Genomic DNA, 144179 nt, shown 5'->3' with positions numbered 1-144179 from the left:
AAAACCAAAACTAGGCTTTTTTGACCCCTGTGGTTCACTGGGGACAGGGAGGAACTCCTTATATGGTCAGCACACTCTATAGTAAGGAGGATTATCACAAAAAAAGAAAAACATAAGTAATATTTGAATTAAGTAAAATCACTGAATATACCTTTAACTCTTGAGAGCGTAAAATAAAACCAAATGGACCCATAAACGCGTCCATTTGGTTTCATTTTACGCTGCGATTTGGAGCAGGTGCGACACCTGCACACCAAGAGGTTCAAGAGCATTTGTCTACTACACAATTTGAGAATGTAGAAGAATTGTTATTCAGATCAAAGGCAACAAAATATCCATTAGTTTTGGGTCTGAGAGGCGATTCACACTATGGTCCCGGGTGCGCACTCGGGACCACTTGGCAGATGTTGTGGTAGTGTGAATGATGCGTACTGTTCCCGGGAGCGGATCGCCCAACCGTCCCCGAGACCGCATGGGGGGCGGGTCTCTGGACCGTTGAAGTGTATTCAGATACGGATCGTTCCAATGTGAATGCATGCGTACCTAAAGAAGGAAGTGGACTGTTTTTTTTAAGAACGTGACATGATCTCTAGTCGACGAGCCAAGCGTCAACAAAAAAAAAACACAGACGCTGCACGACGCGTAACACCAGCTCATTTCTCAACGCCGCCCGTCTCCTGTTGAATCTGCTATACGTGCAGCACCGCAGTACGCGCTGATCTTGGACTACACGTGGCTCTTGGGCTTTGCTTGGCATAGTTTCCAAAGTAAAACAAAATAATAATAATGCTAAAGTAGAATCCATCCAATAAACTAATATCAAACACGAGCACAGAACTGACTGACAGTGAATAGTAGGCAGGCTGACAGTGACGTAGTATAACGGTAAAGAGCCAAAAGAAGCAATGCAATGCAGTGTGTCTGGATTTATTGGAGACAATGTCGCAGAGTTGATGGTCAGTGTCCGTGGGCACCAGCCATCAAGCACACCGCCATCTGGAGGATTAAAGTGTGTTATGCAAGTGTACCCGGGTGCGCTGTTGAATCTCGGGCAATGTGAATCATGGCCATCGGGGACCAGGCAACCGTATTCGGAAACGGTTCCAATGAAACGGATTCAGTCCCTCTCAGTGTGAATTACCTATCAATCTTATCAAGTCCGTGCGTGGCTCAAATGCTGAATAAATAATGGACCTTGAAATGGAAAGGGTTGAAAACCACTGCCCTAAAGCATCCAGAGCATGGACATCTCTGCCCTAAAGCACTGCCCTAAAGCATCCAGAGCATGGACCTCTCTGCAGTGTAAATACGACCAGTGGGTTAGTTACAAATCATGGTCATAATAATATGTTCCATGGTGTGTATGTACCTGTAGCCCAAAGCTCTGAAAACAAGGACTTAGTCAACACAATTAGACCATATAGTTTAGTACTTAAAGCAACAACAGGTGCAAGTCACGCTGGATTGCAGGTTTAAACCTCGAGCCTCTCGTCGGGGAGTTGACGTATAAGTGCATGAGATTAACACCAAGCGCGTCAACACACCGCCACAGTATACCGTCACATTGTCACTATAATGACCTTAACACACCGCCACAGTATACCGTCACATTGTCACTATAATGACCTCAACACACCGCCACAGTATACCGTCACATTGTCACTATAATGACCTTAACGCCACAGTATACCGTCACATTGTCACTATAATGACCTTAACACCGCCACAGTATACCGTCACATTGTCACTATAATGACCTTAACGCCACAGTATACCGTCACATTGTCACTATAATGACCTTAACACCACAGTATACCGTCACATTGTCACTATAATGACCTTAACACACCGCCACAGCATACCGTCACATTGTCACTATAATGACCTTAACGCCACAGTATACCGTCACATTGTCACTATAATGACCTTAACACCACAGTATACCGTCACATTGTCACTATAATGACCTTAACACACCGCCACAGCATACCGTCACATTGTCACTATAATGACCTTAACGCCACAGTATACCGTCACATTGTCACTATAATGACCTTAACGCCACAGTATACCGTCACATTGTCACTATAATGACCTTAACGCCACAGTATACCGTCACATTGTCACTATAATGACCTTAACACCACAGTATACCGTCACATTGTCACTATAATGACCTTAACACCACAGTATACCGTCACATTGTCACTATAATGACCTTAACACGTCAACACACCGCCACAGTATACCGTCACATTGTCACTATAATGACCTTAACACACCGCCACAGCATACCGTCACATTGTCACTATAATGACCGTAACACCACAGTATACCGTCACATTGTCACTATAATGACCTTAACACCATCAACACACCGCCACAGTATACCGTCACATTGTCACTATAATGACCTTAACACCACCGCCACGGTATACCGTCACATTGTCACTATAATGACCTTAACACCGCCACAGTATACCGTCACATTGTCACTATAATGACCTTAACACCGCCACAGTATACCGTCACATTGTCACTATAATGACCTTAACACCGCCACAGTATACCGTCACATTGTCACTATAATGACCTTAACACCGCCACAGTATACCGTCACATTGTCACTATAATGACCTTAACACCGCCACAGTATACCGTCACATTGTCACTATAATGACCTTAACACCGCCACAGTATACCGTCACATTGTCACTATAATGACCTTAACACCACAGTATACCGTCACATTGTCACTATAATGACCTTAACACCACAGTATACCGTCACATTGTCACTATAATGACCTTAACACCACAGTATACCGTCACATTGTCACTATAATGACCTTAACACCACAGTATACCGTCACATTGTCACTATAATGACCTTAACACCACAGTATACCGTCACATTGTCACTAGAATGACCTTAACACCACAGCAAAGACAATGGACAGGACAGCTAAAAGGAGATTGTTGTGAGCATATAGATATATTCTGGAAAAACACAATCACGATAACACAGATCTTCGCCTCTGTCAAATACATTTTGAGGGTCATGGTATTGTGACAAACGCTTGAGAACCAAACGTTGTTTTTAGACCATGGATGTATGCTTGAGGCTGGTCTCTTAAGGTTGTTTTTAGACCATGGATGTATGCTTGAGGCTGGTCTCTTAAGGTTGTTTTTAGACCATGGATGTATGCTTGAGGCTGGTCTCTTAAGGTTGTTTTAGACCATGGATGTATGCTTGAGGCTGGTCTCTTAAGGTTGTTTTAGACCATGGTTGTATGCTTGAGGCTGGTCTCTTAAGGTTGTTTTAGACCATGGATGTATGCTTGAGGCTGGTCTCTTAAGGTTGTTTTTAGACCATGGATGTATGCTTGAGGCTGGTCTCTTAAGGTTGTTTTAGACCATGGATGTATGCTTGAGGCTGGTCTCTTAAGGTTGTTTTTAGACCATGGATGTATGCTTGAGGCTGGTCTCTTAAGGTTGTTTTTAGACCATGGATGTATGCTTGAGGCTGGTCTCTTAAGGTTGTTTTTAGGCCATGGATGTATGCTTGAGGCTGGTCTCTTAGCAACATGACTTTATGTACTGCTGGACCCAGCAGGGGTCAGTCCACACCAATGCACATTTAACCCACTTGGACCTACGTTCCATTCTACAAAATGTCTTCTAAATCATGACGGTTTTCAGAAAAACCTGTTTCTATGTCAGTGGTGCTCAAACTATTTCATGTCCAACGACCCCCAGAATTATCTGTATTTAGCTGCGGACCCCCCATCTGAAAAGATGTTGTTCCAGGGAACCCCCCCCCCCCCCCCCCCCCCAGAAACAAAGATATGAGTTAAAAACGTTCGCTCGGAAAGAATATATATTCAAAGATTTGCACCACAGTTTTCAAAAATACCTACTTTCTAAAAGACCTACAAGTTACTTTGTGCCGCGCTACGAACTTGTAGATCTGCTATTTCTCTACAAGCTCGTAGCGCGGCACCGAGTGCCGCGTTACGAGCTTGTAGGTCTGCTATTTTTGAAAAATCGCGAAAATGTGGCGCAAATCTTTGAATATATATTCTTTCAGAGCGAACGTTTTTAACTAATTTCTTTGCTTCTGGGAGGGTCCCTGGGGATGTCCCTGGAACAACATATTTTCAGATGGGGGTCAGCGGCCAATTACATATAGTTTTTGGGGTCCTTGACATGAAATATTGAGCACCACTGCACTGATACAGAATCATAGGTATTTCAGAAAACTGTCGGGATTTAGAAGACATTTTAAAAAATGTCGACGTCAGGCCTAAATGAGTTAAACGTTAGCTTGTAGCCATCATGTTCCAAAGGCTTTGTGACAGAATGAGTCCTCTGTACTGGAGATACGTTTACATGTGGCAGGTCTTTGGCCTGCAGGAGGTTACACGACGAGGCTAGACAACAACTGAAAATGACAGTACAAACAAAGACATGTAAAAGGAATCAAAGGATGCTCAGTTATTTCATCCATTTCTAACTCAGAGTGTCCTCAAGCATCAAAGGAGAATTCCATGCTAGAAGGCTTTCTTACCTTTATTTGTAGTTGTTACGTCTCCACCAAAGAGGTCCAGGTGTTATTTGTGCAAAAGTGCATTATTGGCTATTTCCCCTAATATAAGCCCTCTCAATGGGGGTTTAGATTTTTGAGCGATGGAAATAAGCGAATTAGCACAACACCCCAATGCCCCATTAAATTCAATGCAATTAAATTAAATTCATTGAGGGCTTATAGGGGAAATAGCCAATAATGCGCTTTTGCACAAAATAACACCTGGACCTCTTTGGTGGGGGACGTAGCAACTACAAATAACACCTGGACCTCTTTGGTGGGGACGTAACCACTACAAATAACACCTGGACCTCTTTGGTGGGGACGTAACAACTACAAATAACACCTGGACCTCTTTGGTGGGGACGTAGCAACTACAAATAACACCTGGACCTCTTTGGTGGGGACGTAGCAACTACAAATAACACCTGGACCTCTTTGTTGGGGACGTAACAACTACAAATAACACCTGGACCTCTTTGGTGGGGACGTAGCAACTACAAACAAAGGTAAGAAAGCCTTCTAGTATGGAATTCTCCTTTAAAATGAAAGCTGCAGTCCGTGATTTTGCATGTCCATTAAACAAATGAACCTTCAGGCTTTTCAGTTGTGGACAATAGACACAAGGACTCCGAACAGAGGCCATGTCTAGGATGTCGGCAGACAATGATAACGGAACTTATGGACATCCTTTGCGGGTCACTCTCAACCCGCCGCAACTCAATCTGGGAACCCATTATCTTGTTTGGCAATTTGAAATCCGATCTGTGTCATTTGAGAGATTATACACACCATAGAACATAGTGGTACAATAATAACAAGACCTTATTACACTGACTACACACACAGAGAGAGAAAATGTCAGGTGTCATGTCCCCCAGTCCACACACTGACTGCAGGAGGCAAATAACACGCTCTGTGTCAGGACAGACAACGCTTATAATTATGTTATTAGCCCATTCTAGACGGGAAGGCGGGGAACCCCTTTTGGTGTTTATAGCATTGTGTTATACTTTAGCTATTGAAAAATAGCAGATCTACAAGCTCATAGCGCGGCACCGAGTGCCGCGCTATGAGCTTGTAGGTCTGCTATTTTTGAAAAAGTCTTGAAAATGTGGTGCAGATCTTTGAATATAGTATTCTTTCAGAGCAAACGATTTAAGTCAAATCTTTGCTTCTGGGAGGGGGGGGGGGTCTCTGGAACAACATATTTTCAGATGGGGGTCGGCGGCCAAATACATATATTTTTGGGGGTCCTTGACATGAAATATTGAGAACCACTGCCACAGAAACATGGGTTTTTTTCAGAAAACTGTCAGAATTTAGAAGGCCTTTGTAGAAAGGTCCTCAGGTCTCCATGGGTTAGTATGATGGAGCCTGTTTGGTCTGACCGAGGGTCCTTGAAGGCATTACGTACGACTACGGCCGGTGACTAAACCCCATGAAGTCACGTTTTGGAGGAGTCGATCTAATCTCGGGACTATGAGTCATGGGTGTGTGTGTGTGTGTGTGTGTGTGTGTGTGTGTGTGTGTGTGTGTGTGTGTGTGTGTGTGTGTGTGTGTGCAGCAACACACACACAACGGGTACAGAAGAGAAAGGGGTGCATGACATCATTCCAGACTCATCAGCAGCAGCATCGATGCATGCCCATAGAAACACTCACTATGGTTCCTGGAAACCATGTGACTCGACCCTCTCTCTCTCTCTCTGTCTCTCTCTCTCTCCCTCTCTCTCCCTCCCTCTCCCTCTGTCCTCTCTCTCTCTCTCTCTCTCTCCCTCTCTCTGTCCCTCTGTCTCTCTCTCTCTCTCTCCCTCTCTCTGTCCCTCTGTCTCTCTCTCTCTCCCCTCTCTCTCTCTCTCTCCCTCCCTCTCCCTCTCTCCCTCTCCCTCTCCCTCTCTCCCTCTCCCTCTCCCTCTCCCTCTCTCTCTGTCTCTCTCTCTGTCTCTCTCTCTCTCTCCCTGTCTCTCTCTCTCTCTCTCTCTCTCTCTCTGTATCCAACTGGAAAATGCATAATGCATGCATGCATAGTTACAACTGGAGTTGATGAAAAGAAACTGTAGGACACGCACACTCACGCACGCAGAAACGTATGATCAGCATCCATAAGCATGGTCGTCGCCATCAGCATATATACTAACTACTATATCACTATATCAAATGAAATGAATACATGCAGGGCGCATATTGCTTCTAGTGGATGACGGATGCAAGCACGCCATGAAGGAGTTAGTTGTTCTGTTCTGACGAGGCTTCCTTGTTCTCTGCTGGGATTTTTAGAAAAACAAAAAAGGTGGAACGATCAAAATCTGCACAAAGATGGACCCTTTTTTCCACCCATTAGCCTACTATGAAGTTACTGTTCAAGCTGCTACACAGTGGCGTACGGTATATATTTGCATGGCTAGATTTAAACGAACGAACCGTTTATTACGGATGAAATACGAAGGAATTTTACAGGAAATCACAAGCTAGACAAAACAAAAAAAATCTGCACGAAAAAACAAAACAAAACAAAAACAAAAAAATCCCCCCCGAACAAATGCGAAGCATCCCGAAAACTAAAGGAAGGCAGGCATCGTGCACGGTGTGCACTAAACACTCAAACAGGCGACGAGGAAAGAAAGTAAACAAAAGAAAAATATATACATTTAAAATATTGTAACAAAAATCTAAACCCCGGCAGTTCGTTCGTTCGGCCGGGAGGTTATTTAATATTAACAACTCTCGGTATAGTTTAAAAAAAAAAAAAAACATTTGCATAATAACTGTAAAACAACAACTCTGCAAAAAAATCACTAATCCTCCGTCCCAGTAACCCCGATCACTCACCACACGGACCCGTACGCCCCGGACCCCACCGGGGACAGGTTCTGGTACCGCTCCGGGACCTCCCAGATGGTCTTGTTCAGCTCCTGCCGATAGAAAGTAGCTCTACTACTGCTACTACTACTACTACTTTCCTTCTTCTTATTAATGTGCGACATATTTCTATAGTCTGTAGTTCAGTGTGTTGTCAGTTGTCCTACTGACGGCACTACAGTGCAACAGACACACAGAAACTTCTCTCCTTCTTTCTCCTGTTGTTTGTTGTCCTGATCGATGATCCTCCTGTTTCTGCGTCTCTGTCCCACATTCAAAACAACATTGCAAACCAGGAACTCACACGCGCGCACACTGCACGCGCTCACACACACACACACACACACACACACAACACAAGGAGCTGTCTTCCTGTAGCTAGCTGCTGCAGGCAGCCCCGTGTGTTACTCACACACGCGCTCACACACACACACACACACACACACACACACACAAGGAGCTATCTTCCTGTAGCTGCAGCCCTGTGTGTGTGTGTTGTGCAGATGTATTCGTGCACGGCCAGCTAGTGTAGCTCCTCGATCCGTGCGTGCCGTGCACGTACGTACAGTGTCTTGTTGTTGTGTAAGAAACGTTCTTCTAATGATGATGGTGGTGATGTGGGGCTTTTTCTGCTATTTATGACCTCTTTTCCTTCTTCCTCCTCCTCACACATAGCAGCTGCTTTACAATCTGCCCAATGCAAATGTGTGTGCGGGGAGAGAGAGGAAACGTGCTAGTGCATTTGGCACGCACGCGCGCACACACACGGCTCCCGCGACTACAGCTGTCGTCTCGCGCGAAGTGAAGTATAACGTAGTAGCAGCTAGGGCGTTGATGGGATTGGAAATGGAAATGTATTATTTGGAAATCGATTGTATTATATTTGGAAATGAATTGAACAAGGTGGACCCTCTTGTAAACAAGTGTAATGCTTAATTGGGTCGTCCACTCACAGTTAACAGTCTTTGTATTGAGTTTGTGCTTGAAATGTACTGTAATTCTGCAAACTGTTAATACATAGTTCAATCAATCAATCGATCATAGATATGGGCTTTCCCCTCCCATCCCAGCCAGGATATAAGTTACTGTAATGCAGGCCAGGCCTATTATAAACTGTTTCTGGCCTTTTTTAATGTCAGTCAATCAAGGAACCCCCAAATTAAGGTCTATTTTTATGAAATGAAATTAAAATATATTGGGCCAGGTCCGCCAGGATGGATGGATGGATGGAAGGGACCCTCCACCTCCCAACCTCCACGCCACAAGATTTGCGTTTCAAAAATATAAAGCTATGTCCAAAGTTTTCCTGAAAGATTCTTTTAAAATACGGTAGCCAATTTATATAGAGTTAAAACTAAAAGTGGTTAAAGTGATTTTGACGTTATTATCAAAGACCCCTGGGGGGTCTCGGGGCCCCACTTTGAACACAGAATGTGTGGATCATGGGAGTTGTACTGAAGACATAGGCTAGGCTACTTTATTGCAGTGTATTCCTTTAGTAAAAATAGCAATATGTCCACAATGTAGACCTAAATACTCAGGATAAAACAGAATACAGGATACAAATCCTGTATTCTGATGTTACTTGCATTAAAAAAGTACAAAAGTATTGCTATAATCATCAAAATACCAGCCGTTCTTCAATGGACAGGTGGCGCCATCTTGAGGTTTCCAGCTATTACTTTCAATAGTGTGACATGTTGACATGTTCTCTACCTCAAATGAGTCATGCTGCACTTTCATTGTTCAAACCAAGTTCCATTTGTTCACCCTCAGAGTCTAGATCAAGGGTAGCACACCTATAGTCAGAGAGCGGTGGTCATATGAAGAGTGATTCACCCTCAGAGTCAAGATCAAGGGTAGCGCACCTATAGTCAGAGCGCGGTGGTCATATGAAGAGTGATTCACCCTCAGAGTCAAGATCAAGGGTAGCACACCTATAGTCAGAGCGCGGTGGTCATATGAAGAGTGACTCACCCTCAGAGTCAAGATCAAGGGTAGCACACCTATAGTCAGAGCGCGGTGGTCATATGAAGAGTGATTCACCCTCAGAGTTACACATGATTACATTAAATCATTTGCCGTGTATGATTCAGTGACCCCCCCAAAAAAACCCTCATAGACAAAAGAATCACACCCGTGTGAAGTGAGTGGTGCAACTCCGTGTGGGGGTCCCCGGAAGTTCCAGACCCACAGGACAACGGCCAGGGTGCCGGCCCGTTCCCGGCGAGCCACCCCATGTCCGAAACGGTAGCGAAATGACCGAGTTACCATGTGGGGGTCTCCGGGGAGCCCCCAGGAACGCGCCCAGGGGGCCGGGCCGATTCCGGCGAGCCACCCCACGTCCTAAACAGTAGAGAAATGACAGTTACCGTGTGGGGGTCCCTCTACTGTACTGTACTGGGCTGGCACACCCGAAATCATCATATATACAGTTAATAATGTGCATGTGTGTTTGTGTGTGTGCACAGGTGGTGAGAAACAACCATGCTATTTTCGTGCTCAGACCCACCCAGGCAGCCGGCCAGGCACCCAGCCAGCCACACACAGCTCCGTAAGGGATAATTGCTTCACTGAAAAAAAGACAGTAGGCCATAAACAATACTCTGATGTACCCTTTACTGAAAACACCCCACATATACATCACACCGTACAAAATAAATACAAATAAGGTGACCATGAAGATACGTAATCCGTCTATAATCCATTTACTTGTTTATTTAATCCACCAACATTGTTTAATTTCAACAATCACCCCTATTTGGCATTGCAGTTAACCACTTGAACCCCAGTACCAACATTTGTGGGAAAATAGAAGTTCTACAAGCTTCACGCCACGTGTGACATAGCTCTGCTATTCATGATAGTTAGTATAGGTTGTAGTCATAGTAGAGGCTTATTGTCGGTATCAGCCAGAGTGCTGAGTCTATTTCACAATGTGTTAAGACCTCTGGGCAGATGGATAGCTGAGGTGAAGCACACAAGTTCCGCAATACCACCTCCCAGGTGCTCACTGCTCGACTCGCTGTACCCAAGACGTGCTACTTGTGTGCAGAGTCGCAGTCCCCTTTCATGACGACGCCAGGCCCAGGAAATAATTCCCAATGCATTTTTCCCATAGACATTTCAAAAGGTATTTATTTAAAGACCTTATAAAGCGTCGTACAAAGCCAACTCGAGTCGTGACAAATCATGACAACAAACACAATATTTTGGACCAAACAAATAATTACAAAGAAGAAAAACAACAAAAGTAGTTGCCGTTTTCTTTCATTCTAATTATTTGATCGGCCCAAAACATTGTGTTTATTGTCATGATTTGTCACGACTCCAGTTGGCTTTGTCCGCGGCGTAAACGTCTTTAAATAAATACTTTTTGAAAAGGTCTATGAGGAAAATTAACGGGGAATTATTTTCCGGGTCTCTCGAGGAGGGCGGGACTGCGACGCTCTATATAGCCGGTGCCCGGGAGCGAACCCTGTGATGACCTGATCATGATGGCTGAGGGGCGAGGCGGAGTGCTCTATATAGGCGGAGCCCGGGACCGAACCCCGTGATGACCTGATCATGATGGCTGAGAGGCGAGGCGGAGTGCTCTATATAGGCGGAGCCCGGGACCGAACCCCGTGATGACCTGATCATGATGGCTGAGAGGCGAGGCGGAGTGCTCTATATAGGCGGAGCCCGGGACCGAACCCCGTGATGACCTGATCATGATGGCTGAGAGGCGAGGCGGAGTGCTCTATATAGGCGGAGCCCGGGACCGAACCCTGTGATGACCTGATCATGATGGCTGAGAGGCGAGGCGGAGTGCTCTAACGACCTTCATGGCATGTCAAAGGGAAAGATTAGAACCCTGGAATAAATTAAATATAATACATACAGCCCCATGAACAAGCAGAAACTAGTTTGTGTTTAAAGGATAACGCATTTTAAAATGCACTGCGCATCGTGGACTGACAGGACCAGATCCCTGGGCTACTGAGTACAGTATACTGGGTTCAAGTGGTTACAACTTCAGGCAGTTAGTTCCCTCCCCGTGTAGGAAGCTAAATTGTACAAAACATATGATATGACTTATTTCTATGAACGTTTATTAGTCTTCTCATGGATGTAAAGGTATGTTCTTCTACTGGGTTTTAACTGTTCACTGACCAATCTATGAGGCTAGAAGAAATTAATAGTATTACATAGACAGTGTACCAGCTAGCGCGGATGCATTGAGATGGAGAAATCCAGCGTGCCAGCGTGAAACAAGACTCGGGATAAGGGTTACCGTAAAGATTTTAAATTGCTTAAAAAAAATTAAGAGATTGAAGGGAAAAGAAAAAAAATCACACCAGTGTGAAGTGAGGGGCGCTCGTCATCGTACAAATTTACGTCACATTTGGCGGACATTTGACCTAATTTCTCCTTTCATTGTCAATGGCAAATATTGAGACGTGTGGGGACAAAATTGATATCATATTTGGCAGACATTTGACCTAATTTCTCCTTTCATTGTAAAAAAAACAAACAACTAAAGTGTACACAAGTTTAATATATTAACTTTGTTTCTCTCTTTTCTTTCTTTCTTATTGTTCAATAACCCATCTGACTATTTCTGGTCTTTATCATAATATATACACAGCTATGTTAGTCTTGACATTCTATACAGTCTGGAATGAGATGATATAATGCAGAAATTAACCCCCCTCACTCTTGTGCATCCTTCCAACATAAATCTTAACCCATTTTGACCTGGGAACGATTCTACAAATGTCTTCTAAATCATGACAGTTTTCTGAAAAACCCATGTTTCTATGTCAGTGGACCCCCAAGAGTATATGTAATTGGCCGCCGACCCCCATCTGAAAATATGCTGTTCCAGGGACCTCACAAAAGCAAAGATTTGAGTTAAAAACTTTGGCTCTGGAAGAATATATATATATATATATATATTCAATGATTTGTGTCACAATATATTCAATGATTTGTGTCACATTTTCACTACTTTAAAAAAATAGCAGACCTACAAGCTCGTAGCGCGCCACTCGGTGGCGCGCTACGAGCTTGTAGATCTGCTATTTTTCAATAGCTAAAGTATAACATAATGCTTAAAACACCAAAAGGGGTTCCCACCCAAAATGGGTTAAGGGAGGGACAACAATGCGTGACCCAGCGATAACATAGTAACACAGTGGACTCCTCCTGTATCATAACGGTCTGTACAGTAAAGCTCCTCCTGTATCATAACGGTCTGTACAGTAAAGCTCCTCCTGTATCATAACGGTCTGTACAGTAAAGCTCCTCCTGTATCATAACGGTCTGTACAGTAAACCACACAACTGCTCACTGACAAGGTGACTCGTACAGTATGTCTGAGGTCAGGGAACCATGACTGGTTCCAGCCTGGAGCGGCGGTACTTTGGCACGCCCAACACGGCCCACGACTTCCAAGAACAACCACCACCCCCCGAGAGGCCGGCCCGAAGAAACTGGAGGAGACTTCCGCCGAGCTGGAGAGGAACGTCAACGAGAGAGGGCTATGAACATGCCGTGCTGGAGAGGAACGTCAACGAGAGAGGGCTATGAACATGCCGAGCTGGAGAGGAACGTCAACGAGAGAGGGCTATGAACATGCCAAGCTGGAGAGGAACGTCAACGAGAGAGGGCTATGAACATGCCGAGCGAGACAGAGGAGAGGTACAAACAATGACCGGATGAGGAACGATAGTGGAGAATGACAAGTCAAAGATCCTTCAGACCATTTTGGCCGGACGTAAAAAAAAAAGTTCGCTCTGAACGAATATATATTCAAAGATTTGTGCCGCATTTTCACAATTTTTCAAAAATAGCAGACATACAAGCTCGTAGTGCGCCACTCGGTGGCGCGCTACGAGCTTGTAGATCTGCTATTTTTCAATAGCTAAAGTATAACATAATGCTTAGTTAAAACACCAAAAGGGGTTCCCGCCCAGAATGGGTTAAGTTCAGACCATTGTGGAGTTGGATCAGAAGAAGAATCTGGCTTTTCCCCGTGCGCGGTGAGAGGAAGAGGAAAGTCGTTCATCCATAAATACACCAGAGGAGGGGGGGGGGGGGGGGGGGGGGGGGGGCAGCAACAACTCGTCTTTGAATGAAAGGGGTCCCGTGTGGAGATGATGGGCCTTCTGTAATCCAAGGCAGTGTCCTCAACAGTTCAGCTCAGCTCAGTCCATCCCCAGCCGTTATTATGGTCCTCCGAGCCATTTCCAAGTCCAGTCACCCCATGAATCCCATAGGCCAGGCGGTGTGGTTTCACTTCAGCAGGACTAGGTAGAATCCCATGGCCACGCAGGACAGCGCCACAGCGAAGTGGAGCCGTGTCCCGATCACTGCAGCTGAGAGCAAGAGAAAAGAATGTTACAGGGACTCATTCAACTGCACAGGATAATGCATTTGGCTTACTCTATAGACTAGAGGTCTTTCGGGTAAGCCCGAGATCCAAAAATACCCGATGGGTCCGAACCGACCCGGAGCCGGTTCCGTTTACAAGAACACTACCGGGTATTTTCATAGCGGCTCCCGGACTCCCATATGTCTCGGTGCTCGGGTAATCACCAATACCCGTAACCCGAGTGGACCCGGCGATTGGCTCTCCCAGCTGTCAATCACCGACTTTTCTTTCTCTTCAGGCCAGTGGGAGACTGCGTGCCTTGCGTCACGTCACGTGACTACGTTTAGGTAAGAAAGAAGTCTTTTTTAATAATAATATACAACTCTTAATAATAACGTCGGCATTCGGTCATTTCGGGTGTTGTATGGGTACGGTCCTCGTATTTATTATAATAGCCGGGTCCGTTCGGCTCCGGTTCCGACGCCTCTCGGTGTTTGTCAGTTCGGAGCTATAATTCTAATAATAGCAGCGGGTCCATTCGCTGCCGGGTCCATTTTTTGTGGCATCCATACATGCAAGTCAAAATAGCATGGCCCCATTCTCATGCTTACCTTTGTAGAAGACGCCCCACACCCCTTTCTGCTTACCTTTGTAGAAGACGCCCCACACCCCTTTCTGCTTACCTTTGTAGAAGACGCCCCACACCCCTTTCTGCTTACCTTTGTAGAAGACGCCCCATACCCCTTTCTGCTTACCTTTGTAGAAGACGCCCCAGACCCCTTTCTGCTTACCTTTGTAGAAGACGCCCCACACCCCTTTCTGCTTACCTTTGTAGAAGACGCCCCACACCCCTTTCTGCTTACCTTTGTAGAAGACGCCCCACACGCCTTTCTGCTTACCTTTGTAGAAGACGCCCCACACCCCTTTCTGCTTACCTTTGTAGAAGACGCCCCACACCCCTTTCTGCTTACCTTTGTAGAAGACGCCCCACACCCCTTTCTTCTCCGAAAGCAGCCAACTGTTCAGCCGTGGGACCTTTTTGAGGTATGCACACGTGCAGATGAAAAGCAGCCCGAACACCAGGATGCCATCGAAAGAGTACACTAGGAAAGAAAGGTGTTGGGATAATGCAGTACCCTAGTTAGTGGCAAGTACAAATAAATACATAATAATAATAAGTGCTACAGCGTTTAAAAACATGGCATAAAGAATTATGAAGGAAAGACGGGAGGCCTTTTTAAGGCATTGTTCGACATGCCAAAAATATAGTTCAATAACAATTCACACACAGTACTAGGCTATAGTTCAAATGCACAAGCCATAAACATAGAAGCAAACATGTTTGCAAATATGCATAGTGCATGCTGTTATAATATTAAAGTGAATAATTACTGAAACACTCCACCCCTTTCATAAATAATCACAGACTGATTATTTACATGAGGTCTATCTGTATGTGTTTGTTCTGCTCGACTCAGGCACTGCATAAATAAAAGGCGTTTCGAGATTCTAACAAATTCACAATACAGTAGCTATGCCAACACACAAGATGAAGATGTTCGCTTAAACTTGAGCCCACAGTAACTTGCTTATCTATTCAAAATTACAGTCAAAACTACCCCCCCCCCCCCCCTTATTGTTTATCCTTTTATTTATTTGGGGAGACGCTAGTTTTGACTGTAATATTTTTGGCTTTTTTGATTGATTGATTGAAATATTTATTAACAGTTTGCAGAATTACAGTACATTTCAAGCACAACTCAATACAAAGACTGTTAACTGTGAGTTAGCAAACATGTACATCTTGTGTTGGCATAGCTACTGTATTGTGAACAGGGGGGGGGGGGGGGGGGGGGGGGGGGGGCTAAAACAAGACAGCATTTCTCCTACATGCATTTAACGGTGGGGCTCCACCACAGGGCCAGCTTCTGGTTTCAGTTTTCTGTTTGGAACATAGCGGTCATTTTTTCTGCAGCTGTTCGCACTGTATATGTTTATGTTCCCTTTTTACCTCCTTTATGATGAATTCCTGTTCTGTTCTTTGTCTATATAGAAGTGTCTATTTGTATGTCTCTAATTGTTTTGATGAATTGAACATGGTGGACCCTCTTCTAATTCTAAACAAGTGTAATGCTTAATTGGTTCGTCCACTCAGTTAACAGTATTTGTATTGAGTTTGTGCTTGAAATGTACTGTAATTCTGTAAAACTGTTAATACATATTTCAATCAATCAATCAATGGTTTTCATGAGTGAAATAACACTCTTGCTAAAAGTATAAATACCAGGTCACACACTGACACAACAGTACATTCACATCAAATGACATCTGTAGTGGCCACGTTGGAAATGAAAACAGGCTCGTTTCAATTAAAAACCCCTGGTTGCTGCTAACGTGTTAAAACACGTTTTTATAAGTAGTGTACACTAGTTTACATCAACATTCAACACTGTGTGGGCCTTTCTTTCAACGAGCCACGTCTACAGCTAGCCTACAGAGCTAATGCTAGTGAAGTCTCTCTGGTCCCTTATAAACGTCTCGTTTTAGTCACAGAATGGAAAACCTACCATTTGTCATGTTGGCAACTTGAAGAGTCTTCTCGTCGTTATGAGAAAGAATGCTTGTCTAGGTGTTCAATCAGAGAGTCATTGTGTTGGTGTTGTTGTTGTTGTTGTTGTTGTTGTTAAATGAGTGGAACTGAAGTGAAGAAGACATCCATTTCACTCACTGAGCAAAACAGAGCAGGATGACACTTCCGGGTCCGGGATCTTCTTCTTCTTCTTCTTCTTTCTGTTGGAGTTTCGGTAAACATTACATGTGCATTTCATTACCGCCACCTACTGTTCACTTGATTAATCATTCTTTCTTGTTCTGGATGTTAATCTAACTCCATAATATAAAAACTTAAAAAGTGCTGCTGGAAAAGGAAGATCAAGATCAACATCAACACCCCTTTTTCCCCTCACTGTATGTTTCTTTTCCCTTTTTACCTCCCTTATGAATTCCTGTTCTGTTCTTTGTCTATATAGAAGTGTCTATTTGTACGTCTCTAAATGTTTTGATGAATTGAACAAGGTGGACCCTCTTGTAAACAAGTGTAATGCTTAATTGGGTCGTCCACTCACAGTTAACAGCCTTTGTATTGAGTTTGTGCTTGAAATGTACTGTAACATAAAGCTTGTCAACGTACGGAAGCACACAGTGCTGTAAAATATCATAATAGATGCCTGGTTGTGTTGTGACACCGACAGTGAAAACTTTTAACAATGGTTTCAACACAGCCATCGAGTACATTGTGCTTCAGTATGTTGACAGGCTACATGGAGATGCTAATTTTCCTTTCCAGCTCGATTTTGCACCTGCCCACAGAGCCAAAACTACTAGTAATTAGTGTACTGACCATGGTATTACTGTGCTTACTTAACTGACCAGCCAACTGGCCTGACCTGAACCCCACAGAGAATCTAGGTTGTATTGTCAAGAGGAAGATGTGAGACATGAGACTCAACAATACAAATGCATTTATGGCTGTTATCAAAGCAAACCTGTGACAAAGGCTGATCACCTCCAAACGTTTCGGCAGTTAATCCTTCATCATTCCATGACGAAGGTTTAACCGCCGAAACGTTGGGATTAATTTGTCTTACCTGCTACGTCCTAATAAAATATTGGCACTCTGGCTATTGGCGTGTGCGGCCAAGATTTCCAAAAATAAATCTAAAAAATAGAAAATAAATTATCCCAACCCTAATCACAAGGCTGTCATCTTGCTACAATAATGTAATGCTGTCAAAAACAATACAGACTGTATTATTGTGAGACAGTTATATTTGATAGTCATATTATTAGTGAATTGCAACCTTTATAAAGCATTTCATCAAATTGCGATGTAGACAATGAAGCTTCAAGACAATCAGAATACGTTACCAAAAAAAAACATTTAATAAAACATTCAAGCGGCACACCATTTGGAAACAAACATCGTTTTTTTAAGTTAGTGTGTTAGAACTATTAATAAAAATGCTGATTAACAACAACATGGTGACATTCATGGAAAACAAGAATGGGATCTGAAAATTAGAGATTATGTAATGGATATTGTAATTGTGCTGTAAATATTATTAGAATGTATAATTTTTTGTATTTGATTGGGTGTTTGTTTTTAAACTATAGCGTCCCTGTATTTCTTAGAAAAGTCTCCTGTGGACAAGTGGTGAAAATTAGCACATGTGCTAACACACTGTAAATGATGCATCTACTATTTGTACAACTGTGCAATGAGATTGTTATGTCCATATCAAATACATAAACATAAACATAAATTATTTGACAAATATTTCAACATTATTGTTTCTCATCCAAGTTGTCGTAAAACATCAGAGCGTTTTGGAATATGCCGTTATTGACACTTAAAATTTAGGTTTGTGGCTAGCCTGGGTTTCATCCCGATTCTCTGTGTTCCGCGGATCTGAAATGTCGGGTTTTTTGGGGCCGATCCCGATCACAGGTTGTTTTTCTCATGATCGGCCGATACCGATATGGCCGATACCATCTTGTGCTTAACCCGTTCTGGGCGGGAAACCCTTTTGGTGTTTGAAGCATCGTGTTATACTTTAGCTAATGAAAAATAGCAGATCTACAAGCTCATAGCGCGGCACTCGGTGCCGCGCTATGAACTTGTAGGTCTGCTATTTTTGAAAAATCAGGACTGACCCCCAAGGACTGATCCAAACTGACCCCAGTTGAAGCTGTACCGTGTTGTTGACATTGCCCATCTTATGTCATGAACATGACAAGAACTCTTAACCCATTTTGAACTGAGATCAGATTCTAAAAATGTCTTCTACATCCTGACAGTTTTCTGAAAAAGCTATGTTTCTGTCAGTCGTTCTTCGATTTTTCAAAAATAGCAGATCTACAAGCTCACTATGAGCTTGTAGATCTGCTATTTTTCAATAGCTAAAGCATAACATAATGCTAACGCCAAAAGGTGTTCCCGCCCAGGATGGGAGCGTCTGGCAGTTAGTTCCCTACTTTCCTTGGTAATTGATTGATTGATTGAATTAGACAGAAATGTAAACAGCACGAGGTACAGCCAGACATTTGGGCTAAAAGGATACCACAAAAAAAAATCCTGGGGACTTGTTACTGTATTGTATTCTGTAAAATGGGCAAATAAAAGGGCTACAACATGCAGTAACACATTCAAAACCTTTCCCAAGAGATACATACATTCAGAGAAACTCCAAATGCTAAAACCGCCCGAGTTCCAAAGGGATTACTTTACATCTTTTTTGTGTGTCTAGCCAGTCCATAAGCTTAAAAATGATTTCTCAACACATTATAAATTACGATTGAACTCCCAGGCGGCTACAACTGTAGGTCCACACAGTACTTCTGTTCAACATCAGTAGTACCTCGTTGTGCTGTGCTCGCCGCAGGTCCAGAATAAATACATTAATAAATAAAATACCAAAAATTAACAAAAATAAAGACATAACACACACAATAAAAGGGGGTCACATCATGGCCTGATGAAACGCTTTGCCTCCCAGTGTGCTGCAGAGCGTAAAACCTCCTTGAAATGGCATAATTAGACACCCTTTATGACCGGGTCTGAAAATGTTTAGATGGTGTTAATGCTTTTTAAACAACAATACAATACAAGAGGCGAGCATCAGGCCACCAACATGGTATAATCATCTTGACGACACGGAGAACAACACCGACCGACATCACCCACCACGGGTGGTCCCCAAAACATCACCCACCACGGGTGGTCCCCAAAACATCACCGACCATCGAAAAGGGCTGCGAAAGCGACGGGACGAGAGGTGACCGTGTTTGAAGCCAAATTCCAACACTCAAAATCTCGGCCACTTGCTCACTCTCACTCGCTCACTCCAGCATGGTGGTATGAAATATGGCTGAAATATGTGACAATCGTGTAGACAATCACATAACGTCAGTGTCTGAATGTAAATCGTTGCAGTTTGTTCATTAGCAGAGTTCAACCTAGCTGGTATTTACACAGACATATAAACGTAGACGCCCTTTCCGGCTCTGAGGCGCGTGTCACAATGGAACCAAATGGACCCGTTAGGGTTAATTTAACTCTCCGAGTTAAATTAACAGTGGTTTTACAATATAAATTGGGGTACCAGAGATAGAAATTCCATTAAATAGCATAATGCGTGTGAAACTGGGGGGGGGGGGGGGGGGGGGGGTCCATGAAATAAATATGTTTCGGAATCACTGCTAGAGCCGTGAAAAAACCTCCCTTATCAGGGTCACTGCCTGGCATACGTTTTCAAATGGGGGGGGGGGGGTCCGTGGTCCATAAATAAATGTTGATTTGGGGGTCCTCCTTGACACGAAAAGGTTTGGGAACCACTGCTTTTAGGGTATGCCCTCCTTCCTCTGACAGCACTGGGACGGCGGGACGCTCCAGTCGTACACGTAGCTCAGCCTCAGCCTCACCTCCTCCTTGCAGAGGCGTCCGTCGCGCTGAAGCGTCTGGTGCTTCTCCAGCATGTCCTCCAGGCTCTGCTTGTGCGTCACCAGGTACTTGTTGCTGCAGCCGCGCGACTTGTACTCCGTGTCGAAGCGCGGGTCGTGCGTACGCCGCACGTCCACCGGCGCCAGCCAGGCGCCCAGCGACACGTCCTCGCTCTGCCACGCCTTGAGGTAGCCGGCGTTGAGGCGCACGTAGCGCACCAGGTCCGCCGAGAGCACGTAGCCGCCGCCCAGCGCGTACGGCAGGTAGTAGTCGCACAGCTCCCAGGCGCTCTCGCGCCACTTCCCGCCGGCCTTCACGCGCCCGCGGCCCGAGAAGAAGCCCCAGTACAGGCGGCTGGGCTCCTTGGCCCTCAGCTCCTCCTTGAGGACGTCCAGGCGGGCGAAGGTGTCGTCGTCCGCCTTCAGGACGAACTTGAAGTCCACCTTCGCGTCCAGCCACGAGTACATGTGTATCAGCTTGAGCGTCAGGTTCTCGTACGAGTCCCGCAGCTCGGGCAGCAGGAGCAGGTCCTTGTGGCGGCCCTGCTCCGTGTTGAGGTTCTGCATGTCCTCGGCGGGGAGGCCCTCGGTTCCCACCACGAACATGGCCAGGACGTCGGGGTCCCTCTTGGCGAGCCAGGTGCTACGGATGATACTCCTGCGCTCCGTGTACTTGGGCCCGGTCGTGACGAGGACGACCAGGAAGGCCGCCAGGTCCTTCGGCCCGGGAGGAGGAGGTGGTGGGTCGTCGGAGCGATCCGGGTGATGAGGCTGTTGGGGGACGTGGGCGCGCGGGGCTCGGCCCGGAGGGTCCAACTGGCCCTGCTTCAGAGTCTCCGAGGTGCATTTGGCCAGGAAGAGGAGGACGGTGGCGAAGGCACACACGCCGCCTATGGCCAGGGCCGTCTTGTGGCGACACACTAGACGTAGCAGGTTCATGGTGCCGAACCTAGAAGAAAAACAAGTTACAATCAATATAACCGGCCACACGTGTCTTAACCGGCCACGCATGTGTCTTAACCGGCCACACATGTGTCTTAACCGGCCACACATGTGTCTTAACCGGCCACACATGTCGGAGCCACGTGAGTAAATTAGTATTAGCAGTATACAAAATGACTGGTATCAGAATATAGCCTACTTAAAGGACCACTTCACCACTTTTCAATTTCAACCTATCTTGATCATAAAATAATTGGTCCTCACATGATGAAATACAACCATTATTTTCTACTCGGTCTGTGTCTCATAGGAGGTCTGTGGGCAGTTCAGAAACCAGTGACATCATCATTAGGAAGAATTGTTTAAACAAGATTTATTTTAATAATTGTAATAATGTATTATGGTGAGAACGAAGATACTTTAATATTTGTATTCAAGTAAAAAAAAAATCCTCAAATTTGTATTTAAGTACAGTATTTGAGTAAATGTGAGTACTCAGTTACTTTCCACGACCACCACTGCATACACAAAGCATCCAATGCAGAATCACAAAGGGAAAGGCATCGTTGAAGGAACGTTACATGTTGACAGACCAGAGTAAATGATGCTGCATCACTACTGGATGTTAATTAAATAACAGCCAACAATAGTAGATTAGCTCTGGCTTCATATATTTACATACATGATGCATCATCAACTGGGTTTTAAATTGACGTTTGGAAGAGGAACGTACGCTACAGTTTAAAAAAGCCACCCCAGTGTGCAGACAGTCTAGAGCAGACAGACAAGACATTGATGTGAATATTATGGTGAAACAGACCACAGCCGTAGCCGGTTGGTAGTAAGAAAGACTGTTTTCTTACTTTGAAACGTTGCTACACTGAAGGCCAGACATGTATGTTGCATCATCCACATCCTCCTGGTCGAATAGTGGCAAATATAGAAGCCTTTTATGTTGTGAAGTGTAGCAGCAGCAGAGGTTTCATCATTTCATCGGCCGTTCATTTCATTTGTTATAATTCAGAATCGGCAGTGTTGCCATATGTTGTGGGAGAAATAAGCAACCCAGGTCTATGAAAACAAGCCCCAAGAGAAGCAACTGCACTAAGGCTTTGTGTTTAAAATGTTTTAAAACAAGAATAATAATGAAAATAAAATAAATATTGGAGGGAAAAAGGTAACATTTTAACAACGCAAATCTGGTATGGGGTACCTGGCACAAGATATGTTCGGATGTGTAGGGCCCTTGGACAAATAGCCTACATTTATGTGAGTGTCCTTGTCAAGAAATGTGTAAGAAATTGTTCACTGGTCTAAAGTGTAGTTGCTTATTTAGGCTGGTCACAACACAAGCCTAAATAAGCAACTACACTTTAGAAACAAGCCCCAAAAAACCGCAACCTGCCATGATATCTACCAAATATTTAGAAGCAACTTTACAGGAAAAACAAGCTCAAAGTCGCTTATAATAAGCAGAAGTGGCAACACTGGTTGTGCACTGCAGGCGGAAACGGAAATATCTTCTTTTGGTTTCCGGCAGGCTGTACACGTTAGTGCAATGCTGCCCCCCACAGGCGAGGGTTTCTACTGTACTGTTCTTGACTGTATAGTGTATAGTGTATACTGTTCTTTAAAGATGTTTCACTCAACCAATGACTTTTTAAATCATCAAATAATTGAGAAGCGTGTTTGGTGGTGTAGTTAGTAGTTAGCCTCAGCTGGCTGAATCAGACGTATAAGCATATTGATTTGATTGATTGATTGATTGATTGATTGATTGATTTATTTACTGTTTGCAGAATTACAGTACATTTCAAGTAGGCTACAACTCAATACAAAAACTGTTAACAGTGAGTGGACGACACCATAAAGCATTACACTTGTTTACAATAGGGCCCACCATTTTCAATTCATCAAAACATTTAGAAACATACGAATATACACAACTACATAGTCAAAAAGAAATCATCATAGGAGGTAAAAAGGGAAAAGAAACATATACATTGAGGGGGAACAGGAGTGGGTGGGGGATTCAGATTTTACAGGGGCCAGTTTCGAATTGCAGCTGTCCGTAGGTGCCCTTTGAGAGCAGTTTTGAAGGAGTCAAGGGATTTGCATGTCTTAATGACTGTTGATAATGATAATGATAATGAATTTATTTATATAGCACATTTCTAGACAAAGTCACAAAGTGCTTTACATCAAAAGAGAACAATAAAAGATCAATCCATGCAGGCATAAAAATACAGAACATACATAATAATAATACAATAATGACAGTTAGGAAAAGGCTTTAACATAAAGGTGGGTTTTCAGGAGAGTTTTAAATGTGGATATTGATTTTGCGCATCTTAGGTCAGTAGGTAGGGCATTCCAGAGTATGGGGGCCCTGGTTGCAAAGGCCCTGCCGCCCTTAGTGACAAGCTGAGCTGTAGGGGTCTCCAGGAGGGCCTTGTCTGAGGACCTGAGTGGGTAGGGGTCTCCAGGAGGGCCTTGTCTGAGGACCTGAGTGGGTAGGGGTCTCCAGGAGGGCCTTGTCTGAGGACCTGAGTGGGTAGGGGTCTCCAGGAGGGCCTTGTCTGAGGACCTGAGTGGGTAGGGGTCTCCAGGAGGGCCTTGTCCGAGGACCTGAGTGGGCGCACAGGCCTGTAGGGTTTCAGCATGTCGGAGACATAGCTAGGTAGGCTATAGTATATAAATATATATATATATATATATATATATATATATATATATATATATATAGTATCTATAGGTATACTACTAGCTATGTCTCCGACATGCTGAAACCCTACAGGCCTGTGCGCCCACTCAGGTCCTCGGACAAGGCCCTCCTGGAGACCCCTACCCACTCAGGTCCTCAGACAAGGCCCTCCTGGAGACCCCTACAGCTCAGCTTGTCACTAAGGGCGGCAGGGCCTTTGCAACCAGGGCCCCCATACTCTGGAGTGCCCTACCTAAAAAAAATCGTGAAAATGTATAGGTCACATTTTGGAGAATATATTATTTTTTAACATTTTTGAGTCAAATCTTTGCTTCTGGGGAGGTCCCAGCTGGAACAACATATTATTTTCAGGTGGGGCTCGGCGGGCAAATAGCCTAAATATATTTTTGGGGGTCCTTGACATGAAAATGTTTGATAACGACTGATATAGAAACATAAGGGTTTTTCAGAAAACTGTCAGGATTTAGAAGACATTTGTAGAATCGTCCTCAGGTCTAAATGGGTTAAATCAACTAACTGTAAGTTAGTTGGGTGAATAAATGATTGAACTTAGGGCTGTCAAATGATTACACATTTAATCAGATTAATCACAGCTTCAAAATGAATTAATCATGATTAACCCATTCTGGGCGGGAACCCCTTTTGGTGTTTTAACTAAGCATTATGTTATACTTTACTTACTTACTTACTTACGCCTTCTGCCCCTTCTGGGGCATAGGCCGTCAACAAGCGATCTCCAGGCATCTCTGTCTTGAGCTGTTCTCTCCAGTTGGTTCCAGGTCGTCTTCATGGTCTTGATGTCTGCCTCCAGGTCTCTGCGCCAGGTGTTTCTAGGGCGACCCCTTTTCTGCTTGCCCCGTGGGTTCCATGTTAGGGCTTGTCTTATGAGGTTACTTGCAGGCTTTCGTAGGGTGTGGCCTATCCATCGCCATCTGCGTTTCCTTATTTCTTCTTCCGCCGGAAGCTGGTTTGTTCTCTGCCAGAGTTCATTGTTACTGATGGTCTCTGGCCATTGGATATGGAGGATCTTCCGCAGGCAGCTGTTGATGAAGACCTGCACCTTCTTGATGGTGGCAGCTGTAGTTCTCCATGTTTCTGCTCCGTATAGGAGGACCGCTTTGATGTTGGTGTTGAAGAACCTAACTTTGGTGTTGGAAGTCAGTTCTTTGGAACTCCAGATGTTCCGTAATAGGACGAATGATGCACAGGCTTTACGGATTCTAGCTCTAACGTCAGCATCTGTGCCCCCCTGCGTGTCGATCACACTGCCTAGATAAGTGAAGGCTTCAACTTCATCCAATGCCTCGCCGTCCAGTGTTATTGTGTTGGTGTTAGCTGTTTTGGTCTTGAGGATCTTGGTCTTGCCTTTGTGGATGTTGAGTCCGAGTTGTGCCGAAACGGCTGCCACTTTGTCTTCTCCTGCATCTGTTGTTGGGTGTGCGACAGTAGTGCCAAATCATCTGCATAGTCCAAGTCGTCGAGTTGCTTCCAAGGTGTCCACTGAATTCCGTACCTTCTCTGTGCCGTGGAGGTCTTCATTATCCAGTCAATGGCTAACAGGAAGAGAAAGGGTGAGAGCAGACAACCTTGTCTGACCCCAGTCCTCATTTGGAATGCCTCTGTGAGCTGCCCTCCGTGGACCACCTTGCATGTCAGTCCCTCATAGGAGTTCCTGATGATGGAAACGATATTGGTTGGCACCCCATAGTGTCGGAGAAGATTCCAGAGGGACTCTCTGTCCAGACTGTCAAAGGCTTTCTCATAGTCCACAAAATTGATATAGAGGGAGGAGTTCCACTCTATTGACTGCTCCACGATGATGCGCAGTGCTGCAATCTGGTCTGTGCAGGATCGATCCTTGCGGAAACCAGCTTGCTCATCGCGGAGTTCGTGTTCTTCCCTGGGAGGACGACGGTGATGCTAGTCTGTCTTCCATGGGAGGAGGACGGTGATGCTAGTCTGTCTTCCATGGGAGGAGGACGGTGATGCTAGTCTGTCTGTCCCTGGGAGGACGACGGTGATGCTAGTCTGTCTTTACTGTCGTGTTCTTCCCTGGGAGGAGGACGGTGATGCTAGTCTGTCTGGGAGGAGGACGGTGATGCTAGTCTGTCTGGGAGGAGGACGGTGATGCTAGTCTGTCTTCCATGGGAGGAGGACGGTGATGCTAGTCTGTCTGGGAGGAGGACGGTGATGCTAGTCTGTCTTCCATGGGAGGAGGACGGTGATGCTAGTCTGTCTTCCATGGGAGGAGGACGGTGATGCTAATCTGTCTTCCATGGGAGGACGACGGTGATGCTAGTCTGTCTTCCATGGGAGGAGGACGGTGATGGTAGTCTGTCTTCCCTGGGAGGACGACGGTGATGCTAGTCTGTCTTCCCTGCTATGATGACGTACTTTTGGTGGAATGACATAATACATAGTATGTGACCACTACTGACCGAGGCTAAGTCATTGAAAACATTTTAATTTTTGTTTTTTCATGTCATGTGAAATTAGGGAATCATAGCTTCAAATTGACATATTGGTTGTTCAGTTTGACCCACCAGTTTTGGAGATATGGCTTACAGAGTAATGTCTTGCAGAGAAACAGCGAGTTGAGAAAACAGGCTTGAAAGGTTCACTTCTGTGGTCTCTAACATTATTACACCTAGCTACATGTTTAAGCATTTATTTCATATTTACATGTCGATTTCAGCTCTGACATTTATTTCAGACATGCTCTAGTATGTAAGAGTCTGCCTGTGCTATTATCTCCTCTCCTGAACAGTTAGTCTTGCCGCCATGAATGTCTCTCTATCAAAAAGAGTCACATATAGTCCACGACGTCCCCGGACACAAGCTGTCATCCAAGGCAAAAACATCAATAAAGACATGCCATCTGCCGGTTTACTTCCCCAACGTATCTGCGTGAAGCAGGTGGCCGACTTTTTAGGAGACCGGATTGGAAGCAGGTTGGAGTCTATTATTTCCGATGGAAGAGTGACCGTGAACACAGCTTCTGAACCATTCTTTATATTAGTATTATTATTATTATTCTATTCATTCCAATGGGAGAGTGAACAGCTTCTGAACCATTCTTTATATTAGTATTATTATTATTATTCTATTCATTCCAATGGGAGAGTGAACAGCTTCTGAACCATTCTTTATATTAGTATTATTATTATTATTCTATTCATTCCAATGGGAGAGTGAACAGCTTCTGAACCATTCTTTATATTAGTATTATTATTATTATTCTATTCATTCCAATGGGAGAGTGAACAGCTTCTGAACCATTCTTTATATTAGTATTATTATTATTATTCTATTCATTCCAATGGGAGAGTGAACAGCTTCTGAACCATTCTTTAGACACCAGGGTCACCGAACTAAATGCCCCACCTGGCTATGCAATACCCGTTGTACCCGTGTCAGAGTACCCGATGGACCCGTGTCAGAGTACCCGTTGTACCCGTGTCAGAGTACCCGTTGTACCCGTGTCAGAGTACCCGTTGTACCCGTGTCAGAGTACCCGTTGTACCCGTCTGTCTGTGTCCCTATTATGCGCATATATGGAGATTTTTGTATCTGTCTCTCTGAGTCCCTTTATTTCTATATATGGAGTTCTGTGTCAGGCACGCCCAAATATGGAGTGTTGTGATCTCACAACAGGCCAGCTCCATATATGGAGCCTGGGCAGGGGCCCCATGTCCAGAGCCCTGGCAGAGGCCTTTTTGGGGCGGTTCTGGACAACCGTGGGTCCGAAGGACTCGACACCGGGCACTGCACCTCCTGTGGGGGTGTGGAACGCGTGTGTCGAATTTGAAGTTAGTGGTGGGGTGAGACATGGTGCATTTATAGATAGATATAACCATAAGAAATGTTATGAATATTGTTTTGACTATATATATATATATACTTACTGTATATTTCCAAATACCGTCGTAGCCCTGCCTCAAAAACCGTGCCTTGAAATGCGAGTTTGATAATATGCACTTTCTTTCTAATTCCTCTTTGTTGTTTTAGTTTTAGAATACAATAATAATATATTTAATTGGGTTTGACATGTATAGGCTAATGTCAAGCCTTTGAGGAATAATTTTGGCATTCTCTGGAGACTTGATGATATTAGTATGTGAAGTAAAAAATAATAATGAATGATTGAATATTCTATTCATGAATATAAAGTAAAATATTTCCATTCTAAAGTATGGTTTTCCTTACTCTGTGTGTGTGTGTGTGTGTGTGTGTGTGTGTGTGTGTGTGTGTGTGTGTGTGTGTGTGTGTGTGTGTGTGTGTGTGTGTGTGTGTGTGTGAATGTGTGTGTGTGTGTGTGTGTGTGTGTGTGTGTGTGTGTGTGTGTGTGTGTGTGTGTGTGTGTGTAACCTGTGTGTGTGTGTGTGTGTGTGTGTGTGTGTGTGTGTGTGTGTGTGTGTGTGTAACCTGTGTGTAACCTGTGTGTGTGTGTGTGTGTGTGTGTGTGTGTGTGTGTGTGTGTGTGTGTGTGTGTGTGTGTGTGTGTGTGTGTGTGTGTGTGTGTGTGTGTGTGTGTGTGTGTGTGTGTGTGTGTGTGTAAAAGCGGTGGAGATGGTTAAACACTTTATTTTGTCGTATTGTAACTTTGTATCTATTTTTTGGGGGGAAATATATCCACTACATCAGTGGTTCTCAAAGTGGGGTCTGGGGACCCCCAGGGGTCCTTGAGGGAGTTCCAGGGGGGACCCCAACTAAATGATAGTTTGGAACCAAATGGACCCTTATGGGTCTGTAACTCTGAGAGTGTACAAATGGAACCAAACGGACCCTACACTCTCAGAGTTAAATTAACATTGATTTTACAATATTAATTGGGGGTCCCAGAGACAGAAATGCCATTAGGATCCGTAGACTAATGCATGTGAAACTGGGTGGTCCTTGAAATGAAAAGGGTTGACAATCAGTTTGGGATCCACTGACCTATACAATGGTGTTATTGTCTATCTAGCCACACATGACAATGATTATCCGATCATCGTTAGTAAGGCCTCACACCTTCACATCTAGCATACAACATTGGATGGATTATTATCCGATCATCGTTAGTAAGGCCTCACACCTTCACATCTAGCATACAACATTGGATGCTAGATGTAAACAAAGGGTAAGTGTCATGGCCGCCCCAATGCATTTCCAATGGAAGTCACATGGTTTGACACATTTTTGTTGTACGGCTTTCGGCTGTGTTTCGACTGCCCCCCACCCCCTCATACAACAAAAATGTTGTGTCAAACCATGTGACTCCCATTGGAAATGAATTGCGAGCTTGCATCAGTAAACAAGTCTCATGCATCAGCTATACAACAATCTGTTGTGCATGTGTGAGTGAAGCCTAATTGCTATTGCCACTGAATAGGACTGTCATATCACTATACAAAGAAGAGGTCTGGCTGAACAGCTAAAACAAAAAAAACACCCTGTTTTCATGACACACAAAGGACACCAGAGGGAGCCAGAGGTCAATAAATAAATAAAATAATTCACAACCTCCTCGAGTTGGTAACAGGTCATCTCGCTGATCAGCCTGCGTCAGGGTCCAGTGACGTCTAGTTACGCCACTGCACGGGACGGAACCTCCATCTGATGTCATGATTTATCCTGACACAGACACAAAAACTAAAGAATATTTTGTTGTTGGAAAAGATTTATTTTGTCCACAATAATTCCATGCATGCTGTATGGATGTTGGTACCATTAGGAGAGATAACAGGCAAACGTTGATCAAAAATACTCTTGTAAATTATTGGTCCATTTTACACTCAAAAGAGTTTAAGATCTATAAGGGTCCATTTGGTTATACCAACTCTCCATCATTTAGCTGCATGGGGACCACCTGGACCCCTGGTGGACCCCTGGTGGACCCCGGGCCACTGGTTGAGAACCACTGTTGTAGACAGTTTAATCTGTCCACTTCAGAGGCTCGAGATGAGATACTGTTGGAAACTCAACAATAGATTATTTGATTATAAATCTCATCACAAACTGCATGTTCCAACATGCAGTCTTCTGATCTGTGTAAAGGGAGTTATATGCAAATTATCCATGTGCTCGATAGCCCAGTATGTTTATATAACTCATTATCCATGTGCTCGATAGCCCAGTATGTTTATATAACTCATTATCCATGTGCTCGATAGCCCAGTATGTTTATATAACTCCATGTGCTCGATAGCCCAGTATGTTTATATAACTCCATGTGCTCGATAGCCCAGTATGTTTATATAACTCCATGTGCTCGATAGCCCAGTATGTTTATATAACTCCATGTGCTCGATAGCCCAGTATGTTTATATAACGTAAGTTATGGCTATAACTATGGATCTATGAGACCGAACGATGACCGTCACTACGGTCATAACAACGAATGATGCCCTCATCTTCCTCTTCTCGAGACCAATATATCAAAAATGTCATGCCCACATGACCCGGGGAGGCGGTCTCACCGTATAAATTATGCCCGGTGAGGGCGGCTCCGCCTCCAGCCTCGAACGCCTCAGAACGTTCCGAGCGACAGGAGATAGTGACGGTCATCGTTCGGTCTCATAGATCCATAGTTATAGCCATAACTTACGATCTATATCGACCTCACTCTGACCGTCACTACGGTCATAACAACGGATGACTTATACCAACCGGGTCGCGAGGAACAGGGTACTCAGCCCCATCACCATCTCGCTGGGCAGCTGCAAGCAGGACGGTGGAACCCAGCGATAGCTGGGATTCCACGTTTAGCCTGTAGAACCTCGCAAATGTGCAAGGCACAGTCCATGAAGCCGCTGCACAAATGTCCTCCATGGACACTCCACTTAGTGCAGCCCAAGAAGTGGCCACTCCCCTTGTGGAGTGGGCCACCACATTCTCAGGGACCGGCTGGCCTAGATCAACATAGGCCGCCGAGATTGTGTCCACAAGCCAATGCGACAGCCGTTGCTTGGACAAGGGAAGCCCCAACCTCCTGCCCCCATAGCAGACAAACAGCTGCGTGCCTGTGCCTCGTATGGCCTGTGTGCGATCCACATAAGCACGAAGTGCTCGGACTGGACACAATGTAGAAAGGCCCTCCACAGTTTCCTGGGGGCCCAGAGCAGAACGCAATGCCGTAATTTCCAGCACTCGGTTCACCGTCTGCGGAGTAATTACTTTGGGCAGAAATGCCGGGTTAGGCCACAGCGACACCCCTGTGCCCTCGGGTTTCCACCTCATGCAGTCTTGGCTGACTGACAAGGCCTGCAGCTCACCGACGCATCGGGTGAGGCAACCCAGCCTCACCCGATGCAACACCTGAGGAATCAGGGGCAGTGGAGGGAAAGCGTACATCAAGCCGTCCGGCCATTCTCCTGACAGAGCATCCAGGCCCAAGGGGCCCCCCTGGCCCGTCAGGGAGAACCATAGCTCGCAGTGAGCATTCTCTCGAGAGGCGAACAGGTCTGCTCGGGCCCGGCCGAAGCGGGTCCATATCTGTGAGATCACCTGTGGGTGAAGTCTCCACTCGCCGGAGAGGGGGCCGGACCTGGACAGAAGGTCTGCTGCCGTGTTCACTACTCCCGGCACATAGATTGCCCTGAGGGAGGCCAAGCAAGGCGCGGCCCACCACAACAGTTCCTGAGCCACCTGTAGGCAACGAAGTGACTTCGTGCCCCCCTGGTGATTTATATGATAGACCGCTGAAGTGTTGTCTGACCTCACCAGGACATGCTTGTCGCGGATAAAGGGGAGGAGAGCCCTGAGGCCGAGGTGAACAGCCCTCAGCTCCAACACATTGATGTGTTCGGACGTCCAGGGAAGCGCCCACTGACCTCTCGCTGTCCTGCCTTCCCATACGGCTCCCCAGCCGGTCTGGGAGGCATCCGTCGTCACCACAGTCCTCCTGAACGGAAGGTCCCGAAGCGGGACCCCTCGTGTCAGCATCGTGCAGTCCCTCCATGGCCGTAGAGCGTGAAGGCAAGGCCTTGTCACCACCAGCTTCACATGCCGGTCCCGCTTGGGATCGAGGCCGAATGAATTCAGCCACCTCTGGAGAGGTCTGGCCCTGAGCAGGCCGAGTGGGACGACTGCTGTGGCGGATGCGATCATCCCCAACAGCCGCTGGACCAGAACCATCTCGACACGCGTGCCGAGACGGAAGTGGCGCAGGAGTGTTTGGATCCGTAGAACCCTCTCCGGGGACAGAGAGACCACCATGGTCACTGAATTGAGACACAGGCCGAGAAACCCTGTCTGTTGCCTGGGTTCGAGGTTGCTTTTCTTTAGGTTCACTTGGAAACCCAAGGACCGGACATGAGACAACACCTGCTCTGTGTCTGCCGCAACCTGGCTGCGAGACGGTGCGGCGATCAGCCAGTCGTCGAGATAAGGGAGGACCTTCATGCCTGAAAGCTGAAGAGGGTACAGAGCGGCCGCCACTACCCTTGTGAACACCCTCGGAGACAATGACAGCCCGAATGGGAGCACTCTGAACTGGTAGGCCTGCCCTTGAACGGCAAAGCGGAGAAAGGGCCTGTGACCCGGCCAAATGCGGACATGGAAGTACGCGTCTTTCAGGTCGAGAGTGGCGAACCACTCTCCCTGACCAATGGACTGGCGTATGTGTTTTGTCTGTAACATCTTGAAAGGTAGGACCTTCATGTACCTGTTTAGCCACCTGAGATCGAGGACGGGCCGAAACCCGCCGTCCTTTTTTGGCACCAGAAAATATGTTGAGTAAAAACCTGCTTTCTGATCGGTTGAACTCACCTTTGTAATTGCGCCTTTCTGCAGCAGGGTGGAAACTTCCTCCGCCAGCGCGCATGCTTGGACAGGGTCCCTGACCAGAGTCATACGGACCCTTGAAAAGGGGGGGGGACGCCGTCGAAATTGGAGTTTGTAGCCCCTGGCGACTGTCTCCAGTACCCAGGGGTCTGATGTACGCTCTACCCAGCTGTCCAAGCAAAGCCGGGAGAGACGTTCGACGGCCGGCCCCGAACTCTCAAGCAGAGCCCCCTTGGCGCCCTGTGCCCTTGCGGGGGCGACGCCCTTGAGGGCCACCTCTGTTAGTGGCTCGGGATCTAGAACCTTGCTGCCAGTGAGGCTGCTGCCGGGCGGCCGAACTGGGGGCCCGAAACGCCTCATCCTGGTGCCTGCCACGCCCCCAGGACCCTTGGTGGGGCCCTGAGCCTTGATAGGAACGCCGTGGTCCGAGTCTGGAGGTAACAGACCGGTGAAACCGTTGAACGCTCTCCCGTGTCTGAGCACAGCGTTCAGTTCTGTCCAGCGTCTCCTGGAAGTCTGGATGGAACACATGGCCCGGCACAACTGCTTTCTCCCGCAGCTCTTTCTTGATGTTCTCAGGGAGACGCATCTGAGCCAGCCAGACCTGACGACGAGCCAACATGGCTGATGACATGGTGGCGCCAATGTCCCGCGTGAGCTGAGAATGAGCCAACACCGCGGAATCTATCAGGGACCGGGAGTCTGTGTCCTCCGCCCCCATTGTCTTACTTAGAGCAGCCAAGAGGAGGACCAATGCATTCCCCGAGCGAGCTGCACGGGTTGCTGAATTGTACGTGCGACACACCAGACGATCCGTCTTTTCGCACTGTTTACTGGGGCAACGTGGGACAGTGGTAACTCGGTCAGGGCCAAGATCGGTCAATGCGGCCATGCCCTGCTCGACCGGTGGCATGTCTCCCAAGCCGGACTCGGGAGGATAAGCCATCTTTGCTAGGCCCCTGCACCCAGCATTAAATAAGGAGTCACTATCAGGCTTCCCCCAGTTAGTCATTAGCATCCCCGAATACCCCTCTGCTTCTGGAACAGTAGGGGACAAGCGAGCCTGGGACACCGCACTGAAGACACCCGCCGAAGAGGCAGACTGCGGGGCTGTAAGTGTCATACCCAATAGTTTAGCTGCCGATAACACATGCGACACCAGCGTCTCACTAGCCGAGACGTCCGGAGCGGACTCTGCCAGCTCCTCCTCGTAGAGCGCAGATCTGGTGCTGCCTGAGACTGAAGCGTGGTCCGAACGTAGACCACTGCCAGTAAGGGAGCCAGGCGCATGGATGTACAGCACATCTGGGTCATCCTCCGGCCCAGGCACCCCCCTGAAGGGAGATGCCTGCGAGGACACAGTCTCATGTGACACCGCAGTTGAGGAGCATTCAGTTTCAAACCTCCCCATCCGCTCACTGAGGGACTGAATAGCAGCCAAAATCTCCCTCTGAGTGGCACCCTGCGTCTCCCCGACCTCCTGGGGGTGAGCAGAACGCTTAGGGGCCCGAGAGGTGTGCTCACGAGACCTCCTATAATCATGGTCACCTGAGCGACGCCGATGGCGTTTTCTAGAAAGCCTGTCACTCCGGCCAAGCACCGGTTCCTGGGCAGGGGGAGCCAACTCCCCCCCCAGCGCTGCCCGCCGAGCCCTCTCGGCATAGGGCAAGTCGATGGCAGCATTACAGGGGTCCTCAACGTCCCGCTGCACATGGGCTCTGCCCAAACAAACGGGACATTCCCGGTGGCCATCACGGGGGTCCATGGCTGCCTGACAACAGCAGCAGACGTAGGAAGCCATAGTAGCTCAATTACCGCCCTACTCACAGTACGCGAACGCACCCGAGGGATATGCAGGAACCCCACCAGCTGCGAACAGCAGTATCAGGGGCCGCAATATAAAAGGAAAACAACCCTAGTACGCGCACGTACTTGAGGGAACAGAAAAACGCAAACCCCAACCCGCTGCGAACAGTGTGGTAACAGGGGTAATAATATGCGAAACTCAAAATACCCACTCACTACACATAAACGTATGAGAGGGGATTAGCATAACAAAAACAACCCTGCCAGCTGCGGACAGCGTAGCACCAGGGATAGCGAATAGCAGTATGCACAAATGTATAACAGTATTAATCAAAAACATCCACTCACTATACACGAACGTATGAGAGGGAATAACTAACGCAACAAAAATAAACCCTGCCAGCTGCGGACAGCGTAGCACCAGGGGTAGTAAATAGCAGTAGGCCTATGCACAAAATAATAACAATGTTAATCAAACGTCTACTCACTATACGCGAACGTATGAGAGGGAATAGCAGAATAGCAAGTAACAAAAACAAATCCCACCTGCTGCGCACAGCGGTCTGAGGGAACTCACGTGACTGAAGCAAACAGCTTCTTCTCACCTACTCACAATACACTCGGTATGGAGGGAGGACAAGTTAAAGAAAAATATCACTTTGTGACTCTACTAGAAATACTAGTGTGGATAACTACATCGCATGGGAACCCACGCGGAATTGACAGGACTACCACCAACTTGGATGGAGCCTCCACTAAAAAATAAGTAGCCGTATCCCGGCCGTTCCGCAACAAACGGAACTCTTAAGGCAGCCTAACTGAAGGGAAAAACCCTGTAGGCCAAACAAAACAAGTATACACAACAACAACAACGTGTTTAGCTTTAGCAAACAATCACAGTAGGCTATAAAGTCACACAACACTGCAACCCACAGGGACGCAAGGCGCCTGCACCGAAGTGTACGGGTTACCAAAGCAGTGAGTGTGGAAAGACTACTAGCGAAAACCAAGCAGTCCGCATTAACAGTATATATATATCTCAAAAGATACGATACCATTCACCTACCGTACAGGTCTCATGAGGCGAGAGAGGCAAAGAGGCGGAGCCGCCCTCACCGGGCATAATTTATACGGTGAGACCGCCTCCCCGGGTCATGTGGGCATGACATTTTTGATATATTGGTCTCGAGAAGAGGAAGATGAGGGCATCATTCGTTGTTATGACCGTAGTGACGGTCAGAGTGAGGTCGATATAGATCTCCATGTGCTCGATAGCCCAGTATGTTTATATAACTCCATGTGCTCGATAGCCCAGTATGTTTATATAACTCCATGTGCTCGATAGCCCAGTATGTTTATATAACTCCATGTGCTCGATAGCCCAGTATGTTTATATAACTCCATGTGCTCGATAGCCCAGTATGTTTATATAACTCCATGTGCTCGATAGCCCAGTATGTTTATATAACTCCATGTGCTCGATAGCCCAGTATGTTTATATAACTCCATGTGCTCGATAGCCCAGTATGTTTATATAACTCCTTGTGCTCGATAGCCCAGTATGTTTATATAACTCCATGTGCTCGATAGCCCAGTATGTTTATATAACTCCATGTGCTCGATAGCCCAGTATGTTTATATAACTCCATGTGCTCGATAGCCCAGTATGTTTATATAACTCGATAGCCCAGTATGTTTATATAACTCGATAGCCCAGTATGTTTATATAACTCGATAGCCCAGTATGTTTATATAATGATCCATGTGCTCGATAGCCCAGTATGTTTATATAATGATCCATGTGCTCGATAGCCCAGTATGTTTATATAATGATCCATGTGCTCGATAGCCCAGTATGTTTATATAACTCCATGTGCTCGATAGCCCAGTATGTTTATATAACTCCATGTGCTCGATAGCCCAGTATGTTTATATAACTCCATGTGCTCGATAGCCCAGTATGTTTATATAACTCCATGTGCTCGATAGCCCAGTATGTTTATATAACTCCATGTGCTCGATAGCCCAGTATGTTTATATAACTCCTTGTGCTCGATAGCCCAGTATGTTTATATAACTCCATGTGCTCGATAGCCCAGTATGTTTATATAACTCCATGTGCTCGATAGCCCAGTATGTTTATATAACTCCATGTGCTCGATAGCCCAGTATGTTTATATAACTCCATGTGCTCGATAGCCCAGTATGTTTATATAACTCCATGTGCTCGATAGCCCAGTATGTTTATATAACTCCATGTGCTCGATAGCCCAGTATGTTTATATAACTCCATGTGCTCGATAGCCCAGTATGTTTATATAACTCCTTGTGCTCGATAGCCCAGTATGTTTATATAACTCCATGTGCTCGATAGCCCAGTATGTTTATATAACTCCATGTGCTCGATAGCCCAGTATGTTTATATAACTCCATGTGCTCGATAGCCCAGTATGTTTATATAACTCCATGTGCTCGATAGCCCAGTATGTTTATATAACTCGATAGCCCAGTATGTTTATATAACTCGATAGCCCAGTATGTTTATATAACTCGATAGCCCAGTATGTTTATATAATGATCCATGTGCTCGATAGCCCAGTATGTTTATATAATGATCCATGTGCTCGATAGCCCAGTATGTTTATATAACTCAGTAAACACTAGCCTCGCGTCACCAGTCTTTAGTAAAACACAAGTGTGCTTTAATAGCTCATTCTCAGTGAAATGATATTTGACCATTAGAATTTAGTTTCAGAATAAGGTTTTATTTCAATTATTTTAATTTGTATCTAGGCCTACCTACACTTGTATTCATAGCATTCTATAATGTATACCTGTAAGGTTCATTTGGTTTCTGTAATTATTTGTAGGCTAATTATTTTTGTTTTATATTTCTTAGTTTTTCTTCTTGTCAATTAAACTATAGTTTAAGTGGCAGAAACATTGTTTGAATTGTTCTTGCATGCTTTTTCTTAAACCAAAGCACTGACTTTAAATAGTGACTTGCATTTATAACAAAAAACAGTGATTTTGAGACCAGAACCTGAACTATTATACGCCTCTGCTCTGTTGTTTTGTCACATTCATTTTAGCATCGAGACAACAATAGGCGTATTGTCATTTTAACTCAGTGAAGTGTTACTATTGGTCTACTTGTGCTACTACAGTGTCTAGGAGCTGATCTATATTGTACTTTTATCTTGTTGAATGACTATTACTCATAGTGCTACAGTGTGAGGTCTATATTGTACTTTTATCTTGTTGAATGACTATTACTCATAGTGCTACAGTGTGAGGTCTATATTGTACTTTTATCTTGTTGAATGACTATTACTCATAGTGCTACAGTGTCTGAGGTCTATATTGTACCTTTATCTTGTTGAATGACTATTACTCATAGTGCTACAGTGTGAGGTCTATATTGTACTTTTATCTTGTTGAATGACTATTACTCATAGTGCTACAGTGTGAGGTCTATATTGTACTTTTATCTTGTTGAATGACTATTACTCATAGTGCTACAGTGTGAGGTCTATATTGTACTTTTATCTCGTTGAATGACTATTACTCATAGTGCTACAGTGTGAGGTCTATATTGTACTTTTATCTTGTTGAATGACTATTACTCATAGTGCTACAGTGTGAGGTCTATATTGTACTTTTATCTCGTTGAATGACTATTACTCATAGTGCTACAGTGTCTGAGGAGGTCTTGTGGACACAACATGTAACAATAAAGAGCATCTTGAACCTTGAATCATTGCTGCCATCAACATTAGTCCTCGTTACCATTAAAGCACACAGCTGGCATGCTGTGGCTGTGTGGCACCACACCGCCCTCTACTGGTGACACAGAGGAGTAGTTGAGGTTATACAGTTTTAAAAGGCAGGAATAGAAGTCATTTTTATGGATTTTATCAAGATAGTTGAAAATAACAACAACTCTCTCGTCATTACCAACCTTTATTGCAAGAATACTGCCGACAGCAGTGGTTCCCAAAGAGGGATCTTAATGTGTATACAGTGTAATTATACAGTATACGTTTATAGAGAGGACATCTGCACATTTATAAAGTTACAATTTAATGTCTTTTAAGACCTCTTTATTTACCAAATTGTCATATAAAGACAGGGGTAAACGTTGTGAAAATAGACGATCTACAAGCAACGATCACAACGCCTCGCAGTGCAAGGCAGTAAAAGAAAAAAAATAGATTCAAATTGGTTTGCCTGTTTCTTTACGTATTAAGTGTACGGTATTTGACAATTTGGTATATTTTATGTGAAAATAAACAATCAAAGCATAACTATCATCTACCAATTAATCCACCAAGTAGTTCCTATACACTATGATCTTCTCTTTCCCTACAGAACACTGGTGAGGTTTTCAACTGAATATGAGGATCAGGTGTCTTTAAACATGCCTACCATATCTTACACACCTCTGCTGTATGAGTTACAATCTTATGATTAAAAGTATCATAAATGTCCAGTCTGCGCTTACCAAGACTCTTAAGTGTTGTGCAATCAGAGGGACCGTGAAGCCCTATCCCTGCGTAGAGAGGATGTGTGAAGGTGGTGTGAACTGTGTGGAGGAGGGTTGTTGTGTTGTCACCAACACTGTAGAAGGACAGAGTCCCTGCCTTGTGGTCCAGGAACACCCCCACCCTGGTGGAAGTGAAACTATACGTATAATACGTATAATCTGTACAACCCTTGGGTGGATCTTTATTGGGTTCGGTATTAACATCTCTGGTGTAACTAGTAGGCTTTGTCACTTTGGTATCGATGCCGTTGTGTGTGAACCAGCAGTCGTCACCTAAGCATCTTAAACACCAGGACTTTGAATTGAATCCAAAGCCTGACTGAAAACGCTCATGTTTGTTGACGTCTTCATAAGCGACTGCTATATAAACCCATTCAGCCTCATTCCATTCTACTTCCAGGTAACAGCGTTCAGTCAGAGCCTCCCTAAACAACACCTGGCGGTAAAATGAAAATCTCCTTGGATGGTCAAGGTACTGTCGGGGGTATTTCTCTCTGGTCACCTTCCTGTTCTCCTCTGACAGGACGAGGTTTTCTTGTACTGTGTTCTTATCCAATGAGAGCGGACAGGAATCTGTGAGAACACACGACAACACATGATGAACGTCAGTGTCATCAAGCTGTTGGTCAGAAAACACTCAGCCTGAACATGGACTCACATTGTAAGAGTTCCTCTCTGGTCTGAGGCTCTGCTGGATGAGAAACATCAGCTGGAGACTCTGGAGACACAAGACATGAGTCAGATGAAGAACACTCTGAAGAATGACCTCAACTAAACACTCTGGAGACACAAGACATGAGTCAGATGAAGAACACTCTGAAGAATGACCTCAACTAAACACTCTGAAGACACAAGACATGAGTCAGATGAAGAACACTCTGAAGAATGACCTAAACGCATTGCTTCTCAAAGTGGGAATTTTCGGTACGTATCGAGTGTCGTGACAGCCTTAAAATCAACTGTTTCTGACTTTAACAATCCACCGTTTACTAAGATGGCTGGTTGACCATTCAATCTGACACGTGTGTGTGTGTGTGTGTGTGTGTGTGTGTGTGTGTGTGTGTGTGTGTGTGCGTGCGTGCGTGCGTGCGTGCGTGCGTGCGTGTGCGTGTGTGTGTGTGTGTGTGTGTGTGTGTGTGTGTGTGTGTGTGTGTGTAACCTGTGTGTGTCCAGGGTGTGTTGAGGACCAGGTCCAGGTCATCTCTCAGAGCAGACACATCTTCTCTCAGCTGAGTGAAGGAGCTCAGAGTGGACACGACATCACTGGGTAAGACTGGAGGTCCACTGGAGCTGGACGCACTCTGGACGCTCTGGAGAGAACACATACATAATAGTATTAATAACAATTATTATTGTAATATTGCTTCGTAATCCTTTTCATACCAAGGGCCATTCAATTAATATGTATTTGGCCCCCAGACCCCCATCAGAAAATATTGTCTGCCAGACAGGGTTTGTGTTATTAAAATGTTTCAAAGATATTACACTTTTTTTTTTAAATAGCACAATACAATATGTACAGTACAAGGTCAAACGTGTCAATTGGTGACACATTGTGAGCTTGTAGATCTGCTATTTTCAAATAACCAACATATTTAGGTTTAAAGTGGTTAAATGGTTTAACCTAAAACTGAAATGCGTGATGTCATCAGTGTGAGACAGAACCTGAATGAAATGCGTGATGTCATCAGTGTGGGACAGAACCTGAATGAAATGCATGTCATCGTCAGTGTGGGACAGAACCTGAATGAAATGCGTGATGTCATCAGTGTGGGACAGAACCCGAATGAAATGCGTGATGTCATCAGTGTGGGACAGAACCTTGAATGAAATGCGTGATGTCATCAGTGTGGGACAGAACCCGAATGAAATGCGTGATGTCATCAGTGTGGGATAGAACCTGAATGAAATGCGTGATGTCATCAGTGTGGGACAGCTGGTCCAGCTCAGCGTGTGTCCTCTCCAGCTGTGCGATGTCTTCCTCCAGCTGTCTCAGGACGTCCTCAACCTGGGACACGGCTGTCTTCTCCTGCTGTCTGATCATGTCTTTAACCTGGCTGTGTCTTCTGTCCACGCTCGCCTTCATTTCTGAGAACATCTGCTCACTGGCCTCCACAGCTGCTTCTGCAGAGCTCTGCTTAACACACAGACAGACAGACAGACAGACAGACAGACAGACACGGGTGCTCGTGTCACTTGGTGCAGTGGGTTGGGATCCAGAATCGGTTCCATCACAACCGTATGTGGACTTCATGTCTGTTATACAATTACAATACCAGTGGTTCTAAAACCGTTTAATTTCAAGGGTGATATTTGTAGCTGTACATAATATTCTATGGACTACAGAATATCAGGAACTACTGAGTAGTCACAGTAAGTCCCTGGCAGAGTTAACGAGCCTGGAAGTCCTTAGTTAACTCAAAGTTAACTCAAGGCGAGCTTGTAGATCGGCTCAGCCTGCCCCGGAAAGGTGCACCGTGGGCGGGCACCTTTCACAGACGATGCCGCCCCAGACTTAACGCGCCTGGAAGTCCCCCCCCATAACAGAACATCAGGAACTATTAGCCAAGAGGAGAATTAGCAAGAGAGGCCAACTTTGCTTTACTTCCTGTATCTGCGTGAGGTGGGCGGTAACATTATTAGGAGACAGGAAGAATGTTGGAGTCTATTCATTTCCAATGGGAGAGTGAACGTGAACACAGCTTCTGAACCATTCCTTAACTCCATGGTCACTGAACTAAATACTGGACCAAATCATCACAAGGCACACAATATTTACAAGATATTCATAGTAAAATGGCTTCTTTTAGCGAGACAAATCAGGAGAAAATCGACTTTGTTAATGACATTTCTTTATCCCAACAACAAACTCTCGCGAGATTTGAGATGAGTCCGGAAGCCTCTCTCTGTCCATCTGCAATTTCACGGACAACACATAGGGGGCTCTGACCCCATATTTAAGATGATAATATGTGAATATTATAATGTGAAATGAATGGACATATTTAAAACGATTAGAAATGATCCTTATGTGCCCAAATTAGAGCTGGCATACTTGGTCTGCATATTGAGACAGGCAGATATGTAGGCACGGTTGAGGAGGATAGATTATGTAGTCTGTGTGATCTAAAGGAAATTTTTATTGTCCATTCTACAACTCTATTAGGGAGAGACTTTTTAATGAGATAGATCCAAATCATGAATTTATATGGTTGGAGGACTTTGAGAAACTAAAACGACTATTTCAAAAGTACACCTTGTCAGTTGTTTTCAATGTACTTTGTTAAATGACTTGTCAGTGTTGTTGTCTTCTTCTTCTATCGGGTTTCATGGCGGTCGGCAAACCTAAATGGTGCATTACCGCCACCTACTAGACTGAGTGTGGAAACAGTGTTGTTGTCAGGGGGGGGGGAGGGTGGAGGTCGGGGAGAAGCAAACCACGCCTACTATATTTAGGAGACCATTTGTAGGCTTTGTGTACCATTTCGCCTCTAGTGGCTCCAATGAAGTTGGCCCATCTTCATACATAAACCATCTTTGCTATTAGCTAGCCTGATGTGAACTCTGACCTTCAGGGTCTCCTTGACCTCTCTCAGCTCTTTCACTTCCTTCTTTCTCTCCTGGATCTTCTGCTGGAGGTTTTGCTGACTCGTCCCCAACTGTTTCTGCAAGAGAACGTTTGGATTCACACACAACGTGAAGACACAGTTGACACAATACGTTCATTTATACACCGATAGCAGGGCAGCTCTGCTACTCTCTCTTTGATGTGTGATAGTGCTGCTCAATTAATCATAAAAAAGATTGAGATCTAGATTCAGACACCTACTGTATGCAATCTCATTTTGTTAAGAACGGTGCAGCACTAGATGGCTGTCCAATTCATTTTAGTTACTCTTATGTTTTTTGAATAAATATTTTCATGGAAAAAATGACAATCGTGTGAGAATCGTGATCTCAATTCTTGTCGAGGAAAATCTAGATTCACAGTTGAGCAAGAATCGTGCAGCACCGGGAAGTCTGCCTTCTCATGCATGAAAAATTAGATGTTTGCTCAAACATTGTGAAAATAGTAGATCTACAAGCTCACACCTCCTCGCGTTGAGAGGCGTTGTGAGCTTGTAGATCGGCTATTTTCACAAATTGTATCTGTGGAACCGAGTCAACCTTAAACTGAATGCCTGAACTCCTACATTTCCTTGCGGTACCTGTCTGTGGCTCCTCTCTACGGTACCCGTCTGTGGCTCCTCTCTACGGTACCCGTCTGTGGCTCCTCTCTACGGTACCTGTCTGTGGCTCCTCTCTACGGTACCTGTCTGTGGCTCCTCTCTACGGTACCTGTCTGTGGCTCCTCTCTACGGTACCTGTCTGTGGCTCCTCTCTACGGTACCTGTCTGTGGCTCCTCTCTACGGTACCTGTCTGTGGCTCCTCTCTACGGTACCTGTCTGTGGCTCCTCTCTACGGTACCTGTCTGTGGCTCCTCTCTACGGTACCTGTCTGTGGCTCCTCTCTACGGTACCTGTCTGTGGCTCATCTCCGCGGCCGCTGACACCGTGTCGTGGCCCTTGTGTTCATCCATGGCACACAGGTAGCAGATGAACTGCTGGTCCGTGCGACAGAACACCTCCATGGGCTTGTGGTGTCTGGAGCACATGCTGTGGTGCAGGCGGGCCGCGCGCGTGGCTGGGACCAGCTTGTGCTTCTTAAATGCAGGAACATTGTAGTGAGGCTGGAGGTGAGTGTCGCAGTAGGACACCTCACACCCCAGACAGGACATCACGGCTTTGTGGCGTCTGCTTTCGGGGCAAAGGTCACAGGCTACGTCCGCAGGGCCGGCGTAGAGCGGAGCGGCAGAGACAGAAGACCGCTGAACATCTGGAGTCCTCAGTTTCTCCACAAGCTGCAAATAGATTCAGATTCACGTTATTGTCACGAAGTCTCTCTGCATTCTATGATCCTATAGTTTACTGAGACGCTACACTGTCTCTCTGCATTCTATGATCCTATAGTTTACTGAGACGCTACACTGTCTCTCTGCATTCTATGATCCTATAGTTTACTGAGACACTACACTGTCTCTCTGCATTCTATGATCCTATAGTTTACTCAGACACTACACTGTCTCTCTGCATTATATGATCCCATAGTTTACTGAGACACTACACTGTCTCTCTGCATTCTATGATCCTATAGTTTACTGAGACGCTACACTGTCTCTCTGCATTATATGATCCTATAGTTTACTGAGACACTACACTGTCTCTCTGCATTCTATGATCCTATAGTTTACTGAGACACTACACTGTCTCTCTGCATTCTATGATCCTATAGTTTACTGAGACACTACACTGTCTCTCTGCATTCTATGATCCTATAGTTTACTGAGACACTACACTGTCTCTCTGCATTCTATGATCCTATAGTTTACTGAGACACTACACTGTCTCTCTGCATTCTATGATTCTATAGTTTACTGAGACGCTACACTGTCTCTCTGCATTCTATGATCCCATAGTTTACTGAGACGCTACACTGTCTCTCTGCATTCTATGATCCTATAGTTTACTGAGACGCTACACTGTCTCTCTGCATTATATGATCCCATAGTTTACTGAGACGCTACACCGTCTCTCTGCATTCTATGATCCTATAGTTTACTGAGACGCTACACTGTCTCTCTGCATTCTATGTTCCTATAGTTTACTGAGACACTACACTGTCTCTCTGCATTCTATGATCCTATAGTTTACTGAGACGCTACACTGTCTCTCTGCATTCTATGATCCTATAGTTTACTGAGGCACTACACTGTCTCTCTGCATTCTATGATCCTATAGTTTACTGAGGCACTACACTGTCTCTCTGCATTCTATGATCCTATAGTTTACTGAGGCACTACACTGTCTCTCTGCATTCTATGATCCTATAGTTTACTGAGACTTCGACACTAACTCTGGGGGAGCCCAGAGTTAGTGTCGAAGTCGTGCGTGCATGCGTGCGTGCGTGCGTGCGTGCATGCATGCATGCGCTTGCATGTGTCCTGGGCATGACGTTAAACTGCCCCGTTGTAACTACCACCGTTAATGTAGTGTAGACACTGATAAAGAAATGATAGGGCGTGACAGACACAGGATCATAATGTTATCTGAACACTGTGGCTGCTCTGACCTTTGAGCTCTGCTCACGTTGTTTTACAACATCTTGCATAAGTATTCAGAGTTCTTTCAAAATATATATCAGTTATTTCTGCAGTATAAATTATGCTATACATTCTTTCCAACGTGTGAACAGTACATAGCCTTACGTCTTCAGAGCCAAAAGCCAAACATATAAACTAAGTGATTATTGAATGCGTCAGGCAGCTTGGTACAAGTTCACTTCCTGAACACGACACTAGTACAGACCACTGGTACAGACTAGTACAGACTGGTACAGACTAGTACAGACTAGTACAGACTAGTACAGACTAGTACAGACTGGTACAGACCACTGGTACAGACTAGTACAGACTGGTACAGACTAGTACAGACTGGTACAGACCACTAGTACAGACTAGTACAGACTAGTACAGACTAGTACAGACTAGTACAGACTGGTACAGACCACTGGTACAGACTAGTACAGACTAGTACAGACTAGTACAGACTGGTACAGACTAGTACAGACTTCAGATGATCAGCCCGTAGCACTTGACCTAGCTTTATTTTCTTTTAACACAATGTTAAAATGGAAGTTAGAGAGCATGCTATTATAACAGATGCTAGGTCTATTGTTTACTATCACAATAGATTGCCACTAATTCATTCATTCATAAATAAATAAAACATTACCCTACCGTTAATGATAACCTTCTAACCAAGTGATCAGTAAATTCATAATTATTCAGCTCTAGCCTTAATCCAATACTTCTATTATATTACAGTTTGTCTTTGGTTATTGGTTATTACAACATCCGTGGCCATGGGTTTAGCACTTTATATATGAACTCAAAACGTTTATGTAGGACCTCAAGTGAGAAAGTACAAAGACTATTTTAACTAAACTCCAAGACGCTGGGCGTCTTGATCCAAGTCTACTTCATGTCTCTCTCTGATGGTCATCAGAATGATCACCTCAGCCAGCATGTGGTTCCTCCTCAGAGCAGGCCGTGGACAGAAGGTCTCTCCACACTGAGGACAGCTGGACAGGCTCTTCTCCTCGGCCTCCTGGTCCCAGGCTCCTTCGATGCAGCCGAAGCAGTAGCTGTGTCCGCAGGGCAGAGTCACTGGCTCCTTCAGCACCTCCACGCACAGAGAACAACTGAACGACTGGTCCTGGTCCACGACTAGAGACATTTTACTGACTGACGATCACCTCTCTGTGGAGAATGACTGTTGACTGAGACTAACGTGAGTTCCCAGAACAAAGGTTCTCCTATAAACATGGGAGGGGCAAGGCTGAACAAACAGACTGAGGCACCCAGATCACTCTTATCACTAAACACGGGTGGAATTTACCCGAACACCAAACAAACATTACATTCTCTTTATTGTTAATGGTATTTAATGTTTGTGTTATAGGGGACAAGATGACGTAAATTTTCCCTTCATTGTCAATGAAGGGAAAAAACAAACATTGAACTAAAAACAAACATTAAACCTATATATAGGAGGGGCTAGCGCCCCTCAAAAACAGGGATGTGGGCAGGGAAACCACTTTGAGAACCAATTAGCTCACACACAGCTATAGATGCCCCTTGACAAGGTTGACTAAAATATATATTATATATTCAAAGTTTGAATAATTTTAATGAACTTAAAATCAAAACTAAACTAAAATTTTATACCATTCAAAGCAAACGATAATAGGATACGAGATGGAAGAATGTCAATGTTTTACATAATAAAACAAAATACATACATACATGGATGCACCTGGGACGTATCCTCAGTGATGTATCCCAAGGTCATCGGGGTTTCGGGTCTCCCAACATCATACCCCTCACTCAGGTGACCCAGCCGGGGTGATCAAGTCCTGATTTACGTCCCAGTAGCTACCCTCGATCAGTCCCATTAGGGAAAAACCAGGGCCACACAATCCGTTCCTCCTGAACTACTCTGCCGGGACTGGGGGGTACCATTCTGGCGCTTGGAAGGACTAGGCTCTGTGGGTTGACTCCTGTCCGGGCCCCTCCTACGTCTCACCAGGTCCACTCCTGCTCTCACCCGGTCAGGCCCTGTGCGTTGCACCAGACTCCCAGCACCAGGCACTTTATTCAGGAATGGTGGATTCTCGAGCTGCAACAGTTCCGCAGGCTCCACCTTGCCCTTGGTGGTGCCGCAGGCTCCGCTTGAGACTTGAATGGCCCTCCTAAAGGCCTCACCGTGGGTTTGTTGGGCTTCTTCCTCACGGAAGACACAGGCTGGGGCGCCAACCCATACTGCTCCCGGGTGGTGTTATATATTATTTTCATGAATGTGACATTTACTTCCCAGCAACCACTGTAGATTCTAATCCCTAACCCCAAGCATTAGCCTTTGATGTTCTTGTCTTTTTGTCTCTTGTATATTTGTCTTTTAAATGCTGCCATTTCTTGTTGCATTACTATATTGGTCTACTTGCGTTGCTAACAATGTCTTAGGAGCTGAGGTCTTTATGTACTTTTATCTTGTTGAATGACTATTACTCATAGTGCTACAGTGTGAGGTCTATATTGTACATTTATCTTGTTGAATGACTATTACTCATAGTGCTACAGTGTGAGGTCTATATTGTACTTTTATCTTGTTGAATGACTATTACTCATAGTGCTACAGTGTGAGGTCTATATTGTACTGTTATCTCGTTGAATGACTATTACTCATAGTGCTACAGTGTGAGGTCTATATTGTACTTGTATCTCGTTGAATGACTATTACTCATAGTGCTACAGTGTGAGGTCTATATTGTACTTTTATCTTGTTGAATGACTATTACTCATAGTGCTACAGTGTCTGAGGAGGTCTTGTGGACACAACATGTAACAATAAAGAGCATCTTGAACCTTGAATCATTGCTGCCATCAACATTAGTCCCCGTTACCATTAAAGCACACAGCTGGCATGCTGTGGCTTTGTGGCACCACACCGCCCTCTACTGGTGACACAGAGGAGTAGTTGAGGTTATACAGTTTTAAAAGGCAGGAATAGAAGTCATTTTTATGGATTTTATCAAGATAGTTGAAAATAACAACAACTCTCTCGTCATTACCAACCTTTATTGCAAGAATACTGCCGACAGCAGTGGTTCCCAAAGAGGGATCTTAATGTGTATACAGTGTAATTATACAGTATACGTTTATAGAGAGGACATCTGCACATTTATAAAGTTACAATTTAATGTCTTTTAAGACCTCTTTATTTACCAAATTGTCATATAAAGACAGGGGTAAACGTTGTGAAAATAGACGATCTACAAGCAACGATCACAACGCCTCGCAGTGCAAGGCAGTAAAAGAAAAACAATAGATGCACAAATTTGTTTGCCTGTTTTTTTACGTATTAAGTGTACGGTATTTGACAATTTGGTATCTTTTATGTGAAAATAAACAATCAAAGCATAACTATCATCTACCAATTAATCCACCAAGTAGTTCCTATACACTATGATCTTCTCTTTCCCTACAGAACACTGGTGAGGTTTTCAACTGAATACCAGGATCAGGTGTCTTTAAACATGCCTACCATATCTTACACACCTTTGCTGTATGAGGTGCAATTCTGTCGGTGTAAGACCTCTTAAGACTCTTAAGTGCTGTGTAATCAGAGGGGCCGTGAAGCCCTATCCCTGCGTAGAGAGGATGTGTGAAGGTGGTGTGAACTGTGTGGAGGAGGGTTGTTGTGTTGTCACCAACACTGTAGAAGGACAGAGTCCCTGCCTTGTGGTCCAGGAACACCCCCACCCTGGTGGAAGTTAAACTATACGTATACTTCCTATCTGCGGTTCTAACATCTCTGGTGTAACTAGTAGGCTTTGTCACTTTGGTATCGATGCCGTTGTGTGTGAACCAGCAGTCGTCACCTAAGCATCTTAAACACCAGGACTTTGAATTGAATCCAAAGCTTGACTGAAAACGCTCATGTTTGTCGACATCGTCGTAACAGACAGCTATATAAACACTTTCACGCTCATTCCATTCTACTTTCAGGTAACAGCGTTCAGTCAGAGCCTCCCTACACAACACCTGGCGGTAAAATGAAAATCTCCTTGGATGGTCAACGTACTGTTGGGGGCTTTCCTCTCTGGTCACCTTCCTGTTCTCCTCTGACAGGACGAGGATTTCTTGTACTGTGTTCTTATCCAATGAGAGCGGACAGGAATCTGTGAGAACACACGACAACACATGATGAACGTCAGTGTCATCAAGCTGTTGGTCAGAAAACACTCAGCCTGAACATGGACTCACATTGTAAGAGTTCCTCTCTGGTCTGAGGCTCTGCTGGATGAGAAACATCAGCTGGAGACTCTGGAGACACAAGACATGAGTCAGATGAAGAACACTCTGAAGAATGACCTCAACTAAACACTCTGGAGACACAAGACATGAGTCAGATGAAGAACACTCTGAAGAATGACCTCAACTAAACACTCTGGAGACACAAGACATGAGTCAGATGAAGAACACTCTGAAGAATGACCTCAACTAAACACTCTGGAGACACAAGACATGAGTCAGATGAAGAACCCTCTGAAGAATGACCTCAACTAAACACTTGTTTCTCATTGTCTGTTTTTCAGTTTTTCTTTTTTCTGTTCTCTTTTGTAATGTTATTTGTTTGTTTTGTTTATATGTTGTTTTTTATGCATATCCACATTAGTATTTTGGAATACATTGGGATAAAGATATAGGCACTAATAAGCTATAAGCTTCCGCCTATGCCTTTTCGATCACCTTAAAATAACTGTTTTATGTGTAATGTCTAAATAAACTATTCATTCAAAGAATGACCTCAACTAAAACATCAACTAGACACAAGACATGAGTCAGATGAAGAACACTCTGAAGAATGACCTAAAGCATTGCTTCTCAAAGTGGGAATTTTTGGTACGTATCGAGTATCGTGACAGCCTTAAAATCAACTGTTTCTGACTTTAACAATCCACCGTTTACTAAGATGGCTGGTTGACCATTCAATCTGACGTGTGTGTGTGTGTGTGTGTGTGTGTGTGTGTGTGTGTGTGTGTGTGTGTGTGTGTGTGTGTGTGTGTGTGTGTGTGTGTGTGTGTGCGTGTGTGTGTGTGTGTGTGTGTGTGTGTGTGTGTGTGTGTGCAACCTGTGTGTGTCCAGGGTGTGTTGAGGACCAGGTCCAGGTCATCTCTCAGAGCAGACACATCTTCTCTCAGCTGAGTGAAGGAGCTCAGAGTGGACACGACATCACTGGGTAAGACTGGAGGTCCACTGGAGCTGGACGCACTCTGGACGCTCTGGAGAGAACACATACATAATAGTATTAATACAAAATATTATTGTAAGATTGCTTCGTAATCCTTTTCATACCAAGGGCCATTCAATTAATATGTATTTGGTCAATGGCCCCCGACCCCCATCAGAAAATATTGTCTGCCAGTGACCCTCATAGCTCATACAAGGTTTGTGTTATTAAAGTTACACTGTTTTTTAAATAGCACAATACAATATGTACAGTACAAGGTCAAACGTGTCGATTGGTGGCACGTTGTGAGCTTGTAGATCTGCTATTTTCAAATAACCAACATATTTAGGTTTAAAGTGGTTTAATGGTTCAACCTAAACCTGAAATGCATGATGTCACTAGAAAGGTCGCAATTTTAAAAAATTGCAAAGTGTGGTTGCCGCAGTGGCTTACATATGCCCCTCCCACTGATATTGCCAGCCAATTACAATGTCGCTTCACCCCTGCGATCATGCACAAGTAATTCGGAGGGTATTTATCCCCAAAAAAATCATGTTTTTGCGAGAAATGGTTAAAGTTTTCGCATTTGCGGCGCCCCCTATAGATGAAAATGGAATTGCTTTTGGCTTTTGGTTGATTAAACCACCCCAGACATGTGATTCAAATTTGGGATGGATTACACATTCCGTTCGTGATTTATGGCATTTTTTGTGATATAGGCCCCTCCTACTAACTTTGGACGACGATTACGGCCGAACGATACGCACTACCAAAATTCTGCCGATGGTGTTTTAATCGGAAAGGTCCAGAGATCATGTGTACCAATTTTTGACACAGACAAAATCTGTAGGAGGAGGAGCCAAAAGTGTGTTTTGGAGAAAATTCAAAATGGCGGAAAATCTATCATGACGCAAATGGGCGGGGCCTATATGGGGAGATGCGTCATGACCCGAGGAAGTCAGGGAAAAACATATTTTGATTTTACGACCTACGGTTCAAGAGTTATAAGCCAAAATGTAAAGTGGGCTGTTATAGCGCCACCATGAGGCCGACCTCATGTTGATTAATTTTAGTAATTATTATGAACCTACCCTCCAAGTTTTGTAACTATAGTGCTTACAGTCTCTGAGGAAAAAATACTTGAATGTGAGAAAATGCGAAAAATCGCATTTTCCCATTCATGTCAATGGGGAAATTTTATTCACTAATAAATTAATATCAATTAAACTATACAACATTTCTCTTAAAAAAAATACAAGCACATCCTTCCCGATGAAGCCGGTAAATTTGAGATATGGTGGAATAATATGCATGAATAAAGTGTTCCAATTACAATAGTCTGGTTGCCCTGTTAGGGCCACACTAATAAAGTGTTACAATTACAATAGTCTTAATAATTACAAAAGATCTGAGATTTACTACTTCCTTTTTTTTTTTTTAAAGGTTTATTTATTGATAATGCAGACATCATCATTATTCAAAACAATGAATTACAGAATCATGATTTCCTTTTTTTTCCTTTTTTTTAACAAGACAAGACAAACTCAAAAGAAAAAGACAAAAAACAGCAAAAACAAACCCCCCCCACCCACCCCCCACCCCAACCCCAGAAAGGTAAACTACACAGCTCTCATTACTCTGTATTGTACACAACACCACTTAACAACAACTCGGATAAATAAATAAAAACAACAATATAAATAAAACAAAATCAACCCAGAGGAGATATTGACGGTAGAACCTCAAAGAACCTACCCCATATTTTTTCAAAAGTAGCAGGCTTTCTCCTTACATTGTACAGTATCTTTTCAGGAGTGCAGTATGATGAAAGCAACAGCATCAATGAGGTCCTTCATCCTGTTCAAGATGACTCTGTTGAAAACCTTCCCTGGCACTGATAGCAGTGTGATCCCTCTATAATTTGCGCAATTGCTAAGGTCTCCTTTCTTTGGGATCTTGATGAGGTAGCCCTCTTTCCAATCTCCTGGCACTTGTTCTTCCTCCCAAATCTTCCTGAAGAGTGGATGAAGCAGCCTCACAGTGGTTTCTAGGTCTGCCTTCAATGCCTCCGCAGGAATGTTGTCCGGTCCTGCAGCTTTTCCATGTCTCAGCTGCTTGATGGCCTTCCTGATGTCTTCCATGGTTGGTGCGTTGCAGTCTATGGGTAGGTCTGTGTCAGCCTGTGCGATGTCTGGTGTGTTCTGTGGTGCTGGCCGGTTTAGAAGTTCCTCAAAATACTCCATCCATCTGTTCTTCTGTTGCTCGTCTCCCGTTGTTATCTGTCTTCCCTCTTTGTCCTTCACCGGTCGTTCTGGTTTGCTGTACTTTCCTGCCAGCTTCTTGGTTATGTTGTAGAGTTCTCTCATGTTTCCCTCTCTTGCTGCTTGTTCTGCCTCTGTTGCCAGGTTGTTCATGTACTTTCGCTTATCTGCTCTGATGCTCTTCCTTACTAGTTTGTTTCCCTCTGTATACCTTTCTTGTGCCTTGGCCTTCTCCGCTCTTGTCCGGCTGTTGTTCACTGCTGCCTTCTTTTCCCTCCTGCCCTGAATCTTTCGCAGACTGTCCTCGGAGATCCATTCCTTGTGCTGGTGCTTCTTGGGGCCAAGCACTTCCTTGCAGGTAGATGTTACTGCCTTTTTTATCTCGTTCCACGTGCTCTCCAGAGTGCTCTCGTCCTCTTCCAGCAGCTCCTGTAGAACTTGGAATTTGTTCCGGAATGTTAGTCTGAACTCTTCCAGCTTGCTGGGTTCTCTCAAGGAAGCTGTGTTGTACCTGTGTTGTGTTGTGTGTGCCTGCATCCAGTTCTTTCTCAGCTTCAGCTTCAGGCTGGCTACAACAAGGTGGTGGTCTGACCCCACATCTGCTCCTCTCTTTACTTTTACATCCTGCATGGACCTTCTGAATTTCTTACAAATACAAATATTGTCAATCTGGTTCTCAGTTATGTGGTCTGGTGATACCCAAGTGGCCTTGTGAATGTTCTTATGGGGAAAAACACTGCCGCCAATGACCAGGTTGTTCATAGCGCACAGGTCCGCAAGCCTCTCCCCATTTTCATTCATGACCCCCAGTCCATGGCTTCCCATGATGTCTTCATACCCTGTGTTGTCCCTTCCGATCTTGGCATTAAGGTCTCCCATCAGGATTGTGATGTCTCTCTCTGGGTGTTTTTCTGTAATGGATTGCAGCCTGTTGTAGAACTGATCTTTGTCTGCTTCCTCGCCGTCATTGGTAGGAGCGTAGCACTGTATGATGTTCATATTGATCCTCTTATTCTTGGTACGAAAGGACGCGGTAATGATCCTTGGTCCATGGGCTTCCCATCCTATGAGTGCTTTCTGTGCTGCTTTAGATAGCATCAGTGCTACTCCTTGAGTGTGGGGGGCGTTGTCCTCTTCATGGCCGGAGTACAGGAGCATGTTATACTTTAGCTATTGAAAAATAGCAGATCTACAAGCTCATAGCATGCCACCGAGTGGCGCGCTACGAGCTTGCAGGTCTGCTATTTTTTTTATTTTTTTTAATGCGGCACAAATCTTTGAATATTTATTCTTTCAGAAGACTTTTTTATTTTATTTCGACGTCAGGCCTAATCACCATTCGAACTATATGTCCAAAATATGCCCTGTTCTTGTTGTGGGAATGGTAAGTTACATTTAACATAGGCTATGTATGTATATGTTTATTCTTTATAACAAATCCAGTGTGGTACTAGGATGGTGTCTCTCTGTCTCTCACCCCGTAACCAACATAATTCGTTGCTGTCGGGAGGAAACCTCATAACTCCATTTTTGAGGATTATTTTTGCATAATTCAGTGCTATTGAACATCCTTTACGTCTGTGTGTTGTTTCATAAATCAGTGCTATTGAACATCCTTTACGTCTGTGTGTTGTTTCATAAATCAGTGCTATTGAACACCCTTTACGTCTGTGTTGTTTCATAATTCAGTGCTATTGAACACCCTTTACGTCTGTGTGTTGTTTCATAAATCAGTGCTATTGAACACCCTTTACGTCTGTGTGTTGTTTCATAAATCAGTGCTATTGAACACCCTTTACGTCTGTGTGTTGTTGCATAAATCAGTGCTATTGAACACCCTTTACGTCTGTGTGTTGTTTCATAAATCAGTGCTATTGAACACCCTTTACGTCTGTGTGTTGTTTCATAAATCAGTGCTATTGAACACCCTTTACGTCTGTGTTGTTTCATAATTCAGTGCTATTGAACACCCTTTACGTCTGTGTTGTTTCATAAATCAGTGCTATTGAACACCCTTTACGTCTGTGTGTTGTTTCATAAATCAGTGCTATTGAACACCCTTTACGTCTGTGTGTTGTTGCATAAATCAGTGCTATTGAACACCCTTTACGTCTGTGTGTTGTTTCATAAATCAGTGCTATTGAACACCCTTTACGTCTGTGTGTTGTTTCATAAATCAGTGCTATTGAACACCCTTTAAGTCTGTGTGTTGTTTCATAAATCAGTGCTATTGAACACCCTTTACGTCTGTGTGTTGTTTCATAAATCAGTGCTATTGAACACCCTTTACGTCTGTGTGTTGTTTCATAAATCAGTGCTATTGAACACCCTTTACATACATGTGTTGAAAATATTGAACCAATGGAAAGTAGTAAAAAGTGCTTTGGACAAAACCTCTTAACTCCATTGGACCCTCAAAATGTCTACTAAAGCAACTAACTCCACCACCTCTCCCCCTGTCATGGAAGTAATTGACAATATATAAAGTTACAAAACCAACTTTGATGAGGTTTGCATTGCTTTGTTTTAAAAATATAAGGTTTTCTTAATTTCCTGAAAGAATTATATTTTATTATTTTTCATTTCCTGAAAAATGAACATTTTGGAGTTATGAGGTTTCCTCCCGACAGCAGAGAGATGTTGGTCATTCGCCATGCAGATAGTTACAGACCCATAAGGGTCCATTTGGGTTCCTAAATATAATTTAGCTGGGGACCCCCTGGAACTCTCTCAAGGACCCCTAGGGGTTCCGGCTGGACCACTGCTGTAATGTGTTGTATTGTATTCTGTATGCTCCAGTGCAGATCCTTGCTGTAATGTGTTGTATTGTATTATGTATGCTCCAGTGCAGATCCTTGGGGTCCTTGGGGTCTGTAATGTGTTGTATTGTATTATGTATGCTCCAGTGTAATGTGTTGTATTGTATTATGTATGCTCCAGTGCAGATCCTTGGGGTCCTTGGGGTCTGTAATGTGTTGTATTGTATTATGTATGCTCCAGTGTAATGTGTTGTATTGTATTATGTATGCTCCAGTGCAGATCCTTGGGGTCTTAACCACTGCTGTAATGTGTTGTATTGTATTATGTATGCTCCAGTGCAGATCCTCCACTGCTGTAATGTGTTGTATTGTATTATGTATGCTCCAGTGCAGATCCTCCACTGCTGTAATGTGTTGTATTGTATTATGTATGCTCCAGTGCAGATCCTCCACTGCTGTAATGTGTTGTATTGTATTATGTGCTCCAGTGCAGATCCTTGGGGTCCACTGCTGTAATGTGTTGTATTGTATTAGTATGCTCCAGTGCAGATCCTTGGTAATGTGTTGTATTGTATTATGTATGCTCCAGTGCAGATCCTTGGGGTCCAAGACAAAAATCTCTCCTTCGGGAGACAAAATAAAGAAACCTTGAACCTTAACCCATTTCCCTTTTTGGTTTTTTTATGTTTTGTTTTTTTGCGGCTTTTGCCTTTATTTTATATTTTTATAGAGAGACAGACAGTAGGCTGACAGGAAATGGGGGAGAGAGATGGGGGGGAGTGACATGCAGTGAGGGCCGTCGGGATCGGGAGGAGGCCAAGGCCAAGGCTACCGGGCCAGCTTTGCCCTTTTGGTGTTTTAAGCATTATTTTATCATTTAGCTATTGAAAAATAGCAGATCTACAAGCTCATAACGCGGTACTGAGTTTGTAGATCTGCTATTTTTGAAAAATCTAAATGTGGCGCAAATCTTTGAATATATATTCTTTCAGAGTGAACATTTTTAACTCAAATCTTTGCTTCTGGTGGGGTCCCTGGAACAACATATTTTCAGATGGGGGTCGGCGACCAAATACAGATAATTCTGGGGGTCCACCGACATAGAAACATAGGGTTTTTCAGACAACTGTCAGGATTTAGAAGACATTTGTAGAATCGTCCGTAGGTCTAAATGGGTTAATTGGATAAAGGCGCTATACATAAATGCACCTTTTAACATTTTTGCCATTTTTCACTTGCGATACCAGATCGTTAACTTCTTCTCACGCTTGATCTTCTTCTGCAGCTGCAGCACGCCGTAGAGGAGCGCCTCGGCCGTGGGCGGGCAGCCCGGGACGTAGATGTCCACCGGCACTATGCGGTCGCAGCCTCGGACCACGGCGTACGAGTAGTGGTAGTAGCCGCCGCCGTTGGCGCAGCTGCCCATGGAGATGACGTAGCGGGGCTCCGGCATCTGGTCGTACACCTTCCGCAGCGCCGGGGCCATCTTGTTGGTCAGCGTTCCGGCCACGATCATCACGTCGGACTGCCGCGGGCTGGCGCGGAACACCACGCCGAAGCGGTCCATGTCGTAGCGCGGCGCCGCCATGTGCATCATCTCCACGGCGCAGCACGCCAGGCCGAAGGTCATGGGCCACAGGGAGCTCCTGCGGGCCCAGTTGATCAGGTCGTCCAGCTTGGCGATGACGTACTCTCCTTTGCTGCTGACCGCCGGCGCTGGCCCCGGCTTGGCTGCGGCCGCCGTCGTGCTCTTCTCCCTGAGCGGAGCTGCTACTACTACGCTTGTGGAGGTATTGTCGCTCGTAGCGGGTAGATGAAACGTACTCCTCCGTAGGATAGCGAGTGACGAAATGGGCCTCGATGACAAGCAGCCAAACGAGGCCAGACGAGGTACAACCAACGCCGCCATGTTTGAAACTCTGGTTATTCGAGAACTGTTGGCGAGTCAAAATCTCAAGGCTGTCAACACTGATGACGCCATACTGATGCTATAGCCTTGCCCACATATGGAGGGACAGACGGCACAGCTGTTAGTTACTCTGTGGGCAGTTTGTGAATGATGTCACAGACATTGTGACATCATCAATATGATGCCGGTCCTGCCCTCACTTTTCAACCACGGCATGTGGATAAAATTGAATCGTCACAAACAAAACATCATTAGCGAATCACACAATTCATTGGCAACACTTGGTGAGATTTATATCACTGTACTCTGTTCCTTTACATACAGCCTTAATCTCCTCCATCTGTTTAGTCAGTAGACAAACATAAATATGTATATTTGTACACCGGCAAACCAAGTCCGACTGACAAACGTGGCGGTGGTGAGGATGAAAAAGGTGGGGAAACGATTTGAAATCGCCTGCTACAAAAATAAAGTCGTGAGCTGGAGATCTGGCGCGGAGAAGGACTTGGACGAGGTTCTGCAGACAAACTCCATTTTCGTGAATGTGTCCAAGGGCCAAGTGGCTAATAAAGAGGATTTGTCCAAAGCCTTCGGAACGGACGACTCGACAACAATCTGTAAACTAATCTTAGCCAAAGGAGAGCTGCAGGTGTCGGACAAGGAGAGGCACAACCAGCTGGAGACCATGTTTCAGGACATTGCGACGATCGTGGCAGAGAAGTGCGTCAACCCAGAGACCAAGAGGCCGTACACGGTCAAACTCATCGACCGGGCAATGAAGGACATCCACTACTCTGTCAAAGCCAACAGGAGCACCAAGCAACAGGCTCTGGAGGTGATCAAGCGGTTGAAGGAGTCGATGCAGATCCAGAGGGCACACATGAGGCTGCGCCTGGTGCTGCCGGCCAAGGAGGGCAAGAGGATCAGGGAGAAGCTGAAGCCGCTGATCCAGGTGGCGGAGAGCGAGGCCTTCGACGAGCAGATGGAGATGGTGTGTCTGGTGGACCCGGGCTGCTACCGGGAGATCGACGAGCTGATCCGCTGCGAGACGAAAGGAAGAGGCTCTCTGGAGGTGCTCAGCCTGAAGGATGTGGAGGAGGGAGATGAGAAGCTAGAATAGCCCCCCCCCTCCAACGTAGAAGCACCCCAAGATCCCACATCGCTTGTGTATGCATTCAGTCGCAACAACACATGGTCTGTCTGCAAAATGGTGGGTAGAGGGTGGAGAGAGGGTGCAGACGGTATTGATTGATTGATTGATTGATTGATTGAAATATTTATTAACAGTTTGCAGAATTACAGTACATTTCAAGCACAACTCAATACAAAGACCCTGTGTTAACTGTGAGTGGACGACCCAATAAAGCATTGCACTTGTTTACAAGAGGGTCCACCTTGTTCAATTCATCGAAACATTTAGAGACGTACAAATAGACACTTCTATATAGTCAAAGAACAGAACAGAACATAGGAATTCATCATAAAGGAGGTAAACAGGGAAAAGAAACATATACAGTGAGGGGGGAAAAAGGGGGGGGGATTCCGATTTTACGGGAGCCAGTACTCTGTACTACAGACTATAGTACAGTACTACAGAGTACTGTGAGGCATACAGCCGCTGAGCCGCCTCACATGCCTGTGTGTGAGTTAAGATTGGCTGTTCTTTATATGGACTAGTTCATTCATACTGTATATATAAATATACAGAAATAAATAACAATAAAGTCTAGGCCAGTATTGAAGTCATTGATGACATCAGCCTGATGAAGAACCTTACGCCCCTGCATCAGTGTATTCATATCTGGGAAGTTGCAACCAGTGTAATATAGGCAGAATAGGCACCCTATCGTATTTGGGTATTCCATGAATTCAATGTTAGTAATCAGTGAACTAGAACACAGCCATGCAACAGCTTGCAGTGAAATGAGGTGCAGCAAACTGCATACTTTGACTTTCAATTCACTTTTACTCATGTCTGGGATCATTTACTCATGTCTGGGGTAATTTACTTGGTTGTGTTGTTGACAGCCAGGTGTTCTTGCTGGTGGTGGTTTCATTAAATTGTGCCTAAACAGAGTACAGTACTGTATGCATAGTTCCATACCCTATACCCTATACCCTAACCAGAGTACAGTACTGTATGCATAGTTCCATACCCTATACCCTATACCCTAACCCTAAACAGAGTACAGTACTGTATGCATAGTTCCATACCCTATACCCTATACCCTAAACAGAGTACAGTACTGTATGCATAGTTCCATACCCTATACCCTAACCCTAAACAGAGTACAGTACTGTATGCATAGTTCCATACCCTATACCCTAACCCTAAACAGAGTACAGTACTGTATGCATAGTTCCATACCCTATACCCTAACCCTAAACAGAGTACAGTACTGTATGCATAGTTCCATACCCTATACCCTAACCCTAAACAGAGTACAGTACTGTATGCATAGTTCCATACCCTATACCCTATACCCTAACCCTAAACAGAGTACAGTACTGTATGCATAGTTCCATACCCTATACCCTAACCCTAAACAGAGTACAGTACTGTATGCATAGTTCCATATACCCAATACCCTATACCCTAAACAGAGTACAGTACTGTATGCATAGTTCCATACCCTATACCCTAACCCTAAACAGAGTACAGTACTGTATGCATAGTTCCATATACCCAATACCCTATACCCTAAACAGAGTACAGTACTGTATGCATAGTTCCATACCCTATACCCTAACCCTAAACAGAGTACAGTACTGTATGCATAGTTCCATACCCTATACCCTATACCCTAACCCTAAACAGAGTACAGTACTGTATGCATAGTTCCATACCCTATACCCTAACCCTAAACAGAGTACAGTACTGTATGCATAGTTCCATACCCTATACCCTATACCCTAACCCTAAACAGAGTACAGTACTGTATGCATAGTTCCATACCCTATACCCTAACCCTAAACAGAGTACAGTACTGTATGCATAGTTCCATACCCTAACCCTAACCCTAAACAGAGTACAGTACTGTATGCATAGTTCCATACCCTATACCCTAACCAGAGTACAGTACTGTATGCATAGTTCCATACCCTATACCCTAAACAGAGTACAGTACTGTATGCATAGTTCCATACCCTATACCCTAAACAGAGTACAGTACTGTATGCATAGTTCCATACCCTATACCCTAAACAGAGTACAGTACTGTATGCATAGTTCCATACCCTATACCCTAACCCTAAACAGAGTACAGTACTGTATGCATAGTTCCATACCCTATACCCTAACCCTAAACAGAGTACAGTACTGTATGCATAGTTCCATACCCTATACCCTAACCCTAAACAGAGTACAGTACTGTATGCATAGTTCCATACCCTATACCCTAACCCTAAACAGAGTACAGTACTGTATGCATAGTTCCATACCCTATACCCTAACCCTAAACAGAGTACAGTACTGTATGCATAGTTCCATACCCTATACCCTAACCCTAAACAGAGTACAGTACTGTCTGTATGCATAGTTCCATACCCTATACCCTAAACAGAGTACAGTACTGTATGCATAGTTCCATACCCTATACCCTAACCCTAAACAGAGTACAGTACTGTCTGTATGCATAGTTCCATACCCTACCTGGCAGGTGAAAACCTTTTAGTCCTCAAAACAAACATTAGATTTCTCTTTATGTATATGATGACGTCATCATACATCATTGTGATAAAAAAGCTTTTTTTTAATAATGGATTTTCTTTGGGACATTTCAGATGTTTCTATTTTTTTTATAATTTATATATTTTTGAGCAGCGCTAGCCCCTCCTATATACAGGTTTAATGTTTGTTTTTAGTTCAATGTTTGTTTTAAAAACGCCATTGACAATGAAGGGAAACTTTACGTCATCTTGTCCCTAAAACACAAACATTAAATGCCATTAACAATAAAGATAATTTAATGTTTGTTTTGTCACCGTTTGTTTTACATCAACATTACATCACCTAATCATAGCAACACGAGATAGACTTTAATATATTAGTGCCCCTCACTTCACAGGGGTGTGATTATTTTTTTTTTTAATTCTTTTGAAATAATTATGAAAAAGTATTGTATTGTATATTTATTTATAAAATAATACATACAAAATTCCCTTATATAACAAATTCTTCTGAAAAATAGCATAGGCCTATATGCCCAGGTTAAAATCAAAACACCAAAGTGAATGTATGAATTTCACGTAAATATATTGACGGGCCACAACTAAACAATACGTTTTAGGAAGAAGCCGTGTAACATATAAAATCTGCCTGCGGGCCACAACTTTTTTACATTCCTTAAACAAATAATATACCAAGATGGCCAGTCAGTTTGAATAAGGTGATTGTGCATGCGTGACATGCATGACATCACAATGTCATCATCACAACCACGTACAGTAATTTTCCTTTTAAAGGAAATGTCATATAAACAGATTTAATTTAGCAAAGACATCTTATCTTCCTCAGAACAGTGCAGACTATATTAGTGTTCTTTGCTTCTATTCTCACAGCTAAGATGTCAGTAGAGAATGTGGTTGTTCACCCCCTGGTGTTGCTCAGCGTGGTCGACCACTTTAACAGAATAGGCAAAGTTGGAAACCAGAAACGCGTCGTCGGTGTTCTTCTCGGCTCCTGGCAGAAGAAGGTTCTCGACGTCTCGAACAGCTTCGCCGTTCCGTTCGACGAAGACGACAAGGACGACTCGGTGTGGTTTCTGGACCACGACTACCTGGAGAACATGTACGCCATGTTCAAGAAGGTCAACGCCAGGGAAAGAGTCGTCGGTTGGTACCACACAGGGCCGAAACTACACAAGAACGACATCGCCATCAACGAGCTGGTCAAGCAGTACTGCACGAACTCGGTGCTGGTCATCATCGACGTGAAGCCCAAAGACCTGGGCCTGCCCACGGAAGCATACATAGCCGTGGAGGACGTGCACGACGACGGCACTCCGACCTCGAAGACGTTCGAACACGTCACCAGCGAGATCGGAGCGGAGGAGGCGGAGGAGGTGGGCGTGGAGCACTTGCTCCGAGACATCAAGGACACCACGGTGGGCACGCTGTCCCAGCGCGTCACCAACCAGGTGCACGGCCTGAAGGGCCTCAACTCCAAGCTGCTGGAGATCAGGTCCTACCTGGAGAAGGTGGTCGCAGAGAAACTGCCCATCAACCATCAGATCGTCTACCAGCTGCAGGACGTCTTCAACCTGCTCCCGGACGTCAACCTGTTGGACTTCACCAAGGCCTTCTACCTGAAGACCAACGATCAGATGCTGGTGGTCTACGTGGCCTCTCTCATCCGCTCCGTGGTGGCTCTGCACAACCTGATCAACAACAAGATCTCCAACCGAGACGCAGAGAGAAAGGAGGGACAGGAGAAGGACGAAAGCAAGAAGGAGAAGCTCGATGTCAAGGACAAGAAGGACGAGAAGGAGAAGGAGAAAGGGGACGCTACCTGCAGGAAAGAAGAGAAGAAGAAATGAGTGTTGTCTTTTGTGGTTACCGCTCTCCTCTTGTAGACGACGGCGCCCCCTTCATCTTGATGGCACTCTATTGTCCTGAGCAACATCCATGTACAGTGCAGTATGTGGGTCTGCTGCTAAACTATAGTATACTGTATACTACAAGCATACATGAGAACAGGTGCTTGAGAGGAGAGAAGAATAATGAAGAACAAGCATCATCCTAGTGACGGACTGTTTGTGATGATGAAGAAATGGTAAGCACTGGGGCTGCCTCACAGCCCAGGGCTGCCTGGGGCTGTGAGGCAGCCCTGGGTTCAAACCTTGGAAAGAGTTTTTCCTTGTAGCTGTCGACAAAAAAATAAAACAAAAAAAAGAATAATTGCAAAACGAAATGAAACAACTGTAAGAATCCTGAACAGATGTTCAAAACATGCATTTGCCACTGCTAATGATGAAGACACAGGATATTTTGTGTCTTGTTACCTTTATTTTTATTCTTATATTTGAGGGGTGCTAGCCCCTCCAACACCTGGCTTTGTGTGTCCATATGGACCTTTATGTTTACTTTTTGTTAAATTTTTACACTGACACATTTGTAAGATGAGAACATTAGAAAATATGCGAAGGACGTGTGTTTTGGATTTTGGAGGAGCCCGTTATTTCCGATCAGAGTACTTGGAAGCCATATGGAACTCCATACAAGGCTGATCAGTACTTGGAGACATGTCATACGATGACATCGGTCATCTCCATATTTGCCCCAAAACTCCATATTTGGGCAGAAGTATACATACATACACGCATCCAAATGCTGTCCAAGACAATATAACCTTTTCAGTAGCACGTTGTTAGAAGTAACAGAACAGACGCTGTAAGAGTACCGAAGAAAAGGCACAAATAAGAAGGAAGCCGATAGTTAAACAATGGGCGAAGAAGCCGTGTTGGACAGTAGCGTGCTCTGTCTGTTCGACGTAGACGGGACGCTCACCGCAGCAAGGCAGCGCGTGACTCCAGACATGGCGGGGCTCCTGAAGAGGCTGGGGAGTCGTGTTCGTATCGGGGTGGTCGGGGGCTCCGACCTGGACAAGATCAAAGAGCAACTAGGGGACGACGTGATCCAGAGCCTGGACTATGTGTTTGCGGAGAACGGTCTGGTAGCGTTAAGGAACGGAGAACCTCTCCCCGTGCAGTCCATCGAGGCCCACATGGGAGAAGAGTTTCTTCAAGAGTTCACCAATTTCTGTCTCGATTATATGGCCAAGATTAAACTCCCCAAGAAACGAGGGACGTTCATAGAGTTCCGTAAAGGCATGCTGAACGTTTCGCCCATCGGACGAAGCTGTACACAAGACGAGAGAGTCGAGTTTTCCGAGTTCGACAAGACGGAACGAATCAGAGAGAAGTTTGTGTCTGTCCTGAGAGAAGAGTTCAAGGGAAAGGGACTCTCGTTCTCCATCGGAGGCGAGATTAGTTTCGACGTGTTTCCAGACGGTTGGGATAAGAGATATTGTCTGGGGATCGTAGAGAAGGACAACTTCTCCACCGTTCACTTCTTTGGAAACCAGACCAAACCTGGCGGAAACGACCATGAGATCTACTCTGACCTGCGTACCATCGGCCACGAGGTCTCCTGCCCTGAAGACACACGGAAACTCTGTCAACAGCTGTTCTTCTGAAGACACACGAAAACTCTGTCAACAGCTGTTCTTCTCATGAGAGAAAGAAGGAATTAGAGAGAAATAGAGAAAAGAACTGTTCTTTTCAAGATGGAATGATATTGATTTTATTTTAGGAATTATGATGCTAGCAAATGTGTGCCAATGATGCATTTTTGTGTGCATTAAAACATATATGATTATAAATGAACTAATAATAAACATTAATCGACAGTCAGTTTGTATGTAATGACATCACGCCATGACATCACGCTGTCGTCATGACTTAAAGTGAGTGGTCAAATACGTGTCATTTTCCAACTTTTCTTTTAAAAACATCATGTACAAACTATCTCTGCGAATTACTTGGCGGCAATTACTCATTCTCTGACGATTCAACGTCGGAGATCGCTCGCCTACCTTCGGGTGACGAGGTGACCGCTAAGGGGCGTTAATTCCCTGTGCAGACCACAAAGCAAAGGTCTGAAATCAAAAACGCAGAAATGGAGACGCTCTACCATCAGACAAACAAGCAAATCCAAGACGTCCAGTCTCACATGGGGAGTCTGGAGTCGGCAGATCGCGAGTCGGTACACCTGCTGGAGAATGACCTGCGCGTCAGGATCGACAACATCTTCCATCAGCTAGGGCGTCTTGAAACCATGAAGAGCAGAGAACCGCCACTCCGCCGGCAGAACGCCAAGCGTCTGGTCGATCAGCTCGCGTACGACGCCCAGCACCTTAAGGCGGTCCTGGGAGCCTTCCAAGACAGGCGCGTCAGAGAGACCCGGGAGAGGGAGCGGGAGGAACTCCTGAGCCGAACCTTCACCGCCAACGACGAGGCCGCGTACACGTCCATCCCCATGATGGACGAGACCTTACAGCAGAACACCGCCTTGCACAACACGCACAAAGACATCGACGACCTTCTGGACAGCGGCGGCAGCATCCTCGGCAGCCTCCGAGATCAGCGAGGGACACTGAAGGGCACCCATAAGAGGCTGCTGGACGTGGCCAACATGCTGGGGCTGTCCACTACGGTCATGAGGGCCATAGAGAGGCGGGTCACCCAGGATACGTGCCTTATGATTGGAGCCATGTTGCTGACGTGCGTGTTCATGGTCCTCGTTATCTGGTACCTGGGATGACCAAACCTTTCTCTTACAAAGACCAGGGACGTGCACACATAGACATCAAAGGGGGCTTCAGCCCCTGCCCGTTTTACCCGTCTGTAAAACAACTGCCCTTCTGGGACATTTCAAATACAACAAAACCTTGTGAACTGAGCACAGTGACAGGATCAGATGTCTTTTTTTTCACGGTGGCAAATACAAAATAATGCTAAAAGGTTAACCCAATAAGTCCAGGGCTTGTTTCGATTAAGGTCCTGTGTGTCAAATTCATGTATACAAGACAAACAATAATATACAGTAATATGTAAATCACCATATACGAGTATAGTAATAAATAAAAACAATCACAGCCATGTGAAGTGAGGGGCCCTCTTATCATTATACATCATCATACATCAACTGAATTTATTGTGATTGGTTAGCCCATTTGCACGTACATTTTCCCTTCATTGTCAATAATGGCATTTAATGCTTGTGTTGCCACACATTTACGTCATATTTGAGGGTCATATATGACCTATTTTCTCCTTTCATTGTGAGACGTGTGGGTGGGGACAAAAGCTGTATATAGGAGGCTCTTATCATCGTACATCATCATGACGTAAAATAGACAGTCTATTTTCAAAAGCTGGCTAGCGCCCCTCACAAATCACACTTGTGTGAAGTGAGGGGCGCTCTTATCATCATAAGATGTTTCCTCAGTGATGTATCCCAAGGTCATCTGGGTTTCGGTCTCACGAACATCATACCGCTCACTCGGGTGACCCAGCCGGGGTGATCAAGTCCCCACTTACGTAAGTCCAAGTAGCTACTACCTACCCTCGATCAGACCCACTATGGGAAAGACCAGGGCCACACAATCCGTTGGATCCACTCCGGAACTACTCTGCCGGGACTGGGAGGTACAATTCTGGCATGTGGAGGGACTAGGCTCACTGGGTTGCCTCCTGTCCGGGCCCCTCCTACGTCTCACCAGGTCCACTCCTGCTCTCACCAGGAGTACCGCCAGGACCTGTGCGTTGCACCAGACTCCCAGCACCAGACACTTCATTCAGGAGTGGTGGTTTCTTGAGCCGCAATGGTTCTGCAGGCTCCACCTGGGCAACGGTGGTACTGCAGGTTCCGCTTGCGGCTCGAATGGCCCTCCTAAAGGCTCACAACACGTCGCGCTGCGACGCGTTGTGAGCGTGTAGATCTGCTATTTTTGCTATTTTTGGAAGTCATCCCTTGAAATGCTATTTTTGTCCAAAATTGCCCTCTTAATGGGATTTCAGCCCCTGCCTCTCTACCACTCTGCACGTCCCTGCAGAGTGCGTAGGATATTTCCAAGTGTACAAGCAATTAAAATCTAAATCGTGCAATTAAAAACAATGTTGCAAGTTAGATGCTTAAGCCATTTAAACATTGTTTTGCATGATGGGAGGATCTGGCTGCCTGTGCTGGAATATTTCCATGACTCTGGACGTTGGAGGTTTGCATGCACAAGTTCCATCGTGTAACCATGGTTTCCATGCCTTGTTTGGTCGTATTGCAGTTCACTACACTACAATAACTCTGCGGTAATTAAGATGGACCCCATTTAAAATATATTATATTGTAAATATACAGCTGTTAATTATGTGTCACATAGATATACTGTATATTACTGTATACTGTACATCTAATAAAATGCATGGTCTGGAGAAAAAAATAATGTATTAATGTATTAATCATTTGCCAAATCTGTCACAAATAGCAAATCTACAAGCTTGCGATGTGTGTTGACTGCAATGTGTGTTGACTTTGAGCACGTACAGATTGGCAATTTTTTAATATAGCCCAACTGCCCAGGTATGAAATAGCTCGACTTCAACTGATTTTGAGTACTAAACATTATGTATTTTTTTGGGGGGGGTCGCCTGGACCCCTTCAAGGGCCCCTGGGGGTGAGTTCTCAGTGTTGCCATAGCAACTAATTTAGAAATACACAGTGACGGGAGAGCAACATCCTTTATACCCTTTATTTCTTTCTTTCTTTCTGAATTCTTTCTGAATTCTTTCTGAATTCCCTCCTACATTGTAGCCTACAATTTCTCATCAAAAAACATAACTGCCTCTGAAATGAAATGGACCAACATTGCCTACGCCGTCTGTCCCTGGTCTCCAGTTAACGGAGAAAGTGGTGACCTGCCGAAATATATGACCAATTTTTCACATAAAGTCAGTTTCCGAAGTAAATCAGTGTCATTTACTTATTAACAGTCAGAGATGGTAATGATACTAAAGAAACAGCAGTTATTTTACGCCTGTCGGACATTGACGTTCACAAGATGTTTTTGTGTGTGCTTGAAATGTACCTATTCTGCATACTGTTAATAAATACATCAATGGTAAATGGTAAAATGGTAAAATACATCAATGGTAAATGGTAAAATGGTAAATGGTGCATTTATATAGCGCCTTTATCCAAGGCACTTTACATAGATTGTGCATTACATTCACACATTCACACACACATTCACACAATGACACACATTCATACACCGATTGCGGCGGAAGCCATGCAAGGTACCAACCAGCACATCGGGAGCAATTTGGGGTTCAGTGTCTTGCCCAAGGACACTTCGACATGTAGACAGGAGGAGCCGGGATTCGAACCGCCGACCCATGGATCATTGGACGACCTGCTCTACCTCTTGAGCCACAGTCGCCCCAAACAATCAATCAATCAATCAATCAATCAATCAATGGTCACATATTTCGGCAGGTCACCACTTTCTCCGTAACACCGTCCGTCCGTCAGTCAGGCGTTATTAATTATATGGATTCCACTGTGGCTCCAGGCAAGATACGGGGCGGGGTTTTTCCTGCGTCATCATCATCAGGGCGGGGTTTGCCCGGAGCAGAAGTGCGATCCATAATAACCAACGCGTCAGTCAGTCAGCTGGCTGGTTGGTTGCGGAGCCAGTGTTGCCATGTCCGCTTATTATAAGCGACTTTGGGCTTCTCTTTCTGTAAATATTGGTAGTTGAGGGTTACGGTTTTTAAGTGGTGCCGTGCAACCACTTCATTAAGGATCTTTGTGTGTCTCTGGCTGCCTGGCTGCCTGGCTGGGTCTGTCCCTGGCTGGCTGTGTCCGAGCACGAAAATAGCATCTGGTTGGTTTTCAAAACCAAGTGTCACTGTTGTGCAGCCTAACACACACATACATATTAACAGTACAGTACAGTACAGTACAGTACAGTACAGTACAGTACAGTACAGTACAGTACAGTACAGTACAGTACAGTACAGTGACCCCCACACGGTAACTCTGTCATTTCTCGACCGTTTCGGACGCTGGGCGGCTCGCCGGAACCCCCCGGGGACCCCCACACGGAGTTGCACCACTTACTTCACACGTGTGATTTTTGGGGCTGATTTGTAGTCGCTGATTTGGACTTATTTCCTAATCCTATGTTGTTTAAAACAGTGATTGTCATTCTCACACATGTGAAGGACCTCGACATTTATGTATTTGTCAAAGGAGGACCCTAGATAAAAGAACCCTAGATAACAAATTCAAAAAATATTGCACATTTGTCACTTTTCCCCCCCAACATTTGTCTTGTTGAAAATAGCAGATCTACAAGCTCACAACGCGTCGCCATGTGGCGCGTTGTGAGCTTGTAGATCGGCTATTTTTCATCTAGGCTAGTAGTACAGTAGTCGCTTCTATTTGGGCTTGTTTTCATAGACCACCATGGATGCTTATTTCTCTCACAAACTCTGGCAACACCGCGTGTGCGGAGCATGCGCTGTTTGTCCACAACAGTCCAGTTCGTTCCAGCACTAGTCACCGTCGTTAGCCTAAACTAGCCTAGCCAAGAAGTGTGTCCCCCGAATGTAATGTATATTTACGTTTCCCCAAAGATCTGCAACGACTAAAGATGAGCCATAATTCAGCTGAAAGATAGAATATATACAAACAGTCACAGCCATGATGGCCGTCAGATAGAGGAGGAGGAGGAGGAGGAGGAGGAGGAGGTTGAGTTCCATTAGCTGGTGGTGTGAAGGTGGTGGTGATGATGGGGGTCTCCTCCGGCTGTCGACGGCCGTGGTCCTGCTGGACATCATCATCATGTTGTCCACCTCTTCTCTGGAGGACCACCGCCATTGTTGTTGTTATTGTACAGCTGCTGGTGGTGGTGGAGGAGGGCCACTGCGGTGAGCACGCGGACCCCTACACGGTGCTGGGGGTGGGCAGGGGGGCCAGCCAGCCCGATATCAAGAAGGCGTACAAGAACCTGGTCAGAGAATGGTGAGTGTGTGGTGTGTGTGTGTGTGTGTGTGTGTGTGTGTGTGGCTTGACTGACCCCCACCACCCAACCACCATCATGTTGTGTAATGTGCATCAAACCCCCCCAAAATAATCATAATTTGAAGTGGGGACCCCGATAAGCACTTAATAAGGATTGTATAGGAGCTGAGGCATTACATTTAGTTTGACTCTGTTTCACTGATAAATACGTGGGCTTGTTGATCGGCTATTCTCACAAATTTTGCCTCTTTCTTTCTATATTATATTTGACAACATGGCCAATGTTTGACCAAAATGGTTTGTCGATTAGTGATTACTTGATGCAGTAGTGGTCTTTTCTTTAAAAAAAATGTCTTAAAAGTCATTAAATTATCACTTTACTACTCATCTGGGGAACGAGTGGAATAGTAAGAGAGTGGCCACACGCTTTGATCTCGCCGCAAAGCAGGGTGTTACTGTTATGGGCTATAGTTCCAAACATTGGAACTATCCCATTGAGACAAAGCAGGGTGCTATGGGCTATAATTCCAAACATTGGAACATTTCCGGATGGTAACCGCAAGGTCGCCAGTTTGAACCCGGGCTCCCCCAGAGTTACTGTCGAAGTGTCCTTGAGCAAGACACTGAGCCCCTAATTGCTCCTGATGTGCTGGTTGGTACCTTGCATGGTTTCCGCCGCCATCGGTGTATGAATGTGTGTGTGAATGGGTGAATGTAATGCACCTTGGCGCTATATAAATGCACCATTTACCATTTACATCACAGAGAATGAGAGGTCACTTAGTTGCTGATGATTACGTGTTATATTTAATGCTCAGTCCGTTACGACGGCGTCACTCGCCGAAGAACAGCCGACCTCAAGCTCTCAAAGCATAACTGTGGTTTCTACAGTGAAGAACAGCCGATCTACAAGCTCTCAAAGCATAACTGTGGTTTCTACAGTGAAGAACAGCCGATCTACAAGCTCTCAAAGCCATAGCTGTGGTTTCTACAGTGAAGAACAGCCGATCTACAAGCTCTCAAAGCCATCGCTGTGGTTTCTACAGTGAAGAACAGCCGATCTACAAGCTCTCAAAGCCATCGCTGTGGTTTCTACAGTGAAGAACAGCCGATCTACAAGATCTCAAAGCCATCGCTGTGGTTTCTACAGTGAAGAACAGCCGATCTACAAGCTCTCAAAGCCATCGCTGTGGTTTCTACAGTGCGATTGAGCTTCATATCACTTGCTTTTGCGTCGACAGCCCAGACATTGTCATGTTTTAGCCTTGGATCGAGACTGTTTTAGCCTTGGATCCAGACTAACTATCATACGAAAGCAAGTGTCAAGGCTCGATACAATACAGACTATGGTGTGTGTGTGTGTGTGTGTGTGTGTGTGTGTGTGTGTGTGTGTGTGTGTGTGTGTGTGTGTGTGTGTGTGTGTGTGTGTGTGTGTGTGTGTGTGTGTGTGTGTGTGTGTGTGTGTGTGTGTGTGTGTGTGTGTGTGTGTGTGTGTGTGTGTGTGTGTGTGTGTGTGTACAAAACATTTTGTCATGGTTTTTAGTTGACAAAATAAGCGCTGGAAGGTAGTATAGCTTCCACCAGTTCATTCTAGGACACTGGTTCCCAGACTTTGTCATGTCAAGGACCCCCAAACGTATACTCCCTAGCCCGCAGACCCCCGTTTGAAAAGATATGCCAAGGATCCCCCATAAGAGAAGATTTGTGTGGCTTTAGCAGTGATTCTCAACCATTTTCATGTCAAGGGCCCACGGTTTGACCTGCATTAGGCCACGGTCCCCCATTTCATGGCATTTCTAGCTCTGGGACCCCCAATTCATATTGTACAATCAATCAATCAAATCAATGAATGTAACTCAGAGTGTACAAATGGACCCAGTAGGGTCCATTGGCACCCAGTAGGGTCCATTTGGTTCCTTTTGTACACTCTCAGAGTTACAGACCCTCAAGGGTTCAATTGGTCCCAACTATCATTTGGCTGGGGACCCCCTGGAACAACCTCTTCCACTGATCTAGGCCAGGGGTTCTCAACCTTTTTGGCCGGGGACCCCCGAAAATGCTTTGGCAACGTCTCGGGACCCCCGCCCCGCCCCGCCCCGCCCCGCCCCGCCCCCTCCCGACCCCCAATATAAATTGACTGCTACAATAACCTTAATAATAGAGACAATATACACCATAAATAAATACTGAAACCATAATCATTAGGGAAGGTGTATGCATGTACTATGTGTACTATATGTAAACTCTTCATTTCCACTTTACAGCCATTCAGTTGCAAAAAAAAATATATATATGTTTTTTTATTTTTTTTATAATTTGGGGACCCCCCAAAATAATTTGGCGACCCCTCGAGGGGTCGCGACCCACGGGTTGAGAACCCCTGATCTAGGCAACAAAGGAAAAGCAGGATTTATTGCTACGGACATTTAACAAAGTATTTCTGCATTGTGATACTGATATTGCTATTTCTTTTTCCAGGCACCCTGATAAAAACAAGAGCCCAGGAGCTGAGGACATGTTCATCAAGATTACTAAATCCTACGAGGTTGGTATACTGTAGTTCATCTGACTCTTTAGACTGCAGTACAAATGTAACCAAATGGACCTGTGAGTGCATCTGACTGCATGTGTTCAGTCTCAGAGTTACATAAATTGACAACTGGAATTTGGAGTGTACACAGCACACACACACACACACACACACAGACACAAATGTCTCTTTCTCTCTCTGGCCAAATTCCAATACCCCAAATCTCGGCTCACTCACACTCGCTCACTCCAGCATGGTGGTGTTATGGGCGGCTGTGGCTCAGGAGGTAGAGCAGGTCGTCCAATGATCCCTGTGGTGAAATTGGTGACCTGCCGAAATATGTGACCATCTTGTGGACCATACGTGGCCTAAATGCAGCTAGTTTGAACTCTGCTAATAAAAAAACCACAATATTTTACTTTCGAACATTGGCACTATGTGACGTCAACACGATTGTCACATATTTCAGCAGGTCACCAATTTCACCGCAACACCGCCATGTTGGAGTGACAGAGTGAGCGAGTGAGATTTGAATGTATTTGAATTCAGCTTCTCTCTCTCTCTCTCTCTCTCTCTATCCCTCTCTCTCTCACCCTCTCTCTCTCACCCTCTCTCTCCCCCCCCCCCCCCGTACAGATCCTTTCCAACGAGGAGAGGAGAGCTAACTTTGACCGCTACGGCCAGATGGACGACAACCAGCCTCTGGGCCAGTCTCAGCAGGGAGGAGGAGGAGGCTACCGCGGCTTCCACAACAGCTTCTACTTTGACGAGTCCTTCTTCATGCACTTCCCCCGGTACGTGTACGAGTCCTTCATGCACTTCCCCCGGTACGAGTCCTTCATGCACTTCCCCCGGTACGAGTCCTTCATGCACTTCCCCCGGTACGAGTCCTTCATGCACTTCCCCCGGTACGAGTCCTTCATGCACTTCCCCCGGTATGAGTCCTTCATGCACTTCCCCCGGTACGAGTCCTTCATGCACTTCCCCCGGTACGAGTCCTTCTTCATGCACTTCCCCCGGTACGAGTCCTTCATGCACTTCCCCCGGTACGAGTCCTTCTTCATGCACTTCCCCCGGTACGAGTCCTTCATGCACTTCCCCTGGTACGAGTCCTTCATGCACTTCCCCCGGTACGTGTCCTTCATGCACTTCCCCCGGTACGAGTCCTTCATGCACTTCCCCCGGTACGAGTCCTTCATGCACTTCCCCCGGTACGAGTCCTTCATGCACTTCCCCTGGTACGAGTCCTTCATGCACTTCCCCTGGTACGAGTCCTTCATGCACTTCCCCCGGTACGTGTCCTTCATGCACTTCCCCCGGTACGAGTCCTTCATGCACTTCCCCCGGTACGAGTCCTTCATGCACTTCCCCCGGTACGAGTCCTTCATGCACTTCCCCCGGTACGAGTCCTTCATGCACTTCCCCCGGTACGAGTCCTTCATGCACTTCCCCCGGTACGAGTCCTTCATGCACTTCCCCCGGTACGAGTCCTTCATGCACTTCCCCCGGTACGAGTCCTTCATGCACTTCCCCCGGTACGAGTCCTTCTTCATGCACTTCCCCCGGTACGAGTCCTTCATGCACTTCCCCCGGTACGAGTCCTTCTTCATGCACTTCCCCCGGTACGAGTCCTTCATGCACTTCCCCTGGTACGAGTCCTTCATGCACTTCCCCCGGTACGTGTCCTTCATGCACTTCCCCCGGTACGAGTCCTTCATGCACTTCCCCCGGTACGAGTCCTTCTTCATGCACTTCCCCCGGTACGAGTCCTTCATGCACTTCCCCCGGTACGAGTCCTTCATGCACTTCCCCTGGTACGAGTCCTTCATGCACTTCCCCTGGTACGAGTCCTTCATGCACTTCCCCCGGTACGAGTCCTTCATGCACTTCCCCCGGTACGAGTCCTTCTTCATGCACTTCCCCCGGTACGAGTCCTTCATGCACTTCCCCCGGTACGAGTCCTTCTTCATGCACTTCCCCCGGTACGAGTCCTTCATGCACTTCCCCCGGTACGTGTACCCTCCCCATGCCTGTCATGTGGGTAATGGGTGATGTTGACAATATTGGGGAGCAGTCTGTGCAGTTAAATATAGCTGCCTGTGCCGGCCAGGCCATGTCCTTATGGTGCCCTTTTCAGGGAAACCGGATATATAAGAACTGGTCTGGTCTCCCTGCTCTTAAAGGACTTAAACTCCCAGACTAAATAACGTATAGCTCATTTCCCTACGTATTGAGGGGCACTAGTCACTCCAATGCATGGCTTCTGAAAATTACGTGATATGGCGTGTGATTTTATTCATCCCAAATGACTTTCCATGGGGTCTATTTAAGCAGAATTCCCCCCCGTCGTCATGTTTCCCCCAACAGACCCCAGCAGCATAGCCCGGAGTTCATAAGCATATCGCGTTTATGCTATTTGATATGAAATACTTTGATATAAAAAAGGGGGGGGCACGGTGGCACAGTTGGTAGTGCTGTCACCTCACAGCTAGAAGGTCCTGGGTTCGATTCCCGCTCGGGACGCTGTGTGTGCTGGCGGCGTGTTTCCTCCTCCACGTCATCAGTGCCCATACCCGAGGCAGGGTTGGCGAAAGGGCCTTTCTGTGTGGAGTTTGCATGTTCTCCCCGTGTCCCCTAGGGTAGGTACCCTCACAAAAAACATGCAGTAATCCTGGTCTCTAAACTGCCTCCCCCTGGCCAGCCGGGGCGCCTGATGGAGGGGAAAGGAACTGGTTGGAATAATGTGTTCCTTCCACGCGCTACGTCCAACCAGGGAAACTCCCCCTGTCAGGTGTAAAGGAGCGACTTGGACACTCAGGCATGAAGGAAGCATGAGTTCAAATCCGTTGCTCTCCCCATGTCCCCCATATATGGGGACTAGGTTGGCGGAGGGTGTGTAGAGCCCAGGATCACATTAGATAATTGACACAGGGGTGAAAAATGGGTTACAAAATCATGGGATAAAAAAATTAAAAAAAAGTTGAAAACCACTGTTTATAATGGGGTTAAATCTTAACTTCTAGCCTAAACCTGTGCTTACCGTATACATTCTCTCTCTCTCCTCCAGGTCCAGGGACTTCTCGGACAACAAGTACCTGCTGCACCACGTCCAGTACAACAGCGAGGTGTTACCTGACAGCTACAGGAGGCCCTACCTCATCAAGGTGACGTCCGAGTGGTGCTTCGCCTGCATCCACATCGAGCCTGTGTGGAAGGAGACGGTGCAGGAGCTGGAGCCCCTGGGTACGTACAGTACACTGTAACGCTGTGTTCAGACTGGAGCCGCTGGGTACGTACAGTACACTGTAACGCTGTGTTCAGACTGGAGCCGCTGGGTACGTACAGTACACTGTAACGCTGTGTTCAGACTGGAGCCGCTGGGTACGTACAGTACACTGTAACGCTGTGTTCAGACTGGAGCCGCTGGGTACGTACAGTACACTGTAAAGATGTGTTCAGACTGGAGCCGCTGGGTACGTACAGTACACTGTAACGCTGTGTTCAGACTGGAGCCGCTGGGTACGTACAGTACACTGTAACGCTGTGTTCAGACTGGAGCCGCTGGGTACGTACAGTACACTAGTGTTGTCACGATACTGGATTTCTAACTTCGATATCGATATTTTGAAAAATATCAATATTCGATACGATACGATACAATTCAATACAATTCAATACAAAAATAATTGTACGATACAATTCCATTAACTATTATTGCGAGTATAGTATATCTTCTGTGAACCAGGGGATGAGCGAGTGACGTCAGGACTTTGGCGCTCTATGTCTTATTAGTCAGGGGATATTAATAAAATCTGGGAATACATTTCTTACCAATAATTTTCTTCACCAATGGGTTTGTAAAGGTGTCTACTAACATATCCCACATTGGTTTATATTCAACCACCCTAGGGGAATTTTTGACAGCTGCTGAAAGTTGGGGTACCATGCAACCATTAGCCTATAAGGCAAAATGTTCTAAATTTCATTATGCCTTAAGTAGCATGTGATGTGACGTGTCAAACTAGAGGGTTTTCATCATTCTGAATCCATTCGAAGCATTAGTTTTGCACGGAAAACAGTCCTTGGGCTAAAAATGGCCATAGCCGTCATCACAAATGTGATGAAGTCAGCACATTTGGGCAAGTGTCTATGGTAGGGATGTCGGTAACGGATAATTTCCCATCCGGTTAGCCGACAGGATTAACCGGGTCATTAACGGATAATTGGTTGATTATTATTAAATGTAATATGCATGTATAGGCTACATAATTAAAGTTGGTAGACGAAATGGTATACATTTATTTATGCTCCTTTTAAAAAGACAAACAAAAAAGCAACATTTAACAATATAAATACATTGTTGTAGGCTTAATCATCAATAAACAACGCATCGCATCTGCATGCATGCATCTGCGCGTCTACAGTACAGAGGTCCGCCTGTTCTAGTCCAAAACATAAATAAGTCCAGTCCAGATCTGAGCAGCCTATATCTATAAAGCCACTGGACGCATGGGCTAAGCCTTTTTTTTTATTATTAAGGAAGATCAGCATGCATGTCACCGTGTTCTGTTTGTTGACTTTTCGCTGACGAGAAAACCCTCAAACATCGATAGCACATGGCTAACTTGATAGCCGGGAGGAGGAGGAGGAGGAGGAGGAAGCGGCGGCGGCCTTAAACGTTCTACCTCCAGGCCATTCATGGATTTAATAATGCCAAGTAGGTCTCTGCATTGATACGGTCGACATGTTGTGTTAATCTCGTCTCGCTGTCACTCGCTTAAGTTTTGACTACCGCAAAGCTACCGTTGTAGCCAACCAGCCATTTGAAGTACAACAGAGAACTTTGGGACAACGACATTGCGGGGGCAGAAAACAGCGCCCGAGCGCTGCTGTTCATGCAGCCTGGAGTGTGACAAGCTGGCCGGCGCAAATAACAGCAATTTTAGGCATATGTGCAACATGACAACTGTTTTAAAGTATTGTACAGTGACAACTACAGTCTCTGTAATGTTTATGTTGTACTATTACTAAAAACGATATAAAATAAAAGGGATTTAAGATCAGAACACGCATTTATTATTATGCAAATTAACCGTAAAGCTGATAAGCATACCCGGATATTTCTTAACTATACTCGCACCAGAGCAGCTCAGCAACAGTAGCACACTCACATGGCTAGAGAGACAGAGTGGAGAGGGGAGGGGCTGCAGCCTGCATGCATTGCGTTCCAGTCAGGCTGCGCCGTGTGTGTGTGCTACTGGCCCCGGCTGTTGCGCAAGTGTTTTCTTCACCAACGGCAGAGGTACAAACGGAGTATCGTTATAACAAACGGAGTATCGATAGATCGATACCACGGGGAATTCATATTGAACCGTTTTTATTTTATAATTATCGATATTTATCGATATATCGATATTTTTGACAACACTACAGTACACTGTAACGCTGTGTTCAGACTGGAGCCGCTGGGTACGTACAGTACACTGTAACGCTGTGTTCAGACTGGAGCCGCTGGGTACGTACAGTACACTGTAACGCTGTGTTCAGACTGGAGCCGCTGGGTACGTACAGTACACTGTAACGCTGTGTTCAGACTGGAGCCGCTGGGTACGTACAGTACACTGTAAAGATGTGTTCAGACTGGAGCCGCTGGGTACGTACAGTACACTGTAACGCTGTGTTCAGACTGGAGCCGCTGGGTACGTACAGTACACTGTAACGCTGTGTTCAGACTGGAGCCGCTGGGTACGTACAGTACACTGTAACGCTGTGTTCAGACTGGAGCCGCTGGGTACGTACAGTACACTGTAACGCTGTGTTCAGACTGGAGCCGCTGGGTACGTACAGTACACTGTAAAGCTGTGTTCAGACTGGAGCCCCTGGGTACGTACAGTACACTGTAACGCTGTGTTCAGACTGGAGCCGCTGGGTACGTACAGTACACTGTAAAGCTGTGCTCAGACTGGAGCCGCTGGGTACGTACAGTACACTGTAAAGATGTGTTCAGACTGGAGCCGCTGGGTACGTACAGTACACTGTAAAGATGTGCTCAGACTGGAGCCGCTGGGTACGTACAGTACACTGTAAAGCTGTGTTCAGACTGGAGCCGCTGGGTACGTACAGTACACTGTAAAGATGTGTTCAGACTGGAGCCGCTGGGTACGTACAGTACACTGTAAAGATGTGTTCAGACTGGAGCCGCTGGGTACGTACAGTACACTGTAAAGCTGTGTTCAGACTGGAGCCGCTGGGTACGTACAGTACACTGTAACGCTGTGTTCAGACTGGAGCCGCTGGGTACGTACAGTACACTGTAACGCTGTGTTCAGACTGGAGCCGCTGGGTACGTACAGTACACTGTAACGCTGTGTTCAGACTGGAGCCGCTGGGTACGTACAGTACACTGTAAAGCTGTGTTCAGACTGGAGCCCCTGGGTACGTACAGTACACTGTAACGCTGTGTTCAGACTGGAGCCGCTGGGTACGTACAGTACACTGTAAAGCTGTGCTCAGACTGGAGCCGCTGGGTACGTACAGTACACTGTAAAGATGTGTTCAGACTGGAGCCGCTGGGTACGTACAGTACACTGTAAAGATGTGCTCAGACTGGAGCCGCTGGGTACGTACAGTACACTGTAAAGCTGTGTTCAGACTGGAGCCGCTGGGTACGTACAGTACACTGTAAAGATGTGTTCAGACTGGAGCCGCTGGGTACGTACAGTACACTGTAAAGATGTGTTCAGACTGGAGCCGCTGGGTACGTACAGTACACTGTAAAGCTGTGTTCAGACTGGAGCGGCTGGGTACGTACAGTACACTGTAAAGCTGTGTTCAGACTGGAGCCGCTGGGTACGTACAGTACACTGTAAAGATGTGTTCAGACTGGAGCCGCTGGGTACGTACAGTACACTGTAAAGATGTGCTCAGACTGGAGCCGCTGGGTACGTACAGTACACTGTAAAGCTGTGTTCAGACTGGAGCCGCTGGGTACGTACAGTACACTGTAAAGATGTGTTCAGACTGGAGCCGCTGGGTACGTACAGTACACTGTAAAGATGTGCTCAGACTGGAGCCGCTGGGTACGTACAGTACACTGTAAAGCTGTGTTCAGACTGGAGCCGCTGGGTACGTACAGTACACTGTAAAGATGTGTTCAGACTGGAGCCGCTGGGTACGTACAGTACACTGTAAAGCTGTGTTCAGACTGGAGCCGCTGGGTACGTACAGTACACTGTAAAGCTGTGTTCAGACTGGAGCCGCTGGGTACGTACAGTACACTGTAAAGATGTGCTCAGACTGGAGCCGCTGGGTACGTACAGTACACTGTAAAGCTGTGTTCAGACTGGAGCCGCTGGGTACGTACAGTACACTGTAAAGCTGTGTTCAGACTGGAGCCGCTGGGTACGTACAGTACACTGTAAAGCTGTGTTCAGACTGGAGCCGCTGGGTACGTACAGTACACTGTAAAGCTGTGTTCAGACTGGAGCCGCTGGGTACGTACAGTACACTGTAAAGCTGTGTTCAGACTGGAGCCGCTGGGTACGTACAGTACACTGTAAAGATGTGTTCAGACTGGAGCCGCTGGGTACGTACAGTACACTGTAAAGCTGTATTCAGACTGGAGCCGCTGGGTACGTACAGTACACTGTAAAGCTGTGTTCAGACTGGAGCCGCTGGGTACGTACAGTACACTGTATAGCTGTGTATATATATTTGTTTCCAGTCGCTTCAATCACTTTACTTTGGTCGGAGAGGTCAACATTGATAAAAAAATAAAATAAAAGGTCCCTTTGCTTGCGCCGCATGCCGATTGGCTGTAGACACAGTAACTTAACTTTGGGAGTGTAACCAAATGCACCCGCTCGTCCACCCATGACGTCTCTGTTCTATATTTTTTGAGTGGTGTAAACCACTCCTACAACTGGCTTTGTTAGTGCAGAAAAAATGAGCATGGTTGCTATGTTCACCCTGTTCACCCGGGTGTGATTTCATTACGTCAGACATGATTTTTGAGTGGTGTAAACCACTCCTACAACTGGCTTTGTTAGTCTGTGCAGAAAAAATGAGCATGGTTGGGGTGGGGGGAAGCTTTCGGGACACGATGCGTGGAGTCGGGGTGGGGGGAAGCTTTCGGGACACGTTGCGTGGAGTCGGGGTGGGGGGAAGCTGTCAGGACACGATGCGTGGAGTCGGGGTGGGGGGAAGCTTTCGGGACACGATGCGTGGAGTCGGGGTGGGGGGAAGCTGTCGGGACACGATGCGTGGAGTCGGGGTGGGGGGAAGCTGTCGGGACACGATGCGTGGAGTCGGGGTGGGGGGAAGCTGTCGGGACACGATGCGTGGAGTCGGGGTGGGGGGAAGCTGTCAGGACACGATGCGTGGAGTCGGGGTGGGGGGAAGCTGTCAGGACACGATGCGTGGAGTCGGGGTGGGGGGAAGCTGTCGGGACACGATGCGTGGAGTCGGGGTGGGGGGAAGCTGTCGGGACACGATGCGTGGAGTCGGGGTGGGGGGAAGCTGTCGGGACACGATGCGTGGAGTCGGGGTGGGGGGAAGCTGTCGGGACACGATGCGTGGAGTCGGGGTGGGGGACAAGCTGTCGGGACACGATGCGTGGAGTCGGGGTGGGGGGAAGCTGTCGGGACACGATGCGTGGAGTCGGGGTGGGGCGAAGCTGTCAGGACACGATGCGTGGAGTCGGGGTGGGGGGAAGCTGTCGGGACACGATGCGTGGAGTCGGGGTGGGAGGAAGCTGTCAGGACACGATGCGTGGAGTCGGGGTGGGGGGAAGCTGTCAGGACACGATGCGTGGAGTCGGGGTGGGGGGAAGCTGTCGGGACACGATGCGTGGAGTCGGGGTGGGGGGGAAGCTGTCGGGACACGATGCGTGGAGTCGGGGTGGGGGGAAGCTGTCAGGACACGATGCGTGGAGTCGGGGTGGGAGGAAGCTGTCAGGACACGATGCGTGGAGTCGGGGTGGGGGGAAGCTGTCGGGACACGATGCGTGGAGTCGGGGTGGGGGGAGTCTCAGGACACGATGCGTGGAGTCGGGGTGGGGGGAAGCTGTCGGGACACGATGCGTGGAGTCGGGGTGGGGGGAAGCTGTCGGGACACGATGCGTGGAGTCGGGGTGGGGGGAGTCGGGGTGGGGGGAAGCTGTCAGGACACGATGCGTGGGGTGGGGGGAGTCGGGGTGGGGGGAAGCTGTCAGGACACGATGCGTGGAGTCGGGGTGGGGGGAAGCTGTCGGGACACGATGCGTGGAGTCGGGGTGGGGGGAAGCTGTCAGGACACGATGCGTGGAGTCGGGGTGGGGGGAAGCTGTCGGGACACGATGCGTGGAGTCGGGGTGGGGGGGAAGCTGTCGGGACACGATGCGTGGAGTCGGGGTGGGGGGAAGCTGTCGGGACACGATGCGTGGAGTCGGGGTGGGGGAAAGCTGTCGGGACACGATGCGTGGAGTCGGGGTGGGGGGAAGCTGTCAGGACACGATGCGTGGAGTCGGGGTGGGGGGAAGCTGTCAGGACACGATGCGTGGAGTCGGGGTGGGGGGAAGCTGTCAGGACACGATGCGTGGAGTCGGGGTGGGGGGAGCCTCAGGACACGATGCGTGGAGTCGGGGTGGGGGGAAGCTGTCGGGACACGATGCGTGGAGTCGGGGTGGGGGGAAGCTGTCGGGACACGATGCGTGGAGTCGGGGTGGGGGGAAGCTGTCGGGACACGATGCGTGGAGTCGGGGTGGGGGGAAGCTGTCGGGACACGATGCGTGGAGTCGGGGTGGGGGGAGCCTCAGGACACGATGCGTGGAGTCGGGGTGGGGGGAAGCTGTCAGGACACGATGCGTGGAGTCGGGGTGGGGGGAAGCTGTCGGGACACGATGCGTGGAGTCGGGGTGGGAGGAAGCTGTCAGGACACGATGCGTGGAGTCGGGGTGGGGGGAAGCTGTCGGGACACGATGCGTGGAGTCGGGGTGGGAGGAAGCTGTCAGGACACGATGCGTGGAGTCGGGGTGGGGGTGGGGGGAAGCCAAGGTCGCTTCAGTTGGATTTTTCTAGCCAGGACGAAGATACCAGGTGGCCGTTCACTTCGTTCGCGTCGCCCCATTCGCATTGTCTTTGTATGTAATGGCGCCGCTCTAACTATCTACAGGTCTGAACGCAGCTTAACACATTCTGGGCGGGAACCCCTTTTGGTGTTTTAAGCATTATGTTCTACTTTAGCTATTGCAAAATAGCAGATCTACAAGCTCATAGCGTGGCACAGAGTGCCGCGCTACAAGCTTGTAGATGACAAGGTCTGCTATTTTTGAAAAATCGTGAAAATGTAGTGCAAATCTTTGAATATATATTCTTTTCAGGGGTCCCTGGAAGAACATATTTTCAGATGGGGGTCAATTACATATAATTATGGGGGTCCTTGACATGAAAATGTTTGAGAATGAAATAAACCAGGGTGTATTTCGACGACTAATGGGATCTATTTTGGAACCCCAGGCGTGGGCATCGGCATCGTGGACCTGGGCCTGGAGCGCCGCCTGGCCAGCCAGATGGGCGCCCACCGCGCGCCCTCCATCGTGGGCCTGGTGAACGGCAGGGTCACCTTCTTCCACCAGGCCGTGGTCCGAGAGCACCTCCGACAGTTCATCGAAGACCTGCTGCCCCAGAGGCTGGTGGAGAAGGTAACCGAAAAACAGCGATTGTCCAATGCCAATCCATATAGTTTAGCAACCGTTGCTAAGCTGGTCAAGCTCTCATCACCTCACAGCTGTCAGTGTTATTTTGCATGTCTGTGTTGTTGAACACATCATATACCCTGAAGAAGACAACCTGTTTGTTTGGCATCTCCTTTCCTTTTTAATGTGTTGTTGAACTTAACATCGGGACGGTTGGTGATGGCAATACTACTTAATGACCGTAGTCTTAACATCGGGACGGTTGGTGATGGCAATACTACTTAATGACCGTAGTCTTAACATCGGGACGGTTGGTGATGGCAATACTACTTAATGACCGTAGTCTTAACATCGGGACGGTTGGTGATGGCAATACTACTTAATGACCGTAGTCTTAACATCGGGACGGTTGGTGATGGCAATACTACTTAATGACCGTAGTCTTAACATCGGGACGGTTGGTGATGGCAATACTACTTAATGACCGTAGTCTTAACATCGGGACGGTTGGTGATGGCAATACTACTTAATGACCGTAGTCTTAACATCGGGACGGTTGGTGATGGCAATACTACTTAATGACCGTAGTCTTAACATCGGGACGGTTGGTGATGGCAATACTACTTAATGACCGTAGTCTTAACATCGGGACGGTTGGTGATGGCAATACTACTTAATGACCGTAGTCTTAACATCGGGACGGTTGGTGATGGCAATACTACTTAATGACCGTAGTCTTAACATCGGGACGGTTGGTGATGGCAATACTACTTAATGACCGTAGTCTTAACATCGGGACGGTTGGTGATGGCAATACTACTTAATGACCGTAGTCTTAACATCGGGACGGTTGGTGATGGCAATACTACTTAATGACCGTAGTCTTAACATCGGGACGGTTGGTGATGGCAATACTACTTAATGACCGTAGTCTTAACATCGGGACGGTTGGTGATGGCAATACTACTTAATGACCGTAGTCTTAACATCGGGACGGTTGGTGATGGCAATACTACTTAATGACCGTAGTCTTAACATCGGGACGGTTGGTGATGGCAATACTACTTAATGACCGTAGTCTTAACATCGGGACGGTTGGTGATGGCAATACTACTTAATGACCGTAGTCTTAACATCGGGACGGTTGGTGATGGCAATACTACTTAATGACCGTAGTCTTAACATCGGGACGGTTGGTGATGGCAATACTACTTAATGACCGTAGTCTTAACATCGGGACGGTTGGTGATGGCAATACTACTTAATGACCGTAGTCTTAACATCGGGACGGTTGGTGATGGCAATACTACTTAATGACCGTAGTCTTAACATCGGGACGGTTGGTGATGGCAATACTACTTAATGACCGTAGTCTTAACATCGGGACGGTTGGTGATGGCAATACTACTTAATGACCGTAGTCTTAACATCGGGACGGTTGGTGATGGCAATACTACTTAATGACCGTAGTCTTAACATCGGGACGGTTGGTGATGGCAATACTACTTAATGACCGTAGTCTTAACATCGGGACGGTTGGTGATGGCAATACTACTTAATGACCGTAGTCTTAACATCGGGACGGTTGGTGATGGCAATACTACTTAATGACCGTAGTCTTAACATCGGGACGGTTGGTGATGGCAATACTACTTAATGACCGTAGTCTTAACATCGGGACGGTTGGTGATGGCAATACTACTTAATGACCGTAGTCTTAACATCGGGACGGTTGGTGATGGCAATACTACTTAATGACCGTAGTCTTAACATCGGGACGGTTGGTGATGGCAATACTACTTAATGACCGTAGTCTTAACATCGGGACGGTTGGTGATGGCAATACTACTTAATGACCGTAGTCTTAACATCGGGACGGTTGGTGATGGCAATACTACTTAATGACCGTAGTCTTAACATCGGGACGGTTGGTGATGGCAATACTACTTAATGACCGTAGTCTTAACATCGGGACGGTTGGTGATGGCAATACTACTTAATGACCGTAGTCTTAACATCGGGACGGTTGGTGATGGCAATACTACTTAATGACCGTAGTCTTAACATCGGGACGGTTGGTGATGGCAATACTACTTAATGACCGTAGTCTTAACATCGGGACGGTTGGTGATGGCAATACTACTTAATGACCGTAGTCTTAACATCGGGACGGTTGGTGATGGCAATACTACTTAATGACCGTAGTCTTAACATCGGGACGGTTGGTGATGGCAATACTACTTAATGACCGTAGTCTTAACATCGGGACGGTTGGTGATGGCAATACTACTTAATGACCGTAGTCTTAACATCGGGACGGTTGGTGATGGCAATACTACTTAATGACCGTAGTCTTAACATCGGGACGGTTGGTGATGGCAATACTACTTAATGACCGTAGTCTTAACATCGGGACGGTTGGTGATGGCAATAATACTAATGACCGTAGTCTTAACATCGGGACGGTTGGTGATGGCAATACTACTTAATGACCGTAGTCTTACCGTGCAACATGAAAACTCCTGTCGGACGGTCGTTTAAAGTTTATTGTTGGATACTGTTTCTCCCTCTCTCATTTCCTCGTATTTCTAGTTTATTGAAATATTGTCATGCACATTTGCCCAGTGCATAGCCTGCCCTACTGCAGGCCTGCCCTACTGCAGACCTGTCCTACTGCAGGCCTGCCCTACTGCAGGCCTGTCCTACTGCAGGCCTGTCCTACTGCAGGCCTGTCCTACTGCAGGCCTGCCCTACTGCAGGCCTGCCCTACTGCAGGCCTGCAGTAGGGCAGGCCTGCCCTACTGCAGGCCTGTCCTACTGCAGGCCTGTCCTACTGCAGGCCTGCCCTACTGCAGGCCTGCCCTACTGCAGGCCTGTCCTACTGCAGGCCTGCCCTACTGCAGGCCTGCTGGACTAGATTTAGAAGACATTTTGAAGGTTTTGCTACTGAAATGATCCATTATTTCATTCATATGGAGAAATCCTGTCATTTAACATGCATCTCAATGGGGGAGACGGACAGCTTGCCCTGTCTCCTCACTGCTAACGTGCCTATTGGACAAGGACGGGTTGGGGAGGGACTTAGTAACCGTTGCTAACGTGCCTATTGGACAAGGACGGGTTGGGGAGGGGCTTAGCGAAGGGCTAATGACTGGTTTAGAAAGCATTCGTAGAATGGGCCTCAGGTCTTAAATGTGTTGTTTGTGGTTGTTCGTCCACCAGGTCTCGGATGCAAACTACCAGGTGTTCCTGAGTAGCTGGCACGTGGAGAACAAGCCCAGCGTGCTGCTGTTTGACCAAGTCCCCCAAGTCCCTCTGCTGTATAAGGTGAGGTTAGACCAGACCAAGTCCCTATAGTCCCTCTGCTGTATAAGGTGAGGTTAGACCAGACCAAGTCCCTGTAGTTCCTCTGCTGTATAAGGTGAGGTTAGACCAGACCAAGTCCCTGTAGTCCCTCTGCTGTATAAGGTGAGGTTAGACCAGACCAAGTCCCTGTAGTCCCTCTGCTGTATAAGGTGAGGTTAGACCAGACCAAGTCCCTGTAGTCCCTCTGCTGTATAAGGTGAGGTTAGACCAGACCAAGTCCCTGTAGTCCCTCTGCTGTATAAGGTGAGGTTAGACCAGACCAAGTCCCTGTAGTCCCTCTGCTGTATAAGGTGAGGTTAGACCAGACCAAGTCCCTGTAGTCCCTCTGCTGTATAAAGTGAGGTTAGACCAGACCAAGTCCCTGTAGTCCCTCTGCTGTATAAGGTGAGGTTAGACCAGACCAAGTCCCTGTAGTCCCTCTGCTGTATAAGGTGAGGTTAGACCAGACCAAGTCCCTGTAGTCCCTCTGATGTATAAGGTGAGGTTAGACCAGACCAAGTCCCTGTAGTCCCTCTGCTGTATAAGGTGAGGTTAGACCAGACCAAGTCCCTGTAGTCCCTCTGCTGTATAAGGTGAGGTTAGACCAGACCAAGTCCCTGTAGTCCCTCTGCTGTATAAGGTGATGTGGTCAGATGGCTGGATTTGGGGCTTTCCTAGTAGTTTATGACGTGAGATTAGGCTGGTAGAAAACCTCTCCTCTCATCCCTCTCCTCTCCTCAGTGCCCTTGAGCAAGGCACTGAACTCCCAACTGCTCCCCCTGGAGCTGCTTAGTGGCCAACAGTATAAGACTGTGGTTGTACTGTAAAAGAGTTACTGAACAAACACTCTATATAGCAATGAGTGCTATCAAAAAGTAGAGCTATTAAACACTTATTTTAACAAAAAAAAAATCACTTACTCTACCTTTTTATTTTATTTTTTTCTGAGAAGGTACAAATGTATTCACATAAACGATGAACCTGTATTTTTTCTACTCTCTCTTCCTCTGAGCTACAAATGGATGAATCAACGCTGAGGACTTATGGTGTTGTTTGTTTTCCCTATGGTAGTTGACGGCGTTTGCCTTCCGGGACCACGTGCGCTTCGGTTACGTGGACCAGGGCGAGTCGTACAGCACGCGCCTGCTGCGTCAGTTCAACATCAACACCTACGCCCCCACCATGCTGCTGTTCAAGGAGGACACGGAGAAGCCCGCAGACATCATCCAGGTACTGAAACCCCCCTAACCCACTCCCCAACATCTCCTTTCTCTGGGGGAACAGAAAAATGTCGCCAAATATGACTGAGGGGCTGCCATTGGATTGTTTTGAATTCGTGTCATGTCATATGAAAGCAGGGAATCATAGCTTCAAGTTGACATATTGGTTGTTCAGTTTGACCCACCAGTTTTGGAGATATGGCTTATAGAGTAATGTCTTACAGAGAAACAGCGAGTTGAGAAAACAGGCTTGAAAGGTTCACTTCTGTGGACTCTAACATTACACCTAGCTACATGTTTAAGCATTTATTTAAGTCGATTTCAGCTCTTTTATTTATTTCAGACGTGCTCTAGTATGTGAAGAGTCTGCCTGTGATATTAACCCATTTTGGATAAAAATATAAATAAATTCAGTTTTTCTCCTCTGGTGAAAAGCTGGAGGTTGCACGATGGCAGGCTCTCAGTCAAATCTGGTCGCAAATATCGGGTGGGTGCCTAACGCCGGGGCTCCACCGGACGCGTTGCGTCTCCGTCGCGTGCGTCAAAAAACGCACCGGTTACATTTTTATGCACGCGTCGCGTCTCCTTCAACGCAACGCAACGCGGGCAGTGGAGCCACCCTTCATTGACTAAAAAGGGAACATTCCCTGACGGTGACGGAGACGCGACGCTGACGTGCCCGGTGGAGCCCTGGTGTTATGTTACTATGACAATGTTACTTTTCAGGATTGAGCTGACGGAAAACTACTCGCTCGCTGTACTTCGTCAGTGCTACATGATACAAAGGTCCTAGGACCAAAGCGTTTGCTACTTTTAATTGCACCATGAGCACAGAGCACTTTATGAGCATGTGAAAATACAATAAAATATTTTTTCTTAAGTCTCGGTCTAAGGAGTTCTCCTTTATTTTTATACAGTGAGCGAGTCTTTTTCCGTCGGCTCTCCTCTGTTTTTGAGACCACCGCTCCTGTAGTCAAGCTTGAACAAAGAAGAAAGGCGCAACCGTTTCCCCAGTGCTTCCAAGGAAGATTAGAGAAGGAAGAGAAGTGGTCACGTGACAGGGCTGCGCCATGACACTTTCATGGGAGCCAAATCTCGCACCGGAAGTTACATGAATACAAAGCATTGAATGGAGCCGGCTGGACCAGCTCATAACAAACATTATTTATGAACCATTGAGCAGGTCTCAATGGTTCATAAATAATGTTTGTTATGAGCTGGTCCAGTCATATAATCGGTTGAGGCATAAGAAGACGTATCACAGTTTGTTTTCTAATCACTTGCTTTTCCATGTGCACAGTACATCATTTTATTTGAGTATTTAAACAGCAGCAGGTATCGTTTCTGTTTCGGGGGTATCGCGAGATTTGGCTGCCAGACAGGAAACGGTGAACAGTCTTGCGATACTTGGCACGTTCAGAAACGTACATTTTGCTCTTTAGATACCTCTATAAAATTACACAGTGTACACATCGAAAAGCAACACAGCAGACAATAATGTGTTACATGTCTTCTGTTATTTGCCAGAAGTGATTACTTTACTTTACCCCTCTTGGTGTTTTAAGCATTATGTTTTACTTTAGCTATTGAAAAATAGCAGATCTACAAGCTCATAGTGCGGCACTCTGCTGTTTTTGAAAAATCGGGAAAATGTGGCACAAATCTTTTGAATATATATTCTTTCAGGGGGAACGTTTTTAACGCAAATCTTTGCTTCTGGGGGCGTCTCCGAAACAACATATTTTCAGATGGGGGTCGGTGGCCAAATACATATATTTTTTGGGGTCCTTGACATGAAAAACTTTGAGAACCACTGATATAGAAACATTTAGAAGGCATTTGTAGAATTGTCCTCAGGTCTTAATTGAAGTATTAATTATAGGTTTAACTGCAGAGTAGTACAAACAGGGAGTTCCCAAAACCAATCATTGTGCCTAAACCGTGGAGTCTTGTAGATTGAGGTTAATTTATCAATGATTAAAAACAGGTAAACGTGTTCCTATATATTATCGGTGATCAACTTCTTCTCATAATTATCTTCTGATAATTAAATATTTTCCAAATGTATGTTATTTCGATTTCAGCTCTTTTATTTATTTCAGACGTGCTCTAGTATGTGAAGAGTCTGCCTGTGATATTAACCCATTTTGGATAAAAATATAAATAAATTCAGTTTTTCTCCTCTGGTGAAAAGCTGGAGGTTGCACGATGGCAGGCTCTCAGTCAAATCTGGTCGCAAATATCGGGTGGGTGCCTAACGCCGGGGCTCCACCGGACGCGTTGCGTCTCCGTCGCGTGCGTCAAAAAACGCACCGGTTACATTTTTATGCACGCGTCGCGTCTCCTTCAACGCAACGCAACGCGGGCAGTGGAGCCACCCTTCATTGACTAAAAAGGGAACATTCCCTGACGGTGACGGAGACGCGACGCTGACGTGCCCGGTGGAGCCCTGGTGTTATGTTACTATGACAATGTTACTTTTCAGGATTGAGCTGACGGAAAACTACTCGCTCGCTGTACTTCGTCAGTGCTACATGATACAAAGGTCCTAGGACCAAAGCGTTTGCTACTTTTAATTGCACCATGAGCACAGAGCACTTTATGAGCATGTGAAAATACAATAAAATATTTTTTCTTAAGTCTCGGTCTAAGGAGTTCTCCTTTATTTTTATACAGTGAGCGAGTCTTTTTCCGTCGGCTCTCCTCTGTTTTTGAGACCACCGCTCCTGTAGTCAAGCTTGAACAAAGAAGAAAGGCGCAACCGTTTCCCCAGTGCTTCCAAGGAAGATTAGAGAAGGAAGAGAAGTGGTCACGTGACAGGGCTGCGCCATGACACTTTCATGGGAGCCAAATCTCGCACCGGAAGTTACATGAATACAAAGCATTGAATGGAGCCGGCTGGACCAGCTCATAACAAACATTATTTATGAACCATTGAGCAGGTCTCAATGGTTCATAAATAATGTTTGTTATGAGCTGGTCCAGTCATATAATCGGTTGAGGCATAAGAAGACGTATCACAGTTTGTTTTCTAATCACTTGCTTTTCCATGTGCACAGTACATCATTTTATTTGAGTATTTAAACAGCAGCAGGTATCGTTTCTGTTTCGGGGGTATCGCGAGATTTGGCTGCCAGACAGGAAACGGTGAACAGTCTTGCGATACTTGGCACGTTCAGAAACGTACATTTTGCTCTTTAGATACCTCTATAAAATTACACAGTGTACACATCGAAAAGCAACACAGCAGACAATAATGTGTTACATGTCTTCTGTTATTTGCCAGAAGTGATTACTTTACTTTACCCCTCTTGGTGTTTTAAGCATTATGTTTTACTTTAGCTATTGAAAAATAGCAGATCTACAAGCTCATAGTGCGGCACTCTGCTGTTTTTGAAAAATCGGGAAAATGTGGCACAAATCTTTTGAATATATATTCTTTCAGGGGGAACGTTTTTAACGCAAATCTTTGCTTCTGGGGGCGTCTCCGAAACAACATATTTTCAGATGGGGGTCGGTGGCCAAATACATATATTTTTGGGGGTCCTTGACATGAAAAACTTTGAGAACCACTGATATAGAAACATTTAGAAGGCATTTGTAGAATTGTCCTCAGGTCTTAATTGAAGTATTAATTATAGGTTTAACTGCAGAGTAGTACAAACAGGGAGTTCCCAAAACCAATCATTGTGCCTAAACCGTGGAGTCTTGTAGATTGAGGTTAATTTATCAATGATTAAAAACAGGTAAACGTGTTCCTATATATTATCGGTGATCAACTTCTTCTCATAATTATCTTCTGATAATTAAATATTTTCCAAATGTATGTTATTTCTCAAATGATTAGGCTTTATATTATAATGCCAAGCTGCAGCATATGTGGCTGTTATGAATGTTATGTCCACTAGAGGGCAGTCTGACCATTCAAGTTAAAAGACAACCTTCAACCAAGGTTCATGTTTTAGGTTGTTATTAGAGAAAGAATTATGGCAATTTCTTTATTATTATTATTATTATTTGCTATAGTCCTACTACTATAGTTTTACTGTAAAGCACTTTGGTACAACATTGTTTAAATGTGCTACTGTATATAAATAAAGTTGGTTTGGTATGAGTACTAGATCCCAGGAAATTACATCTGGCCACAAAGATCACAGGATCTACTGAATGTGAAGGTAGAGTACTGGGGGGATGCCACGTGTCCGCCCTGAAACTGGGAGGTCGGGGGTTCGATCCCCGGCCGGGTCATACCAAAGACTGTATTTTCTTTCAGAGCGAACGTTTTTTTACTCAAATCTTTGCTTCTGGGGGAGGTCACTGGAACAACATATTTTCAGATGAGTGTCGGCGGCCAAATTCTGATAATTCTGGCGGTCCTTGACATGAAAAAGGTTGAGAACCACTGACATAGAAACATGAGGTTTTTCAGAAGACATTTGTGAAAGCAATAAGGTACACTGTGTATCTGCTCGGCACAAGAGTATTGTCTTCATTACATAAGACAATACTCTTGTGCCGAGCAGATACACAGTGTGCGGGTGTACCTTATTGCTTTCTTTGATGTCCACTGGCCTACGCACCGAGCAGATACACAGTGTGCGGGTGTACCTTATTGCTTTCATTGATGTCCACTGGCCTACGCACCTGTGCATACGCCTGATTGCTAGGTGTGCCATAGTTTTCTCCTTCAGAAGACATTTGTAAAATCGTCCTCAGGTCTAAATGGGTTAAATGTTGATTTGTTGTAAGGCCCAAACCACACCAATGGCAGTTGGTGTGGTTTGGGATGAAAAACATATGTTGCTATATTATCGGTGGTGCTCAAACCTTTGTGAAGGACCCCCCAAAATTATTTGTATTTGGCTGTGAACTCCCCCCAGCCCCCCCCTCCCCCCTCCCTCCGGGACCCACTGAAGTAAAGGTTTGAGTTAAAAATGTTGCCTTTGTTGTAATGTATATCTGCTATTTTTGAATAGCCAAAGTATAAAATATAGTGACTACATAGATGCTTTCCAGGTTTTAATTGGTTAACATTATGAATCCTATTCCTTTCTCTTGTAACCTCTCTCTCTCTCCATCCCATAGGCCAGAGGGATGAAGCGACAGGTCATGAATGAGTTTGTGTCCAACAACAGGTTCCTTAACGTCCCACGGCTGGTGAACCAGCAGCTGTTTGATGAGCTGTGTCCCGTCAAGCAGTTCCACCGCCGCAGGAAGTACGTGTTTTACGTTTTATTTCCCCAGAGCCATGGTTCTTTAACCCATTTTGGGTGGGAACCCCTTTTGGTGTTTCCAGCATTATGTTATACTTTAGCTGTTGAAAAATAGCAGATCTACAAGCTCATAGCGCGCCACCGAGTGGCGCGCTATGAGCTTGTAGGTCTGCTATTTTTGAAAAATCGTAAAAATGTGGCGCAAATCTTTGAATATATATTCTTTCAAAGTGAATGTTTTTTCTCAAATGTTTCCGTGTCAACGACCCCCAAATTGATATTGATATTGTATTTGGCCACGGACCAGAGACAGCCCGTTGTTCCGGCGCCGGGAGGCCCGGCGAAACACGTCATCGGGGGTCTGGGGTGGCGATCGCCTGCCCCAGTCGGCCTGTCGGCAGGGCTGGACTGGGACAACAATTCGGCCCTGTCATTTTCACACAAATTTGGCCCAGACCGGACCACCACAACCAGCACGCAGATAGCAGAAACTCTACCGCCCGCTCCGTCGAGGCACACACAAACAAACAAACAAGCCCTAATAGAGGGTATGCGCGTGACATCATCATCAAACCAGGAAGTTATGTGGGAATGCCAAAAAACTACTTTCTGGCCTTGACAGCCCATACATCCAAACAGAAAGGTCCTATCTGATTGCATTAAACAACGTTAAACGACACTAAACTCACTTTGCCACTCGATTTTGCCATTCACTTTATGCATACACTCTATACCGCCACTTTTACAGAACAACATAAATGATACAAACCAACAGACAACTACACAACCCTTTGTTGCTCTCACAAGAATGATGCTGGCAAAAGGATTGAAGATAGAAGAGGGTTTATTTGTCACTCACTTTGCCTGCCTGCCAATTATAATCATAACTTGAGCGGCCTCCTACGGTCGCGGCCCACCCGGTAATATGACCGGTACGTCCTGTGGCCACAGACCTGTCGGCCTCCCGTTCGCCGCCTCTTTTTTTACGCCCAGCTTTTAGGTTGTGTGCAAACACAAACTTAGTCCTAACGCAAACATTAAATGCCATTCGACAATGAACGGACAATTTTGAGCTGCGTAGCACAAACATTGAAGACGAAGGTGAGGACACACATTGTGATTGGCCTGGAGTGAGATGATGAAACGGGTCCATTATTGACAGTGTCACCGCGTGTGTTCCCTCCTCCTCCTCCCAGGTACTGTGTGCTGCTGATCACCGGGGAGGAGCCGGGCTTCGCCGAGGGGAACCGGGCCTTCCTGGACGTGGCCTCGGCCAACTCCAGAGAGGTGCTGCGATTCGCCTACGTCTACCAGCGCAGGCAGCAGCCCCTCTGTCAGACGCTGCTGCCCAATCATGCTGCTCTATCTGCACAGGTCAGTGGCTCTCTGCCCAATCACACTGCTCTGTCTGCACAGGTCAGTGGCTCTCAGCCAATCACGCTGCGTTGTCTGCACAGGTCAGTGGCTCTCAGCCAATCACGCTGCTCTGTCTGCACAGGTCAGTGGCTCTCAGCCAATCACGCTGCTCTGTCTGCACAGGTCAGTGGCTCTCAGCCAATCACGCTGCTCTGTCTGCACAGGTCAGTGGCTCTCAGCCAATCACACTGCTCTGTCTGCACAGGTCAGTGGCTCTCAGCCAATCACGCTGCTCTGTCTGCACAGGTCAGTGGCTCTCAGCCAATCACGCTTCTCTGTCTGCACATGGTCAGTGGCTCTCAGCCAATCACGCTTCTCTGTCTGCACATGGTCAGTGGCCCCGACTGTCCGACATCACACACACACACACACACACACACACACACACACAAACGGGACGAACAGTACAAACAAACAGGTTTAAAACAACGTCTACAGGGGGGCACGGTGGCACAGTTGGTAGTGCTGTCGCCTCACAGCTAGAAGGTCCTGGGTTCGATTCCCGATGTGGGCGCTGGGGGCGTGTTCTCTCCTCCGCGTCATCAGTGCCCATACCCGAGGCGGGGTTGGCGAAAGGGCCTTTCTGTGTGGAGAAATAACGCGTTCCTTCCACGCGCTACGTCTGGCCGGGGAAACTCACCCTGTCAGGTGAAAAGAAGCAGCTTGGACTCCTCATGCATAGAAGGAAGCATGAGGTCAGTCCGCTGCCCCCCCCCAGGTTGGCAGAGGAAGTGTAGCGCCCAGGATTACATTAGATAATTGACACTGGGTGAAAATATGTGTTGCAAAATCGTGGGATAATTAAAAAAATAAAATAAAACGACTTCTACACATGAGTCCCTGTGTTTCCTCTGCTGTATTAGGTGAGGTCAGATTGGTAAGGCTAGGGCGGTAAGGTGGTGTAAACACTGTTTTCCACCACCAGGTGGTGCTGTTGGAGAGGGCGGTAAGCCAGGGCGGTAAGGTGGTGTAATTTGTACTGTTGTCCACCAGGTGGTGCTGTTGGAGAGGTGCAGCCAGGGCGGTAAGGTGGTGTAATGTGTACTGTTGTCCACCAGGTGGTGCTGTTGGAGAGGCGCAGCCAGGGCGGTAAGGTGGTGTAATGTGTACTGTTGTCCACCAGGTGGTGCTGTTGGAGAGGCGCAGCCAGGGCGGTAAGGTGGTGTACCGCTCGCTGCCCGGGGGCTGGAACGGCAGCGAGGAGGATAAGCTCCGCCTCCACCAACACCTGGACCTCCTCCAGAGAGACCCCGCCTACCTGAGCACGGACGCCACTCTGCCCGAGCTCGACAACGAGATGGCCCCCGTAAGACCCCCCCCCCCCCCCTGGACCGTCGATTGATTGAAACAAATTTTGATTTTAGTAGTTCGAATTTAGTTTTAGTTGCATTTTAGTCACTTGGAATGTTTTAGTGTTAGTCTACTTTTAGGTGAACTCAACTAAATCTACAGTTGATTTAGTCGACTAAAATGTATTTTGGCCGGCCTTGATGCCGTCGTAATGGCTGATTTTACACTTGTTGAAAATAGACAATCTACAAGCTGCGACGCGTTGTGAGCTTGTAGATCGGCTATTTTCAGCATGCAACCAAGTGTAAAATGACTTCTACTGGATCTCTTGTCCACTAGTTCCTTCCTAACATTTTAGTCTAGTTTTTATTTGTTGACGAGATTGTCAGTAGGCTATATTTAGTCATCATAGCTCAGTTTTCATTTAGTTTCCATTTAGTTTTCGTCAGTGAAAAAGGTAGTCGACGAAAAAAAATTGTCATAGTTTTAGTCGACGAAATCCACACTGCTTGATTGATTACTTTATTAGTCATAAATGTCAACAGCACATGTTACAATAAGACATTAAGATCTGAGGCAGATTCTAGTACAAATCGTTTTTTTTAACACTTTTTCTTCTCTTCTGTTTTTTGTCCAATACAAAGATGTTTCTGGTTCAGTGGATGAACGCGGCTTACGATTACTTCCTCCAGCTGTACGACGACCTCCTCTACTCCAACTGGTAACAAACATGCTTCAATAAGGAGCCTTTTGTTTTGGGTTCTGAAAAAGTCAGTGTTTGCAGAAGATGGGGAACTCCAAGCTAACAGGCTATAATACAGCCTTTCTCTTCCTGTAAAGTTGGCACGCTGACATTGAGAACAGCATGATGCACACACATTGTTAACCCACTTTGACCTGAGATCAGATTTTAAAATTGTCTTCTACATCCTGACAGTTTTCTGAAAAAGCTATGTTTCTATGTCAGTCGTTCTTCGATTTTTCAAAAATAGCAGACCTACAAGCTCGTAGCGCGCCACTCGGTGGCGCGCTATGAGCTTGTAGATCTGCTATTTTTCAATAGCTAAAACATAACATAATGCTAACACCAAAAGGGGTTCCCGCCCAAAATGGGTTAATCCGTAACGGTAGCTCTTCTCTTCCAGGAGGGAGATGATGCCCATCCTGTCTCTGATCTTCTCCGCTCTGTTCATCCTCTTTGGCACGGTCATCATCCAGGCCTTCAGGTGAGAAATGGGCACATTGCAGCGATCCGTATCCCAGTGTTCACTTCAACCGGTCCTGATCCGGTCCCGGGAACGGTTGGGTGATCCGCTCCCGGGGAACGGTTGGGTGATCCGGTCCAGGGAACGGTTGGGTGGTCCGCTCCCCGGGGAACGGTACGCAGCGTTCACGCTAACCACAACATCTGCCAAGTGGTCCCGACCGAGTGCACATCCGGGACCATAGTGTGAATCTGCCCCTAGTGACAAAACCAATGTTAGCTGGGTCTGAATTCGTTAAAATCGTGCACTTGGTGACAAGTTTTTGATTTTTGGTATGGTGGCAGGTATGGTTATAAGGTTTTCAAAAACCATCGCAAACAAGTTGGGAGCGCCCCCTAGTGGTCCGTTTGCAATGAATCTAATATTAAATGGGTCAGTATATGGTTATAAATCAAAATAATTGATAAAAGAGATTTTCCAATGGATTCTATTAGTATTGGGTGTGCTAAATAACATACTAAAAATTTAGGAAAAAATAACTTCTGGAAAGGCATCGTTTTCAAGATGGCGTCCACGATGGCTGCCGGGAGCTTAAAATGCCTATACACTGGGATTTAATACATAAAAAATCATAACAATTATGCACTTGGTGACAAGTTCTTGATTTTTGGTATGGTGTTAGGGATGGGCATAAGGTTTTCAAAAACCATCGCAAACGAGTTGGGCTCGCCCCCTAGTGGTCCGTTTGCAATGAATCTAATAATAAATGGGCCAGTATATGGTTAAAAACCATAATAATGGATAAAAGAAAAAAATCAGCCTCCAGGAAGAAACCCTAAATACAAAGAATACATCAATGCACATAAAAACGACTCCAGGGTGTCTAATGAAGTATACTGTCACCTCATAGACACATGAAAAACTGAAACATCTCTAACTCCCCTGCGCTACGATTTTCACATTGATTTTCTGGGGGCGTAGTATTCCTTTCCCAACGCCTGCCCTCCACAGAGGGACGAGAGGAGGAAGCAAAGAGAAGGAAAGCCATTCACGGCATCATGCAAATCATATTTCTGTTCCCATTCCAGCGAGTCGGGTGAAGACAAGCCCCAGAAACCCAAACCCAAAGAACCACCGGCCACTGAGGACGACGGGTCTAGCAGACAGAACACGTCAAGGTAAGTCCTTCCTTCCACCCGTCTGTCCATCTTCGCTGCAGGTGACTCCATGGCGTGACTCCATGCAACGATTGGGTTGTTTTGTTGTTTTGTAAATATGCAAATACCGGTAGCTGTATTTTAATATGCTCCAAATATCTGAGGATGGGTTTGTAAATACCTCCCCTGCGGAATATGGCTCAAATTGGTAATGAAGTCCAATGAAATCTCTCTGCCCTCTTAACCGTTTCCGTCCGTAGGACGGCTCCACACGTCCTAGGGAACCCAATCAACGCGTACAAAGGACGTGTGTACACGTCCTAGCGCGTCCTCAATGATATCAGGCGAGAGAAGAATATTCTGATTTTTTTCCTTTTTTTTTTGACTGAGACTCTCAGGCACCCGTCGCGATTAGCTGTTAGCGCGGCAGAAAGAATGCCTCGTCTCCTAATCCAGGGCGCTCTCCGTGGTTTTGATCTGACGGATATACTACGCGCTTAATTTCTGACTTCAACATGCCTCTCGTTCAAAATATGAATGCTTTGGAGCTTCTAGCGATATAATAGACTCGAGACCAAGGTAAGCACATATTTCTCCGGTTTACTTCCGGATTGTTTCCGGGGGGGGGGGGGGGGGGGGCTTCAGAGTAAAAGCGGCCATGTCTTTCCGGCACCCCAGAGCTCCTATTTTGAAGGCATCCCGGCACCGATTGTTTTAATGAGGTGTACGGTTGTATTTCTAGATGCCATCTGTCCCGCTGTTTTCTTTACTTTTAGCGGCTTGGACTCCTCATGCATTGAAGGAAGCATGAGGTCAGTCCGTTGCTCTCCCCAGGTTGACAGAGGGAGTGTATAGCGGCCCAGGATTACATTTAGACCATTGACACTGGGTGAAAAAAATGGGTTACAAAAATCATTTTCATGTTGCACACATGCCTACAATTGCTGATGTTTGCGCCGCCCTCGTTGAAAACAATGTATTTCCAACTCCAGCTTGTCCCTCTCCATCCAGGCTGCATGGACAGCTTGTCCCTCTCCATCCAGGCTGCATGGACAGCTTGTCCCTCTCCATCCAGGCTGCATGGACAGCTTGTCCCTCTCCATCCAGGCTGCATGGACAGCGCTCGAGCGCTCAGTTTTCTGCCCCCTCAATGTCGTTGTCGTAACTCTGTCATACTCTATGGCTCTGGTCTTGCCCTCCTCTCTACCCTCCTGTGGCACCGCGTCACGTGACTCCTCCTCTACTAGGGCTGTGAATCTTTGGGTGTCCCATGATTCGATTCGATTCCGATTCTTGGGGTGACGATTCGATTCAAATTAGATTTTTTCGATTCAACTCGATTCTCAATCCAAATTATTTTATTTTTTTTATTTCAAAAGCATTTTTTTCCAGATTCAAAACGATTCTCTATTCAAAAATGATTCTCGATTCAATACATAGGATTTCATCACAATCTACTCCAGTCTTCAACTGAAGTGACTACAGTAACTTGAAAATGACTGAAGACATGATGTTTACTGTGATTAGGGTACGCTTACATTTCATATCACAAACACCATGTAGTGAAAACTCCTGTAACTGTAACCAGAATAATTTTTTTGGGGAAATTATGAATCGATTTTGAATCGTTCATAACGGGAATCGCGATTCTAATTCGAATCGATTTTTTGACACCCCTATCCTCTACCTCCTCTGTGTCTCTCTGCCTCCACCTCCTCTACCTCCTCTGTGTCTCTCTGCGCACGCAGTCGGCCTCCCAAGAAGGACTTTGTGGAGGTGACGGAGCTGACGGACATCACGTACACCAGCAACCTGGTCAAACTGAGGCCCGGACACATCAACGTGGTCCTGGTGCTCACCGACGCCTCCAAGAACGCCCTGCTCAGGAAGTTCGCCAAAGAGGTCTTCTCCTTCTCTGGGTAAGATGTGTGCACCCCACTGTCTTAAAGCTTTAGAACACTGACGCTTTTCATTTGCTCTTCAGTTAAAAGTAGGGTAAGTGATATATGTTTTTAGGGCTGGGACTTGATTAACACCTTGGAGGCGCAGGACGGAGATCACCGTCAAATTCAAGTGCACAGTCATTTGCCCGAGGCGGAGATTGATTAATCTGCGTCAAATTAGTGCTATGAAAACTAGGGCTGTCAAATGATTAAAAATTTTAATCAGATTAATCACAGCTTCAAAATTAATTTAATCATGATTAATCACCATTCGAACTATGTCCAAAATATGCCATATTTTCCTGTATATTGTTGTGGAAATGTTAATATAAATGACAGAAAGCGGATATAAATTAGTTTTTTAATGTTTTTTGTTTTCTAATGCATTTATATATGATGTGAGCATTTGTAGGCCTAGCCTACACTTTGAGTTAAATTAACACTGGCTTTTGGCCATGTAGACTGGGGTCCCCCATGAGGAAGTCACTAATGTTGCTCTGGAGAGGGAAGTCTGGAACACTCTGGTGGAGCTGTTGCCCCGCGACCCGACCACGGATAAGCGGTTGAAGATGGATGGATGGATGGAGACTGGGGTCCCAGTCCAGAGATAAAAATCATAATGAAATGGCCTAGGCTACTTTCTATCAATTTAATTTGGGGGTCCTTGAAATTAAAATGGCTGAGAATCAATGGGTTAAACTGTAGACTATAGTTAATTCACAAAATACAATAACATGGCACATAACCATTTTTGAAACAGGGCTTGATTTAGAAAAGCCTATATTTTGCGCTAAAGTAAAATATTGAATAACATATAAATGTAGGTTTTAAGGCTAGAATGGCATTGTAGAGAAGTGGACTATAGTGAGAGACGAGATTTAATTGTCTCTCTTACATTGCGGGACTGCAGGACTGCAGGACTCTGGAGTTAGTTGTGAATGATCAGCTTCAGTCAGTGTTTTGGTTCGTACCTGGAGTTGTGCATTATCTGCGCTGTGCACAGCAGCACAGGAGAACTGTCTTTATATCCATGGTCGTTTTCAGTTGCTTTCCATGCGCGACACAAAAGTACCATGTGTTTGTTTTGGTAATAGCCTACTGCAGGCGCAGCCATGCTGATTCACGTAATCGCGTTGGACAAAACGAAACCAGGCGGACCAACGTTAATGGCTTAATGCACGTAGGACCCGCATTTTCAAACTGTCCACAAGTTGCGACGGACCCGACGGTACTATAAAATGTTGTGAGGGATTCTTGCAGCGCGCTGCGTCTGAGCCTGATAGCTACACACAGTACACAGCACTAGTAGTGTGCGTGTGTGCATGCGTGCGGAGGAAGAAGACTGGAGGAGGAGGTGTGTGTGCGTGTGTGTGTGTGTGTGTGTGTGTGTGTGTGTGTGTGTGTGTGTGTGTGACTGTGTGTAGCCTAATGATGATCCAAAGGGGCTTTGCTAGGCACTGTAGGCAGACAAAGTAACGCAACAGAGTTACAGAATCAAACCACTTGGCAACCCATTGAACCCAACAACAATACACAAGCTACAGTGTATCTCTCTAGTGTTGTTCAATCATGACTGTGCGCTACACAGTGACAGATTTGTTATGCACTGGACGTTCCTGAGCCGCGCACACAGGCGCACGTTAGGGGCTTATACTCTAAGGTTAGGGGGAACACTGCGCATGCGTTAATTGCGTTAAATATTTTAACGCAATTAATTAACGCAATTAATTAACGCCGTTAACGCGTTATTATTGACAGCATTAATGAAAACTGATCTCATCGCTCTACAGCCTAGAGGCGCTTGTTGTGCAATCCTCGGTGTTGCACAACAGTGACACGTAATCGAAAATGTTCCCTGCCTGTTTAGCGGACGACAACGGAAATCTTAAAACATTCATAACTCGCGATCTAAATCATCCCGTCTAATTATGTAAAAAGATCCTGTGTTTGACGGCCCTCCGCGGTCCAGTCGCTAGTCGCGATTTATTCTTACCTCCCGTTGTTGTCGATCGACTCTAGAGTGGTGTGGCTATTGTTAGCTGCTACACACACATTCACAACAACATCCGGTCTGTCGGTAAAAGTGGTCCGGGCGCTATAAACGATGGGCACATTTTATTAATGGATTAAATAGGCCCTCAAGGTGTTAATCTGTATCCACTACTTCTTAATATGTGTAAATAAACGACAGCCAACATGAAGTGTTTTCCCCTAAAGGCGAACCTACGTTGAGTTAAAGTGTTTTCCCCTGGCGAACCTACGTTGAGTTAAAGTGTTTTCCCCTGGCGAACCTACGTTGAGTTAAAGTGTTTTCCCCTGGCGAACCTACGTTGAGTTAAAGTGTTTTCCCCTGGCGAACCTACGTTGCGTTAAAGTGTTTTCCCTTGGCGAACCTACGTTGAGTTAAACAATTTACAATTTACAATTTAGGCATTTAGCAGACGCTCTTAATCCAGAGCGACTTACATTAAGCAAGAACACAAAGCATGGGAATACATCACATATGTAAAATGCATTTATCGCGAAACATGCGTAAGCTAAGAACGTGACTAGAACATATCTATATAATGACACTATACATATAAACTATAACTAGAACATATCTATATAATGACACTATACATATAAACTATACATATATGCTATACTATGCTGTACATATATACTATGAAGTACTATGACTACATACAATGCACTTATTGTGCTGTCTACATGACATGCTATAAGTCTGTTTCAAATGCTATATAAGTCTAAGAAGTGCTGTCTAAGGGGGGTAGGGTAAGTGCTATGGGCCATGATGGAGTCTGAAAAGGTGGGTTTTCAGACTACGGCGGAAGATCGGGAGTGATGCTGCAGTTCTGATTGCAACGGGAAGTGCATTCCACAGTTTTGGGGCCAGAAGGGAGAAGAGTTTGGGACGTGTGGAGCGTTGTCCCGGCGTTTTTAGTGAGGGTACTTCCAGCTTCCCTGCGTTGGCTGATCTGAGTGCGCGGGAGGGTTTGTAGGGTTCAATCATGCTGGCAAGATATGGGGGAGCCATACCTTTGGTTGCTTTAAATGCCAACATCAGAGTTTTGTATTCTGTGCGGGCAGCGACCGGGAGCCAGTGCAGGGAGCGGAGCAGGGGGGAGACATGTGAGAATTTTGGCTGGTTGAAGACCAAGCGAGCTGCGGCGGTTAAAGTGTTTTCCCCTGGCGAACCTACGTTGAGTTAAAGGGTTTTCCCCTGACGAACCTACGTTGAGTTAAAGTGTTTTCCCCTGGCGAACCTACGTTGAGTTAAAGTGTTTTCCCCTGGCGAACCTACGTTGAGTTCGTTAGCACAGCCGGTTTAACCGGCTCCACTGTTTTCATCTGCTTCCACATCATGTGATCAGCCTGAGATGAGATCACATGAGGTGGCTCTGAGATGAGATCAGCCTGAGATGAGATCACATGAGGTGGCTCTGCCTGAGATGAGATCACATGAGGTGGCTCTGCCTGAGATGAGATCACATGAGGTGGCTCTGCCATGTGATCACATGAGGTGGCTCTGAGATGAGATCACATGAGGTGGCTCTGAGATGAGATCACATGAGGTGGCTCTGCCATGAGATCACATGAGGTGGCTCTGCCATGAGATCACATGAGGTGGCTCTGAGATGAGATCACATGAGGTGGCTCTGCCATGAGATCACATGAGGTGGCTCTGAGATGAGATCACATGAGGTGGCTCTGCCATGAGATCACATGAGGTGGCTCTGAGATGAGATCACATGAGGTGGCTCTGCCATGAGATCACATGAGGTGGCTCTGAGATGAGATCACATGAGGTGGCTCTGAGATGAGATCACATGAGGTGGCTCTGCCATGAGATCAGCCTGAGATGAGATCACATGAGGTGGCTCTGCCATGAGATCAGCCTGAGATGAGATCACATGAGGTGGCTCTGCCATGTGATCAGCCTGAGATGAGATCACATGAGGTGGCTCTGCCATGTGATCAGCCTGAGATGAGATCACATGAGGTGGCTCTGCCATGAGATCACATGAGGTGGCTCTGAGATGAGATCACATGAGGTGGCTCTGAGATGAGATCACATGAGGTGGCTCTGAGATGAGATCACATGAGGTGGCTCTGAGATGAGATCACATGAGGTGGCTCTGAGATGAGATCACATGAGGTGGCTCTGAGATGAGATCACATGAGGTGGCTCTGAGATGAGATCACATGAGGTGGCTCTGAGATGAGATCACATGAGGTGGCTCTGCCATGTGATCAGCCTGAGATGAGATCACATGAGGTGGCTCTGCCATGAGATCACATGAGGTGGCTCTGAGATGAGATCACATGAGGTGGCTCTGAGATGAGATCACATGAGGTGGCTCTGCCATGAGATCACATGAGGTGGCTCTGCCATGAGATCAGCCTGAGATGAGATCACATGAGGTGGCTCTGCCATGAGATCAGCCTGAGATGAGATCACATGAGGTGGCTCTGCCATGAGATCAGCCTGAGATGAGATCACATGAGGTGGCTCTGCCATGTGATCAGCCTGAGATGAGATCACATGAGGTGGCTCTGCCATGCACAGCATTATCTTAATAATATTCTGTAGGGTGTTCAGATCTGGTTTGTGTGCATGTTTGAAAAATCGTTTAGAATTTTAACCACTTAAGTAGTTTAAAAAAGATGTGTTTTTCTCTCCTTGCAAGATACTGCATATCCTGTGCTGCTGCTGTCGTTATGAACAATAAACAATAAAAACCTAAACAAAAAAAGAGGAGTAGTTAACCCCAAAGAATACTCGTGAAGCCTTGGATTCATGGAGATTCTTTTGTTTGTCGCATAATGAGCCAATCATTAATGGCCTGGCAATCATGTCAATAGGAGACTCATCAAATGATTGGCTTAACAATGTAAAAAAGAAAAAAGGCTTGAATGGGATGTGTGAACGTTTAAGTCCTAACATTCCTATTCTGCTAGCTTGTAGATCTGCTATTCTCCTTTTTGAAGATGTCTGTAAGTATAGAGAGGCTTTTATCTTAACCCCATTTTAGACCTGAGGACGATTCTACAAATGTCTTCTAAATCCTGACAGTTTTCTTTAAAAACCCCATGTTTCTATATCAGTGGTTCTCACAGGGTTAAAACCCATGTTTCTATGTCAGTGGTGCTCAAACATTTTTATGTCAAGGACCCCCAAAAATATATGTAATTGGCCGCCGACCCCCCATCTGAAAATATGTTGTTCCAGGGACCCCCTCCCAGAAGCAAAGATTTGAGTTAAAAACGCTCGCCCTGCCCAGGCGGTGGCGTAACAGTCTGGGCACCCGACTGGTAATCCAGTCGCAGTGTGCCGCGGGTTCGACTCCCGAGCCCGACACGGCCTTTACTGCATGTCTTCCCCCATCTCTCTCCCGTTTCCTGTCAGCCTACTGTCTGTCCCTTAAAAAAAAACAATAAAAGGCGTAAGCCTCAAAAAAATATCTTAAAAAAAAAAAAAAAAACGCTCGCCCTGAAATAATTTATTCAAAGATTTGCACTACATTTTCACGATTCTTCAAAAAATAGCAGACCTACAAGCTCATAGCGCGGCACTCGGTGCCGCGCTATGAGCTTGTAGATCTGCTATTTTTCAATAGCTAAAGTATAACATAATGCTTTAAAACACCAAAAGGTGTTCCCGCCCCAGAATGGGTTAAACCTCCTGTCAGTGTGAGCCCAGCTGTAACAGTCATGGGTTAAACCTCCTGTCAGTGTGAGTCCAGCTGTAGCAGTCATGGGTTAAACCTCCTGTCAGTGTGAGTCCAGCTGTAGCAGTCATGGGTTAAACCTCCTGTCAGTGTGAGTCCAGCTGTAGCAGTCATGGTCCACTCGGTCAGTCATGGTCCACCTGGTCGTAGGAGCTGAGGAAGCAACAACAGAAACTAGGTCAGAGTTGCTTTTCTAAACAGCTTTGGAAGACGACGACAACAGTGCAAGCTAACAGACATGACCCCTGGTTGACCCCGGGTTGAACCAAATGAACCCGGACACACAGGAAATGGCTAAGCCAGTGGGTTCTTGAACTTTTTAAATGTCAAGGACACCCACAATAACTATGAGAGTGTAGAAATGGATCAGATTACTATGTTTTCCCAGTTTAAGTCAACAAGGCCTGGACTTTTATTCTGATTGCCAACCTGTTTTGCCACGGCCTCTAGAGTCTAGAGAGGATTTAATTAAGATGGCTATGCTTTCTGGTTTCTCCATAGACATTTTAGGGCTTTCTGTGATTAATGTGACAAAAAACCCTGGTGGTTTTATTTATAGAATCTGCAAATGTTCAAAGATTGCCTTTTTGTTTCCAGCTTTCAGTTTCATAAGTGGAGTGGTTTGTCAAATAGAGTAAAAATGTAATAGGTAAAAGTAAATACAGGAAGTAGTTAGTTGGGAATTTGACTACAAAAGAAAATAGATTACAAATATCTGTGATATTGTGATCATTGCTTATGTTACGTAGCCACTTCAACAAACGAGCGAGCGGACGAGCGACAATTTCACGGGACCGCGCTCACGTAAATGCGCTTGCGTTGTCGCCCCCTCGACTTCTCCGCGCGCACAAAAAAAAACCCACAGGTCATTTGAAAATGAATTACTATGTGCGTTAATCGCTGCTCATATATATATCTTTTTTAATCACGATAAACGTTAATTAACAACGCTTATCGTTTCAACCGTAGGAGCCAGACTCTTCACTTCTCCTTCCTGAACGCTGACAAGCACCGCTACTGGATGCCGTCCCTGCTGGCGTCCACCCCGGACCAGGGGGGGGTCCTCCTGATGGGCGGGGGGCTCTCTGAGGACGACGACGAGACCTCCTCGGACTACACCGGCACCGTGCTGGCCCTCAACGGACACAAGAAGTACTTCTGCCTCTTCAGACCCGTCTTCACCGGGGACGAACCTCCGGGCTGCGCGGGCGACGCCTCCTCCTCCTCCTCCTCCGCTCCCTCCTCCTCCTCTTCCAGAAAGTCCCGCTCCCGGTCCAGGTCCCACTCCCGCTCTCGCTCCAGCTCCAGGGACGACGGGGCTGGGTGTGGGTCATCGTCGAGGAGAGGCTCGTCCACCAGGGCCACCAGCCTGGAGGTCTATCACAAGCTGGACCGCCTGGGTCTGTGGATGGAGAGGCTGATGGAGGGCACCCTCCCCCGGCTACGCACCCCCGCCTGGCCCTCACTGGACACCCCCAACGCCTACGCGGAGAGCTGAGGGGAAGGCTGGTCTAAACCACTGGTTCCCAAAGTGGGGTCCGGGGACCCCCAGGGGTACTTGAGGGAGTTCCAGGTGGTACCCAGCTAAATGATAGTTTGGAACCAAATGGACCCTTATGGGTCTGTAACTCTGAGAGTGTACAAATGGACCCTACCGGGTCCATTTGGTTCCATTTGTACACTCTCAGAGTTAAATTAACATTGATTTTACAATATAAATTGAGGGTCTCAGAGATAGAAATGCCATTAAATGGGGGTCCGTAGACTAAAAGCATGTACAACTGGGGGGTCCTTGAAATTGAACTGGTTGAGAATCACTGCTAGAGCCGTAAGAATTATCTCTCTCTCTTCTCTCATGGGGGTCCCTGGCATATCTCTTCTCTCATGGGGGTCCCTGGCATATCTCTTCAAACGGGAGTCCGAGGGGTAAATTGGTGTCAATTTGGGGGTCCTTGACGTGAAAAGGTTTGGGGACCACTGGTCTAAACCACCTCCCCCTCCCCTGAGGGGAAGGCTGGTCTAAACCACCTCCCCCTCCCCTGAGGGGAAGAGCTGAGGGGAAGGCTGGTCTAAAAGGGAAGAAGAAAGGGGGGGTTGGGGGGGGGGGTCGGCGTGGTCTTATTTCTTTGATTCTCGATCTGGACGGAGTTCAGCTCTCTTTGGTTTTCCTACGTTCTTTTGTTATTTGCGTTTTGTTTGCAACACTGAATTGTAGAGAGGCCTGTTTACAGGATTAATAATGATTTATTGTGTTTTCTGTGTAAGTTATTGTAGAACAGACTAAACCCACTTTAGGACTGTTTTCTGTGTAAGTTATTGTAGAACAGACTAAACCCACTTTAGGACTGAGGCCCATTCTAAAACATCTACATCCTGACCCAAGTTTCTGGGAAAAACTTCAAATATTTATTCACAAATTACAAAAAAATAAATGATGTTATATACTGTATATATAGCAACAAGAACTCCAAATGGGTGCTATTGAACACCCTTTACGTCTGTGTGTTGTTTCGAAAATATTGAACCAAAGTAGTAAAAAGTGCTTTGGACAAAACCTCTTAAAGGAGAATTCCATGCTAGAAGGGTTTCTTACCTTTCTTCGTAGTTGTTACGTCCCCACCAAAGAGGTCCAGGTGTTATTTTGTGCAAAAGCTCCTTATTGGCTATTTCCGCTACCATAAGCCCTCAATGAATTGCATTGAATGGGAATTGAATGGGGCTATGGGGTGTTGTGCTAATTTGCTTATTTCAATCGCTCAAAATTATAATTCTTTTGTATATATCCTTTCTTCATAATGTAAATAATATCCCAAGTGGCACACTTTACTACTTATTTCGATGGAAATAAGCGAATTAGCACAACACCCCATAGCCCCATTCAATTCCCATTCAATGCAATTCATTGAGGGCTTATGGTAGGGGAAATAGCCAATAAGGAGCTTTTGCACAAAAAAACACCTGGACCTCTTTGGTGGGGACGTAACGACTACGAAGAAAGGTTAAAAAGGTAAGAAAGCCTTCTAGCATGGAATTCTCCTTTAACTCCATTGGACCCTCAAAATGTCTGCTGAAGCAGACACAGCAGCACAGGTAAAAGTAAAATCACAAAAAGGGCTTCCCGTCCTAAATGGGTCACATTGATGGAGACAGAGTGGGTGAAAGCTTCTGCAGACATTTCAACATGCGCCCTAAAGACATACAGACTTCCCACCAGGCTGATGATACTCGGTATCGGCTGTGTTTTCTGTTTGGTTCAAGATAACTTAAAGGTTCAGTGGATTTTCTGTCTCTTACATCACAAACAGCAGGAAACTCAGAGCACCTGTTTGAGCCAGAAAACCCCAGAAAATATACTGAATGTTAAAAGTTCTGGTTTTTTTGGGTGCAATTGAGCTCAGAAAACCTAAAAAAAAAATAAGAAAAATTACAAAAAAAAATAATTTATGTCACAATCCCTTTAAGATATGGTGTTCATTTTGAAAAGGGGAGTTTATGAAAGTAACATACATTTCATTACATTTACGCTTTCGAAAGTGAGGCCGCCACACATTTTCAAGTGAAGTTACTTTCATGAAAGACTGGGGCTGGGCTTATCCAAGGCTGATTGTTATGGATATTGCTAGCTAGACCCATGGAACAGCTGAAACGCCTTTACGAGTCATTAACCACATAGAGCCTTTTTTAGGATTTTAAATCTGCTTCTCGTGCACTGAACGTGCCGTCGAGCTTCACAGGGAGCCGATTACAGAGTCAAGACGTAAGGCTTGAGAAAGCAAAGCCATTGCACTGACTAATACGTATATTTATTAAAATATGTTGTTATTGTACAATTATAAGAGCCCTATTCAACCGAGCCCTGGTTAATTAATTATAAGAGCCCTATTCAACCGAGCCCTGGTTAATTAATTCACCATTAAAATCCGGAACTTATTTTAATGAATAAAGCGTTATTTCCAAACCGTATGGTAGATATATAGTATGTCATAAAGTATTACTAGCGCGCGCGCGCACACACACACACACACACACACACACACACACACACACACACACACACACACACACACACACACACACAGTGCAGTGTGCAGTGGTTGTGGGACACGTACATCTCCCGAAGAATCACGGTGGTTGCATTTTGTCTCCCTTTGCTCTTCTATAATTGAGACGTTTTAGTTTGTGTCAAAGTGTCACGTCTCACCTGGACCACAGGGATCTGACACAACGTTTTACATCAATTTATCCCCTGAGCGAGCAAGGCCAGAGGCTCTATTGGCTCAATGGTAAAGATATCAGCACTTGAAACCGGATTCAAATCCTGGGGTAGCAGATGAAAGTCCCATACTGTAGTGCTTCCACTGGAGACGGACAGCTTCTCTGTAATGTCACCAATCCTGCAACAAATATATATATATATTGTGGTCCTGTATGTAAATTTCCCACAGGCTGAAATTTGATATTTGCATTTTTTTATCTCATTATGGGTGAAAGAGTAGTGTGCTTCCAGCTCCTTCCACCAGAGATTGTTTTTACTTTGTATAATTATGGGGAAGCCATGTTAAAAATATTAAGTATTTTTGCCAGGTTGAAACCTGGCTTATGATCGCTGCTGTTGGCTATGAGGACCTTTGCGCGACCTATATTCACTGATTGGCTGGCCGAGTCTGACCCCATACTCTGAAACGTCGCCTAAGCCAATGGGAGTCTGACCCCATACTCTGAAACGTTGCCTAAGCCAATTAGGAGTCTGACCCCATACTCTGAAACGCTGCGCGGAAGTCTCAGCCAAGCCCTCATCCGTGCTCTAGATATCGTTGCTTTCGGGAGGAAACCTCATAACTCCATTTTTGAGGGGTTTTTTTTTTACATAAATCGGTGCTATTGAACATCCTTTGTTTTCGAAAATATTGAACCAATGGAAAGTAGTAAAAAGTGCTTTGGACAAAACCTCTTAACTCCATTGGACCCTCAAAATGTCTACTAAAGCAACTAACTCCACTACGTCTCCCCCTCTCATGGAAGTCATTGGCAATATATAAAGTTACACCACCAACTGTGATGAGGCTGTATTACTTTGTTTTAAAAATATAACTGGTTTTATTTATTTCCTGAAAAATGTATATTTTGGAGTTATGAGGTTTCCTCCCGACAGCAGAGATATATATTATAACTCTAAGGTCTCAACCCAGAGTCTGTAAACCAGAGAAAAGGGGGACAGATTCACAACAGAGAACACTTGTTTCGACCATGTTATGTTAATGATGAATGTGGCATTCTTGTTCACATACTGGTACTTTAAAACATGTCTGGAGCGGGGGCGGGGCATGGAAACCATACTGTATAGATTTAAAATATGTCTGGAGCGGGGGCGGGGCATGGAAACCATTGCAGACTGTATAGATTTAAAACATGTCTGGAGCGGGGGCGGGGCATGGAAACCATACTGTATAGATTTAAAACATGTCTGGAGCGGGGGCGGGGCATGGAAATCATACTGTATAGATTTAAAACATGTCTGGAGCGGGGGCGGGGCATGGAAACCATACTGTATAGATTTAAAACATGTCTGGAGCGGGGGCGGGGCATGGAAACCATTGCAGACTGTATAGATTTAAAACATGTCTGGAGCGGGGGCGGGGCATGGAAACCATACTGTATAGATTTAAAACATGTCTGGAGCGGGGGCGGGGCATGGAAACCATACTGTATAGATTTAAAACATGTCTGGAGCGGGGGCGGGGCATGGAAACCATACTGTATAGATTTAAAACATGTCTGGAGCGGGGGAGGGGCATGGAAACCATACTGTATAGATTTAAAACATGTCTGGAGCGGGGGCGGGGCATGGAAACCATACTGTATAGATTTAAAACATGTCTGGAGCGGGGGCGGGGCATGGAAACCATACTGTATAGATTTAAAACATGTCTGGAGCGGGGGCGGGGCATGGAAACCATACTGTATAGATTTAAAACATGTCTGGAGCGGGGGCGGGGCATGGAAACCATTGCATACTGTATAGATTTAAAACATGTCTGGAGTGGGGGCGGGGCATGGAAACCATTGCATTCTGTGTAGATTTAAAACATGTCTGGAGCGGGGGCGGGGCATGGAAATCATTGCATACTGTATAGATTTTTTCTTTTGTCCTGAAAATGCTGGCTGTCAAGCTACTGTTAAATAGGGTCCTTTGACTCCTTTGTCATTATTTTCTTGTGCTACTCAGGCCAAGTTGCATCAGTTTGTTTTTGTTTTGTTCATAAGTAAAGTTGCTATAATATTGCGTTTGAGAATGAACATGCAGAACTCTCTTGCCTAACCTGCTGCTGCACACCAGTATCTGCCCTGCAGCACACCAGTATCGGCCCCCAACAACGTGATCGGAGCATCTCTAACCCGGTCATTTCATTTACATTCTTTCACTGTTCACTGTCTGCGGCGGAATCGGGAGAAAGTACGTTGTGAATTTTTCTCTGTTCCACATTCTTTTTGTGCTTTGGACAAAACCTCTTAACTCCATTGGACCCTCAAAATGTCTGCTAAAGCAACTAACTCCACTACCTCTCCCCCTCTCATGGAAGTCATTGGCAATATATAAAGTTACACCACCAACTTTGATTATTTATTTTTTTCATTCTCAGTGCCCTTAAACCAGTGGTCCAGGTTCCAGGTGGTCCCCAGTGATCCTTGAGGGGGTTCCAGGTGGTCCCCATACAGTCCCCAGTGGTGCGGGGACCACCGGTGGGGTTCCAGGTGGTCCCCAGTGGTGCGGGGACCACCGGTGGGGTTCCAGGTGGTCCCCATGCAGCTAAATGATGTAGAGTTAGTAACCTAATGGACCCTTAATATAGATCTGTAACTCTTTGAGAGCGTAAAATGAAACCAAATGGACAAGAGTTAAATTGTTAAACATCTTCATATTGCCTAATTTACAAGAAGTCTAGTGTGTAGACGGTTGCCTGTTATCTATCCTAATGGTACCAACATCAATACAGAACGGAAATTGTGGACAGAATCTTATTCAACGACAAACAAAATATTTGAAGTGACGGGTCCGAGAGGCTAAATGTCATCAAATGGTGGTTCCGTGGCTCAGATGGGTCCGAGAGGCTAAATGTCATCAAATGGTGGTTCCGTGGCTCAGATGGGTCCGAGAGGCTAAATGTCATCAAATGGTGGTTCCGTGGCTCAAATGCAGAATAACTAGTGGGCCTTGATATGAAAAGGGTTGAAAACCACTGTATATATTTAACCGTTGCAAATCTCACTGCATGACCGACCATAACATAGATCAAGCCTCAGTAATAAAAGGTGAATTGCACTGTATACATAACCTAATTAATCAACCTTTTTTTTAATTGCCTCATTTTGACCCTTCACTGAATGACTGTGAGTCTGTGTGGATAATGCTAGTTTTGACCCTTCACTGAATGACTGTGAGTCTGTGTGGATAATGCTAGTTTTGACCCTTCACTGAATGACTGTGAGTCTGTGTGGATAATGCTAGTTTTGACCCTTCACTGAATGACTGTGAGTCTGTGTGGATAATGCTAGTTTTGACCCTTCACTGAATGACTGCTTTGCCAGACAGTAGATTATAACTTTAATGAATCGTTTGTGTCTTTTTGAATGTTTGTTTCAATGCCATTGTTGGAGAGCTACGTGTTTCAATGCCATTGTTGGGAGAGCTACGTGTGACTTATGAAAGTAAATGATGCCAGTTAACCCATGTTGACCTGAGATCAGATTCTAAAAATGTCTTCTACATCCTGACAGTTTTCATTCTGACCTGAGATCAGATTCTATAAATGTCTTCTACATCCTGACAGTTTTCATTCTGACCTGAGATCAGATTCTAAAAATGTCTTCTACATCCTGACAGTTTAAAATGTCTTCTACATCCTGACAGTTTAAAATGTCTTCTACATCCTGACAGTTTAAAATGTCTTCTACATCCTGACAGTTTTCTGAAAAAGCTATGTTTCTATGTCAGTCGTTCTTCGATTTTTCAAAAATAGCAGACCTACAAGCTCATAGCGCGCCACTCGGTGGCGCGCTACGAGCTTGTAGATCTGCTATTTTTCAATAGCTAAAGCGTAACATAATGCTAACACCAAAATGGTTAAAGTCTCCAGGTTGAAACGGTTATGAAAAAAAAGGAACCGCTTTGAAACGGTTTTTACAGTTTATTTATGAAATGATGACGATAAAGATTATGAAGATCAGCTTTGATATTTATTTAATTTTACCCACATTCTCTAACACTTAAATAAAAATGTAAAATCAGCAACACTGTATTCGTGCCGAGTCTTGTATGGAATTGGAGTAAGAATTCAAGGCACAATTTATTTTTTTCTACGTGCCAATATACAGTAACAATTGACAGTTAAATACAGTATGTAACACTATTTACACTCAACTTGTCATACGAGAGCAAACATTTGGCATACCTTTTTAAATACATTATTAATGCATGCATGTTCACATGACACTTTGATCACTTAGAGGAGGTAGTTCACCCAAAATAATTACTTACTACACACCCCCACGAAGCCGTGAATTCATGGAGATTATCTTTTTCTCGCATTCCTAAACCAAGACCGGCGGAGTCCCCTATACTGCTATAATAACTGCGATGACCGCTGACCCGGTCATCAGGTTATTTACAATCTACAATTCGACGCTCTTAATCCAGAGCGAGTTACAGTAAGCAAGGACAACACAAGGAAATGCATAGAAATAGTCCTCTAGGATCATAGGTAAACCATGGCAATAACTTATCAGTCTTAACAGTAGAATATCCAATAATAATAAGCTGTAGATTGAAACTATACACACTAGGATGCCAGGTCTACATTGAGCTGGCATCTTGTCTAGTTCATATTCCACAGTTTGGGAGCCATTACGTTTGGATTATTGGTTTAGGAATGTGTGGTGTAATTGATAGAAAATAATTGGCTTTTTTGGGTGAACTACTCTTAGGGTTTTAAACCCTAAGTAGTACCCCATGGGTCTGTACTAGGCTCCCCCTCCTTTTTCCCCACTAAACTTCACCGGAAAATTGATCTACGAGCTCACAACGAGTCGCCTTGCAACGTGCCATAAGCTTTGCAGAACGGCTAGAATCTTGCAGAATCCTTTCCCCCCGCTCTGAATGGGGGACGCTGCTTGGGGTTCATTCATAATAGCCTCAGTATTCGTTGGGAATGTTGAAGACTTTCTTCATGGACAGGTCCTCCGGGCCGAAGGACACGGGGAGAAGCTCACTGACGTCCATCTTCACGTAGGAGCCGTCGGGCTTGGAGAGGTACACCTCCCAGCTGGAACCGAACTGGAGGAGGAAGACACAGAACACAGAACACAATGAGAGGCTTGGAGAGGTACACCTCCCAGTTGGAACCGAACTGGAGGAGGAAGACACAGAACACAAACACAATGAGAGGCTTGGAGAGGTACACCTCCCAGCTGGAACCGAACTGGAGGAAGACACAGAACACAATGAGAGGCTTGGAGAGGTATACACCTCCCAGTTGGAACCGAACTGGAGGAAGACACAGAACACAATGAGAGGCTTGGAGAGGTATACACCTCCCAGTTGGAACCGAACTGGAGGAGGAAGACACAGAACACAAACACAATGAGAGGCTTGGAGAGGTACACCTCCCAGCTGGAACCGAACTGGAGGAAGACACAGAACACAATGAGAGGCTTGGAGAGGTACACCTCCCAGTTGGAACCGAACTGGAGGAGGAAGACACAGAACACAAACACAATGAGAGGCTTGGAGAGGTACACCTCCCAGCTGGAACCGAACTGGAGGAAGACACAGAACACAATGAGAGGCTTGGAGAGGTACACCTCCCAGCTGGAACCGAACTGGAGGAAGACACAGAACACAATGAGAGGCTTGGAGAGGTATACACCTCCCAGTTGGAACCGAACTGGAGGAGGAAGACACAGAACACAATGAGAGGCTTGGAGAGGTACACCTCCCAGCTGGAACCGAACTGGAGGAGGAAGACACAGAACACAATGAGAGGCTTGGAGAGGTACACCTCCCAGCTGGAACCGAACTGGAGGAGGACACAGAACACAATGAGAGGCTTGGAGAGGTACACCTCCCAGATGGAACCGAACTGGAGGAGGAAGACACAGAACACAATGAGAGGCTTGGAGAGGTACACCTCCCAGTTGGAACCGAACTGGATGAAGACACAGAACACAATGAGAGGCTTGGAGAGGTACACCTCCCAACTGGAACCGAACTGGAGGAGGAAGACACAGAACACAATGAGAGGCTTGGAGAGGTACACCTCCCAGTTGGAACCGAACTGGAGGAGAAAGACACAGAACACAATGAGAGGCTTGGAGAGGTACACCTCCCAGATGGAACCGAACTGGAGGAAGACACAGAACACAATGAGAGGCTTGGAGAGGTACACCTCCCAGTTGGAACCGAACTGGAGGAGGACACAGAACACAATGAGAGGCTTGGAGAGGTACACCTCCCAGCTGGAACCGAACTGGAGGAGGACACAGAACACAATGAGAGGCTTGGAGAGGTACACCTCCCAGTTGGAACCGAACTGGAGGAAGACACAGAACACAATGAGAGGCTTGGAGAGGTACACCTCCCAGATGGAACCGAACTGGAGGAAGACACAGAACACAATGAGAGGCTTGGAGAGGTACACCTCCCAGTTGGAACCGAACTGGAGGAAGACACAGAACACAAACACAATGAGAGGCTTGGAGAGGTACACCTCCCAGCTGGAACCGAACTGGAGGAAGACACAGAACACAAACACAATGAGAGGCTTGGAGAGGTACACCTCCCAGCTGGAACCGAACTGGAGGAAGACACAGAACACAAACACAATGATAGGCTTGGAGAGGTACACCTCCCAGCTGGAACCGAACTGGAGGAAGACACAGAACACAAACACAATGATAGGCTTGGAGAGGTACACCTCCCAACTGGAACCGAACTGGAGGAGGACACAGAACACAATGAGAGGCTTGGAGAGGTACACCTCCCAGTTGGAACCGAACTGGAGGAAGACACAGAACACAATGAGAGGCTTGGAGAGGTACACCTCCCAGTTGGAACCGAACTGGAGGAAGACACAGAACACAATGAGAGGCTTGGAGAGGTACACCTCCCAGCTGGAACCGAACTGGAGGAGGAAGACACAGAACACAATGAGAGGCTTGGAGAGGTACACCTCCCAGATGGAACCGAACTGGAGGAAGACACAGAACACAATGAGAGGCTTGGAGAGGTACACCTCCCAGATGGAACCGAACTGGAGGAGGAAGACACAGAACACAATGAGAGGCTTGGAGAGGTACACCTCCCAGTTGGAACCGAACTGGAGGAGGACACAGAACACAATGAGAGGCTTGGAGAGGTACACCTCCAAGTTGGAACCGAACTGGAGGAAGACACAGAACACAATGAGAGGCTTGGAGAGGTACACCTCCCAGGTGGAACCCAACTGGAGGGACACAGAACACAAACATCATCATCATCATTTTTCGAACTGCGGTCAAGATCATGCCACGCCATGACTTCCCGGTCCTTCATTGCCATTGCCCAGTTCCTGCTTACTGATGCATGTGTCCCTAGCTAGCGACGACATCAGGGAACGACAGTTTTCTATACCTCTGGTCTGCTTTGAGGCAGGACTCCAGAGAAGAAGGGAAGATATAACCTCATTATCAGCTCTGTAGCAGTGGCCGGCAAACCATGTTCTTCTGGATCGGACTAGTGAAGAAACACGGGGAAGGTTGCCGTATATTAGAGAATTCCATGGGTGTAAGGCCCCATAGAGAGATGTTGTGCTCTCATTAGAAGGCCGGTCTAAGGCCCCATAGAGAGATGTTGTGCTCTCATTAGAAGGAGGGTGTAAGGCCCCATAGAGAGATGTTGTGCTCTCATTAGAAGGAGGGTGTTAAGGCCCCATAGAGAGATGTTGTGCTCTCATTAGAAGGAGGGTGTAAGGCCCCATAGAGAGATGTTGTGCTCTCATTAGAAGGCGGGTGTAAGGCCCCCATGGTGTAAGGCCCCATTGGCCCCATTGAAGGCGGGTGTAAGGCCCCATTGACAAATCTAGCCTGAATCAGATCTGTGCCACATCAAGATTGAAATCCGATTGGTTTAAATGGTCACATGACTCATTTAGACAAATCAGATTCCAATCTGGATGTGGCACAGATCTGATTCAGGCTGGATGTGGCTGCCAGTGTAAATGGGGCCTAAGTGCCATCCAGCCGTTTCTCTAATGTCTTAGAAAGTAATAGTTTCTTAGCCAATAAAAAAAGACTATATACAAAAGTTCCCACTTTAAACAAAAGAAGCCTGTCGGCTGCCGGACTACACTGAATCTCTGCTGTGCAGAATTAAAACAAATAAACGAAACAAATGCAAAACACAAAGAAATAAAAAATGAAGTAAACATTTAGTTCAGATCAGATGAAACGGTGGGTTTGTCTTCCAACACTAATCATTAACGAGGGTTGTGGAAAAAATGAGATCCGATCAAGATAATGATTAGGGCCTTGTGTGCGTGTGTGTTTTGTAAGAAGACCCGGTTTCAAAAGGACACCAGAAAAGTAATGATTTACTTTGAACCCATACCTCTCTCATGAACTGCCTGCAGCCGCCACATGGGGAGATGAACTGGTCATTCAGGTCACTACAAGAAACAATATGACAAGAATTACATTGAAGCAAAACACATGTGTGCTCGTAATGTATGATACGCCACTGTCAGAGACTGAGGCAGGAGGTCATAGGTCATACCTCACTCTGAACACTGACACAGAGACTGAGGCAGGAGGTCATAGGTCATACCTGGCGATTGCGATGGCCTTGAAACTCCGGTAGCCTTCCGAAACGGCGTGGGAGATGGTGTTCCTCTCTGCACACATGCCCAAGTTGTAACACGCGTTCTCCACGTTGCAACCTGTCGGAAGACACAAATATTGTAACATATAATCTGTTATCAAATTATGTCCAAAACTGTTACTTTGCAGGGTTGAAATTCAAAAGTAGCAAAGGTACAGTAGCAGATCACGACAAGCTCAAAACGCGTCGAGTTGTGTCGCGTTTTGAGCTTGTACTTCGACGATAACCTTCGAAATTAGCTGTTCAGGGACCATGCACTGAAACAGGGTTTAGCCTATAGGCTACTGGAGAAATTGAAACTTCTGTCACACAACCTTTACTTAGAATCTAGAGATTCCATCTCTATCTGATAGACATATAGACCTTTAATGATCGTATGAGGGAAATTCAGAAGTATTTGGGTTCATCTTCTTCCCAAAAGGACTTTCAAACTAGGAAGGGTATGGCCTGGTCAGCCTGCAATGACATGCATAAGATCTGGTCATCCCAGCTTAGTAAGAGGTAAACAATATTTAGTGGCTCAGGGGTAGAGTGACCGGATGGAAACCGCAAGGTTCCCAGTTCGAACCCGGGCTCCCCCAGAGTTAATGTCGAAGTGTCCTTGAGCAAGACACTGAACCCCCAATTGCTCCCGATGTGCAAGTTGGTGCCTTGCATGGTTTCCTCTGCCATCGGTGTGTGATGTGTGAGAGTGAGTGAGTGAGTGAGTGAGTATGGGTGAATGTAATGCACCATCTACCGGTATGTAAAGCGCTTTGGATAATGGCAATGAAGGACGTCTGGCGTGGCATTGTGAAATTGACCGCGGTCGAACAATCATGATGAAACACACAGGACAGGTACAGTATGGTGCCAGACTCTTTGGCTTGAGTTGGGCAATGTTTAGCTTTATGTCTGAACTATTATGTCACAAAGGGGACACATGTCTGAGAACATCGGTTGACAAACAGCCACACGTGCCGACGGCCGCCAAAGCAACGGTCTGGTTTACTCAGGCCTGAATAAACAGTGACTTGATGCTTTGTGACATAACAGGTCAAACATAAAGCTCAACATTTCACAACTCCAGGCGAACGGTATCTTCCGTTGGCAATATTTGACTTGGCAATGTGGCAGATTTACAGATGTTTTTTGACGACGGGAATGACGCAATGACAACATGTCACTATACTGTAGTTAAGAGATATCCTAAGATAATGTAATGAGTATGTCTTTCAATACTAATAATAATATTGTGATGATCATTGGCAAAGAAGCTATAACCTTAATTAAAAAATATATGAAATAATAACATTAAAACAACAATACTATTTACAATTTAGGCATTTGGCAGACTCTTAATCCAGAGCAATTTACAGTAAGCAAGAACAAAACATGGTAATACATCATATATATAAATAATAGTCATCAAGAATCATATGCACGCTACAAACCTAACAGTGGAATATCTATAAAACAATAATAATAATAATCATAATAACAATAAATAATGAATTTTATATTCATCAACTTGAGTGTCTTGCTTTCTTTGGCCTGGACGTGGAATGACCTGCAATCCAGACTAGAATTGGCCTCAAAAGGTCCTTTGCGAAGTTTCAAAAGAGTCATCTTTTTTATCCCATGATTTTGCAACCCATTTCTTCACCCAGTGTCAGTTATCTAATGTAATCCTGGGCGCTACACTTCCTCTGCCAAGTCCAAGTTGCTCCTTTACACCTGACAGGGGGGAGTTTCCCTGGTTGGACGTATAGCGTGTGGAAGGAACACGTTATTATGATGCATGAGGAGTCCAAGTTGCTCCTTTACACCTGACAGGGGGGAGTTTCCCTGGTTGGACGTATAGTGCGTGGAAGGAACACGTTAATCCGACCAGTTCCTGTCCCCTCCATCAGGCGCCCCGGCTGGCCAGGGGGAGGTAAAAAGAGTCATCTTAAATGTACAGTCCAACACCTGCACATGTTCGGACGTGTAGTCTACTAGCCTTTGCATCGGCCCTTATATTTATTTATTCCTGTTTTTAAATGTACATTGTGTATATAGTATATACTCACAATTTCCTCTAGCATTGAAGTGTAATTTTGTGTCTGCCTCTTGGCCAGGTCACACTTGTAAAAGAGACGCAGTCTCAATGTGTTTTTGAGTGGTGTAAACCACTCCTACAACTGGCTTTGTTAGTTTGTCTGTCTGTCTGTTCGTACCAAAAAATGAGCATGGTTGCTATGGTCACCCAGTTCACACGGGTGTGATTTCATTACGTCAGACCACAGCTGATCAGTCTATATAAGACCTTACACCACTCAGTTCACACGGGTGTGATTTTTACTGGTTATATAAAGGTTAAATACATATGGCTGGTTTACAGGAGTAAAGAAGTTAATGTGTGCTCCACAGGTTTCAGGAGGTGAGCCCAATGAAGAATGAACAAACAATAAAACATTAAAAAACAAACACTCAAATGGCCTTTATTGCTAAATGAAGCTGGACTCTGAACAGTCCTCGTTCAGTGAAATCAGACCAAATGGTCGGTTTGTTTTTCCATATCAGTAAATCATTAACACGGAACTTGAACAAGATCCGCTCAAGATAATGATCAGGGCTTGTGTGTTTTGTAAGAAAAATTATCTTATCCTGTACTTCCTTTGCATCTGATTCTGTACTGTACTTTTCCTATGACTAGTTGTACTTCTATGACTAGTTGTACTTACCCAATGACCAGTTAGTTGTTCATTGCCACACTTCATGGAGTGCACAAATTAACTTGTTTCTTTTTAACATTTGTATTTACCACAAAAAAAAGTTATCTATTGTTAAGTAAAAGTCCAGAATTCAAAATTATGACTTGAGTAAAAGTACACAAGTATTGTAGTACAAATAAATAAGCTACAAATATAAAAGTACTCATATGTAACATAAGGTATCGTATGTATAAAATGTATTACAATCTTTTGAAAATAGCCAAAGTTTATATAGGGCAGGCTGATGGTCTAATAAATATTTAATTAAGGAATATAACATGCCTTTTGTATTCTTTCTGTATATCAGCAAAATGTAGATTTTTATCTTAGACATTGAGGGAAATTGGAAATTAATTATTGTGGCACTCGGTGCCGCGCTATGAGCTTGTAGATCTGCTATTTTTCAATAGATAAAGCATAACACAATGCTTAAAACACCAACAGGGGTTCCCGTACAGAATGGAAGAGCGTCTGCTAAATGCCTATACATTGTAAATTGTACCAGAGAACAAGGCGTCTTACCGGTGAACACCCGGTCGTCGTGGGTCAACAGCGCCGCTCCCACCCTGAACTTGCTGTAGGGACAGTAGGCGTGTTGCTTGGCCTCCAGGGAGCTGTGGATCAGTCTCTGGATCCTGTCCTGGGACACCGGCGGCTGCCCCCCGGCCGAGGAGCTGTGGTGGTCCATGGTGGTGCTGGTGGTGGTGCTGGTGGTGGTGCTGGGACTAGTCAGCATCAGCTCCAGCTCCCTTCTCAATGGGACTTGCTGCAATGACTGTTCCATGCTGCTGCTGTTTTGGTTCTCAGTCTGTTCTGTTCTGTTTTGTTCTGCATGTGTGACTCTCTGTCTCTCTCTGTCTCTGTCTCCCTGTCTCTCGGTCTCGGTCTCTCTGTCTCTCTGTCTCTCTGTGTCTCTCTGTCTCTGTCTCTCTGTCTCTCTGTCTCTCTGTCTCTCTCTGTCTCTCTGTCTCTGTCTCTCTCTGTCTCTGTGTCTCTCTGTCTCTCTGTCTCTCTCTGTCTCTCTCTGTCTCTCTCTCTCTCTGTCTCTCTCTGTCTCTGTCTCTCTCTGTCTCTCTCTGTCTCTCTCTGTCTCTCTCTGTCTCTCTCTGTCTCTGTCTCTGTCTCTCTCTCTCTCTCTGGCAGTGATACCTCTGACCTGCCTCTTCAGGCTTTATGAGTAAATGAGGGGAGGGGGGGGGGGGGGGTGGAGATAGTTGGCTGGCAGAGCCAACCCCTTTCCTTCTACTGAGCAGTGTTGTTTTTGGCAGCAAACTTTAGTTTTTTAGTTTTAGTCATAGTCTGTTGAATAGTTTTAGTTTTAGTCATAGTCTGTTGAATATTTTTTCCGCTTAGTTTTAGTCACATTTTATGTTGTCGCCTGGAATGTCAAGTGTAGTGTTATTCTAGTTTGGAAGTGGATTGGAATGGATACCAAATAATACCAGCACTGTATAGGCAGCTTTCACCAAACTGGTATCGGAACACCTCTAGCAGGAATTTCAGAGGTCACACCTCTAAAGGTACTGTATCTCAGAGGTCAAGAGGCCCCCGGTTCAATCCCCACTGTGTGTGTGTGTGTGTGTGTGTGTGTGTGTGTGTGTGTGTGTGTGTGTGTGTGTGTGTGTGTGTGTGTGTGTGTGTGTGTGTGTGTGTGTGTGTGTGTGTGCGCCAATAGGGCTAATTGAGCCTGATTGGCAGGACTGCTGTGGTCCGGGTCTTGGCTCAGTTGGCTGGGCGCTACACCTGCAAGCATGTGTGTTGTTGCACACGTGCTGTACGTACGTACGTGTGTGTGCATTACGTGTGTGCTGTTACTGTTGTGTGTATTGGTGAATCTGCTGCTATGTTTTCCCCCTGTGCTGTCACGAGGGTGTGGGAGGAGTCACTGCATCCCAGCTGGTCAGCAGATCTGACCATATTTCCCAGAAATGATCCTAGAAACCAGACGTGAGTAAAAGTGAAGTGAAAGTCAAAGTATAGCTGTTGCATGGCTGCGTTCTCTGGTCCAGGGGTTCCCAAAGTGGGGTCAGGGGACCCCCAGGGGTCCTTGAGGGAGTTCCAGGGGGTCCCCATGGCTGAATGATATAGTTAGGAACCAAATGGACCCCTTATGGGTCTGTAACTCAGAGAGTGTACAAATGGAACCGTTACTCTCTGAGTTAAATTAAGTTTGATTCCGTCGGACCAAACCTTAGAGTATATGTGACCGGTTCTGGCAAATAGGCCCTCATCTCGACCAGAGTAATTTTTCAGTTTCTTACAGATTATTAAAGTGCAGAATGTAAGCTTTCATATGATGTATCATTCAATGCAATTGGAAAATATTTGAAGGAGATATGACCATTTTAAAATGATTGTGCCGTTTTACCCAAAGCTGAGAAAATCCCCTTTGAATGTTTACAACATTTCAACACCTAGAGCTGGCTGAATAGAGACGGCACCCGGAGGAAACCCTGAGGCGAAATGGACATAGTGGCCGAATTTGGTATTGCAGTGTGGGCCCAAACACATGAACGCGCTGGTCCGTTGACTATCATTGTGCACGTTCACGATGACACATGAACGCTGTTTCATACGTGAACGCACGTGAACGCGTGCAATGATAGACAACGGCAGCGCGTTCATGGGTTTGGGCCCAATCCATCCCAGAATGCACTCTGTTCCTACCCGGAAGGAGGAGTTAAATCGCCTCATGCGCTTTAGAGCAACTTAATGCAAGTGGATGGGAGGAGAACTCGGGTGCCGTCTCTATTCATATATACTCTAAGGACCAAACACATGAACCCGTGTTTGATGGAGGGGGAGGGGGACAATCACACACAAATGTTTGTTCAAACCATGTGACTCCCATCCCAAACATGCGTTTAATACGCGTGTATATGAGGCCGTATAGGTCTGATACACACCTATCAAACACATGCAGTAAAGTAGTGCCAAAGTATATTGGACACTATAAAGTCATAGTGTCCCACCCATTTAGACCTGAGGACGATTGTGAAAAAAAGAAATCTAAATCCTGACAGTTTTCTATTGTTTCTATATGCAGTGACGTGCACAGACATTTAGAGGGGCAGGTGCTCAAGTGAAAAAAGGGCACCTTGTGCAGCGTGTGGAACCGGCCGGTTGCCTTAATAGTGTGAGATTCATAGATTTTGGGGCCTAAATAATATATTAGAAGCTTTTTTTTATCAAGAATTGATCAATGTCACCATGGTCCACATACTGTACACTGTACCAAAAACGAAAGTTTTTCTTTCTTTTTTTTTAAGGGCACATTGCTGTCCAGAGGGCAAGGGCAGGTGCTCTAGCACCCCCTAGTGTCCATCTGTGCACGCCACTGTCTATATGTCAGTGGTGCTCAACCTTTTTCATATCAATGCAGCCCAGTGGCATAATATGCCTGTAGTTCTATGTAAACTGCCACTGTCACTTTAAGAGTGCCATGTTCTGGGGGTCAAGGGTTACACTAAAAAACGTCTTGAATAATAAGAAGCAACCTGTGTTTGTGGGGATTCTTTGAGAAGATCTTGATGGTAAAAATCCAATACTTTCATTGTATATTTTCAGATAAACATGTAAACACATTCTTGATGCAGTATAGTTTATAGTATTTCCAGATGATTAAGAATACATGATGTTGATGGTTGCAGATTGTAAACAAGAGCTTAGTAGTTATTAGCCCGTCTCCGGACCCCCCGGGTTGAGCTCCTTTGGACCCCTACCCCGTAGGGTCCGGTATCTCCGGCTTCAAGCGACATGGGATGCAATCTGACTTTCCCTGATTTACCCCTCTGCTGCGCTGTGGGTGTGACGCTGACATATTCCAAAAGACGCATATGAACGCTATAGGAGACAACGAACCCTCTCACCCCCCCCGCGAACGGCTCAGAAGCCGTTAAGTATTTTTAATGTTTGTACGACCATTTTGGCAGCTCTGAAATTCTCTCTTGACTTCCTTATTGACATCCCATTGTCCCGCCTCCAGCGCCAACGCGCAGATAGCCAGTTCCGGCGCTGGAGGCAGGACAATGGGATGTCAATAAGGAAGAATTTCAGAGCTGCCAAAACGGTCGTACAAACATTAAAAATACTTAACGGCTTCTGAGCCGTTCGCGGGGGGGGTGAGAGGGTTCGTTGTCTCCTATAGCGTTCATATGCGTCTTTTGGAATATGTCAGCGTCACACCCACAGCGCAGCAGAGGGGTAAATCAGGGAAAGTCAGATTGCATCCCATGTCGCTTGAAGCCGGAGATACCGGACCATACGGGGTAGGGGTCCAAAGGAGCTCAACCCGGGGGGTCCGGAGACGGGCTAAGTAGTTATATCAACTTGGTTGAGATTCTGTGTCTTTGTACTGTAAGTACTGCTTCTTTGTATTTCTATTTCTACATTAAGTAAATTGTAAGGTTGATCTCACTATAGAGGTTTTGCTGATAATGTGAATGTAATGTGTTTCTCAGTGGAAAGGGGTGAAGCTTTTAGGAGACCAGTGTTTGCTCAGTGTGTGAGTTGGTCGTTCCTCATGCACTGTTTGTGGTGAGTTTTAGGTTTAACTCACAATTAATGTCATTTCATTTTTGTTTCATTGAAATGGAATATCTCATTTCATTGTGGTATCTTTCCTCTTTGTTTTATCTAGATAGAGCCACTACCGTATTTTGTTTAGATTTATTTTATGTTCCAGGCTTGCATGCCATATTTGCCTGTGGCATTCTTTACACAAATAAGATACAACACTAGACCTAGAATGCCTGTGATCATTTAATTAACTTCATACATTTTCATGTATCAGAGGCATAGCTCCCTTCCACCCGTTACTGGTTGAATTGAATTATGTGCGGCCTAAATGTGATAAATGCTCCGTTTGTACTCGCCCATTAAATAATTCCAAAGACGTGGAGTGAAATATGGTCCTCTAGTTTTATATCCATGTGAAAGTTCTGGCACAAAACGTGTATTTAGTCAATTATCTCCACTTTTTCAAGAGATGCACACGGACGCCTTTCTCTCCGGACAAAGGGGCCCGGAATGATCGATGGACTGATTTTACCAATACGTCCTGTTTACCGCAGACGTGTGATTAATTACCCAGCACCTATCGCAAGGCACCTGCCAATTGTGTGACCCAAACTTTTGTGTTTCCCTGGTCAATTGGTGATGACGTTTGTGATGATCAGAGGAAGTTTTGATAAATGAAGTCCAGCTGTCATTCCGGGCCCCTTTGCCCGGAGAGAAAGACGTCCGTGTGCATCTCTTGAAAAACTGGAGATAATTGACTAAATACACGTTTTGTGCCAGAACTTTCACATGGATATAAAACTAGAGGACCATATTTCACTCCAGGTCTTTGGAATTATTTAATGGGTGAGTACAAATGTACACATTCAGGCCGCCAAGTTTACGTCCGACATGAAAGTAAGTGCGACCGTTCTATGGCTCTGTATGTGAAATACTGTATATATACTGTATGGAACAACCAGAGCCGTTCTAGGGCTGCACCAACACCAACTTATTGGGAAATAAAGAACCCCAATATATGTCTGTCCTGTGCCCTATTTGCCAGGCTACACCAAGGACCCCCAGAATTATCTGTAATATGCCGCCGACCCCCCCATCTGAAAATATGTTGTTCTAGGGACCCCCCCCAGAAGCAAAGATTTGAGTTAAAAACGTTCGCCCTGAAAGAATATATAGGCTATTCAAAGATTTGCGCCACATTTTCAAGATTTTTCAAAAATAGCAGATCTACAAGCTCGTATCGCGGCACTCGGTGCGATGAGCTTGTAGATCTGCTATTTTTCAATAGCCAAAGTATGACATAATGCTTAAAACACCAAAAGGGGTTCCCGCCAAGAATGGGTTAATTAGATTCCTGCTCAACGATGTGCGGTACGTAACCAAGATTGACACTTAACGCCATTGGCGTAGGTCAACGGCAATTGGTATTTTATTGTGCTTTTGATTGATCAAGCCATAATGCTACTGACGTTAGCATTGGGCTGCTAGCTGGTGTTGTCAATAATATCAATATCTGTTTATTTCTATTGATGATATGCACACGGCTGCCATCCTGCCAGCAAGGTGCTAACTAACTACGTAGGTGCAATTTCCCATAGACAGCCCATTCATCCAAACAGAACAGTCCTATCTAATTGTAGCCTATTAAATAACGTCAAACTCACCAACATTGCAGCTGTACGAAAAGCTTGAATTATCCTCTATCTGCAATGTGTTTGTTTCATAAAATCCACTGTAGACATGTTATGAGCCACTCCCTGTCAAGAAATTCCTTGCAGATGATTTTCTTTTGAAGTGCTGGAGTTTGGAAGCGCTTGTTGACTATCACTCAACAGCCCATGTGTACCACCTGTTTAGAATTTGCACATAATGCAGCAGGCAGCAGGAGGTTGCTTTACAGATAACGAGTGCTTCCAAACACTTGGAAAAATAATCATCTGCAAGGCATTTCTTGACAGGGAGTAGCTCATAACGTGTCTACGGTGGATTTGAACACTTTGCAGATAGCAAGACAAGCTTTTCGTACAGCTGCAATGTTGGTAAGTTTGACGTTATTTAATACAGTTAAATAGGACTTTTCTGTTTGGATGAATGGGCTGTCTATGGGAAGTTGCACCTAGGTAGCACCTTCAATCAATCGCCTTTATCTCCTATAGAGCGTCGCAGTCCCGCCCTGTCATGACGACGCCAGGCCCAGGAAATGCATTTTCCTCATAGACATTTCAAAAAGTATTTATTTAAAGACGGTTACGCCGCGGACAAAGCCAACTCCAGTCGTGACAAATCATGACAATAAACAAAAAAAATTGGACCGAACAAATAATTAGAAAGAAGAAAAAAACGGCAGGTTACAACACGTTTTTTGTTGTTTTTCTTCTTTGTAATTATTAGTTTGGTCCAAAATATTGTGTTTGTTGTCATGAGTTGTCACGACTCGAGTTGGCTTTGTCCGCGGCGTAACCGTCTTTAAATAAATACTTTTTGAAATGTCTATGAGAATAATGCATTGGGTTTCATTTCCTGGGCCTGGCGTCGTCATGACAGGGGGCGGGACTGGGCCTGGCGTCGTCATGACAGGGGGCGGGACTGGGCCTGGCGTCGTCATGACAGGGGGCGGGACTGGGCCTGGCGTCGTCATGACAGGGGGCGGGACTGGGCCTGGCGTCGTCATGACAGGGGGCGGGACTGGGCCTGGCGTCGTCATGACAGGGGGCGGGACTGGGCCTGGCGTCGTCATGAAAGGGGGCGGGACTGCCACGCTCTATTCCTTGTCCCAGGTGGCATTTCTGTTCAAAAGAAGGTTTATTCCTTACGGCCCAGAGCCGACACTGTGACCGCAGTAGTGCTTTCTCTGCCCCGGCAGGATGACCAGAAGTGACCAGTGCCGTCTCCAGCCACAAATCAGCAGGGGGGCATACTTTTCTCCAAAGGGGGCACTTAATTTTTCAAACCCCCCCCCCCTATGTATAACAAAATAGTCGCCATATTAACAAAGTTATGCTTTTTTTTTTATATATATAATTTTTATCCCACGATTTTGTAACCCATTTTTCACCCCCGTGTCAACAAAGTGATGCTTGAAAAAGGCTACAATTATGCAGCAGCACCAACAACAAACAAAGAAATACAAATATGTTGAGCATTATAATGTCTTCTGCATACATGTATTACCTTGAATTTCTATTAACTATTCAATAAATTTGAACATGTATATATTATATTTACAATAATCAATGAAGAACTTATAGATTTAACATTTGTAAAACAAATATTGGTAGGGTATAGGGTACTACTGGCCAATCTGGACTGGAGGGGCACAAAATCTAATCTGGGGGGGCAATGCCCCCCAATGCCCCCCCAATGCCCCCCTGTAGAGACGGCACTGTATGCGACGACACACACACTATGATGTCATAACATCCGGTCAGGGATTTTTGGCACTTCAATATAAGGGTTAAAACGGGGCGAGGGGGGGGGGGGGGGGGACCGACTCCCGATCCCGACGACCTTTGCTGCGTGTCACTCCCCATCTCTCTCCCCCCATGTCCTGTCAGCTCACTGTACTGCTAATCTAATAAAGGCAGATATGGCCCCCAAAAACGATATATACAAAAAAATCAGACCTGTCTGAAGTGAGTGGTGCTGTGCTGTGCTGTGCTGTGCTGTGCTGTGCTGTACTGTACTGTACTGTACTGTACAAGCCCTCCTCCCTGGCCTGTGTCTGTGTGTCACTGTAAAACAGTGACACTTGGTGGTGAACAAACGCTATAGAGCGTCGCAGTCCCGCCCCCTACCAGGGCCCAGGAAATGATTCTCTGTTCATTTTCCTCATAGACATTTCAGAAAGTATTTATTTAAAGATGTTTACGCCGCGGACAAAGCCAACTCTTGTCGTGACAAATCATGAAAACAAACACAATTTTTCGGGCCAAACAAAGAATTAGAAAGTAGAAAAAAACGGCAGGTTACAACACTTTTTTTGTTGTTTTTCTTCTATGTAATTATTTGTTTGGTCCAAAATATTGTGTGTGTTGTCATGATTTGTCACGACTCGAGTTGGCTTCGTACAACGCTTAAAAGGTCTTTAAATAAATACTTTTTGAAATGTCTATGGGAAAAAAGCATTGTGATTCATTTCCTGGGCCTGGCGTCGTCATGAAAGGGGGCGGGACTGCGACGCTCTATAACGCTATTTTCGTGCTCGGACACAGCCAGGGACACTGTCGATAGGAGTGGTTGTTGCACCACTCAAAAATAAAGCAATAAGAATGTAGATCATTCGTCCTCCTTGCATGTCTTTGGGTTTTTACAACTTTTGATTACACTGTACTAGTAGTAAATTATATGAATATTACATGATTGGGTAAAAAAACTAAAACACAAGAAAACACGGCAATACTTTAGTTCATTCCAGTGTATTAAGGCCTACAGTATTTGTACAAGTGGTCCATGAAAGTAAGTACAGTATGTACATTTGTACATTTGTACATTTGTACAAATACATACATTTGTACATTTGTATTTATATAGCACTTCTCACAGAACGATCTCACAAAGTGCTTTAGTTTACATTTAAAAAAAAAGTTAAAAAAAACAGGCCATATTAAAGCATGAAAAGGCTGTACATTTCATCTCAAGCAGGACAACAATGACCTGACCTGACCTGACCTGACCTGACCTGCCCTGACCTGACCTGACCTGACCTGACCTGACCTGACCTGACAGATTGCGGCAGTATTGAGTTCACACGTTCCTCCTCCTATACCTGAATGTCTGTACGTGGAAAAGGCTTGATCTTGTCTGTACGTGGAAAAGGCTTGATCTTGTCCGCGTGGCAAAATGTTTGACTGTCTTTTTTTTGTACACGCCATTATAATGTTCTTATTTTGATCACAATTACTGCATAATTACTGCATGTCAAGTCTCCATGGGTTTCATAATTACTGCATGTCAAGTCTCCATGGGTTTCATAATTACTGCATGTCAAGTCTCCATGGGTTTCATAATTACTGCATGTCAAGTCTCCATGGGTTTCATAATTACTGCATGTCAAGTCTCCATGGGTTTCATAATTACTGCATGTCAAGTCTCCATGGGTTTCATAATTACTGCATGTCAAGTCTCCATGGGTTTCATAATTACTGCATGTCAAGTCTCCATGGGTTTCATAATTACTGCATGTCAAGTCTCCATGGTTTCCATAATTACTGCATGTCAAGTCTCCATGGGTTTCATGTCAAGTCTCCATGGGTTTCTTCGGAATATGACGCTGTTTTACGATGACACTATATGGTATATTTCGAGTCCAACGAGTGGTTTTCAAATGCTTTATTTGCAAGGAGTGTACAAATGTAACCAAATACTCTTCTAACTTTCTGGTAATAATATTGTCCGCTCATTTCATATGTCCGTGGCAAAAATAGAATTATTTTACAACAATGTCCACCATAAACCAGCATGGCGATGATGATGATGATGATGACGATGAGCCCTCGGTGGTACCGTTGGTTTGGGTCTCTCGGCTAGCCGTGCTGGAGGTACCAGTTGATCCACACCAGGTAGTTCCGGACCTTGGTGTACACGCCGGGGTAGTGAGGCTCGGCACAGCTGATCCCCCACGACACGATGCCCTCGTAGATACCGTCACAGACCAGAGGCCCGCCCGAATCACCCTGAGAACCACAGAACAGAAGTGGTGTTTTTGGAAGAAAATGTTAGTTTTAGTCATTTAGTCTCTTGAATAGTTTTCACTTTCACATTTTAGTCACCTGGAATTTTTTTGTGTTTAGTCTAGTTTTAGTCGACTAAATGTCATATGATTTTAGTCGACTAAATCTACAGTTGATTTAGTCGACTAAAATGTGTTTTGACAGGCCTTGATGTCGTAATGGAAGATTTTACACTTTGGTTGCATGCAGAAAATGGCAAGTATTGTGAGATTGTAGATCTGCTATTTTCAGCATGCAACCTAGCATAAAACTGGAACTCTTGTCCACTAGTCCCTCCCTAACATTTTGTTCTAGTTTTTATTTGTTGACGAAATTGTCAGTAGCCTATAATTAGTCTTAGTTTTAGTCATCATAGATTCGTTTTTATTTAGTTTTAGTCAGTGAAAAAAAGTAGTCGACGGACATTTTTCGTCTTAGTTTTAGTCGACGAAAACGACACTGCAACAGAAGGCAGTGGTGATTTGTAGCCTACAGCAATTCACCTTTAGCTAAGCCCCGCCCCTAGCTAAGCCCCGCCCTCTACCACTTAAGACACTTTAGTTGATGTTGTATTGTTGTGGAGGGACACCCGCACACTGCCACTTGCTGGGTTCAGAGCATTTTATTAAAGCAACGTTTCGGTCTTGCGACCTTCCTCAGGCCTGAGGAAGGTCGCAAGACCGAAACGTTGCTTTAATAAAAAGTGGCGGTGTGCGGGTGTCCCTCCTTTAACATTGTATATGCCTCGTCATCATCGCACCTGCTCCAAACCTACCGGGTGTGCGGAAGTCATCTCTCTATTAGTTGACGTTGTATTAAAATTCCATTTAGTTTCAGTCATATAATTCAGCCGTAGGGGGAGTCAGAATGTCCCCGCACTATTGGGGGGGGGACTTGTCTAGTTATTTATTTTTATTTTTTTTCCCTTCTGGAGCTGGTGGTTTTTAATTGGCTGCATGCTTCTGGAGCTGGTGGTTTTTAATTGGCTGCATGCTTCTGGAGCTGGTGGTTTTTAATTGGCTGCATGCTTCTGGAGCTGGTGGTTTTTAATTGGCTGCATGCTTCTGGAGCTGGTGGTTTTTAATTGGCTGCATGCTTCTGGAGCTGGTGGTTTTTAATTGGCTGCATGCTTCTGGAGCTGGTGGTTTTTAATTGGCTGCATGCTTCTGGAGCTGGTGGTTTTTAATTGGCTGCATGCTTCTGGAGCTGGTGGTTTTTAATTGGCTGCATGCTTCTGGAGCTGGTGGTTTTTAATTGGCTGCATGCTTCTGGAGCTGGTGGTTTTTAATTGGCTGCATGCTTGCCGCCTCCATGCAGCTGCAATGGCTATTCTGCAGTTGCTCTCTCAACTTGATCAAGGTGTCAGTAGGGCATTCACCTCTAGTCATTTTTACTAGTTGACTAGTCGACTAGTTGTTTAACTACCTATTATGTAAAAAATAAAATAAATTAAAAAAATAAACTTTTTTTTTTTTTTTTGGAAATACATATTAATGAAAAACTGTGTACATGGTGACTATAACTATAATCTACCTGATCTTGAGGCCTACAAAATCGGGAAAAAAATAAAAACAAACTTTTTTTTCCTTTTTTCTTATCAACTAGTCAACTAGTACCAACAAGGTCGACTAGTGGATTTACTAGTCGACTAGTAGTAAACTAGTCGACTAGTTGCTTAATGCCCTAGGTGTCAGACAAGCTAATAGAGAGTATGCACATGCATGGTTTTCCCATCAGGACACGCCCCCCTCGCCTAGGGGGGGCGCGTCCTGCGTACCACCTGTTTCTAAATGTCACATAATGCAGGAGGCAGCAAAATGTTGTGTTATTGAAAACAAGCACTTCCAAACTCTGACACTTAGAAACATGATCAAATGCTGGGCATTTCTTGACAGAAAGTAGCTCATAACGTTTCTATGGTGGATTTTTATGAAACAAAAACTTTGCAGATAGAAAAAGGATAATTCAAGCTTTTCGTTCAGCTGCAATGTTGGTGAGTTTAACATTGTTTAATGCAATCCCCCCCCGCCTCCCCCGGGAAAAAATAGTTTTAAGCGTTATTCATATAGTCTAATATTTCCGTCCGTAACTGCCCTTTGAGAGCAGTTTTGAAGGAGTCAAGGGATTCGCATGTCTTAATGACTGTTGGTAGGGCGTTCCTGACTCATATCATTCACCCACTATCCTTTTCCAGCTGACATTTGTTTGTTTGTTTGTTTGTTTTCCTCCTCACCTGACAGGAGTCTTTGCCTCCGAAGGGCGACCCGGCACAGATCATGTTCTCACCTGACAGGAGTCTTTGCCTCCGAAGGGCGACCCGGCACAGATCATGTTCTCACCTGACAGGAGTCTTTGCCTCCGAAGGGCGACCCGGCACAGATCATGTTCTCACCTGACAGGAGTCTTTGCCTCCGAAGGGCGACCCGGCACAGATCATGTTCTCACCTGACAGGAGTCTTTGCCTCCGAAGGGCGACCCGGCACAGATCATGTTCTCACCTGACAGGAGTCTTTGCCTCCGAAGGGCGACCCGGCACAGATCATGTTCTCACCTGACAGGAGTCTTTGCCTCCGAAGGGCGACCCGGCACAGATCATGTTCTTACCTGACAGGAGTCTTTGCCTCCGAAGCGCGACCCGGCACAGATCATGTTCCGGGTGATCCTCCAGTAGTAGTAATACTGGCACCGGGGGATGAAGTCCACGTTCACGACCATCAGCTTGCGGGCCAGCTGGTAGCTGTAGATGCTGGTCACCCCCCAGCCACTGACCCGGCACTCTGTGGAAGAGGTCAAGGGGCGCGTGTTGGCGTCCGGCAGTCTGGCCAGCTGCACCCTGCTGTCGATGGTCGCTGGCCGATCCAGCTGAGAGATCGAGACAGAGGTAATATATCAGTCTATCAATTAGTTGTTGATTGATTTAATAGTTTATGAGAGAGAGGTAAAGGTCTATTAATTGCATTATGAATAAAATGCACTCGCCAGCCACTTTGTTATTATTATTATTATTAGCTCATAGTGCATAGCGACGCATTGTGAACCTGTAGATCGGCTGTTTTCAAATTGTATACATTTGAAAACATATACTTTTGGTACTTCGAGTATACATTTTGATGCCAACACTTTTGTCCTTTTACTCAACTACATTTTATTAATTTAATTAATTAATTCTTAATTAATTCTGTACTTTTACTCGTAACGGGGTATTTCTTCATTTCAGTATTGATACTTAAAATAAAGAGAGTGTGAGTACTTAGAGAGAGTACTTAGAGAGTACTTAGAGAGCGAGTACTTCTTCTCCCACTGACCTTGAGTAGCATGAGGTCATTGTCGAAGGTCCTGTAGTTGTACATGTAGTAGACCAGGACTCTGGAGACTCGGAACTTCTGCTCATGACCATCAACACCGTAGATGTTGTGTTCCGCAAGCACCACTCTGACCATGTGTGGCCTATGAGAGTAACGAGACCATACAGCACAAAGACACTTTGACCAGTTGTCTCCTACAAGACCACAGCACAAATACACTTTGACCAGGTGTCTCCTACAAGACCACAGCACAAAGACACTTTGACCAGGTGTCTCCTATGAGAGTAACGAGACCATACAGTACAAAGACACTTTGACCAGGTGTCTCCTATGAGAGTAACAAGACCATACAGCACAAATACACTTTGACCAGGTGTCTCCTACAAGACCACAGCACAAAGACACTTTGACCAGGTGTCTCCTATGAGAGTAACGAGACCATACAGCACAAAGACACTTTGACCAGGTGTCTCCTATAGTAACAAGACCACAGCACAAAGACACTTTGACCAGGTGTCTCCTATAGTAACGAGACCACAGCACAAAGACACTTTGACCAGGTGTCTCCTATAGTAACAAGACCATAGCACAAAGACACTTTGACCAGGTGTCTCCTATAGTAACGAGACCACAGCACAAAGACACTTTGACCAGGTTTCTCCTATAGTAACAAGACCATACAGCACAAAGACACTTTAACCAGGTGTCTCCTATAGTAACGAGACCACAGCACAAAGACACTTTGACCAGGTGTCTCCTATAGTAACAAGACCACAGCACAAAGACACTTTGACCAGGTGTCTCCTACAAGACCACAGCACAAAGACACTTTGACCAGGTGTCTCCTATAGTAACGAGACCACAGCACAAAGACACTTTGACCAGGTGTCTCCTATGAGAGTAACGAGACCATACAGCACAAAGACACTTTGACCAGGTGTCTCCTATAGTAACGAGACCATACAGCACAAAGACACTTTGACCAGGTGTCTCCTATAGTAACGAGACCATACAGCACAAAGACACTTTGACCAGGTGTCTCCTATAGTAACGAGACCATACAGCACAAAGACACTTTGACCAGGTGTCTCCTATAGTAACGAGACCATACAGCACAAAGACACTTTGACCAGGTGTCTCCTATAGTAACAAGACCATAAAGCACAAAGACACTTTGACCAGGTGTCTCCTATAGTAACGAGACCACAGCACAAAGACACTTTGACCAGGTGTCTCCTATAGTAACAAGACCACAGCACAAAGACACTTTGACCAGGTGTCTCCTATAGTAACGAGACCATACAGCACAAAGACACTTTGACCAGGTGTCTCCTATAAGAGTAACGAGACCACAGCACAAAGACACTTTGACCAGGTGTCTCCTATGAGAGTAACGAGACCACAGCACAAAGACACTTTGACCAGGTGTCTCCTATGAGAGTAACGAGACCATACAGCACAAAGACACTTTGACCAGGTGTCTCCTATGAGAGTAACGAGACCATACAGCACAAAGACACTTTGACCAGGTGTCTCCTATGAGATTAACGAGACCATACAGCACAAAGACACTTTGACCAGGTGTCTCCTATGAGAGTAACGAGACCATACAGCACAAAGACACTTTGACCAGGTGTCTCCTATTGTAACGAGACCATACAGCACAAAGACACTTTGACCAGGTGTCTCCTATAGTAACGAGACCATACAGCACAAAGACACTTTGACCAGGTGTCTCCTATGAGATTAACGAGACCATACAGCACAAAGACACTTTGACCAGGTGTCTCCTATGAGATTAACGAGACCATACAGCACAAAGACACTTTGACCAGGTGTCTCCTATGAGATTAACGAGACCATACAGCACAAAGACACTTTGACCAGGTGTCTCCTATAGTAACGAGACCATACAGCACAAAGACACTTTGACCAGGTGTCTCCTATGAGAGTAACGAGACCATACAGCACAAAGACACTTTGACCAGGTGTCTCCTATGAGAGTAACGAGACCATACAGCACAAAGACACTTTGACCAGGTGTCTCCTATTGTAACGAGACCACAGCACAAAGACACTTTGACCAGGTGTCTCCTATGAGAGTAACGAGACCATACAGCACAAAGACACTTTGACCAGATGTCTCCTATGAGAGTAACGAGACCATACAGCACAAAGACACTTTGACCAGGTGTCTCCTATGAGATTAACGAGACCATACAGCACAAAGACACTTTGACCAGGTGTCTCCTATGAGAGTAACGAGACCATACAGCACAAAGACACTTTGACCAGGTGTCTCCTATTGTAACGAGACCATACAGCACAAAGACACTTTGACCAGGTGTCTCCTATAGTAATGAGACCATACAGCACAAAGACACTTTGACCAGGTGTCTCCTATGAGAGTAACGAGACCACCACAGCACAAAGACACTTTGACCAGGTGTCTCCTATGAGAGTAACAAGACCACAGCACAAAGACACTTTGACCAGGTGTCTCCTATGAGAGTAACGAGACCATACAGCACAAAGACACTTTGACCAGGTGTCTCCTATGAGAGTAACGAGACCATACAGCACAAAGACACTTTGACCAGGTGTCTCCTATGAGATTAACGAGACCATACAGCACAAAGACACTTTGACCAGGTGTCTCCTATGAGAGTAACGAGACCATACAGCACAAAGACACTTTGACCAGGTGTCTCCTATGAGAGTAACGAGACCATACAGCACAAAGACACTTTGACCAGGTGTCTCCTATGAGAGTAACGAGACCATACAGCACAAAGACACTTTGACCAGGTGTCTCCTATGAGAGTAACGAGACCATACAGCACAAAGACACTTTGACCAGGTGTCTCCTATTGTAACGAGACCACAGCACAAAGACACTTTGACCAGGTGTCTCCTATGAGAGTAACGAGACCATACAGCACAAAGACACTTTGACCAGATGTCTCCTATGAGAGTAACGAGACCATACAGCACAAAGACACTTTGACCAGGTGTCTCCTATGAGATTAACGAGACCATACAGCACAAAGACACTTTGACCAGGTGTCTCCTATGAGAGTAACGAGACCATACAGCACAAAGACACTTTGACCAGGTGTCTCCTATGAGAGTAACGAGACCATACAGCACAAAGACACTTTGACCAGGTGTCTCCTATAGTAATGAGACCATACAGCACAAAGACACTTTGACCAGGTGTCTCCTATGAGAGTAACGAGACCATACAGCACAAAGACACTTTGACCAGGTGTCTCCTATTGTAACGAGACCATACAGCACAAAGACACTTTGACCAGGTGTCTCCTATTGTAACGAGACCATACAGCACAAAGACACTTTGACCAGGTGTCTCCTATTGTAACGAGACCATACAGCACAAAGACACTTTGACCAGGTGTCTCCTATTGTAACGAGACCATACAGCACAAAGACACTTTGACCAGGTTTCTCCTATAGTAACGAGACCATACAGCACAAAGACACTTTGACCAGGTGTCTCCTATGAGATTAACGAGACCATACAGCACAAAGACACTTTGACCAGGTGTCTCCTATGAGAGTAACGAGACCATACAGCACAAAGACACTTTGACCAGGTGTCTCCTATGAGATTAACGAGACCATACAGCACAAAGACACTTTGACCAGGTGTCTCCTATGAGAGTAACGAGACCATACAGCACAAAGACACTTTGACCAGGTGTCTCCTATGAGAGTAACGAGACCATACAGCACAAAGACACTTTGACCAGGTGTCTCCTATAGTAACGAGACCATACAGCACAAAGACACTTTGACCATGTGTCTCCTATGAGAGTAACGAGACCACAGCACAAAGACACTTTGACCAGGTTTCTCCTACAAGACCACAGCACAAAGACACTTTGACCATGTGTCTCCTATGAGAGTAACGAGACCATACAGCACAAAGACACTTTGTCAGCGGCCAAATGCATATATAATTATGGGGTCCTTGACACGAATAAAATGTTTCAGAACCACTGAGCAAGTTAGCAACCTAAGTGTTTTCGGAAAACTGTTAGGATTTAGTAGACCTTTTTAGAATCGGCCTCAGTTCTTAACTAGAAAAAGTGCCCCTCGGGGCACAGGTCTCCACCAGGGCAGGTCAGGTTGTGGCCTCCTGGTGGTGCTATAATAGGACAGGTCTCCACCAGGGCAGGTCAGGTTGTGGCCTCCTGGTGGCGCTATAATAGGCCAATGTGAAAAGGGTGCCATTTCTTCATACGCCTTTGATGGCAATTGGATGATTTGAGGCATTTTGTTCCAAAAATGTGTTTTGCAAAAATCAACCTGTTGGTGGCGCTATAACAGGCCAATGTGAAAAGGGTGGGATATATTCCTCAGCCTAGTAAGAAAATGTGTGAAAGATTTCACGTAAATTGCATGCTGCGTTCATGATTTGAGGCTTTTGTTCAAAACGGGGCAAACTGTGAAAGCCAATTATAGCCAATTAGGATGGAATATGAAATATGGGACAGATCCGACTTGAGCACATGACCATAGAGATACTGTGTAACGATTTGTGAGATTTTTGGACAGAATCTGGAGGAGTAATATCAAAAAAATTGTTTTACAAAAGTCGGCCTCCTGGTGGCGCTATAAAAGGCAGATAAGGAAAATGCAGGTCAAAGGTTTGTCCTTGGCCTCTAGGGAGTGTGCATGCAACGTTTCACACAGATCGGTGCAGTTTTAGGTAAAAAATGTGAAAAGCTGCCTCATGGTGGCACTATAACAGGCCGTTCTGGAAAATGTGGGGCAGAGGTTCATCGTTGGCATCCAGGGAGTGTGTGTACAAAGTTCGGCATCGACCGGGTTAACGGTGCCGGAGATTAGCTGGTAACGGACGGACGGAAGGACGGACACACACACGGACGGAGTGCAAAACATACTCTCTCCCCATGCCTTCGGCCTGGTGGAGACAATAATACCTACAATGACATCATGTCAACATTCAGTGTGTGTCACATTGCTGTTTGAGAATAGCCTACAGCTTACCTAACATTCTCTACATGTATATAAAGTGCAGTAACTCACGGTCTCCAGCAGTGGGCGGCAGTCACCACCCACTGCGGGTGGATGAGGGTGGCTCCACAGAAGTGATAGCCCCTGTACTGCAGCGAGGCCTGGTATGGGATGGAGTACGCCGGCGCCACCACGGAGCCTCCAATGATCCTCTCTGCAGACACACCTAGTGGGAAGACATCACACATCACTTATTGCAGTGGTTTCAGGCACGTGCACACATAGACATCAAGTACCACAGACGAAAAACAGTCTAAGTCCACATTTCATTCTGACCCCTCCACGAAAAGGCCTCGTTGTCCTGAACCTATTTACTATGGTGATGAAAGAAATGCAAATGCCACTCCTCTCCTCTCCTTTCCATGTGCCATACCGGAAGGCAGCATTCAGGAGAATTGCTTTTTTTACCCGAAGTCTCCTGAACTTGAACACAGAACTTTGCGTTGAACAAATTTGTTTCCAAATCCATGTTGTACACACCGCATCTGCACTAGCTAAAGAGTGCTGGGTTTGCGTCCGGAAATATCTGATCTACAAGCTCTCAACAGCTGGCCTGTTCCACGTAGTCCAGTGGTTTTCAATGCCTTTTCATATCAATTTACAATTTTACAATGTAGGCATTTAGCAGACGCGCGACTTACATTAAAAACTGTTAGGATTTAGGAGACATTTTTAGAATCGGCCTCATGGGGACCACAGGAACCCCCTCAAGGACCACAGGTGGTCCCCGGACCACCTGGAACCCCCTCAAGGACCACAGGTGGTCCCCGGACCACCTGGAACCCCCTCAAGGACCACAGGTGGTCCCCGGACCACCTGGAACCCCCTCAAGGACCACAGGTGGTCCCCGGACCACTGGTTGAGAACCATTGTTCTGAACGTAACATATTGCTGCTGTCGGCAGAAACCTTTGATCTCCGTATTTTAACTTATTGTGTTTTTTTCTGAAAAATAACTTCTTACTTGATCACACTGCAGCGTCACTCCAAAGTGTCGAAAGTAGCAGATCTACAAGATCGGAACGCGGCGTGAAGCGATCAACGCGTTTTGTGCTTGTTGATCTGGCACTTTTGTCATATTTTTAACGTGTATTCTGTCCAAAAGGTTTTAGGGATAGAAAAAAAATTACCTCGTAAAAACAAAACCCTCCTTACCTGTGATGTGGAGAAGAGCCAGGAGCAGTGAGAGATGAAAGAGTTGAGCCATAGTTGTGAAGATTTCTACCAACAAGAGAAACACAAAGAGAAGCTCATCATTTCAAACAACAACAGCTCTTCTCATTTTCATAATTATATCCTTTGGAGAAATGCTTCCCTTGTGTTGCATGTTGCATTCAATCAATAAATCTCATGGAGAGTGTAATGATAACGGCATTGATAGCGTACTCTGTGGTACTGTTATTATCTTGTACTAAAGATTATAGACCACAAATCCTTTCAGATTGTGGGCCTATAGCCAATATGGTTTACAGTTCATCGTCCAGTTTGCAGTTTATTATCGAATGGTTAAGCTTTAGTCTACAGCTTATTATCCAGTTTACAGTTTAATGTCCAGATGTTGTTAACTGACCATTCAATCCCCTTGACATCAAATCAGGCATCATTAATTATTCTGTTGGGTGGAAACCTCCAAAACGTATTATTCTGTTGGGTGGAAACCTCCAAAACGTATTATTCTGTTGGGTGGAAACCTGGAAACCTCCAAAACTTTTCAGGATTCAAAATTCAAAGGCATCAAAAGTAGCAGATCTACAAGCGGTAAACATGTCGTACAGTAGAAAGAACCAGCTGTTCCCAAACATTTTATAGCTTGAGACCAGAAAGAGAATCTCTGATGTCGCCCCCCGAGATAGATCGACTATACCCCGTTTACTATAGCTTGTAGATCTGCTATTAGTTTGAATGTATTTGATCTGGTTTATTTTTGTTTTATGCATACATGCAATTCTTTAAAAAAATTCAATACATTTTTCCTGTTCGTTTGCTACATTTAAAAATATATAATATTTAAAAAGATAAAATAAATCTAACATTTGTTTTAAGCAGTAGTGAAAATAGCAGTACAAGCTCACAACACGACGCGTTGAAGAATAGACCTGCTATTCTCACTAGCTTGGGTCCCGGGGGAAACAGACCTGTATCTTGGACTCACACTGGACCATAAATAGACTTAGGTTTGATCAACACATTACATATATCCAGTCACGCTTTCAGAAAAGACATGTAAGACAGATCCGTAAGTCAAGATCATTATCTGTTGCTCCTCATCTTCTGCTATTATTGTACAAAAGCATTATCCAACCTGTTCTGTTGTACTGTTCTGCATGTTTTTACAACATACTGTCCATGCCTAACAGAAACAAACTTTTCAGTATCACCCGTATTGCTTCCAAGATCATCGGACTTCCTACACCCACACTTTCTGATATGAACAATAAGGCCATCACACGGCTAGCACTTTCCATATCAAATGACCCTGATCACCCCCTGTATCGCTTCTTTAACCTCATGCCTTCTGGACAAAGATACAGAACCTTGCCATGGAAAAAGGTTCGTTTCAGTAGGAGTTTTGTCCCCTCAGCCATAGCGGCATTAAACCAAATTGCACCGCCGATAGGATGGTTCTGTATTCATGTGTACATGTATGATAGGATGGTTCTGTACACAGTGTACAGTATGATAGGATGGTTCTGTACACATGTGTACATGTATGATAGGATGGTTCTGTACACATGTGTACATGTATGATAGGATGGTTCTGTACACATGTGTACATGTATGATAGGATGGTTCTGTACACAGTGTACAGTATGATAGGATGGTTCTGTACACATGTGTACATGTATGATAGGATGGTTCTGTACACATGTGTACATGTATGATAGGATGGTTCTGTACACAGTGTACATGTATGATAGGATGGTTCTGTACACAGTGTACAGTATGATAGGATGGTTCTGTACACATGTGTACATGTATGATAGGATGGTTCTGTACAGTGTACAGTATGATAGGATGGTTCTGTACACATTTGTACATGTATGATAGGATGGTTCTGTACAGTGTACAGTATGATAGGATGGTTCTGTACACATGTGTACATGTATGATAGGATGGTTCTGTACACAGTGTACAGTATGATAGGATGGTTCTGTACACAGTGTACAGTATGATAGGATGGTTCTGTAAAGTGTACAGTATGATAGGATGGTTCTGTACACATGTGTACATGTATGATAGGATGGTTCTGTACACAGTGTACAGTATGATAGGATGGTTCTGTACACAGTGTACAGTATGATAGGATGGTTCTGTACACAGTGTACAGTATGATAGGATGGTTCTGTACAGTGTACAGTATGATAGGATGGTTCTGTACACAGTGTACAGTATGATAGGATGGTTCTGTACACAGTGTACAGTATGATAGGATGGTTCTGTACACAGTGTACAGTATGATAGGATGGTTCTGTATACAGTGGGGACTTGAAGCTTGAAGACCCACAGCTGTCATAAAGCGTTAGCCTCAGGCCCTCATAAGGGCCCTCAGGCCCTCATAAGGGCCCTCAGGCCCTCAGTAGGCCTAGTGATATCCAGTCAGATTAAAATACTGATGGCCTAATTTAATCTATTCACGTAGTGGTGCAACAGTTAATTTAACTATAATAGATTTGTTTAGAAACATTTTTAATAAAATAATAGATTTTCTAGTGTAAATATCAGATCACAATGTGACATTTCCATTCCCTCTGAAATCATGCGTCACATCATCATCATAACCTTTAAACTCGGAGTACAATTGAGGGGCAGGCCCTCATTTTCAATGTAGCCGAAATACAAAACACAAAATCAACAATATACATTAAATACAGCAATATCAAATACCGGTGTATATGGATTGTAAAACAGAAAGTGTTCAAAGCTAAAATAACTATAATAGATAGATGAGAATTAATTAAAACGGTTACATTGTTGAGTAAAAGTGCTAGAAATCATTTCCCTGAATTGATCTATAGGGAAGGCAGTGATCAGATTTTTAGGGACTTCTGGAGTTCGTTCCAATCAAATGGAGCAAATGGTCACGGCCACACAGCCAACTCAAGGTACGGCCACGGAGCCGACTTGGGGACCCAACGCGGCTCCTCCAAGACAAACAAACAAAGGAACGGAGCTGAACGGGAATCCCCCCCCACCGCCCCCCCCCCCCTTTTTTTCCCTCA

The 144179-nt window shown here is 45.4% G+C and overlaps 12 protein-coding genes and 2 long non-coding RNA genes across 21 annotated transcripts in view; 6 read left to right on the top strand and 8 right to left on the bottom strand.

Moving 5' to 3' along the window:
* Nucleotides 1-8153, bottom strand: part of mapk14b (mitogen-activated protein kinase 14b) — a 54503-nt gene extending 46350 nt beyond the window's left edge. Inside the window, exon 1 of the mRNA XM_079508807.1 lies at nucleotides 7419-8153. Coding sequence (XP_079364933.1) covers nucleotides 7419-7573 — 155 coding nt within the window. The 5' untranslated portion in view covers nucleotides 7574-8153. The remainder of the gene's footprint in view (nucleotides 1-7418) is intronic.
* tmem167b (transmembrane protein 167B) overlaps nucleotides 1-16557 on the bottom strand; it is a 65394-nt gene extending 48837 nt beyond the window's left edge. The window contains exons 1-4 of one of the 4 annotated variants that reach the window (XR_013790717.1): nucleotides 16374-16557; nucleotides 14778-14909; nucleotides 11229-13810; nucleotides 10046-10936 (exon numbers count right to left, since the gene is read on the bottom strand). Coding sequence is in view for 1 of the 4 variants with exons in the window: in XM_079508808.1 (XP_079364934.1) it covers nucleotides 13728-13810; nucleotides 14778-14909; nucleotides 16374-16383 (225 nt within the window). In the remaining 3 variants the exon portion in view is untranslated. Of the gene's footprint in view, nucleotides 1-10045; nucleotides 13811-14777; nucleotides 14910-16373 lie in introns of those variants that run through there. The other 3 variants (XR_013790718.1, XR_013790716.1, XM_079508808.1) reach the window with 3 other exon arrangements.
* Nucleotides 16558-17733: 1176 nt separating this feature from the next.
* Nucleotides 17734-22314, bottom strand: b3galt6 (UDP-Gal:betaGal beta 1,3-galactosyltransferase polypeptide 6). 4 transcript variants are annotated; one of them, XR_013790622.1, is made up of 3 exons: nucleotides 22110-22314; nucleotides 18520-21253; nucleotides 17734-18442 (listed from the first exon to the last, which is right to left on the bottom strand). XR_013790622.1 is itself a non-coding variant. In XM_079507908.1 (2 exons), exons 1-2 carry the CDS (start codon nucleotides 22139-22141, stop codon nucleotides 20206-20208), a joined length of 1080 nt encoding a protein of 359 aa, XP_079364034.1. In that variant the 5' UTR covers nucleotides 22142-22314; the 3' UTR covers nucleotides 17734-20205. The 4 variants fall into 4 exon arrangements, 1 of the variants encoding a protein (XP_079364034.1); XR_013790623.1 differs by having other exon boundaries at nucleotides 17734-18728; nucleotides 18778-21253; XR_013790624.1 differs by having other exon boundaries at nucleotides 17734-18449; nucleotides 18778-21253.
* A 16615-nt stretch (nucleotides 22315-38929) lies between these two features.
* Nucleotides 38930-46424, bottom strand: LOC306928730 (E3 ubiquitin-protein ligase TRIM47-like; the record flags this gene model as incomplete). The annotated part of the gene is made up of 7 exons (XM_079509000.1): nucleotides 38930-39662; nucleotides 39748-39807; nucleotides 40249-40399; nucleotides 40990-41223; nucleotides 42659-42754; nucleotides 43610-43990; nucleotides 46203-46424. The coding sequence occupies 7 exons, from the start codon at nucleotides 46422-46424 to the stop codon at nucleotides 38968-38970; spliced, it is 1839 nt and encodes a 612-aa protein (XP_079365126.1). The 3' UTR covers nucleotides 38930-38967.
* Nucleotides 46425-48884: 2460 nt separating this feature from the next.
* Nucleotides 48885-50529, bottom strand: LOC306927793. Its single transcript, XR_013790587.1, has 3 exons — nucleotides 50382-50529; nucleotides 49514-49573; nucleotides 48885-49428 (listed from the first exon to the last, which is right to left on the bottom strand). It is a non-coding gene; the product is annotated as an uncharacterized lncRNA (long non-coding RNA).
* Nucleotides 50530-56731: 6202 nt separating this feature from the next.
* On the bottom strand, nucleotides 56732-57409 carry LOC306928192 (NADH-quinone oxidoreductase subunit B-like; the record flags this gene model as incomplete). Its single annotated transcript, XM_079508122.1, has 1 exon — nucleotides 56732-57409. One exon carries the CDS (start codon nucleotides 57407-57409, stop codon nucleotides 56732-56734), a length of 678 nt encoding a protein of 225 aa, XP_079364248.1.
* Nucleotides 57410-57761: 352 nt separating this feature from the next.
* Nucleotides 57762-58535, top strand: sbds (SBDS ribosome maturation factor). Its single transcript, XM_079507413.1, has one exon. It carries the CDS (start codon nucleotides 57777-57779, stop codon nucleotides 58527-58529), a length of 753 nt encoding a protein of 250 aa, XP_079363539.1. The 5' UTR covers nucleotides 57762-57776; the 3' UTR covers nucleotides 58530-58535.
* A 3439-nt stretch (nucleotides 58536-61974) lies between these two features.
* LOC306928729 (26S proteasome non-ATPase regulatory subunit 7-like) lies at nucleotides 61975-62946 on the top strand (the record flags this gene model as incomplete). Its single annotated transcript, XM_079508999.1, has 1 exon — nucleotides 61975-62946. The coding sequence occupies one exon, from the start codon at nucleotides 61975-61977 to the stop codon at nucleotides 62944-62946; it is 972 nt and encodes a 323-aa protein (XP_079365125.1).
* A 905-nt stretch (nucleotides 62947-63851) lies between these two features.
* LOC306927811 (phosphomannomutase 2-like) lies at nucleotides 63852-64604 on the top strand (the record flags this gene model as incomplete). The annotated part of the gene is made up of 1 exon (XM_079507665.1): nucleotides 63852-64604. The coding sequence occupies one exon, from the start codon at nucleotides 63852-63854 to the stop codon at nucleotides 64602-64604; it is 753 nt and encodes a 250-aa protein (XP_079363791.1).
* A 482-nt stretch (nucleotides 64605-65086) lies between these two features.
* LOC306927783 (Golgi SNAP receptor complex member 2-like) lies at nucleotides 65087-65731 on the top strand (the record flags this gene model as incomplete). Its single annotated transcript, XM_079507634.1, has 1 exon — nucleotides 65087-65731. The coding sequence occupies one exon, from the start codon at nucleotides 65087-65089 to the stop codon at nucleotides 65729-65731; it is 645 nt and encodes a 214-aa protein (XP_079363760.1).
* Nucleotides 65732-69475: 3744 nt separating this feature from the next.
* LOC306928576 (dnaJ homolog subfamily C member 16-like) lies at nucleotides 69476-111037 on the top strand. 2 transcript variants are annotated; one of them, XM_079508803.1, is made up of 15 exons: nucleotides 69476-69994; nucleotides 72473-72539; nucleotides 73161-73318; nucleotides 75592-75767; nucleotides 83018-83202; nucleotides 86419-86523; nucleotides 87613-87771; nucleotides 92847-92977; nucleotides 94171-94348; nucleotides 95514-95696; nucleotides 96325-96401; nucleotides 96826-96906; nucleotides 97974-98063; nucleotides 99791-99961; nucleotides 106690-111037. In XM_079508803.1, exons 1-15 carry the CDS (start codon nucleotides 69759-69761, stop codon nucleotides 107216-107218), a joined length of 2526 nt encoding a protein of 841 aa, XP_079364929.1. In that variant the 5' UTR covers nucleotides 69476-69758; the 3' UTR covers nucleotides 107219-111037. The 2 variants fall into 2 exon arrangements, with proteins under 2 accessions (XP_079364929.1, XP_079364930.1); XM_079508804.1 differs by lacking the exons at nucleotides 69476-69994; nucleotides 72473-72539; nucleotides 73161-73318 and adding an exon at nucleotides 74487-74506.
* Nucleotides 111038-111844: 807 nt separating this feature from the next.
* Nucleotides 111845-114010, top strand: LOC306928581. The gene is made up of 2 exons (XR_013790719.1): nucleotides 111845-112781; nucleotides 112878-114010. It is a non-coding gene; the product is annotated as an uncharacterized lncRNA (long non-coding RNA).
* Nucleotides 114011-114910: 900 nt separating this feature from the next.
* cdab (cytidine deaminase b) lies at nucleotides 114911-122149 on the bottom strand (the record flags this gene model as incomplete). The annotated part of the gene is made up of 4 exons (XM_079508998.1): nucleotides 114911-115051; nucleotides 118361-118418; nucleotides 118577-118688; nucleotides 121888-122149. 4 exons carry the CDS (start codon nucleotides 122147-122149, stop codon nucleotides 114911-114913), a joined length of 573 nt encoding a protein of 190 aa, XP_079365124.1.
* Nucleotides 122150-131405: 9256 nt separating this feature from the next.
* LOC306928727 (trypsin) lies at nucleotides 131406-141166 on the bottom strand (the record flags this gene model as incomplete). Its single annotated transcript, XM_079508997.1, has 5 exons — nucleotides 131406-131555; nucleotides 134196-134453; nucleotides 134897-135038; nucleotides 139973-140126; nucleotides 141115-141166. The coding sequence occupies 5 exons, from the start codon at nucleotides 141164-141166 to the stop codon at nucleotides 131406-131408; spliced, it is 756 nt and encodes a 251-aa protein (XP_079365123.1).
* Nucleotides 141167-144179: the final 3013 nt, after the last annotated feature.

The sequence above is a fragment of the Electrona antarctica genome (assembly GCF_951216825.1).
Source record: "Electrona antarctica genome assembly, chromosome: 8".
Taxonomy (NCBI): domain Eukaryota; kingdom Metazoa; phylum Chordata; class Actinopteri; order Myctophiformes; family Myctophidae; genus Electrona; species Electrona antarctica.
Note: the sequence above shows the minus strand (reverse complement) of the source record. Positions and strands in the feature narration are given on the sequence as shown.

Bases quoted from the DNA above. Each gene is read 5' to 3' on its own strand.
- b3galt6 (XM_079507908.1), bottom strand. From the start codon at position 22,141: ATGTCTGGCCTTCAGTGTAGCAACGTTTCAAA. The intron at 21,254-22,109 runs GTAAGAAAACAG...TTTTTCTTCTAG, and splicing joins CAGTGTAGCAACGTTTCAAA to GTTCGGCACCATGAACCTGC.
- sbds (XM_079507413.1), top strand. From the start codon at position 57,777: ATGTATATTTGTACACCGGCAAACCAAGTCCGACTGACAAACGTGGCG.
- LOC306928576 (XM_079508803.1), top strand. From the start codon at position 69,759: ATGATGGGGGTCTCCTCCGGCTGTCGACGGCCGTGGTCCTGCTGGACA. The intron at 86,524-87,612 runs GTGAGGTTAGAC...TCCCTATGGTAG, and splicing joins AAGTCCCTCTGCTGTATAAG to TTGACGGCGTTTGCCTTCCG. The intron at 96,907-97,973 runs GTGAGAAATGGG...TTCCCATTCCAG, and splicing joins GTCATCATCCAGGCCTTCAG to CGAGTCGGGTGAAGACAAGC.